General features: G+C 35.2%; 9 protein-coding genes across 10 annotated transcripts in view; 6 read left to right on the forward strand and 3 right to left on the reverse strand.

Moving 5' to 3' along the window:
* Positions 1-530, reverse strand: part of LOC132063691 (probable protein arginine N-methyltransferase 3) — a 5,926-nt gene extending 5,396 nt beyond the window's left edge. The window contains exon 1 of the mRNA XM_059456370.1: positions 168-530. Within this exon, the coding sequence (XP_059312353.1) occupies positions 168-449 (282 nt within the window). The 5' untranslated portion in view covers positions 450-530. The remainder of the gene's footprint in view (positions 1-167) is intronic.
* Positions 531-9,791: 9,261 nt separating this feature from the next.
* On the forward strand, positions 9,792-30,686 carry LOC132063692 (protein unc-13 homolog). Its single transcript, XM_059456371.1, has 26 exons — positions 9,792-9,857; positions 10,065-10,240; positions 10,343-10,407; positions 10,672-11,014; positions 12,821-12,887; positions 12,973-13,126; positions 14,708-14,875; positions 15,041-15,151; positions 16,555-16,764; positions 17,520-17,621; positions 19,058-19,288; positions 19,639-19,713; positions 19,881-19,961; positions 21,618-21,803; positions 21,905-22,060; positions 22,348-22,440; positions 22,748-22,819; positions 23,740-23,857; positions 24,474-24,652; positions 26,367-26,448; positions 27,854-27,958; positions 28,115-28,221; positions 29,090-29,167; positions 29,258-29,353; positions 29,488-29,583; positions 30,334-30,686. The coding sequence occupies exons 1-26, from the start codon at positions 9,850-9,852 to the stop codon at positions 30,505-30,507; spliced, it is 3,333 nt and encodes a 1,110-aa protein (XP_059312354.1). The 5' UTR covers positions 9,792-9,849; the 3' UTR covers positions 30,508-30,686.
* Positions 30,687-51,045: 20,359 nt separating this feature from the next.
* Positions 51,046-56,295, forward strand: LOC132063693 (uncharacterized). Its single transcript, XM_059456372.1, has 2 exons — positions 51,046-51,397; positions 55,788-56,295. Exons 1-2 carry the CDS (start codon positions 51,062-51,064, stop codon positions 56,151-56,153), a joined length of 702 nt encoding a protein of 233 aa, XP_059312355.1. The 5' UTR covers positions 51,046-51,061; the 3' UTR covers positions 56,154-56,295.
* A 6,591-nt stretch (positions 56,296-62,886) lies between these two features.
* LOC132063695 (uncharacterized) lies at positions 62,887-66,810 on the reverse strand. Its single transcript, XM_059456374.1, has 5 exons — positions 66,203-66,810; positions 65,982-66,079; positions 65,796-65,895; positions 63,978-64,160; positions 62,887-63,308 (listed from the first exon to the last, which is right to left on the reverse strand). Exons 1-5 carry the CDS (start codon positions 66,257-66,259, stop codon positions 63,186-63,188), a joined length of 561 nt encoding a protein of 186 aa, XP_059312357.1. The 5' UTR covers positions 66,260-66,810; the 3' UTR covers positions 62,887-63,185.
* Positions 66,811-67,564: 754 nt separating this feature from the next.
* On the reverse strand, positions 67,565-75,185 carry LOC132063694 (peptidyl-prolyl cis-trans isomerase CYP22). Its single transcript, XM_059456373.1, has 7 exons — positions 75,014-75,185; positions 74,468-74,491; positions 74,230-74,317; positions 73,478-73,570; positions 68,963-68,995; positions 68,485-68,541; positions 67,565-67,930 (listed from the first exon to the last, which is right to left on the reverse strand). The coding sequence occupies exons 1-7, from the start codon at positions 75,169-75,171 to the stop codon at positions 67,820-67,822; spliced, it is 564 nt and encodes a 187-aa protein (XP_059312356.1). The 5' UTR covers positions 75,172-75,185; the 3' UTR covers positions 67,565-67,819.
* Positions 75,186-99,863: 24,678 nt separating this feature from the next.
* Positions 99,864-100,825, forward strand: LOC132062586 (uncharacterized). Its single transcript, XM_059455126.1, has one exon. It carries the CDS (start codon positions 100,178-100,180, stop codon positions 100,652-100,654), a length of 477 nt encoding a protein of 158 aa, XP_059311109.1. The 5' UTR covers positions 99,864-100,177; the 3' UTR covers positions 100,655-100,825.
* A 4,287-nt stretch (positions 100,826-105,112) lies between these two features.
* Positions 105,113-120,104, forward strand: LOC132063696 (sphingoid long-chain bases kinase 1). Of its 2 annotated transcripts, XM_059456376.1 has the most exons (10): positions 105,113-105,483; positions 105,587-105,686; positions 105,820-106,343; positions 106,435-106,803; positions 107,930-108,023; positions 108,133-108,170; positions 110,375-110,521; positions 113,785-113,884; positions 118,449-119,377; positions 119,672-120,104. In XM_059456376.1, the coding sequence occupies exons 3-10, from the start codon at positions 105,921-105,923 to the stop codon at positions 119,819-119,821; spliced, it is 2,250 nt and encodes a 749-aa protein (XP_059312359.1). In that variant the 5' UTR covers positions 105,113-105,483; positions 105,587-105,686; positions 105,820-105,920; the 3' UTR covers positions 119,822-120,104. The 2 variants fall into 2 exon arrangements, with proteins under 2 accessions (XP_059312359.1, XP_059312358.1); XM_059456375.1 differs by lacking the exon at positions 105,587-105,686 and having other exon boundaries at positions 105,114-105,483; positions 105,817-106,343.
* Positions 120,105-129,171: 9,067 nt separating this feature from the next.
* Positions 129,172-136,883, forward strand: LOC132063697 (protein argonaute 4A-like). Its single transcript, XM_059456377.1, has 21 exons — positions 129,172-131,833; positions 131,956-132,164; positions 132,266-132,484; positions 132,557-132,693; positions 132,771-132,868; positions 132,939-133,036; positions 133,134-133,296; positions 133,383-133,499; positions 133,575-133,682; positions 133,829-133,891; positions 133,977-134,090; positions 134,176-134,344; positions 134,449-134,789; positions 134,877-135,007; positions 135,086-135,151; positions 135,542-135,605; positions 135,689-135,800; positions 135,897-135,970; positions 136,060-136,154; positions 136,249-136,280; positions 136,422-136,883. The coding sequence occupies exons 1-21, from the start codon at positions 131,678-131,680 to the stop codon at positions 136,595-136,597; spliced, it is 2,742 nt and encodes a 913-aa protein (XP_059312360.1). The 5' UTR covers positions 129,172-131,677; the 3' UTR covers positions 136,598-136,883.
* Positions 136,884-139,072: 2,189 nt separating this feature from the next.
* Positions 139,073-144,179, forward strand: part of LOC132063698 (E3 ubiquitin-protein ligase KEG) — an 18,871-nt gene continuing 13,764 nt past the window's right edge. The window contains exon 1 of the mRNA XM_059456378.1: positions 139,073-140,136. Coding sequence (XP_059312361.1) covers positions 139,421-140,136 — 716 coding nt within the window. The 5' untranslated portion in view covers positions 139,073-139,420. The remainder of the gene's footprint in view (positions 140,137-144,179) is intronic.

The raw sequence follows: 144,179 nt of genomic DNA on the forward strand, positions 1-144,179 counted from the left end.
AGAACGCTAACAAACATGGTATTACTTAGCTCCTAACCAGCTACCAAAAGGACCCTTGATTGTATAAATATTCTTACTCATGAAAGAAAGGCCATTAATTTCTATTTATTGCACGTGATAACAACATCGAAGACGCTAAACTGTGAGTTGAAAAGTGGATGCAATACCTTAGACCTGACATAATTAATGAGCTTAAAGCAGCCATAGAAATCCAAGCCAAAAGTAGTCTTGAGAGTGTTGAAATGGAAGCGATGTGCAGATGAGCAGTGGTCGAAGAGGGCATTACTGGAATTATACAACGAGTCACAGAACAAACAGAGTAATTTTGAGTTGATAGCTTCCTCTTCTTCATCTTCTTCGTAATCGTCCCAGTTCTGGTCCCTGTCATCGTCTGAGTTGTCATCTTCTTCAACTTCCATATACGTTGTGTTCAATTCCTCCATAGCCATAGCAAAATTAGCAAGTTTGGGATGGTAAAAATGGAGTAATGGTTTTGTTGGGAGCTTGGGAAAAGGGTGAGAAATGAGAATGAACTTAAGTTGTCCCTCTAAAACCCTTTAAAACCCTACTCTTTGTTGTTTGACTATTTTCTCCTCCATTTCTTACTACTATTACGTCACTTATGTACTTTTAATATGGAAATTATATAAAGGGTCGTTTGGTACACGATATTAGCTGGGATATCCAGCACTAATTACGGGATTAATTTTGTATTATATTTAGTAGAAAGTATAAATTGATAGTGCATCCCAAACTTAAAGATGGGATATCCCATCTTATCCTATTAAGCCTGGGATTATTTTATCCCATCTCTTAGATGGGATAAATTAGTCTTAGGATTATAATCCTGAGATAATTTTGTCTACGTACCAAATGGCCACTAAGTGTTGGGAAGCCCGTGGTGAGCAAGAGCCCATATTCAAGGTAATAAAGTAAACTAAGTTTCAATTTATGTGCCACAGTTTAAATTTTGAAAGTCAAACAGTTTAATTTTGACACTAAATTGCGGCATAGAATCTTTAAGTCTTTGAAAATTTACATAATTAAAAACTATGTAAAAAGTACTATAAATTCCAATGCTTGACTATTCAAAATATTAAAAAGATATATGAAAAAATAATGATTTTTCTTAATTAAAATTTTCTTTACCTTTCAAGAAATGCATGTGAGGAAATGATATTTCTTTTCTTTTTTCTTTATGTAATATATTTTCTAAATTTGCGTTATAATAATATTATAACTATGACATAGCCCCAAATACATTAGCAACAACAACATACCCAGCGAAATCCCGCAGTGTGGGGTCTAGGGAGGGTAAAATGTACGCAGACCTTACCTCCATCTCGGAAGATAGAGAGGCTATTTCCGGAAGACCCTTACCAAGAGAAAACATGATGAGAAAAGGTCGGATAAGCGAACGGTTCAAAGCAATACGAAAATGAAACTAACGAAAGCGAAAAAGCCATGATAAAGCGAAGATGAGAAAACGAAACAGTGGCTACCACAGATAAATACGATAATCGTGGTACACGGACTAACATATAGTTGCACGAATCAAAGGACAAGAAAATGAATATCAAAATCGCTACTACTAGTACGACGGGATACTAGCCTTCTACCATAATCTGAGTCCTCCATAGCCTGCTATCTAAGATCATATCCTCGGTAAGCTGGAACTGCGCCATGTCCTGTCTAAGCACCTCTCCCCAATACTTCTTCGGCCTACCTCTACCTCTTCTGAAACCGTCCATAGCCAACCTTTCACACCTCCGCACTGGGGCATCTGTGTCTCTCCTCCTCATATGCCCAAACCATCTCAGCCGCTCTTCCTGCATCTTGTCCTCCACTGATGCCACTCCCACCTTATCTCGGATATCTTCATTTCTAATCCTATCTCGCCTGGTGTGCCCACACATCCATTGCAACATTCTCATTTCTGCAACTTTCATCTTCTGGACGTGCGAGTTCTTGACTGCCCAAAGACTCGCCCGTACAACAAAGTCGGCCTCACTACCACTTTGTAGAACTTGCCTTTAAGCTTTGGTGCCACCTTCTTATCACACAGCACTCCTGAAGCGAGCCTCCATTTCGTCCACCCTGCACCAATACGATGCGTGACATCATCGTCAATATTCCCATCTCCTTGTACAATAGACCCAAGATACTTAAAGCTTCTTTTTTTTGGATGGCCTGGGTACCCAGCCTCACTTCCACGCCAGCCTCATGTGTCTCGTCACTAAACTTACACTCTATGTACTCTGTCTTGGTTCTACTCAACTTGAACTCTTTAGACTCCAGAGTTTGTCTCCAAACCTCTAGCTTAGCATTCACTCTGTTGCGGGTCTCGTCAATCAGGACTATGTCATCCGCGAATAGCATGCACCATGACACCTCACTTTGAATTTGTCGCGTCAAACCATCCATCACCAAAGCAAACAAAAAAAGCAAGCAAGAGCCGATCCCCGACGCAACCCCATCTCCACCGAAGTGTTCCGAGTCTCCCTCCCACTATTCTAACCCCGGTCTTCTCTCTCGTACATGTTCTTGATCGCCCTAATGTACGCCACAGGTACACCTTTAACCTCCAAGCATCTCCACAAAACCTCTCTTGACACTTTATCGTAAGCCTTTTCTAGGTCGATGAAAACCATGTGTAAGTCTCTCTTCCTCTCCCTATACTGCTCCACCAGTCTCCTCACAAGATGAATGGCTTCTGTAGTCGAGCGCCCCGACATGAATCCGAACTGGTTCTCTGAAATGGACACACCTCTCCTCACCCTCATCTACACCACCCTTTCCCACACTTTCATGGTGTGACTTAGCAGCTTGACCCCAAATACATTAGCATTGGCTAAATTTAAATAATTAAATCATGTCTCGGTGCAACGACGTATATACCTAAGAATTTTGTTTCTTCTCATTTTTATTTTCTTTAAGGATCGATTTTGAAATTTATTTTCTATCGATTTATTTTTTATTTTAAAATTTATTTTCTATTGGACAATTGTGTTACATCATTAAACGTTTATATATTCAAAATATTTTTTAAATAAAATTTAGATCAAGAGAAATTTAATGGCAATTTTAGAATTTCTAAGAAAATATGATCAACGCTCTCCCAATACCAAATCAGTTCTCCAAAATTACTATTATTACCATTTTAGATTATCTTTGTGCATAGTTATTTCTATTAGATGGCATCATCACCATGCACAACTTTTCAAGTATTTTAAAGGGATAAGATGCTATCCCCACCCCCACCCCCCACCCCCGAACTATACCCGAAATTGTTACGACACACCTTACCTTTTTCTGAATTTTATTACCCCCCTAAATGATGATGCCCACTCTCATATGAGAGAGTGACATACACTCTCCTTGCCACATGTGTATTTTTTTTTTTTTTTTTTTTCCAGCTTACGTGTCAATTTTTTTTTTTTTTAAAAATTGAATTTTATTTTAAAAAAAATGATATTTAAAACCCATTTTAAAAAAAAAAAAATTGAAAATTTGATTTTATTAAAACCCACTTTAAAAAAAAAAATGAAAACATGGATTAAAAAAAATTTAAAAAATTGAATTTTCTTTAAATAAATGATTTTTAAAACCCGTTTTAAAAAAAAAAAAAAACTGAAAAAATGAATTTCTTTAAAAATATGGAAAACTTGATTATTTTTTAAAATATCTTAAAAAATCTTGATTTTCTTGATTTAGGACACTTTTATTTTTCAAATAAAATCAGGAAAAAGTGTTTTTCTTGTCAAAATGTGAATAAACTGAATTTTTATAAAATTTTGAAAAAATTAGTTATTTTTTAAAATGTGGAAAACCCATTTTTAAAACTAAATTTGGAAAATTAGATTTATTTTCATAAATAGAAAAAAATAATCAGTTTTCCAGATTTACAAAAGGTCCAAATTTTTTTAAGAAGAAGACTCAGTTTTCCAGATTTATTTTCTGAAAAAATGGATTTTTCATATTTTTTAAAAAACAATTCAGTTTTTCATATTTTAAGAAAACACAGATTTTTAAGAAAAAAAAATAAGTTTTCCCGTTTTTTATGTTTCTCACTCTCTCAAAGAGAGTGAAACGCACTCTCCTTGCCATGTCAGCGCTTAGGGGGTAAATTATTCTGTTTTAAATAAGTTTAGGAGGGTAATAGGACCCAGGGAAAGGTAAGGTGTGTCGTAGCAACTTCGGGTATAGTTCAGAGGGGTAATAGTGCCTTATCCCTATTTTTAAAGGGCTCAAAATTCAAATTATATATACCATATTGGATGTGGCAACCCAAGTAAAAAAAAAATGTAGGGGCAAAAATAAGACAGAGAAAAAATCATGGTACATACCTCACCTCCAAAAAGCTAATCTAAGGGGCCATGTATTACCAAAAAGGGTTTTAAAATATCTTGAGTTATTGGAAACATACTTTGGTATATGACGTAATAGATAACAAATATTTGAAGTAGCAAATCCTTTTTAGTTGGCACGCTAATTAAATGATTACAATGTAACTAAGTACTACAAAACTCTTTTAATTGTCTCTTATATATAGTAGAAGTAATAGTAATAGTAATATAGTAGTAAAGTAATGAAAAGTAGACAATAAAAACAAAATGTAAATTTGTCTTTAAAAAATAAATTTGGAACCTAGAAGTAATTAATTGAAAATTTTGATATTAGATTGGAAACTTTTGTGAGGACTACAAATACCCTTGGTTGTCCATTATATAGTAGTAATAATGTGTATATATATACAGAAATTATTTTAGTACCCAAATTTTTCACAATCTCACTCCAGAGAAATTAATTTGAGAAAGAATCACTTGTGATAAATATTTCATAAATTAAATAAAGTTTCAAAAGTGCAAGTAACATTGGTTGTCAACTAGTGTTTACGAATATATAGACATTAATCACTTTAGTTTAAGGAATTTTAGTACTAATATTTACAATATACATATTAGTACATAATTTGAATGATTGATTGCACTGATCGCTTTTATTACATAAAAAAGGTACAAAATTTTCTCGATTTCCACTGTGCGGTCTTATTTTTTTTTTTTTAAATCTCAAATATAAAATGATTAGTATGTGAAAGTGAAGACATTTAAAACAACTAATCTCATGTGTTGATGTTAAAGGAGTAGTAGTTAAATCTCTAAATTTAGAAGTTTACATTGATAACATGAAAATAACAAGATTTACGAAGTTTTGGTGCAATTGAATAAGAAGTGATCCTACTAAATTTTTAGATGCCTACATTTTAAACAAAATTATTTAAAGAAATGTATATTCAAATGTAACACTAAAATTGAATTAGTTCGCGAGAAATTAAAAACTCAAGTAAGAGAAGAAAATATATTTAGAGTAATATTTCTTATATGTGTACATATTTATCAAAGATTATCGTTTAGTTTTTTATAATAATTTTTTATTTTAAAGATTTAGTTGTGTAGTTACACTTGGGCAATCGAACATTACGTTTGTAATTAAACCGTAATTACTTTTCAAACAAAAAAACACGTCTTTGTAATTACTATACGGTGTAATTACTAGATTGTGTAGTTATTATCCTAGTAGTTACACCAAATTCAATTATGACATGACTTTTCAGACAGACCACAAGTATTTAAAGTCCTATGACGTGAGATTTTAGGACCCGTTTGGCCATGAGAATTTTTCACTTTTTTCCTAAAAATTATTTCACTTTATTTGAAAATCAATGTTTGCTCGCTATCAAGGTAGAGGTAAGGTTTGCGTACACTCTATCCTCCCATACCCCACTCGAGGGATTACACTGGATATGTTGTTGTTGTTGTTGAAAATTAACACGTTTGGTCATGAAAATTCCAAATACTACTTGAAGTTGTATGTGGAATTTGAAAAACACCTAGAACTTTGTTTTCACCTAAAACATCTAGAAGGATGAGTAAAGCGCGTGGAACATAAATTTTGTGTTTGAGTAAATTAAGATAAGGAAATTGTGACAAATTATAATATTTATTTTTCAACAAATAATGAGGATTACAATCTCTATCGTATCTCAAGATTTACAAAATATTGTAATTTGATTATTTTCTCATGAGTGTCAAGTGAAGAATTTGTCCGGATCTTCTTAAATTGGTAGATCCTATCATGAATAATCTGATGACATCCATAAATGATGAGTTAAGATTGTCACAAACATATGATTTTAACCCACACACTTAGAATCTTGAAGTGAAGTTTCATTCTTGCACTTGATTGTGCATACTAAGAGCGCTTTGAATGATAAGTACTTGTTTGGAGCCTTTTCTTGCTCCCATCGACTTTGATATCTCTTCCACTGTATGGAGGACTTCTACATGTAATTGTGGAGAGGAGTTATTTGCATCACGAGTGAATTCTCTTGCTTGATTTGATTTGTTCAATTCTTTTAATCATATCAATCTCATTAAACTCGTGATAAAATTACATTTAATTGGTCAAAACATGAAAATTGCACAATATCGGAGTTCTTGACCGAAATGGAATTGAGTTTTATTTACCGTCTATTTTAAATACAAGACGTAAAGGTAACTAGTTAGAGATGATTTTAACAGCCAAATAAATGAAGTCGCCCTAAGTACAATTTCACATAATATAGCATCGTCCTGGCTTATGACGACTTCAAATTTTCAATGGTCAAATTTTAGCAAATATCACTATTTTAGATTTTAGATTTTAGATATTTTAAATCATTCTCGTATGTGTTTCGGGCCATTTTTTTTGTTTTTATGATCCTTCGCGAAAAATATTCACTATCTTCATAAAAAAAAAAATGAGGTAAACTCAATAATGAAATTTTTGATTCATCCTTGGCCTTATTCCGGAATAGTTTTGAACCAAACATAATGCTAAGAAGAAAAAGCAGATTTATATGCTTTAGGTGAACATAAATCTATCTTTGATGAACCAACAATAGTTGTGGTGTAGTGGTTGATACTACTCCATCCTTAACCAAGCTCTTGCGTTCGAGCCCCCTTGGGTATGGAGCCACTATTGTTGGGGAGCGCTTTGCCTTCCAATGTGGGACTACCCGGCACGAATCCGGATTAGTCGACCCCCAATGCGGATACCGGACACCGGATGGAAAACAAAATTAAAAATTAAAAAATCTATGTTTGATGAAAAAGCATAAACAATATTGATCAAATTTATGAATGTTTGTACATTGATACCATCCTAACTAGGAAAGTATGAAAACAATGACAAATACGCGAAGATTAAGATAGGAGAAATCGATAGATGAGATAGAAGAAATAGGAGATGATAATAGAAGAGAGAAGGGACCTAATTCAACTAAAATTGTGACTAATCAACAATCAAAGATGAATTCAATCTAAGGGAGAAGGGAATTTGAACTCATACATGGAAATCTAATCATAGATTATTCAAGAGATGATCAGGTAAAGAGTTAAGAGTTAACCTAGACTCCATAGAAGGAGAACTACTCTCAAGTGAGTTTCTTCATCAATCAATAACTAAGGAATGAAAATAGGCCAAGGCAAGCTTATAAAGTTTTGGCTTTTATATGCCTAAGCCACAATTATTTAACTAATAGCCACATTCGGCATTTAGCTAACCAAACTTACAATTATAGCCACACATCAAACACTTGACCTTTTTTAAGAGGCAAGCTTTGGGCCTTGGACTCTTGTACTCTTCATCCATGTTATCTTCCATTCCATAGCTTCCTTCTCCACGAACTTGGCTTGTAAGGCTTGAAACTCCTTAGTGGCTTCTAGTACGAGGCCTTGGAGAAGGTTCGGCACTTGAGACGTGGAAAGACTTATGATACTGTAATTCATGCCCTAGCGAACATGTTATCCCATTTTGAAACTAGTTTATTATGCGGCAACAAATGCTAGTTACAATATTGGTTCTAGGTCCAGCTATGCAATCTAATTATTAATGATAATTATATTGGAAGCTCGTCCTAACTTAGTTTAACTACAAACGATAAAATAATTCCTAACGATTATTTATAAGTGTCTATAAATCAAACATTTTGTAACTAAGTAAAGAAAAGGCACCAGCAACTCAAAAATTATTGAGCGAAGAGAACGATTTTCAATAATTATGTCAAATATGTTTCACATCTTTTTTGTTGAAAAATGTCAAGTACTTATTTTTATGTAGTAGTGTGTGTGCGTACATATATATAAAATAAAAATAAAAATACCTTTGATTTTTACCAAGTATGCTTGATTGTGTTGTAATTAATCCAACACAAATTTTCTTAAAAACTTTCGTAATGTTCATTTTGACAAAAAGCAGAACCGTGACCAAATTCAAACGCCATAGATAACAAATATCTCACTCCTCCAAAATTTTATTTTTTCAGAGAGAAAGAAAACGAGATTGAATAAAAAAGCTGCGGCTAGCCGACTGAGGCATACAAATCTTGAATCTCACTACAGTCAATTCATCCTCATCACCATCATCATCACCAACTTTATTTAGTCTCTCTCAGATATACTGATAAACACTTCATATTCGAGAAAAGGCCATAAATAGTCCCTTATCTATGGGTGTAGGTTTAAAATGGTCCCTTAACTATACACTTATCGATTTTAGTCCTTTAACTATCCAAAAACTTATCAAATTTGGTCTCCGTCTATTTTTTTATGCAAACATCATACAAACTCATAAACTTTCATGAGATTAATCGTTAAACCATTCCTCAGACCTATATTTTTCTTTCCCTGCTTCTTTTTCCTCAAGTTCATTCTTTAACCTCAACTTTTTTTCTCAAATTCTCTCTCGCGTTTCGTAACCGACGGACTCCATCGGTTAAAACTGACGGAAAACGAAACCAGTCGGTCGGTTTTGTTAAAAAAAAAAAAAAAAAAAAACCGACGGTCTCACGTCGATTTTTTTTAAAAAAAATTAAAGAATGAAATGTAGGAATTTGGAATCGAACCCGGGTATGTTCCTTGGCATTAAAGGGCTTTACCACTAGACCACTGATATTTTTTATTCATATACTTACATTGATTTAATTTATACTGTTTTTTAGCTCTAAAAATCGACGGAGTCCATCTCTGTCGGTTTTTTATAAAAAGAATAAAAAATAAAAATAAAAAACCCACGGACTCCATCGGTTTATTTTAAAAAATAATATAAAAAATAATTATATTTTTTCGCGCATTTTTGTGCAAAAAATAACCGACGCAGTCCGTCAATTTTGTTAAAAAAAAAAGATTTAAAAAAATTATTGATTCTGTCGGTTTTTTCCATCGGTTTTTACTAGTTTTTTAGTAGTGTTTGAGAAGAATGGTTACAGAAATTTTGTGCCTGAGTTTGTCTTTTCGAATTTTAAAGACTCGAGAGCGACACCAAGTCTTGAGAATCTTTCTTTTTTTTCTTTTTTAACAAGAGGAACTTGAGGAAAAAGAAGCGGGGAGAGAGAAATATAGGTCTGAGAAATGGTTTAATAATTAATCTCACGAAGGTTTATGAGTTTGTATAAAAAAAATAGACGGAGATCAAATTTGATAAGTTTTTGGATAGTTAAAAAACCAAAACCAGGTAAGTGTATAGTTAATTATTTAGACCTACTCCTACAGATAAGGGACTATTTATGGCCTTTTCTCCTTCATATTCACACCTTAATTGAAAGATTCACTTCAATTTCTTGAAAAGTCTTGGTTTCTTTTGAATTCCCAAAGATCTTTTCAGTTTTGAACACCCTTTAATCTTCTCAATTAACCCATTCTTGGTATTTACTTCAAAAGAATAATAATTGCCTTTTGACTCGTTCAAATTTCATTCAATCTTGAATGCAAGTGTGAGCTGCTAAGCAAGTGGGGTTACGTTAAAGTTGCCATGGAAGAGTAAGTAACCTTCAAAATCTCTGCTTTGATACTTATAGTTTACAAGACTGATAGATCCTCTAGTTTGTTTGAAGTAAATCTGAAGTTCTTAAGTAGTTAAGATTAAAGATTCTTGATATTTTAAGGAAATTTGGTAGTAAGAGAGTTTACTGGAATACGAATACCATTAATGTGGGTGGGTCGAATTGAATGTGTGTGTATTTGCAGGGGAAACTCTACAGAGCTACTACAAAGATTCCGGCGAGACAGGCGCATACTTTTGAATTTCATACTTTCAGGAAGTTTAATCAAGAAAGTGGTAATGCCTCCTGGAGCTGTTTCATTGGAGGATGTGGATCTTGATCAGGTCAGCGTTGATTTTGTCCTCAATTGTGTAAGAAAAGGTATGGAATCTACATATTTGCTTACAATGGATTGCAATTATTCCATTAACAAGTTCACTATTCAATTAGTTTAGCTGCCTTATTTTGTTGTTTTTTTTGTAGGTGGACTTCTTGAACTATCTGACGCTATTAGAGATTATCATGACAGCACTCTGTTCCCTCAGATGGTAAATTCGGACTTCCACATACTTTAATTTCTGTTCAGTGGTTACTATTTATGAATATGTTAGTTCAGGCTTGCACATGCATTAATTTCTGTTCAATAGATATTTGTGAATGTTCCGGTTCCCAAGGTTTATCTATTGCTGCTTAGAATTATTTCCACAGGGGGTTGTTGTGCAGCACTTTTTACCTATCCAAAACACCATTTCGCGCGTTCTATACACATCGGTGTTTATGTTCGTTCTTCAATGGTTTCCTTTTGGTATAAGAGTAATGCAGGTTCAACTGATGAATTCTTTCTAGCAACAAATCCTGAGCTATCGGGTTCGCCTCCAAGAAGATTACCCCCACCTGCCCCTATTTCCACACGATCACCAATTTTGGCATCACTCTCAACGTCAGAGCCCGTTGATACTGAACCATTTGAAGAGCTGTCTAGTTTATCCAAATCGCAATCTTTCAATTCGTCACAACAACAAGAGTTAACAGTTGACGACATTGAGGATTTTGATGACGATGACGATCTGGATGAAGTTGACAGTCGAAGGTATTCAAGAAGAGTTCTCAATGATGCTGCTGATCTTGTGCTTGGATTGCCGTCATTTGCCACTGGTAAGCATGCTTATTATAGGTGTATACGCATATGGTGGACCTGTAATTTCCACTGTCATTATTTTGTGGCAGTGTTAGGTTGTATTTTGCTTGTTCTTTAGCTCTAAGGTGCTATATTTATAGGACTGGTTATACCAGGAAAATAGTTGACCGGGAGAGTAAGAGTACTTTGAGATCTTTCTTTGGTGCTATATTTGTACTATACTTGTTACTTTGTGCTTATGGTGCTACCACATGACTAGGAAACTATTAACAACACTGGTGTAGATTATCATATAACTTCTCTAGGTTAGTGTCCAATTTTCACCCACTAATGATAAATGGATTTTTTTTATAAGGGCATTTAACCAGTGGCGGATGCAAGATTTTCACTCGGGGGTTTGGAAAAAGCAACAAAAGCTAAACATAAAATACAATATTGTCACTGGGAATCGAACCTTGGACACTGGAGAGAATTTTGAACACCCTCAACTGCTTGAGTTAACCTTTTTACATTTGTTTAGGGTATTCAAAACGTATATATGTACATAAACACAGAAAATCTACCCTGTATATACAGCATAATTTTTTGCCGAGGGTGAATACCCTCATGTCCCTTTAATTCCGCCCCCGCATTTAACACTGTGCTAATAAGCGTTGTATACTAATGATAAATGGATTTCAATTCTCATCCATGTTAATTGCAGTTCAAGCAATGCACCAAGGCCGTGAACATAGCATAGTAGCTTGATATTGGGACAATGTCAGTCCCCTTTTTATCTGGAGCATAAGAAATCCACCGTAATCTCCAGCACACTTGTGTGATTTTTGGATTTTCTTTTTCCAGCTGATAGGCGTTAATTTGTTTTTCTTCTTTTGTACTGTAGATCCCATATGTGTTTTTTCTTTTTCTAGATTAGAAAGAGTTAGTTCTATCTTGATGCCAGATTAATGCTTTTCTGACCTTTGGCTATCATAAACAGAACTAGTTGTCAGGTTATTAATTCTCATATTCTGATGCAACTCTTTTTAGTGCTTAAATTTTATTTTTAATTTTCTTTTGTTATAGCTCTTTGTTATATTGCTCCTCTAATCACTTGATTGTGTTTATAAATGAATCAGTTAGATAGTTATATACATTTGATTCCTGATCTTTAACAGACCTACTTTTTGAGTTTGGTGCCTTTTAAGCATAAAGAGTTCCCACCAATGTTTTCTCTTACTCTTCCCTGATAACTTCTCTCATACTTAGTAGCAATAATATTCAATTTGTTCTGAAGCTTATTCTCTCTTTCATAAACCCTAAGCAAATGATACGTTAAGCTCTGTGCTTGTGCACGAAAGCTAGAGTTAAGATGATGTGATATGATTCCTTACTTATTTCTGGCAACTCCTTGTTATGAAGGCTGTTTGGGGAATATCATGGTAAATGTTAAATGTGAACTTAACGAAGCGCGGTTGTCATATCCATGTAACTAGTTTATTTTGCCTTTACTTTTTTAACAGCCTACGGTGGCAAGAATTTGTTTTGGAGCTTTATATTAAATCCATATTTTTTTTGACTTTGCCTTTTGGTGTTTGAATTCTTTGGTTTTATACAATGTTTGAAGCTTTGAATGCATGCGTTGGCACATAATAGGTACTTCTGGATTGATTACTGGAGCAAGTATTTGATGAACGAACAATTTAATATTCTATTCCAGTATTTCCTGGTCGTTACACTACTTCACTTGTAGATTCCACTATCTTCTTTCAAAATGTACTCTTCTCTTGCTTTTATGTGGATGGATGGGAAATACTTATACTTCAGGCTGTATTTCTTCCTAGCTATTGGCGATGATGACCTTCGGGAAACAGCATATGAGATCCTTCTGGCTGCTGCTGGAGCTTCAGGGTATTTTCGCCTTTTCTGTTTCTTGGCTTGCAATATCTCCCATCTGATTAATTAGAGGTATTTAATAAGCATTCTCTATGCACAGGGGCCTAATTGTACCATCAAAGGACAAAAAGAAGGAGAAGAAATCTAGATTGATGAGGAAGCTGGGCCGGAGTAAGAGTGAAAATGTAGTGACCCAGTCACAGCATTTATCTGGACTGGTCAGTTTGTTGGAGACAATGCGTGTCCAGATGGAGGTAGGAAATTGAATGACCTTATTTTTTTTTTTTTTCATTTTTTTTCTTTGAGAAGGTAACATTTGGAAATTGAATGACCTTATTACTTTTTCTTTTTGGTTTTTACTTGTATTCACACTCTTAAAATGGTCACCATTCCGTTCATCCTAAATGTGCCACTTTATAAGGATGAACCACTTTACTTCAACTAAAACTAAACAGAAATTTATGTGGAAATTTTACATCTCCACAAACCTTTTCCCTTCCCTCCCATTTCAATGGCTGTCCAATCTCTTATTCCTTTTAAGCTAACCCATAACTTGCGGCCTTGCTCAACCATCCTTGGAAATGCCTGCTCTCTCAAGTGATTAATGATGGGTTGTTGTAACGGTTTGGTTCTGCGATAGGTGGTAACAGTGCATATTCAAAAGTATAAATGAGGGTGGGAGAGACTGATAAAGAAAGAAGGTAGAGGACAAGAGAAGTAGGTAAAGCTGTTGATTTTCTAGGCAAGTGGATGATTTTGGTTGAAAAGAAGGTTATACGGTATTTTGATAGTTTTGGAGGTCTTGTGAGGGCTTATTCTCTATATTTGTACTTGAGATAAGCAAGTTATTAAGGCATATAATTATCTAATGGCAATGGTGATGTTGCTTGGAAGTTGAGGTAAACTTGTTTCTAGAAGCGCTGTCTCTTGGCCTCAATTTTGAAGTTTCAGTCAATATTATATCCTTAGGTTCTTGTGAAGCAAGGTGGGAATAGCTGTATACAGATAATGTTGTCTGTCTTTCGAGGAATTATGTAATAGATTGGTGGTTAGCCTCTCTTTGATGTCAGATTGCTGGTAGCTTCTGTTGTTTGATTTACACCAGTAGTAGGACAGATATCTAATTAGCTTCCTTGCCTTTAACTTAACAAATTGGGGATAGCTTGCAGCTTGCCTGCTGTTTCATTGCAAATCTTTTTGGAAATGAAATAACTTAAAAAGCAGTAATTTTTTCTCCTTAGTGGAAGGGCATCAAGCTGATGAGGCTACAGTTTGCTAGTTAAGGTTGAGATGTTACGCCAAGAGGTGTTCAAATACTATCAAAGTATAGAGTTGCCTCGAGTTGTTATGTTGGTGATTTGCTTGGTATATGGTGCTTGTCTCCACCAGCTGCCAGTTGGTAGTGTGTATATAATGTAAATAGTATTCTTATTGCTGGACAGGAAGAAAAGGGAGTTATCGATTCAGTGTTTTTGATAACTAAATGAGTTAAACATTCATTATTAAATCATAGAAGTGATAGCTTGTTAAAAGGGAAAGATTTCCCAAAGGTAAATGTTAGAAGATGAAAGAGGGAAGAGAGATATTGAAGATCTGGTGATATGACAAATACGAAAGGCACACCTACTTATAGGGCGTCAAACTTAATACACGTTTAGTTGTAGACAAAAATAAAATTAAGAAGTTTACTCTTCTAATGGCCCCAAGACTGTGGTCTAGTGGTAAGAGCGCAACAAGTGATGTGTGAGTTAGGCGCACATTGTGGGTTCAAACTCTGTTATTTAGGAATTTGCAGTTACATACTTGCTGGGTTCTTACCTGATTATTATGTTCAGATTTCTGAGGCCATGGACGTCAGGACAAGACTTGGGCTCCTTAATGCGATGGTTGGAAAAGTGGGTAAAAGGATGGATACAATCTTGATCCCACTGGAATTGCTATGTTGTATTTCACGCACAGAGTTTTCCGACAAGAAATCGTACTTTAAGTGGCAAAAGAGACAAGTAAGCGCTGTCTTTCTCACTCAATATGAAGATGCAAAAATTTTCTCCCCTCCTTCTCTTCCTAATTGCTGTAATGAGCTTTGCGAAGTTGCTTATTTATGCAACTAAGTTCATATGATAATGTATTTAACATTTCTGTTACATATTCTTTTTCTGTCAGTTCAGTTAAACATGTTGGAGGAGGGGCTCATAAATTTTCCTGCCGTAGGGTTCGGGGAATCTGGGCGAAAAGCAAATGAGCTAAGAGTTCTTTTAGCTAAGATAGAGGAATCTGAGGTGTGTACATTTCTCCCTGTCCCACTTTTGCTGAAAAGAAAGTTCTGCTATTTTTTTTTTTTTTTTTTAAATGAACTTAAGTATTTGCAATTCTAGTTTGGTCATGCGCACTTTCAAATAGCCAAATACTGAACTTTAATATTTGAACTTCTTTGAAAATAGTGAAATTCAATATACGAACTTAAAGTAAAATATTGAAGTAGTGGTCTGAATGTGTATTTCAAGGAAATACTGGTTTCTACTCGTTAATCTTCAACTTTCACATTTTTTCCAGTTGAACTTCAAATACTCTTTTATTCAGCTTCAACTCAGATGTGAAAACTTTCTAGTCTCAGTGGCAGACTTATGATTTGAAGGCAGTGGGTGCACATGCTTTAACATACACCGCGCCTCCTGGTTTGAGTAACATTATGCATTCAGTTGGTTTAGTTACTTTCTAATCTACTTTTAGTTCACAAATAAAGAAACCACTGGAATGACTTTGGTTCGGTGCAGTTTTAAGACTTCAGTTTTTGATTAAGTTTAGGGATCTCTTTCATTTGCCTGATAATATAAAAGAAAGAGCCAGGAAATATGTGTCCATCCATCATCTATGCAAACAATTTCAGGAAACACGTGGCCGTCTATCATCTTACAAACAAAAAACTAACATCATGATATTTTAACCTATCATTCTTTTCAATAAAGGAACTGCAAATTAAATCACGATTGACCAATTCACCTTAAGGCCGATGTAATGAATTTGTGGCAACCCTAGTTGGATTTCATTTCCTAATTTGTTGCCGAAAATAAGTATCTTATATAATAAATAGATGGATTGAGCACTCCAGTTCTTTCAAGCAAATTACATACATTTTTGATTTACTTGAGAGTTCTGTTTTTGAAGTTTGATCATCATATGTCAAATTATAGGATTGCTTAGCATAAAAGTTGGCGTTGCTAAGAGGGTTTTAATCTTTGAGATTGGAGGTTAACTATCCATTGATTTTCGAGTTGTGCGTTGCTGGCCCTCTGGGATTTCATGGTGACAAAAAGGAAGTGTCTATAATTGGAAATTGACATGTTTTATCTTCTTGTACTTCTATTTGTTCTCGTCTCTTCTTTTGTACTCTCCTAAAAGGACTTTTTTTGTTTTTTTTGTTTTTAAAAAAAAAAAAAAACTTATTGGCCCATGGAATAAGTTCAATTGACATGGTATCATTGATGTTTGTTCTTGTTTGCTTGTTTGATGCTCTTCATCATTATTTGTGCTCTCTCATTTTTTTTTTTTAAACCTCTCAATCTAGGACATTCTGATACCATATACTATGAACACCTATGTCCTGAGAAACGAGGTTACTAGAGAAGGGTGCTTTGTGATTCTATATCAGATGATGTGTTAATATATTATTTCTTTGTTTCAGTCTTTTCCTCCCCCTGCGGCTGAGATGCAAAGGACAGAATGTTTAAAATCTTTGAGAGAGATCGCTATTCCACTGGCAGAAAGGCCAGCTCGAGGTGACCTAACTGGTGAAGTATGCCACTGGGCGGATGGTTATCACCTGAATGTCAAATTATATGAGAAACTACTTCTCAGTGTTTTTGATGTTTTAGATGAGGGAAAGCTCACAGAGGTCAGTTAAAACCCACTTGAATGTCATTCTGTCTAACAAGTTGGGATTCCGTTCAAGAATTTCTTGCATTCTTCCTGTGCCTTACGGTGCCAGGATGAAGATGACCATCTTGTTTCTTGTACACTAGAAACTAGAAAGTAATACTCTTAGGATGTTACCTTTCTCATTAAAAAAGAAGGTAATATTCGTAGGGGTCATTTCGTTTTACAGTCTTGTTATGCAGGGTTTATAATAGAGGGACATGGTGAGTGAAGCCGTGAAGGTGTTAAAAGGGGATGAGCCCTCAAATCACAGGGAAGGAAATTTTCTCAAAAAACCTACAAACTCTTGTAATCCATGCAGACATAGCGAAAAATAGGCACAATAGAAAGGGTTTATATAGCAATACCTTTTTAGATAAGGATTTATATAGCAATACCTTTTAGGTGGGACTATGCCTTATTTATGTTAGTACGTCTTACGTGTCCTTTAGGTCTTATGTTTTGTAGGAGTCCCTTTAGTCTTGTTGTTGTTATTAGTATTATAAATAATATGGGTCTATGGAGCTTAAATGAAACAACATGATCAGTTAATATTCATATAACAGACCACGCTTGGTTGGGATTCAGATACAGTTGTTTTATGTGAACACAATAACTTGTTTTATCAGTAAAATACTGAACAGTAGTGCAGTGAAATGTAATGTGAGTACATTCCTTCGGAAATCGATTTTTAGGTTTGAAAGCGCAATTTTGAACTTCATCTTTTCCAACCAGGAAGTTGAAGAAATTTTGGAGCTTCTAAAGTCCACATGGCGTATTTTGGGAATCACAGAAACTATTCACTACACTTGCTATGCTTGGGTATTATTTCGACAGGTATAAAATGACAAAAAATACTGGTTACTATTCAAAGTTGCTTAAAACATTACTATCATATGCTTGACTACTAACATGCTGATGGTATATGAATTGTTTGGACTAGAGTTTACTTCTTTATTAATTATTTGAGTGGATATAGACCATAACCTTTTTGGAATATTGTTGCCATAGCCTGCAATTTCCTATTTAGAAAAGAACCTGATATTTCTTTAATCTAGTCGGCTTGAAGTACCAGGAAAAGCATGTATCTCTGACTGAGTTGCTAAAAGATTGGAAGGCTTTGTTCTTCTATGTTTCTTAGTTTTGCTGATGTCCTCTTGGAGTACTTCTTCGCCTATGTTAACATTCAATGTCAATTTACTTTTTTGCATACAATGAATCTTGGGGTGACCAAGAGTTGCTCATCACTTCTCTTTCTCATTTGTCTGAATGTCCTTGAGTATTGAGCGGCCATTTTAGATGTGTCATCCTTATGTAAAACTAATGATGCATCAAATGTGATGTTGTACTTGCTGCTACCTACTTAGTGGCCGATTGGTACTCCGTTTGTGGTATCTATAGTGACTTGAATTTTAATAATTTTGATAGCAATTTTACCACTCAAAGTTAAAAATACGTTGTATGAAAAATACCACACGCTATGTTTTCTGATACCTTCGGTATTATAGGTTTATTAATACAAATATCAACAATCCTTGGTGAAGCTACCAAAGAAGACCAAACTACCCATCATTTTGAAATGATCTTGGCTTATGTTATTGAAGATTTTGTAGCCTGCCTACTATCTATAAAGATTACATTTGTGACTTAATCTAGCTGAATTAAGGTGATTATTTGAAATGCGTGCTTTGTTTAAGGGTGAATAATCTTTTTGGTCCAGTGTTATTCTTCAGTTGCCTATTTTTCTCTTCGTGTTATTTAACTTAGAAATTTGACCTTCGTCGAATCAAATGTGCTATTACGGTCCAATTATAACTAACGTAAGTTCACTAGGGACAACTGTGGTTTTTTCGGACTACAAAATCCTCATCCTCTCCTCTATCCACATTATTTAATTTCTGCAGTTTTAAGTAAAAAAAATTATCCCAATAAGCGATGGGATTTTAAGGCAATTGCTTCCATCTTGTTCAGCCAACTGTTTTGAAAATAAAATCCTGACATGTTGCAACAATTTCTTCTTGCTTGGTTACCCTTATTTCAAATTTGGTTACTTGGTTGAACCTGGGGTCTATCGGAAACAGCCTCTCTATCTGCCAAGATAGGGGTAAGGTCTGCGTACACTCTACCCTCCCCAAACCCCGCTTGTGGGATTACACAGGGTATGTTGTTGTTGTTGTTTGTTGGTTGGACCTGATCCCCCCATCAATTCCTCTTTGCTTATTGTCTGATGTATGATTGTCCTATTTCAATCTATGCCCCTTGTGTTGTTGCAGTTTGTCATCACGGGAGAGCAAAGGATCTTGCAATATGTCATTGAACAGTTAAAGAAAATACCCTTAAAGGAACAAAGGGGACCACAAGAGAGAATGCACTTGAAGAGTTTGCATTCTAGAGTTGAAACTGAAAAGGGGTTTCAAGAGTTGACTTTCTTGCAGTCGTTCTTGTTGCCAATTTCAAAATGGGCTGATAAGCAGTTGGGAGACTACCATCTCAATTATGCTGAGGTTTGTGAATAATTCTGTTTTACTTTGATCAGTTGATTGCAAATATTGTGCGCATGATAAGTCTTTTGTTTTAACTTAAGCATTTACATGAATGTCTTTTCCTGTTTTGAGATTTTGTTTTGTGGTAATACAGATACTGATCAAATTAGACCTTGTACTGTAAATTCTATTTATCAATTTAAAACTAAGAAACACACACTCAAATTTACACTTTCCCCATGAATGATGGTTGCCAATATGTCAAATATTCTGCCTTTTCTATTGAAATTAACTCCATATAGGCTATTATTTAGTTTAAGTTACAGTACAGGAAAGCTGTCTAAAAACTAGTTAATTTTTTTTTTGTTTAGGGGTCAGCAATGATGGAAAACACTGTGGCAGTTGCTATGCATGTTCGAAGGCTTCTTCTAGAAGAACCTGAAACGGTATGTCTGCGTACCTTACCTGTTTCTGGTGAACTATTTTAAGTTTCTTCTGGCTGAAATTGAATCCTATGTTATATGTGCTCTGTTCATTCACTATAAACCATAAGATTGACATACATGGACACTTATAAATAATAATGTCCTATACGAATTTGATGTTTGTGCAGGCTATGGAGTCTGCAACAATATCAGATAAAGAGCAGATAGAGTTCTATGTCACATCTTCAATCAAACATGCATTTACGAGGGTAAAGATTTTTTACTTCTTCAGAAAGGAAACTGAAATTAGTTGCTGAAATAATTACTGCTGTTGAAATCTTTCTATATGTTGGCCGGAAGTGCTACTGCTTAGTTAGTTTCTTCCGATGGTAGAGTTCTACTGTGACACCCCAGCTTAGAAGGAAAGTCCCACATCGGCATAACACAGGAGAGGTGCGGGGTATATAAGTAAGCATGCCTTACCTCCTAGCGACGAGTTTTAAAGCCGTGCGGGCCTAGGCTCAAAGCGGACAATATCACTAGTGGTGGGTCGCATTACGGATGGTATCGGAAACCCCCGTGTCGGCCTTGTCGATGGGGGGCTAGAGTTCAACCGAGTTTAGGCAAATCCGGGTAGGGGGCAAACCTCGATGTCGAGTCTAGGCCAATCCCATGCGGTGGGGGCAAACCTCAGGGAGGACGCTGAGTCCATAAGAGGGTGTGTATGTGACACCCCAGCTTAGGAGGAAAGTCCACATCGGCATAACACGGAGAGAGGTCTTTGGGTATATAAGTAATCATGCCTTACCTCCTAGTGACACGTTTTAAAGCCGTGCGGGCCTAGGCCCAAAGCGGACAATATCACTAGTGGGCTGGGCTGTTACATCTACGATCGGTTAGATTAATTTCTTCAGATGTTAGAGGACCCTAATTATGAACTTCCATATGCAAATTGTGGATCATTAAAATCTTTTATTTGTTCTTTTATCTTCATTTTCTATTTCTTAGCTACATGTCAATGTCATTGTTAAATCCTCATTCTATACTGGCTAAGGAGCTTGCTGTTTAAAGAAACATTATTTGTACCGATGATGAAGTATGCTAATGGATGGGCATGACTAGTTCAAGAGGAGGTTTTGATTTACAGTGTCTTGCCTCAGATCTATCACTTAGTCTCTGTACTTTTGGACTAACTTTCCCAATCTAATACCAAATGTAATAATCCAAGTCTAGCAACTAGTCCAAGAAGTTTCTGGTGTTGTAACTTTTATCAAAAGAACTTGAAGCTCAAAGTCTATCAGCCCAGCATGGCCAATTAGAGGTAGAAGGGCATTTTCCCTTTTAATAAAAACTTACTAGTAGTGGCTTAAATATGTCTTTTGAACAGTTAAACAGTCCATCCAAATTTCTCATACATTGACTTGCAATGTGGTTTTACTGTGTACACTAAAATAATCGAGAACATAATGGGATCAGAAAAGACCAAGAACACTGCCCCCTGTCTTCTCACTTTCTAAATCACAGTTAACATTTTTTTTTTTTTGATAAGGTAAATAATTTTATTAACAACTGTGGGAACTTCAAATACTTTGAATCTTGTGAGATTATGGTGCATTTATGTTAAATAGGCTTCTCACAGGAAGCGACAGGGTGTTTTCATATTTCCTCACAAATGACTGTTTGCAAGTTCATCCAGAAATTACATTGATTGATTTGCTTCCTATGATTCTAACAACACAAGTAGACCAAGTGTTCCCTGGCTTGGTAGACTTCTCATATTACTAGAGTGCAATGTTGATTGTTGGGAGCATCTGTTCCGTGTGCATCGTAGCTAGTTGCTGAGTGTTGTTATTCAGTTCTGTGTTTCCTCTAGATTGGGCATGAAGGAAATTTCTGTGTTTGTCATGAATAATTGCTTTGTGCAGATAATACAAGATGTTGAGGCAATATCTCATGCAACAAATGAACATCCTTTAGCACTGCTTGCAGAACACACAAAGAAACTCTTGCAAAGAGATAATACTATTTACATGCCTATCTTATCTCAAAGGCATCAAAATGCTGCTGCTGTTTCTGCATCCATACTTCACAAGCTTTATGGTATCAAATTGGTAAGTAATGATTAATCTATCTCCTGGAGTTCTAGTTGTAGCTTGAGTAATTTATGGTAATATGTTTAGTATGGCGGTTTGAGTGAATGTCAATTATTCAGAGACCATTCCTTGATAATGCGGAACATCTGACCGAGGATACTATAGCTGTCTTTCCTGCTGCTGATAGTCTTGAGCATTATATAATGCAAGTTATCGTATCTACTTGTGCTGATGGAACATCAGATGCTTATTGCAAAAAGTTAAATTTGTTCAAGGTTAGGGAACTCTTCCTGGGCTTCTTTATTTATTTTTATATTGGAGCAACTTACAGTGACATAATTTTGCAAAATTTATGTGTGGTAGTTCGAAGTGAAAGATTCTGTAGCCAGTAAATTAATCTTATTGGATTTATTGTCTTCTGACCTCGGCATTCTAAATGCTTAGAACCTTTTTGTTGGCCGGTGGCGGGACAGTTTTGCTGATAAAGTTTCCCTGTGTCATGCTCCATATTTTTCGTAATGAATTTGGTGACTTGCTTAGCCTTTTCTTGTTTTAATTATAGATTGAAACTGTGTCTGGGACATTGGTACTACGATGGGTGAATTCACAACTTGCAAGGATTTTGAATTGGGTTGACCGGGCTATTCAGCAGGAGGTAATAACTTATGGAGTTGCTAAATCTATTGATTGTAGTTCAGTGAAAAATTATATCATTTACTAGCCTTGCCGTAGTCATTATACATCCTGATTCCTGCTATTCTCTGTGCCATATATCATTTCTCATTTTAGATTTTTCCATATCCTGTCTTATCTCCTTTTGCATCATAAGTAAAAGTTAAACGGGGCATCTCCCCATTTCAATATTCACTGTTATGGTAAAACAAGTAAAATTGAGCTCCTCCTTTTATACAAAACTTGGCCTTTTAGCATATGAAGTTAATTACCTTTTTATGGTTTTCCAGCGGTGGATACCGGTTTCCCCTCAGCTAAGGCATGGAAGTTCAATTGTTGAAGTCTACAGGATTGTGGAAGAGGTTCACAAATCATACTCTATTCTTCGCGTATTTATTTTTCGCAATTTTTGTGTCTTTTCCGGAATCAGTTTTCTATCGCAATTCAGTTTCCACACCATAAGGTTCTCGTGTTTCTTTATGGCATCATTTGATAGAACAGACATGGTGAATTTACCTGAATCTTTTGTTCCAGCAACCTATGGGTGTATAGTTTCATGTTAATATCCATGTTTAATGCATAAGTGGGAATCGGGGATGATGTAGTATTCAGTCTTTTTATCTACCCTTGACTGCATATGCTGGTAGATGTATCATGGATCTTCCATAGATGCAGAAAAACAAATGAAGCTTTTTTTTTTTTTTTTTTTTGGTTAAAGGAAAAGATAACAAATGAAGCTTGTTTAATATAGCTTTTAAACAACAGAGTATGCCACAGGAAGAAGAGTTCCGATAATTACGTCAGCAACAAGGGAAGATATTTCTTTATTGATTTGTCTTATGTACAGGGAAAGAACTGGACTTTGAATTAGTAACCCATGAAAGCATAATGCTAACGAAAGAAGCCAAATCTAACTTCTAGACTTTTGTGCTTGAGAGCTAAGTTTGATCACAAACTACTTTCAGCGACAAGATGAAGATTGTGTGTCGTTCCTGTCCATGTTATCTCTAGCAGCCTGGCTTTTTTACTTGTGGTGCGTTTGTGAAACTTAAGTGTAAAATACTTAGCTTTTGGAACATATACACTCGAAGATTCACAAGCCTCTGAAGCTCCAGCTCCCTACCCAGGGGGGTGGGGGGACAATAAAATAAAAATAGGAAGTGAACTTTAAAAAGTGGCTCAGACTGTGAACGATGTCGAATCTGATATGCTTACAGCGATTTAAAAATGCTTTTATACGATACCACATTTTGTAATGAGTTGAACTATTCTCTCACTGCAGACGGTTGATCAGTTCTTTGCTTTGAAAGTTCCAATGAGGCCAGGAGAACTGGGTAGCCTCTTTCGCGGCGTTGATAATGCATTTCAAGTATATGCAAAGACCATTTTAGATCAAATTGGTATGCAGTTTCTTTCTGCTCAGTGTCAAAGAATTCCTCTTTTTTTTTTTTTTTTTTTTTTTTGGGTCTCACAATAAAGAATTCTTCATACTGAATTTGCATACCTGCGGTTTCGGGTTATTAGCTTAATTGTCTCTTGGTTCATTTGGTACTCTGCACTATGGTTTGATGAATGATATATCAAAGTAATGGATGGAGGGACTATTAGATCTTCTGTTATTTGCAGTTAGGAAGGGCAAGATACCTCTTTACAGCATATTTTCGAAGCTATCCTTCCCACTGAGACTGTAAATATTCTGTCCGAGTAACTAATAATTAGAAATCCTAGTTTTATTATTTCGCTAGTTTCTTGCTCATGATATGGATGAATTGCCAGTGTACCCATTTGACGACCCTTTATCTCCATCCCGGTTTCCCATTGACAGAATTTAGCATGTTCAATTTTCAAATAGCTTTGAAACTTATGTTTAGTGGCTCTCTCTTTATTGGCATTCAAAAGTTGTACCATTTAAATAATTTATTTTCTTTTATATCATGCATTTTGTTTCTGCAGAACTGTTTACTACTAAATTGAACCTATATATTTCATGGTGAACTTGCTACTGTTTGCGTGCAGCTAATAAGGAAGATGTTGTTCCACCTGTGCCTATTCTGACAAGATACTCAAGGGAACATGGACTTAAGGCATTTGTAAAGAAGGAGTTGAAGGATACAAAGACACCAGATGTATTTAACTCTGCTGAAATTGATGTAGCGGCAACATCAATGCTTTGTGTGCAGTTGAATAGCCTCCATGTTAGTTAACTTCTACCTTCCTGCTTTATGTATGATTAAGATCTGAAGATGTTAATCATTTGCTTTCGTATGTTTTACTTTCCCCTTTATTAATGTAAAGGTGTATTTCTCTGCACTTGTTAGATTGGAAATCATGGCTCTGGCTAGTTTCATTAGCTTGAATCTGGACTTTATATGCTCCATTTCATAGACCTGCGAGGAATGGATCCTGTAGAGGGTTTATAACGTCAACTGACATCATATGTTAACTTTGAGAGGGCCGTTTGAATGGAAAAACTAATCACGATACTGAAAAAGGATAGTATACAAGTTTTATAATTTTGAATGGTATTTGCCGCTAAAGTCTTTGGAAAATCAACATTTGGGAAGTACTGTAGAGGCAAGCAGTTGGAGGTTGGGCAGTTAGTATAGTATACCGCTCTGACTAATTTCTTTTGTATAAGGACTGCTGTCTTTTCAATTTAGATATCTTCTCTAACTGATTATATTTCTAGCTTAGTTCGGTACGTCTTTATGAAATACTTCAATTATTAGTGGATTAATTTAAACTTGTCATTTGAAGAATTCTAAAATGTGACGTAAAACAAGTCCTGACCCTTGTAATGGTAGCAGTATCGTCTCGGTGCCGTTTTTATCAATGAAACTTTACTTTATCAGAAAGAATGCTTGCCTTTTGAACAAAGGAAGCCAAGCGAGGAATTCAAAAAGAAAGAGCTAGTGATTTGTGTGTCCCTCTTATGCAATTGAAAGTCCTTTTTTGGGGCAATTTTCTAATTTAACTTGTCATCATAGTCTATTCTGCTTGAACTTTTTAAGCTGCTGCTGGCATAAGTTACTTGAAACTAGACGATTTGTTATCTGTCACTCTCTGCCCCTGCTCTGATGCGCAATATGCTTGAGAATAGATTCCTCTTCTCTGTCTTATTGATCCATAGGAGTGGAGGCTTATATTGAAAAGCTTTCTGAAGTTTCATGTTGGAATCTACTGGCTGCTAGCAGCAAATTGAGACATATATCTTAGTCAATCACCACCCATCTCTAGAAACTCATACTGTTTCAGCATCAAATATTCTTTGTCCTCTCTATAAATACTACATCCCCAAAACAAGTCCTTTCTCCTCTCACAAACTTTTGATGACAATACTGAAAATACTGTTACCATCCCAAAAAAAATACAAAACTGGGAGTATTGTCGCTTTCATTTGCTACATTCGGCAGCTTTGATTGCCGCCATAACATGAAACAGCATTGAAGAATACATATCTTCATTTCATTAGCATTCTTTAGTTTTTAACTTAAGAACAAAATATTTCAGTGAGATATAGTGGCCTCTCCGTGTCTAATTGAGAGTTAAAGTGATAGTTCAAAAGATACCAGTTGTGTGTGGAAGTGGGACCTGAGTCGTGAGAGGGTGAGTCTTAACTCTTAATATTATTGGTAAGAGCCCATCTTAGAGCGTTCGTGGAATATCTAGTAAACTTCATTGTATATTCCTACTGTACATGTGTGCATTAACATCTTCACTTCAGAAAGAAATATAAATGGTCAACTTTATGAATATTCATATTTACAAAGTAGAATTAATTACTAGATACTTTGACTGCATAAAATATTGGGATATAATCAGAACTTATTTGATCTTATTAACATGCAGACACAAATTAGATTCTGTCTTAAACAATTTTAAGGCTTACCTCATTGTTTATCCTTACAGTATGCTATTAGCCAACTGAATAAATTGGAAGACAGCATTTGGGAGCGGTGGACGAGGAAAAAGCATCATGACAAATTGATAAGTAAGGAATAATTTGTTTTGAGTTTGGAATGTGTTGATATGTCTTATTATCTCCTCTTAGTATGTAATTCTAGCTTTGCAGCTAATAATATTCTAACAAGTTTTGAGTAATGGTAATAAGTATTTGTCGTTTTACCTTATGAAAAAAGGGTAAAAAGTATTTGTTATCTGGAAAGGTGCTCTCCATCTGTGATGTTTTATGAAGTAGACAATTGGAAGTAATTCCTTACAGAGTGCAAAGATGGAAAAGAGATCATATTTCCTCGCCATCCATAAAAAGAAAAGATCACATCTACTCACTTTTCTAAACCATTATAGTGATAGACAGAGGGAAAAAAGACCAGCAAAGGAGGATGTGGCGGGTGGAGAAGTAGTCTTAGTAATCTAGTCATTGTTAAGAATGTTAAGAATTAGAAGAACTTTCCTTAATTCATATAGTTCAAGATTTTATATAATGAACCATCTGATTTCAATCAGTTTTTTCTCTTGTCTTCTTTCCTCTTTCACATGGTATCAAAGTGTACAATTTTGACAAAGATTTAAGTAGGCTTCCCTACTCAGAACCCCTACCCAACTAAAAGTTTTCCGTCTTTCCATAGGTTCACTATCTTATTTCTTTCCCTTGACCGTTTTAGCAACACCACTCTTACCTCCGGCAACTTTTCCCACTGCAATGCTGCTCTTATAGATGGTCATTCTGGCAGTATTGACCTGTCTCGTTCGACCACAATTATGGCCATTCATCCGGCAACCTTTCAAGCAACATTCCCTAAACTTATTCTTCTCTTCTTTCTTTGGTGGTATTAGAGTTTGGATCTGGAGTCCTTGCTCTAAAGTCTAAACACCGAATTTCTGTTACTGGTAAAAAAGTGATCTTTTTTATGTATCAAACAATGTTTTTAGATCTCTCTTCTATACATTGAATTTCAAGTCACCGGTCCAAAAAAATTACGTTCTCTTCTTTGCTTTGTGTTATTAGAGTTTTGAGTATTTAGTCAAGATAATTAAAAAGAATATTTTCTAATTTCAAGTCACTATTCCTAATGATTATGTTAGTCAAGATAATTAAAAAGAATAGTCTTCAAAGTTATATCATAATTAGGAATGCCGAGAATCACAAAACTTTTCATATTTCAAGAACTGAGCATTTAAGCTTTGACTATGTATGGTAAAGCCTATGACTTGGTATGCTTGGAATGTTTTGCAAAAGAAACTGGGGAAAACAGAATATGTATAAAGAGCTGCAAACCTATTTTACTTCTTTAATTATTTGCAATATCAGCTGGGATTTTTAGCCCATAGAATCTAGGTATAATTCTTATCATGATGAGTGCCATTTGAGTAGTGGTACTCCTTCCTCTTTTGGAAAGGAATTACTTAACTATATATTTCTTTTCCAAACAAAGAGAACCCAGCTGAAGAGGCTGCAAAAGGTTCCCAGAAGAAGGACTCATTTGATGGAAGCAGAAAGGATATCAATGCCGCAATTGACAGATTATGTGAATTTACTGGTGAGACTTTTGTTTCGTGTTCTACCTTTTTTTGGGTTCTTTGCAAACAAATATAATTTTGAAGAATGTGTGAATTTACTAGTGCGAGATTTCTTCCTTTAATTTTTTGTGGGTTCATTGCAAATAACTCCTTATTTATTTTCGGTAATGTTGCAGGAACAAAAATCATTTTCTGTGACTTGAGAGAAGCATTCATTGAGAATCTCTATAAACCCAGTGTTTCACAGTCTAGGTTGGAATCAGTAATGGAGCCTCTCGATATGGTATTGCATCTTATAGTTGAGACTATTTTATTCATTGATAACATTGTTATAAATGTGGAAAAGGGAAAAAGAATTAACTTGTAGATTTTTAAGATGCAAGTGAGTCAGAAGATAACAGTAAAGAGTAACTATCCCATACAACTCCAATACTAATGAACTAATCTTGTTTGCTTCTTGCTCTGCTGCTCTGTTTGCGCCTTCTTATCTCCCTCTTGTGATGAAAAAGAATTAACTTGTAGATTTTTAAGATGCAAGTGAGTCTGAAGATAACAGTAAAAAGTAACTATCCCATGCAACTCCAATACTAATGAACTAATCTCGTTTGTTTCTTGCTCTGCTGCTCTGTTTGCACCTTCTTATCTCCCTCTTGTGATGGAAAGAAGTGCAGCTAAGTACTTTTTGGTCTGCATAGTTGTTCAAACCGCTCATCTAATGAGATGCTGGGATCTGGAAGGTTGAACTATAATCCCTGCGACAGAAATCTGACTCATAAATCTTATCTGAACTTCGTTTATGAAGAACTGGTTTTGAATCGTTAGAAACTCGAGTTGAGAATTTTTTTTCTACGTCTGCATGAATGACCTATAGGAACGTGTATCCCTGTAACTAATGCCATGCTTTCTTTTGTACTACAGCATATCAAAGTTAAAAATATTGAAATGTGAGACAGTACGTACATTGAACCTTCTGAGCAAATCGATTTTTCCATCTGGATCCCTGATTTAGATAATTGTTAGAGGGTATAAACGTAATATGGATTTTTCTTGCATCAATCCATTTTGCTGAGCTGGGATGTACCTCCCACTTTTCATTTATACTCAGGAAAAAGAGAAGCAGAGATGGTATAACTGTCTTCCAATATTTGCAGGTTCTTAATCAACTTTGTGATGTGATAATGGAGCCACTCCGGGATCGTGTTGTGACAGGACTGCTTCAGGCATCATTGGTCTGTGTACTTTTTAGTTATTGCTGCTTGGTTTTTCTGTTTTTTTAACTGTAGTAATTTTTGAAATCTTTGAAAATCATATTTCACCAGGATGGCCTACTCAGAGTTATATTAGATGGAGGACCATCACGTGTATTCTCCCTGGGTGATGCTAAGCTATTGGAGGAGGATCTAGAGATCTTGAAGGTATTCAAAATGGTTTTGGTTGGATATGCTCGGTCTACCTGAAGATATCCAAACTAATTTTTGTCTACCTGATATCTTGAATTGGTGGACTTACAATATGGTTAATTCTCACCTATGCTGCTTGTTTGTGCAAGGAATTCTTTATTTCTGGTGGGGACGGGCTTCCTCGTGGAGTAGTTGAAAATCAAGTTGCACGTGTTCGGCAGGTGGTAAAGTTGCATGCTTATGAGGTTAGTTCAGCAATATCATCCCCAATGAAGTACTCCCGTCCATTTTGACTTGTCTTATGTATTAAAATTAGATGTCCACTTTTACTTGTCCAGTTTGAAAAAACAATAGATAATCACCACTTTATACCTATTTTACCCTTATTATTAGTTGAGTTGGAAACTTCAAGGAATTGTTAGTGGTTGTACAACTTTTAAAGTATGTTTTATTGATTTCAATTATTAGACGACTTAGTAATAATTAGGGGTGATACAGTAAAATTGTCATTCAATTTATGGCTCCTTAAGGGATGTGCCAAGTCAATACATGACAAGTAAAAATGGACGGAGGAAGTACTAAGATTAGCAGAATTGACTGTGTAAAAACTTTGGTCCCTCTGGTTACTGATGCTTGTTTCGTCGGTTCTCCATGGCTCTATCATGAAACTCTTGTATGAGCAATATGCTTTTTTGGCAATATTGCCCCGATAACAATGTGTAAATATAGCACTATTTTAACGAATGTACATACATTATATATGTAAAAGTGGTCTAAGGTGATGTTAACACTAACATTCATTGAAAAGAAATTATATGTATACATTTAAAAGTCTGCTTGCTGCTCAAAAGCTTGTTTGTAAGACCATATCTGGCACTAATCCTGGTAATGCCTAGGCTGATCTAATCTGGTTTTTATATCACATATTTTATTTTGAATCTTCACTGTGAGAGTGCGGTATAACTAATGTGCCGCTTGTTTTTTGTGGTCCACAGACGAGGGAAATAATAGAAGACTTGAGATCTGCAAGTGAGTTAGAAATGCAGGGCGGAAGGGGCAAATTAGGTGCTGATACCAAGACCCTACTTAGGATCCTGTGTCATCGAGGGGAGTCAGAGGCTTCTCAGTTTGTGAAGAAGCAATTCAAAATCCCCAAATCTGGAGCTTAGTGTACTTCTTGTGTATACTTTTAGAGGACCTAGCAAAACTTTCAATGACATTGTAACATAGACACTGTCAACTCTTTCTTTCCTTATTTTTTCATGATCTCATTCGTCAATGAGACACATTTGCTGTGTCAGAATTTTTTCTTCAAGGTGTATGTACTTATAGCAGTCTTTTCCTTTCATTTCATGTTTATGTTTAGTGTTTTCTTAAACCTGTTTGAGGCATGTATGTATAATTCTGCTGTCATGGGAGAACAGATTGTAATATTATTTCAAAGATTTGAAAATTGAGTTGTATTGTTCTGGTAAGTGAGGGATTAAAGTCTTTTCATCTTGCAGAGTGCTAGATCATAGAACAGAAAAAGATAAGAAAAAGATACAGAGCAACACGAATCCTTTTCACTGACATGGGAATTAAAGTCCGTGTAACAGTCTGAACAAAAGCTTACTGAATTATGTCATCCACTACCATACTAAACTTCTCTGGAAAGCAAAAAAGTTCCACATTCTGCAAATCGTTATATCTCACAAGAAATAGCGTTCCAGATGGAGAAAAAAAACTCGAATGTAATCTGCAATGCCATTGATCCTCCTTTTTTCTGGTTTAGCATGAGGAAATAGGTACTTGAGGGAGGAAGCAGAAGGACGAAAATTGAAAAACTCATTTGATACTTAACATGGCATAAAATAGGCTGGTAAAACTTGATGGAGCTTTTCCATGCAGAGACATCAAAGATTGTATTGATTTCTTTTTGGCTCTTCAAAACATATTATTTTCCGTGATAGCGTTATCTTAACCTGGATGGATTCATCTCAGGTGGAAAGTTTTGTTTAATGTAAAGAGGTGGAAGCAATTTAAGGTTTTTTTTTACATTTAGAAGCAGGACAGGGAGAAAAATACTGACCTAGTATGACCCCAAAAGAATTTTGACGTATGTGGGTGTTTGTCATGTGAATCACTGTACAAATCACATAAAAAATACATACAAAGACATTGCATGCAATCTTATATGCAAAATGCGTGAAAGTTGTATTTAAGTGGGTATGTTGTTTGCATTTGTATTAAGTTTGCATGAATGTTGAATGAAAGTTGACACAAGTTGTACAGTTGTATGATACATTTTTTTTTTCTTGCTCGATTTGATTTTCCGTATGAAAGTTATTATAATTGTATGATGAGTTGTGTTAAAATTTAATTTAAGTTGTAGGTTGATTAAAAATTAATTTTGTATGTTGATTCTGAATAATGATTGTTTTTACCGTAGCAAGTTGTATAAAATGTTGTCATATTTTGAAGCTCTAACTTGACCATCAATGGCAGTTGGCGCTTGGGAGTGAAATCGGGTACATTTTAGGGAGGAGATAAGTATGGATCTAGGTGAATTACATATTATTGTTTTTAAACTGAAATCCTCCAAGATATGGGTTACTCACGGTCGTAATTAAGACAATATTCAATTTTGTATATATTTTATCAGAAAGATTTTGCTAGTTTTGATAAACAAAAAATACCGTATTGTAGGTAAATATAATCCTATTTTCACATATATAGAAAATTTCCCTCAATTATATGCGGTATATGTACTAGGTAGATTAGGGGTCCGGATTCAGTCCAGTAGCACATCCTCCAGTAATGTTCAATGGGCATCTAAATAGATGCCAAATTTCCACCTAATTTTAATTTAGTGGCTGATTTCGCTTTCTGAATTTTCTATCTATTTCTAAAATCAGCCTCTAAATTTAAAGTTTCAAACTTTGCAACTTAAGTCCCAAAAAGAAGCTGAAATTATAGTTGTTGGGTTAATATGCAATGGGGTAAGGTGGAATCGTGTAATCTCAGCCTTTAATTTTTAGATGGACACGGGGCAGCTATCTAGATGCCCATTGAACATTATTACTGGAAGATGTGGTACTGGACTGGATCCGGACCCATTATCATGCCATCAAGGTCTCACGGCTTCTTTGATTTCCCGAACAAACCCCTCCCATGACAGTCTTACACCAACACCCCTACTCACCTTCATTTGGTTAAGTTCGATAAAAACTTTAGCTAGCCTGTTTGGCCATAGATTTCTCAAAAAAAATTGAAAAATTAGATGTGAGCGAAGTTTTTCAAGTTTTGAAAATGTGTTTGGCCATAATTTTTGAAAACATATTTTACTTTTTGTTTTGAAAAACATGAAACACTATTTATACCCGTAAGTTCTAAAAACTATTAAGAATACCTAATCGTACAAAACATACATACTTGCTAATCCCAAATTATGCAGAGCATGATATTTTAATAACAATTGTTAATAATACATTTACTAGCTACTACAATTCAAATTATGATACAAAGATCCATTTTTATCTTCGCAACGGATTTCTACAGTTGATTGAGCAATTTTCCCTAAAATTTCTTATACTACTGTTTGGACACAGCTTAGCTCGTTCACTTTATAGAAGATACAACTTTAATTGTGAAAACATGGTAAATACGACTTTAATAGAGGAACATGGTAGATAGAATTAGTTGGATCATAAATAGATTGAGGTTGGATCATAAATAGATTGGGCTTTTGTATAAAATACAAAAGTTTGGGGAAGTTTTTAGAAGTTTTGAAAAGGTCAAAACATAGATCTTGGTCCAAAAACGGGTTTGAGCCAGAATTTGGGATTTGAAGATTTGTTATCAAAATCTGTTAAAATTTTTATGGCCAAACAAATATTTGAAAACAAATCTTCAAAGTATGCTCTCAAAATCTATGGCGAAATGGGAGCAATATTTTTATTTTGTCAAAGATCTCTTGATTCCTCGCGGCATGCATCAAGGCAGAAAGAAAGTCTTGCCAAGGGAGCCCCATCACCTACTAAAGGATCAGTTACTGGACGGCTACGCTTCTCAGGGCCCTCTGCGTCAGAGTGACCCCGCCGGGGCGATCCAGTCACCCGGAGTTCAATCTTAGACAAAGAGCAATTTGGATATGAAGCACTGCTGGGTAGACCATGGCTCCAATCAGGTGATTTATGACAGGGCATCGAAGGGATAAAACCAAAATAAAGAAGAGAAAGAAAAGTTTTTTCTTTCTTTCAATCCAAATAAGAGAACAAAGAAAGCAAAACACAAGTACTATTTTGAAAAAAAATCCTTTCTAGTTTGCTTTAGCTTTTCCAGCATTCGCCGCCCCTTCAATAGCCTTTTGCGCGGATCCCGCACTCGCGCTTCCAGACCTCAACGAGATTCCGGTAGGCCTTTCTCTTGCCGAAATTGCCCAATTGCATCGGGAGATCGAAGAGAATGCCGCCCAGTGTGGTGCTCTTGCAAGAAATACGCAGGTGCAAAAGATTTGTCCGTCAGGCAGGAGCGCAGGACGAGCTCACGCTCGAAAAATTAGTAGACGCCTGACATTACGTTAAACATTACTTTAGTATAATTTAATTTTCTACACAATTTTTATACTTTAAAATTAGATACTTACACTTCCTATATGATAAATATCTACACCTACACCCCTTATAAATAAATTATAAATATTTTTTTTTACAAAGGTATTTTTATGAAATTTTAAAAAGAAGATAAACACATTTATTGAAAAAACTTTTTATTTAATTAAAAAAGAGAATAAATATTTTTTGAAATTTGTAAATAAGTATACCAATTATTAGTAATAGCTTTCTTGCACATCGGTTGTTAGTTTGCTTCCGGACTCACCATTCCAAAGCTAGACTAGCTTGCTCGTTGTTTTAGATCTCAAATGAATAAGATCAGTTATTTGACTATGGTTTGGCGCTACGCCCGGTGCCATTATTGCCGAGCTAGATCTAATTGGATTTCGACTACTACCACATGCCATTTTTTGATACGTATAACTGTCAAACTCATATTTTGACCCATACAGATAGGTCTCCCCACTTTTCGGATATTCACCGGATTATGTCTGCGTAAGCCTGTCAACCGGTTTGGGTTAAAAGGTTCAAACCGATAACCAGACCGGTAAAATCGGAACCGGAACCGGTGAAACCGGTTTACCGTTTAATACTATCCGGTCCGGTTTCGATATTTTTGGGACCGGAACCGGACGGGTTAAACCGGTCAAATTTTTTTTTTTTTTTTTTTAAATGTAGCCGTTGGGACATTGGGCTCGACTGTTGGCCAACGGTCCATTTGCAAAAAAAGGCCGTTGCCAAACGGTTCCAAACTCCCCTTTTGGCCCCCCAACCCCCACAAACTTTTTTTTTTTAAAAAAAAAAAATTAACCCCCCCCCCCGCAACCCCACCCCTATATAAACCCCTCTCCATTTTCATTTTAATCCACACCAATTCACTCTTATCTTTCTCTCAATGATAGTTACTTTGCAACAATTAGCTACTTTAAATTTCTCTCAATTAAATATTATAAAGTCTTAGTCCAGTTTCAATTATTAATTTTGCAATTATAATATTGTTGGTGGAGTTGGTGATTTTGCAACAATCCGAAGTAGCTTTGGTGGATTTGCAATTCTAGCCGCCTTCACACTTTGTTGGAAATTAGTCCGGCAATTTGGTACCTTCGTTCCAACTCTATCTGTCATACCCTATTTTAACCAGAGTCAAAATAGTTTACAACATCCGGGTAATTCCGGGGTTATTTAAAGTTAAGGAGTCGCCACCTAATTATTTATGGTGAATTAGGACACCTAAGTTAATTAAAGTAAATATCTAAAGTTGATTTTATTTTAAAGTCTACGAAACCTGGGATTCTAGGTACGGGTTCAACTAACCTAGAGGGAAGGTATTAGGCATCCTCTAAATTCCATTAATAATGGTTAATCCGACCGGACTCAAATTTAATTAGGCTAAGAATGTGAGGATAATATGTTATAATATTTAAGAAAATACTGTTAAAATTGTAGATAGACATCTAGTAATGCTACTTAAAATAGGACCGATGGGAAAAAATAGTAATTGGTATAAAATAGCTTAATTAATAAATAAACTGAGAAAGTGCAGGATGTATAACGCTTTGTAAATACTTGAAGAAAATAAATTATAATGACTAACAAATTAGAAGAATCATTATAAGATTGACATCGATAAAGTTTTAAAGTTTTACATTATTAAAATACGACGAAATCGTCGGAAATAAGAGAGAGGATTTTAACGTATAAAAGGGAATGATTCAAGCCTTTACTGTTTTAAAATGTTTGAAATCAACATGATTTGTTTGGAAAATGTTATTCTCGTTAAAACTTTTAACTCGAAATATGTGGTTACGCTATTTCAAAAATCAATTATTTCTAATGAAAATAAATATTGTAGATATTATGAATGTCTCAACAAAAGAAAGAGAGACAGAAATCTTATAGAATTAATTGTGGGTTTCCCTTAAATTAACTACCCAAAACTATACTAAATTCCATACTAATCTACTGGTTCTGCTAAGGTTCACCTTGATCTAAGCAAATAAAGCAAGTAAAGTGTTAGTCATGCAATTACAAATTAAATGCACAAAGTAAAATAAAATGGACGAGTAAATGATTTAACGGGGCTCAGCCCATTGTAAAACTGCTACTGTTCACCGCCACTGTTATGGGCCTCAGCCTAGAATTTTATCTTCGGCTGAGGGTGGGCTGACTCGACAGGAGGATTTTGTTGGGCTTTTGGCCCAACGCCAAAATGCGGAGAAGACAAGTCCGAGGGACTCGTATACGATAGCCATGCACAAAATGAGAGAAAATATTAGTATGCAGACAATAAATAAATTTAAACATGTATAATGTAAGTTTCGAGACAAACCAACAGTCTATGTATACATCGTGTATATCTAGGTATATCTCGTGTATACATACATATATTTCATGAACAACATAGTATATGATGCACACATTGCATTATTGGACCGTATGTGTTATTTACCTGTCTAATCCCACGTATAATATACCTAAGATGTACACACCACGATATGTATATCAGATGTATATCAAATGTGTATTCGGTTTTAGACAGGTCCTAAATCCTGGAAACTCAGCCTAAGTATCCAAACTTCAGTAGGAATCTTTCAAATTCATTTAGCGTGCTACTTTATTGATCAGTTTACATTAACATGGGACATATTACTTTTAAGGTTTAAAAGGCATTTTAAAGGGTTCAAACAGATTTAGGATCAGTCATAGGGAACTATATTCACATGTTTTCTTTTTACTCAATAAAGGACTGGCCATAAACTTTAACCACGGAGCAACAGTTTTGATGATAAATAACCACTGGACTTAATCGAGCATGCTCCATGGTCATAATTGGTTTCAGAAATAACACAAAGGAGCAAGCACAAATGTATCAAGTTTGGATACTAATGATCAAAGAAATCTGGTACCTTCTATGGACCATTATCCAACTCACGACTCAAAGAACATATATAACTTAATACCAATTTTAAGGAAGCCTGATGTACTCGTATCATAAGGAGTGGCTTCGGCTTCTTTTAACAACAAACCAGTGGGATGATCCCTTTGATATTAAAAAAAATGAGAATATCAACCAACATGTTGGTAGGCAATTTTAGCCTAAACATGATCAACAGGTTATGAATTAACTCGTCTTAGACAAGCCAGTGAGAATTCAGACATGATTAATAAATCTGCAAACCATCTGATGTGAAATCAAGTGAACGCTTATACATGATTAAACAGGAATCATAAACTTCCAATCTTATTTGACTAATTTAAACAAGCTCAGTGCAGGGTGATAGAACTGCGAACCAACTAAGATGAAATCGAGCGAGTACTTAGACATTATCAGACAGGGTCTACAATGCATCGAGGTAACTGGGTTGGTATATGGCTAGATACAACTAACCTAGTCTAAAATATACTAATCTAGGAAGCATGGCTTGTACAGATTTCAAAATCGAAGGAGGTATAAACACGCAAGATCTATATCATTTTATTTTGGGATTAGACAACAGTCACTCTGTAATGCAACAAACAAAACCAGCAACTATATAAAGGGAGAAGAGATTAGTCCTATAAGTAGCCTGCTAACGAGCCAAACTGAACTAAGAAACAAGGGATCAACCCAACTCTATGCATCATCAAATTAAACTAACTAAGCACAACAACTGAGCTGGACAGGAAAATAAGCATCGTATAATAACCGAGCTAAATTAATTAACATGATAACTAGATTAACAAGATATGGACATCACGCTAAGTAATAATAACTAAGCTGAACTAGACCAAACCTGATAACTAAACTAAACAAATAACAGGGGAACAGACATAGCAAAACCGAATCAAGCAAGTAAAACACCAAACATACAGAGGAATATAAGAAAATAACAGAGATTACCATCTAAGTGCAAAAATTAGAACTAAACTGATCGACGCGGACTCACAAACAAACTGAACTACAAAAATAAGGATAAACTAAAACAGAAGGAAATTACCTTTTTCGAGGCAGTGAAACTGAGGTAGGGGTTGCGAATCTACGCTCGACTGTTAATATCTCCGAGCTTGTGTATGCTCGGATTCCAAAACAGCAATAGAATGAAAGAGAGTAACAAAAAATGTTTGATATTTTAAAGTTGATGTCCAATAACAAAATGAGACAGCCCTTTTTTTGTATTTTCAGAAAATTGGAATTGTATTTTCGGCTAAGACTTAAGGATGTATTTTATAGGTTGAAGAATGTGCTAGGGTTCCAGTTTTTCAACTCGAGATTTTGGCTCCAAACAAAAGTTCAAGGAGCCGTTTGAATTCAAAATCAAAACCTCTGAAGTTGATTTACTTTTTCCAGAAATTTCAGAAGGGTTTTTTGGCCCTTTACGTTGAAGATAGGAGAGAGAGAGAGGGTTTGCACGGGAATGAAGTGGCAAGGTCTGCCATGGTGAAAGAGAAACTATCCTTTGCTAAAAATGGAGAAAAACGACAAGAAAGGGAGCAGAGGGAGAGAGAGATTGAAGAAGGGAGAAGAGAGAGGAAGCGAGAGAAGCGGCTGAAGAGGAGAAAGAGGAAAGAATGAGTGGTGCGTAGGTTTAGGGAGAAAAAATAGAAGATTGGGCCGGGTCGGGTAGAAATGGTGGGCTGGATGGATGAATGGCTAAATGGGCTGCTCCGGGCCGGCCTAAATTAATTAGAGTATGGGCTGGGTGAAATCCGAATTTAGCCCTTTTCTTCCTCTAATTAATTTATTTGAGCTTCTAATTTGATAACTAGTATAATATATATTATGTGAATACAATTAATAATTAGTATATAGAAAGTAAAGGTTTTTAATAAAGTAAAATTAATTTAACGAGTACAAAATCCGAAAAATGAAGTGATGATGACCCCTTTGAAATTTGCGATAAAGTAATACTAGTAAAAATAGTGAAAATGAAGGTAACTGTATTAATAGTAGTAGAAATAAAAATAGCAGTGAAAATAAAATATTTAGCTCGTTAGTAAATTTAGAAACCCGAAGAAATAAATTAGAATGAAGGAGGGACAAAATTGGGTGTCAACACTATCTTTATTTTTCGTTATTTAATTTACGCAATTTAATTTGTTGCAATTTATTTTCTTGTGATTTATTTGAGTGTGATTTAAATTAATTCTATTTAATAATGGCGAAGAGATTTAGACGTGGTGCCGGTAGTAGTGGTATTGTTAGGGGTGAGTTTAATGAGGAAACATTTGTGAACGAAATACCTAATTTAGGTATTGATGTTGGTAGAAATAATCCACTTTTAGATCATGAGGCAATGCAACAACATTATACCGACACTTTTAATGAAATTGATGATGATGAAATACAAGCCCCGAAAATCCCATAGGAGATACATGTCCTGCACAATCACATACAGAAGACAAACCGCCTAGAACTCGTAAGCCAACCGCTAAAATCTGGGGATTTATGACTAAGAATAAGGAAAGACAAACAGCTACATGCAATATATGTAAACAAGAATTTGTTTTTAAGCAACAAACTAGTAAGGATGGTGAAACGGATACACTAACGAATCATATGAAAAGTAGACATAAGGATGTTTGGGGAGAGCAAACGGGTTCAAATATGAGGGGTATTTAAATGACGATAGACCCACGAATCGGTAAAAAATTTAAGTATAAGAAGAAAAAAGAGCGTGTAGAAATAGCTAAAATGGTAGCTTATGATTGTTTACCATTTTCCTTTCCTTCGGGTTTGGGGTTTGTTACTTATATTCAACGTTGTTATAATCCGTTATTTGAGGGTATTCCTAGAAGTACTTATAGAGCGGATGTTATAGATTTGTATAAAAAATATAGATTTTATTTGCGTCATGTATTTAATTCTTTAAATTGTAATGTTTCTCTTACCGCTGATTTGGGTCTTAGTCTTAACAAGTTAGATTTTTTTGCTATTACATGTCATTGGGTTGATGATAATTTGGTGATGCAAAAAAGAATTATAGCTTTTTTATATGATGAAGGGAAAGATCGTCACGATGAAAATTTTTTAGCGGATTCAATGTCTACTATTTTGAGATTTTTAACATTTATAGAAAAACACTTTGTATTACTTTAGATAATGCTTCTAATAATACAAAGGCGGTTGGTCTTCTAAAAAAGGAATTAAACCCTCCGCTAAAAAATATTTTTCATGTGAGATGTAGTTGTCACATTTTAAACTTGATTGTTAAAGATGGTCTTGAGTGTTTTGAAGATTCTATTCAAAAAGTTAGAAATGCGGCTGCGTTTCTTTTTTGTCATGCTAATAGGGCAAAACCGAGAGATTTTAAGAATTCTTGTGTGAAAAATGGCCTTAGACATAGGAAAATTTAAGTAGAAGTTGAGACTAGGCGGAACTGCACTTACATTATGTTACAACAAGCATATGAGTATAGGATTCCTATACAACAAGTTCACAACCATTTTAATACGAATGATGATGATTGGTTAAATATTACCGATTGAGAAGATGTTAAGGAATGTGTTGAACTCTTACAAATTTTTTATAATGCAACTCTTGCTTTTTCTAGACAATTCTATCCCACGGTAACCGAAATTTTAGCCTACTTAGCGGAAATAGCTAGAGTTTTACAAGAGTATAAATATAAATCCGGTTATCAAGCGGTTATTTTCAATCTGACAACAAAATTTAAGAAGTATTTTTTTCCCATCCCAACTTTATTTATATTGGGTTCTCTTTTAAATCCTTGTTTAAAAATGTCTTATACTAGAGCATTGGTTAATCAAATTTATACCTTTTTAGAAGTTGAAGAGGAAGTTGAATCATCTTTAGCTGAAGCCGAGCTCGCTATTGATGCCGAGTTTAGAAAAGTTTTTAGTCATTATTTTAATTTGGAAGAAAATGTTACACCCATTGCTCCACGCCCTACTACTTCTCAAAGTAGCAAAAAGGGCTTATCGGGTTTGTCACATTTAAAACTTTTACATTCACATCCAACTCCTTCTTCTAATGTAAACTTTGATGAATATCACCTTTATTTGATGAAGCAAAATGTGCATATCGACCAACTAGATGATTTGGACGTCTTAGCATGGTGGAAGAAATACAAGGCGAGTCATCCGATACTTTCAAGAATGGCTCGAGATATCCTTACGGTTCAAATATCAACTGTGGCTTCGGAGAGTGCATTTGGCCAAGGAAGACAACAAATTGGAGACTATAGACACTCATTATCCGGACTTAGCTTGCAAGTACTAGTGTGCATTTGCGATTGGATTAGATCGGAGCGACGCAACCAAAACTTAGAAGCGGTGGAAGGCAAAGAGGAAGAGATTGAAGATTTGATAGCAAGTGGAGCGGACCAAATGGAAGACTTTGAAGATATCTCCATGACCAAATATGATATGGCGGATATTAACCAAATGATTGACAATTGGTGATTTTATTATTCTACTATTTTTTTGCAACTCATGTATTATTTGCAAGTTAACAAAAAACTACAACTTGTAAATAAATGTTATTCATGAATGAATAAAATATATGGCTCATTGAGCTTTTTTCTATTTACTTGTATTCATATTTTTACTTATATTAAGTTAGGAATATACCTAAAATATACTAAGAATATACTTATAATATACATCTACTTAAATTAAAAACTAGAAAGTTATATACTTGAAAAATAACTAAAATATACTAAGAATATACTTATAATATAAATATACTTAATTTATAAAATAGGAATTTATAAACTTAGAAAAAACTTAAGCTATAAATAACTTAAGTTATACAAGAATACATATAACTTAAACATATATAAGTATATATAGTATACATATAACTAAATATATATATATATATATATATATATATATATATATATATATATATATATATATATATATAAGTTATTGATATATATACCTATATATTATATATATAAGTATATTCTTATATATTTTATATAACATATTAAATATATACAATATACTAATAAATATATAATATATATATATATATATATATATATATATATATATATATACTATACAAAAAACAAAAAAAAACAAAAAAGAGGTTTTGGACCGTTTTGGACCGGACAGGTCCGGTTTCTAGTTTGAAACCGGTAAACCGGAACCGGTGGTCGGTTCCGGTTTTTAGACCGGAAAACGGCCGGTTTACTAACCGGTTACCGGTATGGTCCGGTTCAAACCGGATAACAGGCTTATGTCTACGTGCAAAAGTCCACCGTTTTTTGACGGAAAAGAAGATGAAAAGACTAAAGTGACATGCGCTCCCTTGCATTAAATGCTCGGGACAAGTGGCGATTGGTGAGTGGACCAATTTTTACCGCTGGTTACAGACGTAATGATTCTCCCAAATTCTCCAAACAGTGGGATTTCAAATTCCAAGTTATAATTTTAATTTTTCGTAAAATGTAAAACTTGACACTAAGTTGTATATTTTGCAAATAAAGACCTATCATCTTACATTTTGCAAAAAACAAAAACACATATGCTCGAGATGAAGAAATTGTCCGTACCATGTGGGAGGTTTATATTAAAGCATAACTAGTTATTACTAAGGGAAAATGGTCAAAAATACCCCAATACTTTGAGAAAAGGGCTAAAAATATCCCCTGTTACAAATTTGGGTCAAAAATACCCCTTCCATCATTAAAGTTTTCAAATATACCCATGTCTTAATGAAAATTTCCAAAATAATCCGATTTCATCTTTAAACCCGACCCAACTAAATAAAAAACTCACATTGGTTACCCGCTCCTGTGCCTAGTGGCTCCAGATGTAGGACTGAGGAACAAGTTGGTCACATATGAGTTTTTTATGTAGTTGGGTCAGGTTTAAATAGAGCGGGTTTAAAAATAAAATCGGGTTATTTTGGGGAATTTGGGCATTTCATTTAAGACAGGTGTATATTCGAAAACTTTAATGACGGGAGGGGTATTTTTGACCCAAATTTGTAACAGGGGATATTTTTAGCCCTTATCTCAAAGTAGAGGGGCATTTTTGAACCATTTCCCTATTACTAATGTTGATTTGTTCGACTCGCAAATCCTTGTAAAATTATATGTATTTGAAAGTTTGTAATAATATGTAATCACAAGCACTTATTTATAAAAGGAACATAAAGATATGCGATTTATTAATGCGGTGGCTTAGATATTTCGATACCTTGTTTATAAATTATAATTTTCTCATTCGGTAAGATTGTATAAGAGTTGGAGAAGTTTTGATAGACAAACTATGGAGTTTTCATCTTTATGAGAAAAAAAAATTCAGCTTTACAAATGCAAATTACATGTCCAAACAAAATTTAAAACTTTAAATCAACCTAATTTCAAATTAATAATTTTAAATCATGTCCAATCGAGGCCTAAACCTTGCTAGATCTACAATCAAACAATGCGCACCCAAGGGGTAGCGGCTGCTGGTTCCCATGTCATAAAAAAAAAAAAAAAAGTCCTATTTTGTGTTTTCTTTAATTTTTGTCCCTTATTACAAATATTTTTTTCGTGGGGCATAAGTTTATATTTAGCATCATAATATTAGTTATGTCCCGCGTCCTTAAAGAACTTATGTTCTGCCGGGTCTAAATTCAATTTTAAAGGCAAAAATTAAAGATCATACCATTTGATGGGCAAAAATTGGAAACCAGCCTATTTAGAAGGGCAACCGGCCAATTTCTATTTAAAGAAGACATGCGTGGGAAATCCCCAAGGGGTCGTGTGGTATAAGGGAATAAGGTGGGATATTTCAGGACTACGCTTGAGATAAAATATCTTGTTTGGTTAACGATATAAATTTATCCTAGAATAAATTGATAAATTTATACCGTCAATCAAATAAGGTATAAATTTTATCTCAAGTTTAATCGTGGATATCGCTCCTTATCTCATCAGACTTGTGATTATTTTATCACACCTCCCAAATGAATAAATTATGCCCAAAATTATAATTTCAAGACTATTAAATAGTTTTATCTTGTTTGGTTATTTTACTTTATAGAAGAGCCGGTTTCGATATAAGTAGCTTCTTTTTTTATTTCAAAACACATCCTAGAATAATTTTTGTGTATTTTGTGATAAACTCTCTTTATAAGATTCCGTCAATCAAATGGAAAGGTATAAATTTTATCTCAAGTAAATTACATCACCGATTGGATACGTTTCGGTTCTTTTGATATATCTCATTTGCGGCAACCCGAAAATTCGAGTTTGACTTTGTGATTATTTTATCACACCTCATCCAAATGAATAAATTATGCCCTAATGGAGTTTTTGTTTACTAAAATTGATTAATCATGTTTTCAATTCAAGACTATATAATATCGTTTGATTTGGTCGTTACAATGGAGTTTTTGGGTTTGAAATTTTGGAAAAAATACCCAATTGAAGAATAATTAAATCAAACTCAACCAAAGGAAAGCAAAAAGGCACAAATTCTTGAACGACCACAAACTCAACACAAAAGGCACGAAGCAAAAGGCACGATAATTGAAAGAAAAATTAGCTCTAATAACTTGAAAAAAATTTGGTCACTATAAGTGCACTTATAACGACCGGATTTATCTCCTTCGTTAAAAAGTGGTCATGTACACTCAAATGAGTTTGGGTGACTTTGTCCATTTGAAAGCATAGATAATACACAAAAAATAAGACCCCCGCAAGTTTAGGTGTGTTATATAAGTGTGTTTTAGCAACACTTTTCCCTTTTTTATATATCACCTCTAACACTTAACATAAAGGCAATATAAAGTGAGACCCACATATTTGACCTTTTTAAGTTTTCAACCCATATCTCTCATGATGCACATACACTGTTTGAGATTTGTGAATGTGATGTTAAATTGTCATTTTTAACCAAAATCTGCATTCCAATAAATTCCATTTCATCTTTTAATATAAACAAAGTAAATTTATTTTCTCCTTCTCTCTATTTTAATCAAATGGGTGAATAGAGATATTCAAAGAAATATTTATCTTCTTTATTAAATTTCATAAAATAAATACATAATAGCTTCTTATTTATAATTGTAATTTATTTTAAGAGCCGGTTTCGTAGTCTGTCTCTCTTCTATAAAGTAGCTTCTTTTTTTATATATCACCTCTAACACTTAACATAAAGGCAATATAAAGTGAGACCCACATATTTGACCTTTTTAAGTTTTCAACCCATATCTCTCATGATGCACATACACTGTTTGAGATTTGTGAATGTGATGTTAAATTGTCGTTTTTAACCAAAATCCGCATTCCAATAAATTCCATTTCATCTTTTAATATAAACAAAGTAAATTTATTTTCTCCTTCAGATTTTGTTATAAAAAAATTTCACGTTCAGAAATATTTATTCTCTATTTTAATCAAATGCGTGAATAGAGATATTCAAAGAAATATTTATCTTCTTTATTAAATTTCATAAAATAAATACATAATAGCTTCTTATTTATAATTGTAATTTATTTTTAATAATTACATGTTAATATACTTAGTACAAATATACCTCATAGGGTGCAGGTGTATAAATTTCGTAGCATAGGAGGTATAAGTGTTTGCTTTTAAAATATAAGGGGTATATCCGAAACTGAGTTATAATAAGTCCATGAAAAATTAAAGCTAAACATAGAGAAAACAAAAAGAAAAAAGGTGGATTTAGATTGAACCCGTAAAACACTAAGACGTGTGTACACATATTATTTAAAAAGGATTAAGATACAGTAGTTGTTTTGTATTTTTTTTGTAAAACAAATTCCTTCGTATCACATCTGAAGAGAGAGCAATTAGGAAAAAGGAATTATATACAATTAATGGGATTTGAACCCTTCATTTCAATCGTGGAAGGCAAGGAGCTCGCCAAAGTTAGGGCTCAACCCCTTAGTCTGTACGTAAAAATATAGGATTATAACAAATGCTATTTGAATTATAATTGTGTTTATGTAATAAAACTTTCATAATTTTGTTATCAGACCGACTCATTTTTCGCGGAGAAAATAAGTATGTGTCGGAGAATTAAAATAGAAGTGCACACGTGTATGCATGAGAAGAGAATAAATATTCAGTACTATGGCATATATCCACGTGAGATTAATTAATTCTCAAAGAATGTGAAAAGTAAAAAATGAACAAATTAAAGTGCACGGATGAAATAAATTTGTGTTAATTAAGAAGGGTGGGCCCCATAATAAACACCAAGCAATATATAAAGAAAAAATGGAATCCACCATCTCCAAATTCAAGAAAAAAAAGTGGACCCCATATTAACAACATCAAGCAATATAAAAAAAAAAAAAAAAAAGTGAACCCCATATTAAAAAAAACAAACAATGTAAAAAAAAAGTACATCCCATATTAAAAAATCAAACAATATTCATGTAATTTTCAAAGTATCCATTAAGTCAATAATGATGGATTCATTGTCACATGCGTATCAACCCATTAGTGGAAGCAAATGAAATTATTGTACAGTAAAAAATATGGACCCCACATTATTGCTTTTCTTCAAAAGGTTAAGTAGCCAAACCATACATTTTTTTTATATTAGCTTGAGATCTAATCTAAATATTAAACTTTTATATTTGGTATTCCGCCATGTCATTTATTTGTTAGGTTTATTAAAATAAATATATTTAAAATAAGATAGAATTTAATTACTTTTTCATTTTTATTCTTACTCTAATAAATGTGAAAAGAGATTAATGTCGTAAAAGAAAAATAATATCAAATGGAGATTAAATAATGAATAAGGTAAATTAGTCAAATTATAATTCTAATTGACGTTTCCTTAAAAAAACCATGCAAAAGACAACATGACAAGTAAAATGAGCTAAACCGAGAATATTTACCAAAAAAAGATAGTAGTTCTTCGTTTAAATAGGAAATTAAATTTCTACTTTGTTTAGTTGTAAACATGTAAAATTAATTTAACAATTTGAATTAGAATTATCCAAATCAAAATTTGATAAAAAATAATAAATATTTTACACCTTTAAATTAATCGAATTAAAATTGAAAATATTAACTGATGTTTAAATATTGCTATTGTTTTATCTCAAAGAGAAGAAAATAGTTTCCTTTTAAACAAGTCTTCTCTTTTAAAAAGTATTAATAAATTTTGTAGACTTTGAATTCGTAGCAAACACTAATATAATAAAGTTTTGGTACGGAGTACAAACTACAATGTTATATTAATCGTGTTTTGAACATATATATATATATATATATATATATATATATATATATATATAAAAACAGTGCAAACTAATAATGTAAAAAAAAAAGGGTACCCCATATTAAAAAATCAAACAATATTCATGTAATTTCCAAAGTATCCCATTAAGTCAATAATGATGGATTCATTGCCACATGTGTATCAACTCATTAGTGGAAGCAAATGAAATAATTGTACAACAAAAAACATGGACCCCAAATTATTGTTTTTCTTCAAAAGGTTAAGTAGCCAAACCATACAAGTTTCTTTCTTTTTTTATATTAGCCTGAGATCTAATCTAGATATTGAACTGTTGTATTTGCTATTCCGCCATGTCATTTATTTGTTATGTTTACTAAAATAAATATACTTAAAATATTTATATTTTAAAATAAGATAAAATTTAATTACTTTTTCATTTTATTCTTACTCTAATAAATGTGAAAAGAGATTAATGTCGTAAAAAAAAAAAATCAAATGGAGATTAAATAATGAATAAGGTAAATTAGTCAAATTCTAATTCTAATTGACGTTTCATTAAAAAATCATGCAAAAGACAACATGACAAGTAAAATGAGCCAAACCGAGAATATTTACCAAAAATTAAAAAATAGTATTTCTTCGTTTAAATAGAAAATCAATTTCTACTTTGTTTCGTTTTAAACATGTAAAATTAATTTAATAATTTGAATCAGAATTATCCAAATCAAAATTTGATAAAAAATAATAAATATTTTATACCTTTAAATTAATCGAAATAAAATTGAAAGTATCAATTGATGCTTAAATATTGCTTTTGTTTTATCTCAAAGAGAGGAAAATAGTTTCCTTTTAAACAAGTCTTCTCTTTTAAAAAGTATTAATAAATTTTTGCCGACTTTGTATTCGTAGCAAACACTAATATAATAAAGTTTTAGATACGGAGCACAAATTACAATACTATATTAATCGTGTTTTGAACATAGTATATATATCTATATGCATAAAAACAGTACAAACCTATGTATGTTTATTAGCAATATAAAATATACATATATTATCACTATCCAAATACAACTACATACACATAGATGCACAATAATCCAAAGTGTTGGGCCCGTGCGCAGCACGGGCATAGGCCGTCTAGTTTACATAAAAAAAAATAGACAAGGCGATTGAAGTAATGAGATGAAAAGCAAGGACAAAAAAATAAACGAACTGCGCGTGACACCCACTGCAATAGACACAAATAAAACATTATGAAAAGTATAGGCGCACGATTGGAACTAATAAAACTCCAATTAATTTTTCCGTCAACTCGAAAAAAGATGTTCGACTTTTGATGGTTCTTGTGTGATAAAAAGGTGCCGCCTATTCTAAAGGGTAAGTTCTACAAAGCGGTGGTTAGACCGGCTATGTTGTATGGGACGGAATGCTGGCCAGTTAAGAACGCATGTCCAGAAGATGAAGGTAGGCGAGATGCGGATGCGTCGAGATGGATGTGCGGGCGTACCAGGAGAGATAGGATTCGGAATGAAGTGATTCGGGATAAGGTGGGTGTGGCCCCCGTGGTGGATAAGATGCGGGAAGGGAGGTTGAGGTGGTTCGGCCACGTGCAGCGGAGATGCGCTGATGCGCCAGTGAGGAGGTGTGAGAGGATGGCTGTGGTGGGCACGAAGAGAGGAGGGGTAGGCCAAAGAAGGCCGGGGAGAGGTGATTCGGCGGGACATGGCGTTACTCCGGCCCTACCGAGGACATGACCGGTGATAGGAGGGGGTGGAGGTCGGTATCAGGGTAGAGGGCTAGTGGGGGGCCGTGAGGTTTCCTTTCTCATACTAGGAGTATTTTTATCCTGCTTCTATGTGTTGGTCTTGTCTATCTTTGTTATTTTATCATGACTTCGTTGCTCTTGCTATTTCTCATTTTCACATGGTTTTGATTTGTTGGTCCGTATCTGACTCTTTTCCCTTATTTTCCTTGTTTTCTTTTGAGCTGAGGGTTTTCGAAACTTGACCTCCCCTACCTTCCAAAGTGGGGGTAAGGTCTCACAGACACTTTACCCTCCCCCCAGACCTCACGTTGTGGGATCCATTTGCGGGTATGTTATTGTTGTTGTTGACTTTTGATGGTTCAATTTACATGACTCACTAACAGCAATTTTATTTTAGTTCCCTAATTGCCCTCATGTTCGGCAAACAAGTTGACCATGAGGTGCAGGCTCAAATGAAGTTAACATAAATCAAGAAATTGATGATTTTATTTTATCTTTTCACCAATGTAGATATGATTAACAAATTTAATTTTAATGTTGATTTTCGATCGGCAGAAACATTTTTTATTAGAAAACGTAATAGTGGTTCTTTTTCTTTAACTTGTCCTTCTTCCTTTATAAATGCACCAAAAATCATTTTCATTTATTACTGAACTTGTTATGTACATTGAAAATCAATTTTCTTTTTTACAAAGATATACTTTGTAACTGAAAAAAGAGACTTTGCATGTTTCAACTTTCAAGTACTGGTAATTTGTTTTGGTTGTTTCAACTCTATTTTGACTCCATTCATAATGTTTGAATTTGCGATTATTTCATAATAATATTTGCTTACGTCGTTTGTCTTTTAAATTTTCATTTTATTTCTCATTGCTTTGTTAATTGATCCTTAGGTTCCCAGAGACAGACTCTCAGTGGCATCAGCTTATTCTCAAAGACAACTTGCCAATATCATATTGATGTTATTTAGGATGCCAGATTGTATTGTCGGCTTTCTATGTTTTGTAATTGGTCTAGAATTGGGGGAAGGATTGACAGCTGTGTCCTTGGTTAATATTTGCATCAAGAATTTTTTTGACATTCTCTGTATGACTCTATCCAAAGATAGCAGTATTCCTCCTTTTCAATTTGTTTATACTAATTTGTCTTGGTACAATATAAAAAGATTCTTGAATCTTGTGATTTTGAATTAAAAAAGTGTGTAAAATATTAAATGCTCTTTAAATCATGTGGTTTTAAATATGTCACATAGAATGTTGAGTGTAAAGAATTAAAGACTCATAGAAATTAAAAAGTGACATTCTTTTTTAAATAGTTTAAAAAGAAAGTAAGACAAACAAATTGAAACGAGAGAGTATTAATTATGAAGTGCTATTGAAGAAGCCGTGCGCGAAAGTATTACTGTAAACAAAATTATACATTAATTAATATTTTTAGTTAAAGATGATCCAGGTTTCAATTTTCAACCGCCTAATATAAAAAGGGAGGCTATTGCAGTCCTTTAATTTCAATTTTAACACTTATTATTTCGAGTCCCGAACATAAATGACTGGAAAAAAGTTCAAATAAACTGAAGGTCCACAAAAAATTTGTAACTAATCTACGGGTCCGGATTCAGTCCAGTAGCACATCCTCCAGTAATGTTCAATGGGCATCTAAATAGATGCCACATTTCCACCTAATAATTAGAGTCTGGGATTGCAATATTCCACCTTCCTCCATGGCAGATTAACCCAACAACTACAATTTCAGCTTCTTTTTGGGACTTAAGAAAAGTTGCCAAGTTTGAAACTGTAATTTAGTGGCTGATTTTGCTTTCTGAATTTTCTATATAATAAAAGATTCCTTTTACATTTTAGTTTTGAGATATTATATTCATAAAATAAATTTGGCCAAAAAAAAATATTCATAAAATAATTCAGGGTCCACTGAACATTTCTGGAAGATGTGGTACTGGACTGAATCTGGACGCGATGAATGAACAACGAGAGAAGAAAAAGTGATAATGAAATGGTTCCCATAATGTGCACTTGTCAATCAATAAAAATACTGTGCATGACATAGCAGATTTCACGCATAATAAAATTAGAGAAATATTTACTACCGGTCTGCTAATCCGAACACAAAAAGGACAAAGAGGATTCACGTCTCTCTCTCTTTCTCTGTGAATATCCATCTCCTTCAATTTCAATGGCTTCTTTTCCCAATCATATAGTATCTGCCTTCTTCATCAGTATTACTCTTTTATCTTCACTACAAATCATCCATGCAAGAGACAGCCACTTCTTTTCCACCAACGAAGAGATAAAAGGAGTTTACGTTCTTGAAAATGAAAATGGTGTTTATGATCATCAATCAGATCAACTTTCACCTTCTACCACCCACACCCATAAACTTATTCCTAACAACAAGTATCTTCCCAATAATTACCACTACAAGGAAGCTTATGTTACCGTCCCTGAGGACAACACTTATAGTCATTACTACAGAGGTGAAAAAGACGCTACTTATGACACCAACGACAAGGTAAGTCCATCTATCCCCATTATTTTTCAGTTTTCATTTTGGGTTAAGGCCAAAATTTTACTCTTTTACTTTAGTATATTGGTCACATCTATACTCTGTTTTACCCCAAATTATAGAAAGTTCCAAGTAACGGAATCCCCAACCCCCCTTTCAATTATCCAATTTGAATTGATTACCCATTTAACTGATTTTAAACTGCAAATAGGAGTAATTGATATTAATTGCATGACCAAACAGTAAATACATCAGATAGCTGTCATTCCAAGATAGATTGTTATTGCAGGGAGCAGAACTTGAAAAGAGATTTGAAGTAGAAACACTATTTTAGATTTTGTTGAGGATTGATTTTGTGAATTTGATCATATAATAGTGTCTTTGGCGATGATGCGGCGAATTTCCTCTGTTTTTTGTTGTTTGGGTCCATGTTCTTGCAATAGCAGTATGGACTAATCCTGATCATTGTAAGTTGTTTTTGCTGTTCTATTGATTATCTACGAATATGGGACGCAGTGGAGAGAAAACTTTGCAGTATATATTGGGAAATAAAACAGAGAAGAATGTTAGTATTGCTTTTCGCTGAAGAACTCCCCTTTTACAGAAGATATACAGAGCGTATAAATAGAGTAAACACTAGGAGTCCTATCCAAATAAAATAAAATAAAATCTGATGCCACTCCTATAAATCGGAACTGAATTATTTGACTATGAGAAACTTAATCTAGCTGAAGCATCAAGTTGGGTTAGAAGGAATATGTTGAAAATATGTAAACAGTTGAGGGTAAAAACAGTTGATGTGGAAGAAGATTTATTAGAAATTTTGTTGCGGATAGAGAGGAGAAAAAGCACCAATGCCAGTTCCTCCAATAGGAGTCCAGCGTCGAAGAGCAGGAGTAATAGGTAGGTTAAATTGTTGGAGTTTAATGTAGGCTATCGAAAAATTCAAAGGGTAGGGGAAGGGGTAGGAGGTCTTACGTAAACACCCAATGAAGTTTAAAATTATATTATGGATCGTGCGGGGTGTCAATGATAAGGACAAAAAAGGAGGATGGTTAAACTGTTGATTAAAGAATGGAAGGCGGATTTAGTGTGTTTGATTGAAACCAAGATGAGGGGTATGAAACACTCATGTATCAAGAGCTTGGGGTTTGAGATGCTCTGAATGGGTGGATGGAAGCTCAAGGTAGAAGTGTAGGATTGTGATCTTTTGGGATAAGAGAAAATTGATATGCTATGATAAGCATAGGGGGGCACATTCAACTTCTGTTTTCATGGATGAAGTTAATTCTGGTTTTAAGTTTGTGTTCACAGGGGTGTATGGTCCTTGTGATAGAAAAGTAAGGAAAGAGCTGCGGAAAGAGCTAGATGCAGTCTATCATTTGGTCTCTACTAGATGGGTTGTGGGAGGAGATTTTAATGTAACTCTTACAGGAGATGAAAGGTTGGGGAGATCTAGAATTAGACGATCAATCAGAGATTTTTTCACAGCTGTGACTCAATGATTTGCCTCTTCATGGGGGCAGTTTACCTGGTTCAGTGGTACTAACAATCAGTGTGTGTCAAGAATTGACATGTTCTGGGTATCAGATGGCTGAGATGAACAATTTAAGTTTATCAAACGGAGAACACTTCCTAGAATAGTATCAGATCATTGTCCAGTTTTGTGGGAATGTGATGATTGGAACAAAAAGAGGGGATACTTTAAGTTAGGAACTTGAGGATACTGCAAAAGCCGAAGAGATTTCATGGAAACAGAAATCAAGATATATCTGGTTAAAGCAAGGTGATAGAAATACAAAGTTCTTCCATAAACAAGCCAATGCACATAAGCTGAATAATTGTATTGATAGAATCAAACTTGAAGGAAATGGTGGCTGAAGAAGATGCGATAAGAGATCATATTTTGAATTTTTATAAAGAGCTCTTCACTGAAGCAGAAAAGTGGAGACCGAAATGGGAAGATGAAGATTTGGCTAAAATATCAGAAGAAGAAAGATCTGGATGGAAAGGCCTTTCACTGAAGAAGAAGTAGAATCTATACTGAATATGTCTGAAGGGGATAAGGCTCCAGGTCCTGACGGTTTTAATATGCACTTCTACCAAAAATGTTGTAGCACTGTTAGAGAGGATATCCTGAAAACAGTGGAAGGTATTTTTTCCGGAGGGCACGTTTGTGAAAAGTTTCAGCCACTTTTATCACTCTTGTTTCCAAGAGGAAAGGTGCAAAAGAGATTAAGGACTTCAAGCCTATAAGCCTTCAGAAAAGTATCTATAAAATCATAGCTAAGCTGTTGGCTGAAAGGTTTAGAAACGATAATAAACAAATTAATCTCGGGGAACCTGAATGCTCTCATAAAGGGAAGGCAGATTGTTGATGCTGCACTGGTAGCAAATTAGTGTATTGATCATCACTTTAAAAAAAGGAAAAAAATGGGTGGCTTGTGACCTGGATTTGGAAAAGGCTTACGACCATATTAATTGGTCGTCTTTTGAATGTGCTACAGTTAATGAATTTTGGAAGTAAATGGATAAGGTGGATCAATACCTGTATTTCTAACGCTAGGTTTTCCATTCTGATTAATGACAGTCCAAAAGGCTTCCTCAATTCCCAAAGGGGCCTTAGGTAGGGAGATCCTCTTTCTCCATATTTGTTTGTCATTGTAATGGAAATATTGAGCTTGATGTTCAAAAGAGCTGAAAATTTGGAATGGATTAAAGGCTTTAAAATTGAAGGGAGAGGTAACAGGGAGGTGACTATCTCACATATCTTATATGCTGATGACACCTTGATCCTCTGTGATGCAGATAAATAACAAATTCTACATTTGCTAGGGATATTGCTAACTTTCGAGGCAGTTTCTGGCTTGAAAGTGAATCTTGCTAAGAGCAACATCTTCAGTGTTAATGCAGATAGTAACATTAATGATTTAGCGGATTTGATGGGATGTAAAGTTGAGAAATTTACTACTATTTCCTAGGACTGCCTTTGGGAGCTAAAGTGAAGGATCAAAGAATTTGGCAAGTAGTTTTAGATAGATATGCTACAAAATTGAGTCCCTGGAAAAAACAGTATCTATCTTATGGTGGGAGACTCACTTTAATAAGGAGTGTGCTTGATGGAATCCTTAACTATTTTTGATGTCCCTGTTCCCTATGCCTCAAATTTTTGAAATAAAGGTTAAGCTCTAGGAAAAGTCAGTTTCTTTGGGATGGGAATTCTGAAAGGAAGAAGTTTCATCTGGTAAAGTGGCATGAAGTTATAAAAGATAAGAAAGGTGGAGGTTTGGGAGTTAAAAATTTAGCTTCATAAGTTTATTGTTTAGATGGTGGTGGAGATACAGTGAAAAAAGAGGAAATCTGGAAGATGCTGACTGAAACTAGATATGGGAGAGAAGACTTCTGGACACCACGTGTAATTTCAATGCCTTAAAAAATCGGAGTTTAGAAGCAGATCAGTAGATTGTGGCCAGATATTCATTTCATTGAAAGTTGGTGATGGGAGAAGAATCAGGTTCTGGACAGATTTTTGGCTAGGAGATGATAAGTTGATGAATAGATTTCCTACATTGTATAGTTTAACCAGGAACAAACAGTGTAGAGTTGCGGAACGTTTTATAGGAGGGGAATGGAGACTTAATTTTAGGAGAAACTTTAATGATTAGGAAGTTGATGAAATTGGTCAACTTTTATGTCATCAAAAAGAGATTGGTCAACTTTTACATTCTCTGGAACCTCTGATCCTTGATGCTAGTAGGGTGGACTCTCAGGTTTGGAGAGCTGTAAAGGATGGCAAGTTCTCTGTCAAAAGCTGTTATGGTCTTCTGCAGAGACGAATAAGTCATTGGGATTTGATTTGGCCGTGGAAGCTGTTGTGGAAATCACAAGCACCTCTTAAAGAGCTTGCTTTGGCTGGCTTGCAGCTAGGAATTCATGCTTTTACACATAAGTTGCAGAGAAGAGGAATTCCTTTGTGCAGTAGATGCTTCTTATGTGAAAACTCTCAGGAATTTGCACGTCACTTATTTTTGCACTGTTACACAAAGCAGCTATGTGATCTATTTCTTAACATGTGTGGTGTGCTATTGGTGATGCCAAGGAATGTGAAAGATCTTGTTTGCTGGCAGAGTCTGGAAGTTGGAAAAAGCTTGATGAAAATTTGGAAGACCATTCCTCTGTGCATCATTGGACCATTTTGTTGATTTCAATTTTTTTTTTTTAATTTAAAACTTGACCCATAAGTTTATGTTCTGCAAATAAAGATACTCATAATTTTAACTTCAACTCAATTTTTCGAAATTAGTTTTTTTTTGTCGTGTTTGATTGATCTATAAATCAGTAAGTACGTCCTTCTGTTTCATTAAATTAAAGTATCTTGTTGTGATTTCAATTTCAGGGCAGGCCATCCGGTGACAATGATCACGACCAGCTGCACGATCTGAGTGAACCAAGATTAATGGACCACGGCTACGTCACCACCTCCACAACCACCAATCCAACTAACACAAATAATTATCCGTACAAAAATGGCGGAAAAAGTTACTACTACAACAATCAAGAACAAAACTATCCCCCCAACTATAACCACTACAATGGTAAAAGGGTACAGCAGCACGACAACACGGGTCATGTCAATGAGTTAAGCAACTACAACAACAACCGTTTTAAGTTGAGCGAAGAACACCGCAATGAGAATGAAGACGACTACCATGAGAATGAACACGACTATCACTATGAAGAGCCTGACGACCCCAGGCCTTGATATTCTTTTTTAACTAGTATTGTACCTGCGCGATGCGCGGTCAATATAAAAAAATTAATCGCAGTGAGTTTTATATATCAATGTATTAAATGTGTATGGTTTCGACCCTATGAGTTTTATATATCAAAGTATTAAATATGTATGGTTTCGACCCTATGCATTTGAATATTTTTATTGTTCGTTTAACCTTCTGTTTGAATTGTAGGATTCCCATTCCCATTCCCATTTAATTTATATTCCTCGTATTGGTGATTGTAGATAAATGGCAAAACAAAAAATTTCATTTAAGACGGCAATTTGAGAGGAATATGATTTAAAATAATGAAGTTTTGATTTATTCATATACTTATCCTAATTCCTAACAGTTTAAGGGTAACAATTTTGACTTCAAGTTTCAAGCTTAACAAATTGCGCGCTAACGAAGTAATTGAAATGAAACAGAAGTCTACTTATTTTGTTATGTTTACGTTATATTTCACAAACAATGAAGTTTCCCTTGTCTATATTTTTATTATTGAATTATTATGAGTTTCAATTTTAATTATTAAAATATCTTATATGAGAAATTTAATTGTATCTTTATGTTTTTATTATGTTGCTTGGAATTCTTTCATTACTCTATTTTTTCACCTAATTTATTAAGATATTAGTTACTTGGTACAATCCAATGTATTACTTTTCTCATTACAATTTTAAAAAGAATTCTCATCCCAATTCAATAGGTATTATCAGTCAATTTTTTCTCTTTTCTTTCTTGATTATAGTTACTACGTTATTCAATTTGTACACTGTGATATGACTTTTTTATCAGCTTGAAACTTGGCTTACGACTATTTGGTCAAGCATGTGAGGATATAAAGCACATCTTTTGAAAGAAGGTCAAATAAAAACTATTTTGCTGACACTAACAAAAATAATTCTCATAAAATGATTTGGCTAAACAGAAAATAATAAAACCAAGGAAAAAAAAAAAAAAAACATTATGCTTCTACAGAGAATCAACAAATTATAGTTGTTTTACAACAACAGAAGTTGAAGTGTCTCTTGATGCAGTTTGCCACCATATAAATATATAATCATAAGATTTATTGCATTGAAGTGAAAATCTTAATATCTTAAAGAGCCTTCATCTCATGTCTCCTAATTTAAGTTATTTTGAAGTCTATACCTACATTTTTTTCCTGTCATGTATTGTTATCCAATTAAAAGTATATATACATTCATAATAGCTATATAAGTTAGTAGTAGTCCAAAGAGAGGAGAATAAAAGCAAGCCAAAAATAAAATAACACAAAATAATTTTTTATATGAATAGTGTTCTTAAGATAGTCAATAATGCCAGAAAAAGTTCTTGTACATATATACATAATATATTCAGTCATTCTTTGTATGAAAGATTAATTAGTATGATCTCTTTTAAATCGGACATAGGTGCGAGAAAGTAAAAACCGGATTTAACGGTAGGAATGATGCCCACACAACGTGTAAGTTAAAAAGGCTCTTGAGAAGTCTCGTTCTCCCTCGCTTGTTCCATTTGTCTCCAGACCATGTGCTGTGCTCTTATTATTATCAATATCTAGTATATCTTTTTTCCTTTAAGAATTCCTCACAAAACTATTTGCCTCAATTGCTTCGGGGGCATCCCCGGTATCCACTGCAAGACCATCCGCTCTTTGACATATATATTAGACCGTAGCACAAGAGACGATTGGCTCTAGTCCCGTAACCAAGCGAAAGAGGATTTGTGGACAGAAGCTGCGGGTAAACCCTCGGTTTGCCCTCAACTATATACGTTGATAGGGGATAGCTTCTTTGCTAGTTACCAGCTAAAGGCAGTGGCGGATCTAGGATTATCACTAAGGGGGTTTGAAAAATAAAAATGTACTAACTGAGAATTGAACTTGGAACCTCAAGGCGAATTTTGAACACCCTAAACCACTGAACCAACCTCTTCTCTTGTCTTTTAGGGTGTTCAAAATCCATATATATATACATAAAAATTGAAAAAATACCTTACATATACAGTATAATTTTTTGCCGAGAGTGTTCGGGTGAACACCCTCGGCGGGCCCTAGATCCCCCCCTCCCGGCTAAAGGTCCCCTCTTTCATTTTGTAAATTGAACTCTGTTCCTATGAACTACTATCTTTATATATGAGACATTTTTAAAATTATAAAAAATAATTCTGTTTAATTGGGAAAATTCCATCAAAAAATGAAAAGAAAATCTTAAATTAAGAGGAATAGAAGAAAGTTTATCTTTATTACGGTAACAACTTTTTGCATTTTTGTGACTCATTTATCACATTTCACCAACAGTAATTTCTTCATTTAAGAAGGGATAGTGGTTCCAAATTTATCAAAAAAGAATACATTATATTCGATTTGAGCAACAAACAAATACTTATATTCTTTTTTGATAAATTTGGAACCATTATCCCTTCTTAAATAAATAAAATTCATTTTTGTAGAATTGAACTCACCATTTTCTCTTCCTCCATACGTTTTTATGTCAATTCATATAAAATCTATATACATCAAATTCTAACTGCATGCCTACGTTATTCAATTCATGATAAAAAAAAATAAAAAAATAAAAAAAAAATCTGAACAAATAAGCTGAAAAAGATGAAAAATTGAAAAGTAAATAACTGCAAATGTTGATGCTAAGACTAATGCCAAAAAAGGGAGTACTCCTACTTTTTTTTCCTACTGTTTGATCATTAACCATATCACACAAAAAAAAAATGAAATGTTTCTGTTCTTCTTCGTTATAGCCTTTTTTTTTCCTTTCAAATTTAAGTTTTAAACCGTAGAGCGAAAAGGTATACCCCATATGTTTGACTTGATTTGCATTTTTTGAATCTTGTGAAACCTCTTCTCCCTAAAAATTCTATTACACTATCAACACCAACATAAAGAAAAGATTTTCATTTGCAGAAAGAACGATTTTTTCCATTAACATATGGAAAGATTGTCCTTACTAACTTTAATGCATGTTAGAACTGGATCGTCGAATTCTAATTATCAATTTAAATGTGATGCAATATTTACAGGACAATTGTTTTATCAAATTCAAAAAAATAAGATTTTCATATAAAGAAAGAAAATTTGATCTTGGTAGACCTGTAAGTTTATTTAATCCTGCAGTTCTCAGCTTCTTCATGCATGACAGATCAATCACATTCAACTCCATAATCTTGAATCTTTGAACACCAAATTGGCTCCAAATCATCTTCGTTTCTTGAATCTTTAATGATAGATGTTAGTTCTCTATGTAATATAATAATAACTAAGAACAAAAAATTATGAGAAATGTAAATTTAAAAAGCTTAATAGGATAAAAACTATTTTGAAAGTAGTTTCTGAAGCAATTCGGTATTATTCTTGATGCACGTTGATTAATAAACATCAGTAAATTCCATTCTCTAAAAAATAATTTCTCCATAGAAATATTTATGAGGAACTAATACTGAAAGTAGTATATAGGTCACAACATACATTTCTTTATGTCTCTATTAAATAAATTACCTCCAAGCTTCTGCAAGAATATTTGCAATGTAGCAAAGAACTGCAAAACTAAAGACAAATAAAACAAATTTTGCATAATAATGTAGACTTATCCAAAGGATGGTCCACGTAAAACTCTCTGCAATAATTTATCATATATAATAAATTGACACATAATTTTTTTTTTCCACGCATCCATTCCAAAGATTAAACGAATGAAAAAAGAAGGCGAAGAAGAAACAACAATTAACGTATCACCATCCTCACCATCATAACCTCAGGTCTAGTTCTAGTGTTCTTCCACCAGATCTATATAGTTGGGGGAGTGATTGTGTGTGATAATGTGAGGGAAATGGAGAATGGAAAAGTTAGGCAGACCTGGGGTTGATTTAGTTTAGTTTTTTTTTTTAATTTTCTTTTTTATCTTTTCGTTAGGATAAAGTGGAGAAGTTGTAACCATCTCCAAAACTGTAAGTATTAAATTTGAATTTTAAATCTTTATTTCAGTAAATTTTTTCATATCATTTAAATATAAAAGTTTTGTTTGTCAACTCAAGTTTAATGCAGATAAGAAGTTGTTACTATTTAAAAATAAAGTTGTAACCTTTAACGTATAATATTTTATAAAATTAAAGGTCTGAGTTGATTTGGTTTAAAGTATGAAATATAATATTAAAAAAATTGTTATGGATCAACTTAAATTTAAAAAGAAAGTTAAAACAGAGAAAGGAAAATAAAATATATTTAAAGGTAAGGTTTACTTTCGGAAATTAATAAATAACGTAGGTTTATTTTCCAATTCAAAGATTTGTCAGTTTTCAATTCAAAAAACATGTTTAAAGATGAAGTTATCTTTCGTTTGTTAAATTTTTTAAAAAGTAAACTTGGAATTTAATGGGTGAGTTTGCAGTTTATTTTCTTTTTATTTATTATTTTGTATTAATTATTAGAGTATGTCATTTATAACAAACATAACTACATAAGGGATACATCCTTAAATTCCTCAAAAAGTAGGGTAGAAATCATTTACTACTTTTCTTTTATATTGCTTATATTTTTCTTTCAAATATAATTTGCCAGAAGGAGCCAAAAACGTGCTTTTATTGAATTTTAATTTTTTTAAAAGTTTATACAGTGCATGTGTGTGTTTGTGAGTTAGTAGCCGGGGAAATGGGGGTATGGGACGTGCTAATTAGTTAGTTTTTTTTTTTTGTCTTTTTTTAATCTTATTTTATTTTTTAAACAGGAATTTTCTGGCGATGACACTTGTCATCATATCACGCTTTTGCTTCTCCTATTGTATATAGATAGATTCTTCAATGGTTTTATAAGTGAGCAAACATATTATGAGTTCCAACCATCTTTAGTACTGTTTATTTTTCAGTTTTGAGTTATATTTTAGTGGGTAAATTCTTTATCTTTTTTAAGTTGTATGCATTGATGGTTTGAACTTTGAAGTGTAAGTAGATTGCAGTCTTTAGAATATGTAGTTCTTTGAGTTCCTTTAAGGTTCTCTTTGATACTAAATGGATTCTTTCGGCCCCATTTGAGTTTCACTTTGACATGTACATTTGCCCCCGTATGTCAGTCATCTAAGTTGCTGCAACACTAACATTCATTCTAGGAAAGAAACGTATACGTTTAAAAGTCTGCTTGTTGCTCGAAGATTGTTTGTAAGGCCAAATCTTGCACTAATTCTGGTAGCATGTCTAAGCTGATCTAATCAGGTTTCTATTTCACACATTTAATTCCGCATCTTCTCAGCCAGAATGTTTGACGACTGACATACCGCTTGGTTTTTATGGTCGACAGACCAGGGGACTAATAGAAGTGAGTTAGAAATGCAAATTAGGTGCTGATACCAAGTGAGTCAGAGGCCTCTCAATTTGTCAAAACACAATTCCAAAATCATGTGGAGCTTAAGAGTACTTGTTGTGTATACTTCTAGAGGACCTAGCAAAACCATCGATGAAATTGTAACATAGACACTAAGAAGACTTTTTTTTTTTTTGGCCTAATTTTTTCATGATCTCATTCCCTATAAGAACACATCTGTTGCGACAGATTTTTTATTCAAAGCATGTACTTATAGCATAGGTTTTTTTGTCCATTACACGAATATGTTTATTTACTGTGCAGCTTCTTGCCTTCTTCAACCTGTTTGAGGCATGTATGTATAATAACGCTGTCATGGGAGAACGGATTTGTACAGTTATTTCAAAGATTTTGAAAATTGAGTAGTATTGTTCTGGTAAGTGAGGTATTAAAAAAATGTCCTTGTTGCAAAGATGGAATGAAAAAGTTCAAGGATTTACACAATTGACACCCCTTAACTTCCACTCTGTTCTCAGCAAAAAACAGAGCAACGTGAATCCTTTTCATTGATATGGGAATAACAAGTGAATTGCTTCCTCACTAACATGCTCAACTTCTCTTGAAAACAAAAAGTTCCAAATTATGCAACTCGTCATATCTAACAAAATAATAGTGTACCACATTTTGAAGGAAATAAGCTCAAAGTATAATCTGCTTTGTTATTGGTTTCTCCTTTATCTGATTTATCACAAAGTAATAGGAGAGATATGTACATAAAACGGAGGATGCTGGAGGTCGAAAATTGAAGAACCCATTGATACTATAACAGAAGAAATTGGCATAAATAGACTGATTGAAAATTTTAAGCTGGCAAAACTTGAGGGAGCTTTTGGATGCACTGACATGAAAGATTTCTTTTTTCGTCTTCAAAACTTATTATTTTCCATCATTTCATTAACTTAAACCCTAACCGTTTATATTAATCTCGGGTGGAAAGTTGTGTTTCATGTGTTGCCGGGAGTAATTTAGGGTATCAGATATTGAGACATTTAGAAACAGGACAGGAAGAAAAAAGAATGACCTACAAAATCCAAGAATGAGAGGAGATCTTCCTATCTGGTACATACAGATAAACCCCAAAATTACAAAATACTCATTATCAATTGAAAACTGAACGACAAAATCCTTCAGAACACCAAATTCAATGGTAGAACTTTAAGCACATAACTCATACTTAAGTCACACTCAATAATAGACAGAAAGATCTGTATGTGTAGAATTGGAGTAAGCCAAGTCAGCACAAAGAGGCTGGAGATTGTCGTAGAATTCCAGCTTTCCTTGTATGCCAGGTACAATTGCCCAATAAGATCTAAGAATGCATAATTGCCATATTGACTCTTAAAGATGTACCAGTAATAAACATATTGCCATTTTAATTCTACATAACAGATTCTCTTTTTTTTGGGTACATCCATAACAGATTCTCAACATGACAAGAATATCTCTCTATTCTAAAGTTACAACTAAGGCACAAGAACCTAAAGATAGCCAAGGCAAAGTTGGAGATTTTACTTAAATAAATTGTTTTACCACAATGGAAAACTGGAAGAGACGCTAAAGCAACAGAAAAAACTTTAAGATAATCCTGGAAGGCTGGAAAGAAATCTTCTTATATTGCATTTGCAATGTCTAGCATCACAAAAGCATGTTACTCGTCATCTTTGTAAGGATACTCCTCAGGAACTTGCTTCAGAAGCTTCAGCTGCAACTCAAATGCGTCATCCCCTCTGAGCATATCACGAAGCCATGTGACCTCTGTTTTCATCGACACCTGAACACAGGGTAAATGGAGATAAAGTTTGTCATTGCAACAATTTTTTTTCCTTGAGAAGCTAACAACTGTTATATATATCCAGAAAAAAAACTGCACCAAGTTAATGCAGTCCAAAGTTATTACAAAAGGCTATAGATCAGTCTCCTATTCCTTTGGTTCACAAGGTTCCTATAACATCTACAAAGGATTCACGATCTTCCATATATTCATGTTTACACCAAAAAATAAAACAAAACTAAGCACTTCATCTTCATGTTCTGAATGGAGCTGCATTTGTTTTCAAAGCATCTTTGATTCCTTGCAACAAATTTTAGTCTAAAACAAATTGAACAATCTCAAAATTTTTACAGATCCAAGTTATTCATGTAACCCAAGAAGCTTGCATAGAATATTATTCTCTCTCATATCAATGTGTTGACTCCTTTGATAGCTTCCTTCGGAAAAACCTTTGGCCCTTAGATCGATAGTTTGGAGGGAAAGAAATAGAAGAGAGTTTGAAGGAGTTGAAAATTGTACATGCCAAAGAGAAATCTCTTTGTTTTTTTCTTTCTTTTTTGTTGTTTACACTTTCGGAGCACCTTTACTATTCCAGTAAGCATTGATGATTGGCTACTATTTATGGAGAATCATGTATAAGCCTAGTCTGTATCGAGAAACGAAGCTTACCATTTCCAATGCTCCCCGGAGTACTCCACTTAAGATGTTACAATAATATAGACCTTGACAGGTATCAGGAAGCTCAACGAAGTCTACCAAGGGGTTGTCCTCCAAAATTAGACTGCACGTTGTTCCCTCAACATCCCAATTTGTCACTGTTGCAGTGATTCCTAGGAACATTTTGAGACCAACCTGTTTAAATGAGCAACAAGAAACCATGTTTGGTCAATAAGCACTTTCAGCACTGGCATCTACAGGCCCAAAAAGTATAGAGGTACTGAAGCATGATATTAGACAGACTGTACAATGTAAACACTACCAAGGTTCTTAGCTCATGCATATTGCAGGGGAAGTACAATGTATCTCCTTAACCCACAATATCAACTAGAAGGCTGGGCTCTTAACTAAGTTAACTTTCTAGCAATCCCCATTTCATCTAGAGTAATTAAGTGATGCACAGCAAGAGGTCCTCCCTTCACGAGCGTGAAGTGAACTCTGAAGAAGCATGTGCTTCGGACAATAAGGCGCAACGTGATCTAAGCAAGAACCAGTCACTGTTGGGGGATATAGGATAGGAATAAGACAGGGCCTTTTGTCATATAAATGCTAGGATTCCTCTCGAGATATGTTTCAACGCTCTTTTATTGTCTCCTCCTCTTCTTCTTCTTCTTCTATTCTTCGTTTTTTTTCTAGATTTTCTTTTTTCTTACTGCTTCATTTTTGGTTCATGCTCACGCATCCTTCTTTCTAGGCTCATATTCTGTTTTTCTCTTCTACTATCTCTTGCTGCCAATTGTTCTATTTCTCCGTTTCTTGTTTGTTATCTATCTCATTTCTATCTCCAATAATTGATTTATAGATCAAATGCCATGATAATGATAGAATAGCTCTTGGCAACAAAAAATAATTAATGGAGTAGTAATGTTACCATAGCTGTTGATTATGAAAGTAATTTTGCAAATTGATTTCTTATAGCTAAATTGATAGAAAATTGCAGTTGAAGCATCCTTTTGTGGACTCATTGAGATTAAATGTTAATAAAATGTACTTCGAGTTTGTTGGAATTCATATTGTCATTGCTGCCGCACACCTAAATATCACGATTCAGTTGGGAACGTTCCAGATATATTTTTAGGGATAAATTCAACTCCAAATGCCATGTGATAGTAATTGTCCTAGTGAGATCTAATAGAAATGATGCTCGAACACAATTTTCTACAGGAGCATAAAATCAAGAGCAAAGCTACACACTTTCTTATCACTCATAGAGGCAAACAATTATGCAACAGCTGAAATTTTTGTGAAAAAGAAATACACCAGCAGCTTTTTAGTATGTGAAACCTTATAAAACAAGTACTTCCACCGTTTCAATTTGTTTGTCTTACTTCCCTTTTTAGTCCGTTCAAAAAGAATGCCTCTTTCCTTTTTTGGCAACTCTTTAATTCCAACTTTTCACACGGCATATTTAAAACCACAAGATTAAAGGGCATTTAGGTACATTTTACGTATCTATAATTTAAGATCACAATATTCAAAAGTCTTCTTTATTTTCTTAAACTCCGTGCCAAGTCAAAACCGGACAAACTCATTGAAACAGAGGGAGTATAATGATTTGAGGAAGGTAACAGTTGTATTACTATGAAACAAAAACTTAGATCTTTACAAACAGCAAAAGGGTATTAAAAACCCTGTCCAAAAACCAAATATTCTTATACATTGCCTGTCAAGTATATTGCAGGAATAAACTAAAGGAGACCCCAGCTCAAACAGCATATAATTCACACACACACATATAGTAGAGTAATTCTTTTAGAATAAAAAAGAGACCTTGGCAATGACTTCAGCAGTTTCCTTGAAATCAACACACCTTGAAACATTAGACTTTGCTAGAAACTCGTCAATCAGCCTAATTCCTATATTATAACCCCTGCAATTCAATCAAGTGCAATTGATACGCTACAAAGAAACCCTAACTTAAGAAAAACAAAAAGCAGTAATAGCATATAGTATTACATTTGATCAAGCTGTTTATTGACCTCATCAACCTCCTCTAGATCAGTCAGCAGTTGCCGCACTATTGCTCCATATGTTAGTGTGAATAGCTCTGCGTTCTTCAATAACAAAATACTAGTAATAATTACTGTTCAATTTATACTGAAAGGAACGGAATCGAACATAAAATAAAAGGCACGATCTCAATTTGTTAGGTTTCTGATAAGGATGTTTGTGTTTACCACACGTTCAACGTTGGCGAAAATGGCGTCTCCGGATCTTGGTACCACTGGAGCCATCAAACTTCCTTTGCTATTGCGATCGCTTAATGGAATTCTCCACTCTCTGCTTGCTGGCTTCTTCTTACTTGTTTATTTGCTACACAAAATACGAGTCTGTATTTTACTCCTTTCTCGTTATGCAAAGTACAACTGTCAATGCACACAGTACTACTTTGTACCTCTTTTTCTTTTTTTCTTTTTTTAAGTGTCTTCTCAATTATTACTCAAGAGGACATCAAAATAGGAGATGGCGGGCAGACCCTATTCCATCCAACCAAATATAAAAACAACCGTCCTAGCTAAAGCGTGAGTAGCTTAATTCACTGATTTTCTAATTAAAGATCCAGACACTGATTAAAAACAACAAGAAAATCAAAATAAGAATTATCTGAAATATTTTCTTCAAGAGTTTGATAAACTAGCTGATTATCTGTCGCAATCACCACACGACAATCAGCAAACTACTCTTTGTAACTTAGGTAGATATCTCGACACAAAAACAAATAAAATCCCAATTAGCAAGTGTATGGAAGATTATTCGAACGAGCTTCGCATGAATGTATTATAGTAATTTTATGAACTCCGAGGAAATTGTTGGAGAAAGTACAAGCAACGGGGAATTGACTCGTTCATTCAAAAACTATACTCTGCCTAAATAGGTCAAGTATTTTTTTCATGTATATGCATTGTATATTAAATCTCCTTGACTTTTTCAAGTGTTTATTTTTTATATTTTAACTCCACCGCAGAGTAGATGCTGAAGCATGAGATTAAAACTTGAGCTTGACGAGAATGAAGATTCAGAAGAATAAGATCGGAGATTAGAAGTGTGTTATGTATATAATATAATTGCAACTAACTACGATTATATGTTTATTTTGTCTGCGTTAAATAGAAATGAAAAATCTCTCAACTAATTGCTCAATTAAGCTGATGAATTCTCATTCTAAGAACTTGATTCCCTTTTAAAAAAAAACAACAACAACTTGATACGCTCCCAACTGACTAATTCAAATGTTGGCGTGGCTTAAAGTTCTACTTAAAATCGAAATGTTGGCTGGAATATGATGATCGTTACTGATTTTCTTTCTTTGATGAATCATTTTCTTTTCACTGGCAACTTGAGCATAACAAAAAATTAGACTCCCGATCCCGAACTATTTTGAATTCCACTTCGAACAAGTCTAGCAGGTCGACCTCGGACCATGTTCAGTTGACAAAACGGGATTATGTTGAGAAAAGTTTTTATGTATCCTCCCACAATAGTGAGTGAGAGTTTCACTTATGGTCACCAGACGATTAACTAAATACCAACATAGTGTATAGGCTATAGCGCTGCTGCATGAATAAACTCAACAGGCCTCTAGACTATGCCAAGGAAATATAACCAGGTACAGATGGGTGTTTAAATGTACTGAAACCTTTAGTATCCTATCCATAGACCAATCACTATGAGTACATTTATTTTTAGCAGTTACATCTCCCCACATTCAGTAATCACGCATGCCAGCTTTGGTTTGTTCACCTTTAGTATCCTATCCATAGACCAATCACTATGAGTACATTTATTTTTACCAGTTACATCTCCCCACACTCAGCAATCACGCATGCCAGCTTTGGTTTGTTGTTAGCTCCGACAGCCACATTCTCAATCTTCCTCATCACTAAAAGACCATCTCCAAGAACACGCTGTAAAGAAACCAGAAAAGAAAAATCTCTCACATAATCATGGAAAAGAAGTCAATAAGAAGTTTCTTATTTTTAGATGAAAAACAATCGCCAAATGCCTAACACAGTGGGAAAACTCATAGCTCGATATGTTCATCAGAGTGAATTGTATGTAATATACGTTCATAAAAATTGAATCTGATGACACATGAAACATTGATAGGCATTATCTGGCACCAAAATAAGGAATGTATTAAGTGACTAGTCATGATAAGCAGTGGCACAGGCAGGAATTACATCAAGGGATTTGAAAAAATGCGCAATTGTGTTTAGGGGATTCCACAATACACACACACACACACACACACACATATACAGAGAGTAAAGGGGATTGAGTTGAACTAACTCCATTAAACATGGCTGCCACTGATGACAGGTAACTGATCAATGAGTTTACAAGACGACAATGTGGGACCATGTCAGGGATGTTGATAGAAAACAAATTAAAGTAAGACTTCAAGCATGAAACACAGATAAATGAAACGCTAGAAGCTAACACAAAAAGCAAAGCGTACCCCAAAAACAACATGCTTGTTGTCAAGCCAGTCGCACTTTGCACATGTGAGGAAAAACTGCATGGAGCAACGAGCAGAATCAGAAACATATGCTTCATTCAGATCTAATCCACTTTTTCCCCTGATAAGGTGGATCTAAGCTAATTAACTCTCCTTAATCACCCCCCCCCCCCCTCCCCCCCCTCTCTCTCTCTCTCTCTCCGCCACAAACAACTGTTATGCTTAAGGACATCGTAAGGAAAGGATTACACTTAAGCAACCTAAAAGATCATTGAAATAAAAAATATGCTAGCATAATCTAAGCCCTATCTTGGTTATATGGCGTTCTATTTCCTTTTTCAACATCAGCATTAAACCTAACCAATTCCACGTCCATTTATGCCAGAGTGGCACCTAGTATATGCTCTGTGTCAGTTTACAACTTAAAACTTAATGAAGGGTCACTACATTGATAAGAGGAATGATCTTTATGACTTACCTGACATCCATTAGTGTTTGGTCCGCTATTTGCCTGTCAAAATAAGGATTTCATAATATACGTCAGAATAGAAGGTAAGGATAAACTTGAAGAATCAAACTTCACACGATTGTTAAACATTTTTCCAGTAATTTAAACTGATATAATTGCATACAAAAACTCAGAACAGCTATGAAGGTTTTATGAAATCAAGCGTTTCATTTTATGCCAGTGTTTATGCCACTAAATATACAATTCTGACATATCCAAGGTAAAATTACTTCTATTTCATGCTTGAACATGAATTAGCTTGATAAATTAACTGTCTCACTGCTTTCACGAACTCAGGGACACAAGTCAATTTTATCCTCTTTGATCCTATCGTTGACGGACTCAAAGAACTTATCAACTATTTTACCAGAATTTTTTCCACTTCTACTGCAGGAAAAAGTTTGGGCATCAAGTACCTTTTTTTTTTCTTTTTTTTTTTTTTTTCTTTCTTTCTTTTTTTTTTTTTTTTTTTTTTTCAAGAATGGTAACAGGGATCAAGTACCATCTGAGACCCTAATTTAACGGCAAGAGATTTATTTCAATACAATTATGAATGAGCGAACCTTAGAAATATAAAGTTCAATCATTTTTTACAAAGTCCATGCAACAATATTATAAGAGACTACGCCATGTTCTTTTCATCAACGTGCTTCTTTAAAGCTACCTTTGTATCAGATATAACAATTAAGATTAGACCAGCAAGTGAACTGAAAGCCAGTGACCCCTCAGATGAGTAAGGCGGGAAATTAAGGGCTTTCAAGCAAAGGGGGTTTAGCGGTGAGGGAATTGAGGGTAATTAAGATTAGTCCAGTAAGTGAACAGGAAGGTAGTGACGTCTCAATGAAAAATGGGTTAGCGTGGAGGAAATTAAGGACTTTCAAGAAGAAGAAGGAGAAGAGGATGAGGAGGGAGTCTTATGGGACATGATATTTTGGAGGAATATACAAGAACTTTACAGCATGGACCAAGAAACTCGGAAATGGGAAGAACGGAATAAGCAGTTCAATTGAAACCATTCTACCACATACTGTTGAAGAGATATAACACGGATTTCCTCCAAAAAAGTACGGACTCCAAGAGCACCACAATATTTTTTATTTTTTTTTAACTTTTTCTGGGTGGATAAGAAGTTGTACCGACTAGCCAAGGCGAGGGAGAGGAGGGCGCGTGACTTGGATCAGGTGAAGTGCATCAAGGACGAGGATGGCAGGGTACTGGTGGAGGACGCTCTCATTAGACGGAGATGGCAGTCATACTTCCACAAACTCTTGAACGACGAAGGGGACAAAGACATTGTGTTGGGAGATTTGGAGTACTCTGAAAGGTGTCGTGATTGTGTTGTTCGTAGGATGAGTAGGGGAAGAGCGACCGGGCCCGACGAGATTCCTGGGGAGTTTTGGAAGGCTGCAGGCAGGGCAGGTTTGGAGTGGTTGACTCGGTTATTTAATGTCATCTTTAAGACGGCTAAGATGCCCGAAGAATGGCGATGCAGGGCGACATTCAAAGTTGCAACAACTACAGAGGGATCAAGCTGCTAAGTCACACTATGAAAGTGTGGGAAAGGGTGGTGGAGATGAGGGTAAGGAGAGACGTGTCTATTTCAGAGAACCAGTTCGGATTCATGCCGGGGCGCTCTACCACAGAAGCTATTCATCTTGTATGGAGACTGGTGGAGCGGTATAGGGAGAGGAAGAGGGATTTACACATGGTGTTCAGCGATCTAGAAAAGGCATACAACAAAGTGCCGAGAGAGGTTCTATGGAGATGCTTAGAGGCTAGAGGTGTACCTGTGGCATACATTAGGGCGATCAAGGACATGTATGATGGGGCCAAGACTAGGGTAAGGACTATGGGAGAAGACTCGGAGCACTTCCCAGTTGTGATGGGATTGCACCAGGGATCAGCTCTCAGCCCATTTTTATTTCCCTTGGTGATAGATGGATTGACGCGGCAAATTCAAGGTGAGGTGCCATGGTGTATATTATTCGCGGATGACATAGTCCTGATTGACGAGACTCACTGCGGAGTTAACGCTAAGCTGGAGGTTTGGAGACAAACTCTGGAGTCTAAAGGATTCAAGTTGAGTAGGACCAAGACAGAGTACTTGGAGTGCAAGTTCAGTGATATAGTGCGTAGAGGGCGCGTGAAAGTGAAGCTTGGCACCCAGGTCATTCAGAAGAAAGATAGTTTCAAGTATCTTGGGTCTATTATACAAGGAGTTGATGATGACGTCACACACCGTATTGGTGCAGGATGGATGAAATGGAGGCTTGCCTCCGGAGTGTTGTGCGACAAAAAAGTGCCACCAAAACTTAAAGGTAAGTTCTATAAAGTGATGGTTAGACCAACTATGTTGTATGGGATGAAGTGTTGGCCGGTCAAGAAGTCTCATGTTCAGAAGATGAAAGTGGCGAAAATAAGAATCTTTGCGATGGATGTGTGGGAACACTCGGAGCGATAGGATTAGGAATGAAGTTATCCGAGACAAGATAGGAGTAGCCTCGGTGGAGGACAAGATGCGGGAAGCGAGGCTGAGATGGTTTGGGCATGTGATGCGGAGAAACGCAAATGCCCCAGTGCGGAGGTGCGACAGGCTGGCTATGGACGGTTTCAGAAGAGGTAGAGGTAGGCCAGAAGAAGTATTGGGGAGGGTGATTAGACGGGGGACAGCGGCACGTCTCCGGAACTGCCGAGGACATGACCTTAGATAGGAGGGTATGGAGGACTCAGATCAGGGTAGAAGGCTAGCAGGTAGTCACATTTATCTTTTCTTACGAGTAGTTGCATTGCTCTTTAGTTTCTTGTCCCTTGATTTCGGCGAGTATCTGTATTCACAGAATGGTTTATCATGGCTTATTCACTTTCATTGTTTTCATTTTCATAATTGCTTTGAATTGTTTGCCCGTATCTGACCTTTCCTATGCTTTTTATTTTTTAGCCGAGGGTCTTCCGGAAACAACCTCTCTACCTAAGGTAGGGGTAAGGTCTGCGTACACTCTACCCTCCCCAAACCCCACATTGTGGGATTCACTAGGTATGTTGTTGTTGTTGTTGTTGTTTACTTTTTCTGGGTGATTGGCAGCATGAGAAGCCATAGTCACTTCGTAGAATCTGAAGAGGAACCACGCATAGTCAATGCTTCATGTGTGAAAAGGTAAGATGTGAAGATGTTAATCACCTGGCCTTATTTACTGAAGAAATGAAGGCAGGAATAGTTAAAGGACTCATCCAAAATTGGGCATTCAAAAGCAAAAGGAGAGGGCTAGCGCATGGAAAGTGGACAATACAGCGAAAGAAATAAATGAGCTTTGACGGCATGTTAACATGGAAAATCATCTGTATCAACCACACATGTCCAGCCAAAGTTCTCTCTTTTTTTTTTTTTTTTTTCTTCTCATAAGTTTATTGCTCTGTCTTTTTGCAGTGACATTCTGGCTATGTTGCTTGGATCCCGTAGTTTTGAAGAGTCCGAGCAACATAGCACTCTAGTGGGACCACTCTTAATTTCAATGACCTTTTTTGACAGAACATGCTTTCTAATAATTGTTCCAATGGTGCCGCGCCTTTCCCGGTGATCATTCCTAAGGCATCACTTCTTCTGGCCATATGAGCATCCTTCCAATGATTTATACACAAAATATTTTCCAAACACTTCTTCTCTTTTTTTCTTTTCAAATAGAATCAACACTTGGATACTGAGTATCATCTAAACATTTTTTTTTCTTTGTGAGAAGCAGCCCTCATCTAAAGTCTAAAGTCAACTTCCCAACACAATACCGGAAAAGTAACCTTTTTCTCTTTTTATCTATGATATAAGCGTTTAGTCTTGTCTCCCTACTCAGGATATTGAATTTCAGCTCATTGTTTCTTTCTATATTCTCTCTCTATGGCATCAGACTCTGGGTTGAGTCCTTCCTCTGACCATTGAATTTCTGGTCACTGTTCTGTAAAAAGTTTTCTCCTCTTTCTCTATGGTACCAGGATTTGAATGTTTGGTGCTGCATTTCAATTTGGCAGGGATTTGCTGGTAATGCAAGCAACTGGCCTTGTAGCGGCGAGGGGATGAGAAAGAAGCTATGGAAGCTGATTAAACTGCCTTTGTTGGTGTATCTGTCACGAAAGGGATTGAAGAGTTCTTTAAGGGTGGTAAATCAATTTTGATCAGCTCAGGGTTTTATTTTATTTTATTTTTTACACCTTGCTCTTGTGCGTGGAATCTGACACACCAAGGAGTGATTATTTTTAGAAGCGATTAGAGCCATATTGCTTCTTTTTATACCTCAGGTTCTCCATACTATAGTTCCCCCATTAGTATATATTGTATGCAGTTGCATCAAAAGCAATTATATCAAGTTATACAACTTGCAAAGGAGAAGAATGAAAGTATAAGCTAACGATTCAGCAGAAAATAATTACACATGAAAAGAAAAAAAATTAAATTGCAATTCCATAAGCAACAAAGAGACATATGAAAGGAACACATACCATTGATAATAGGCCAGGACCAGTGTGCTTGGCGATAAAGTTTTCATCATCAAACTTGCTTCCATATATGGAAACACATCCACTACCATCTCCCTGCAGAAAAAAAGAATTATACAGTGTTAATATAGATATAGAATAAAGCTAAAGTTGTGTTGCTCAGAAGTAAAGCCATTTGACAGCTCAATGTATAACCTCTGAATAATTAGGAGCTTTTATCTGTCAAAGATGTAATCCATAGTTGCCTGATTCAATTGCAAATTGAATGCTTACTTCGACATATCATCTTTACACCTTTGAGTAATCAAACACTTTGGAGTAGACTAACATATAGAATACTGATTGTGAACGAAAGAAAATATGAAACAGTGATTTTGGATTCATTAGAAACTTTAAGAGTTCAACAACAAACCCAGCATTAAGAGTGAAGGGGTCAGTTCTCTCTTTTATTTATTTTCTTTTTCTTTGAAGCATGCTCATTTTCGAACAGATGATGGGGCAACGAATAAGGTGCAATTATTGGAGACATAACAGAAATGTGTCTAAGCCATGATACTCAAAGATATTATAGTCTATCTCAAACATGTCTTAACACACACTTTTCAATGAAAGAAGCACATAGTTAGGGTCACACACAGAGAAAAGCCCTTCATAAAGTCGTCAATCACCCCAATACCTTTGGAAATGGGGATTTTCATAACAGAACATCCCTTAATATAGAATCCTAATACAAGGTTAAGGCTAGAGAAAGCAACCTTTAGGAAATCACCACCTTGGATCATGAAGTCTTTAATCACCCTATGGAACTGACAATTCTTGAAACCTTGTGGCACTCCTGCTTTCCTACAAAATCAAATTTGCAGATGAGTAAGGCAACATAAACAAAATCCAGTAGAAAGCGATATAATCCTTTCACAAACCAAGTAACCAATAAAACTAGCATCAAATACAAACAAAAGGGAATGGTACACGAACATAATTTGACAAACTTACCTGAACTCTCCTGTGCATAGTTGCCTGCAATGAAGCATTAAAAAGAGCTTTAGAATAGAACTTATTAGACAAAATAAATAAGTAACATGATCTAGAAAGGAAAAGTAAGTGCTTTAAAAGCACAATGATAAAGACAAATTTTCATGGCCAAGTTGCACGTTGTAACTGTCTCGCTGATGAAAAAGAGATAACATATCATGTATCCTATTAATGATTTCATTTACTTTCTCCTCATTTAACTGCCAAGACAAAAATCTTGAACTATCGCTAGTTTGGCATTACAACAACTTGCAGGGGATTTTAAGCTTATAAACCAAAATCACTACCTTCCTAACACCTTCAGCTAATTATCCGTTCAATTGGCTCACCCAAAGTAAATATTACACAGTAGCCAGAAGGTGTTCATTTGTATGGGTTACCCTCTAAAGCTATAGCTGATTCTTACAACAAATAAAAAGATTAAAAAAATGAATGAGACGAGGGTCGTAGACCTACACTGAAGTATGAAATATCCCTCATTTAACATAAGCTTATTAGGGTTTAAACCTGAAATTTTCAGCAGTTTTGGGAGTGATATCGGCGAAAAGCTCCATCTTGATGCGACCAGCAGGAATGTTGCCGATAGTTACATCAAAAAAGACAACAGGGTTCTTAGGTACTTGTGGTCTTAGGTGCCACTCTACCACCCCGCCGCCAGACGCCATTTTTGCAACTAGAATTTGATCTGCTACTATTGGGAGATTTCTGGAAGCCAATGTCCTAACTTGAAAATATTCCTTCCGCTTTGCGCACAGAGGGGAAGTTTTTCAAATACTTATTGCCATGATTTTGTGGGGTTAATTTTAGGATAGTCATTCAATTTTATTTTATTTTATTTTATTGCACTCAAACTTTTAATCCATTTTATTTGAGACTGGTAACATAATCAAAATTTTAATCCATGTATATATTAAGTATAGTGGGATGCACAGATGTTATAAAAAAACCTAATTAATTTTTTTTTTTTGGTGAAATAGATATTACTAATATATATTCATATATCTACATCCTAATTACATTAGAGTTAACAGCCTCAGGGCCGTTTAGTTGTCCAAAAACATCACCTCCAACGGTGTTAGCAAAATTTATAACCCGATTAAAAAAAGTACCACACTAGTCATCAAAATATACATTTCTAACAAAAATGGGAGGAGCTTCCAATAACTTCGCATCATCAAATAAGAGGTGATTTCCTCCCTCTTTGGCTAGCAAATCCGATTATTGATATCTTAATATGCTTATTTTTTACTATGGTGACATTTATTATGGGACAGAGGGAGTCGCTCCCCGTAAAAGTCTATGCCTTAGTTCGGATGTCCTTTTAGCCTTATTTTCCATGAAGTACTCACTTTTTATCATTCTAAAACATCACAAAATAATAGACACTTAAAAATAAGGCAAAAATGGCCTACTATTTTAATCATTTTGATTAGCTCCGTTGAGTCTAAATTGATTTCTAATGGTGCTAGGTTATGATCAAACTTTTAATCCGCTTTATTCCGAGTCAAAATTTTAATCCATGTATATATTAAGTATAGTCGTTAGTATCCTAATTAATTTTTTTTTTTTGGTGAAATAGTATTTGTAGTATGGGTTTAGTTGTCCAAAAAATCACCTCTCGGTGTTAGCAAAATTTACAACCCGATTTAAAAAAGTACCAAACCAATTACCCAATTCTCACTACCATCTCTAAATCCGCCACCCTCTTCGCTCCTAGCTATTCCTCCTATGCTTTCGGGTTTTTTGACAAAGCCCTTTTAATCATTTTATTAGCTTGAGTCTCGAATTGATTTCTAATGGTGCTAGGTTATGGGGTTCCCACTTAATGGAGATGGTAGTTCTTGGCTTAGAGGGAGTAATGTTTTTGGCTAGCATATTAAACTCAATGGCAAGGTTATAACTGGTTTCACAAGAGGGGTAAGCTCTAGTTTGATTAAAAAGGTTGTGATTTCTATTTAACCAAATTCCCTAGATGCAGAAAGGCATTAAGGTTTCCCACTGAATTAGTCTGTCAATTTTTTTTTTCTTTAGGCTATTCCAAGCAGTGATCCAGTTACTAGCACTAATGAAGGAGGAAGGTTGGATAGAGGGGTTAGTTTTTTGAGCCACACAGTTCCAAAACTGTTTACCGATATAGCATTCAAAGAAGATGTGGTTGATATCTACTGGTTGTTGTCCACAAGAGGCACAACAGAGTTAATATTAGGCCTATGTTGTGAAAGTAGGAGGCTATTGGCAGTCTGTTATGGTTCAAGAGCCAGAAGAAATATTTGATTTTATTGAAGGCCTCCAGCTTCCAAATTTCCTTAAAAATATTTGATTTTATTGGGGGCCTCCAGCTTCCAAATTTCCTTAAAGCTCATGAAGAGTCCATTGGTACTAAGATCAGCTCGACTATCTAGCACTTTGTAGGTTGAGCTTGAACTAAATTTACCATTACTAGTGAGTTTCCAATGATTAAAGTCCTCATCAATACTATAGGGGTTAATGTGGGTGTTAGTTATCCTCTCTTTAATGTTATCAGGCAGCTCAAAGGAAAGGTTTGTTAGAATCCAAGTTCCATTATGATGTTTGTCACAGACTTTTTTGTGCTCCTTCTCCCTAGTTAATGGTCCTTGAATAACTTCTCTAAGACTAGGGCTATGGGGAATCCAGTTATCACGCCAGAGGCTTACAGTGGTGCCTTTATTAATCACCCATTGAGTGGCTTTCCTGCAGTGTTTGTAACCTTCTAAAATGTTATTCCAAGTCCTAAAAGGGTGTCAAATGGGGTTTGGTCTGCAGTGCTTGGCAATAAGGGTAGAGGCCCAATTATATATATTGTGATCTGACTTATTTGACCACATCAAATCATATTTTTTAAATATATACTAATTTCTCAAGGTATATACACACATATATATACATAATTTTTTCCGAGGGTGGTAGTGCACGTGCACTCCCACCCTTCCATGTGGGTCCACCTCTGGCTACTGTGTTATACAAGTGAAGAACCACCACTTAAACCAATCGAATAACAAAACTGGAATATAAGAAATCAAAATTGGAAACTAAAACCGAAAACTAAAATTGAAAAATAAGAATCCAAAACTGGAAAATAAAAACTGAAAACTAAAACTGGAAAATCAAAAACTAAAAAATAAGAAAATAAAACTGGAAACCAAAACTGAAAATAAAAAAAAAAAAAAAAAAAAAAAAAAAAAAAACCAAAACTTAATATCTTATGTGTATAATTAAAATGGGTGGGGTGCTTTAATTGGTAGATTTTTTCACGTAGGATGCGATTGACATTCACAAGCAAGGCTAAAAAAAGGAAACTCACCATATTTGTTATGTAAGTCGGATTGTGTTTGATAGACACACTTGAGGCCAAGTTCAAGGGTTCAATAGGAACAACACTTGAGTTGCCAAAATGGAAAAAGAAAAAAAAAGATTTTAGGGGGCCACATATGCATTAAGCCAATTTTAATTATTACATATTAATTATCCTTACGTGAGCTTTGTTGAACTGTTTTTTTTTTTTTTTTTTTGTATGTCAAATTAAAGGAATAATAAACTAATAGACGTACAAAAACACCATACCTACTGTAATTCCGTAAGTGTGATATATATATTGAAATACTAGTGGGCGATAGCACGGGCCCAATATTGCATTCTATGTATTTTTAGTCGTTCGGATTTTTGTTCAATTTATATTCGCACACTCTTTTCTTTAACTTGGCAACTACTAACCCCTTTGATTCGCTGAAATCTCACTTGTATTCCTTCAGTTAATCTCCTAAATCTCTTTTGTATTCCTTCGTGTTCTGAGATCTTTATATCTATTCTCACGACGATGACACCTGTTATACAAATAATTACACCTCTTTATATCATGTATGTATTTTGCTATCTTATAAATGGGAGTAAGGTTGTGCCATGATTTCTTTATATCCAGAGACATGAAGTCTTATAATTTGTTCTTTCTCTATAGTTTCTTGTGTTGTCGATGACGTTAGACTCCCCTTCATAAGAAGCTTATACTTTTGTGTTAAGGCAAGTGTGTCCACAAGTTTACGTCTTCCACATATTATAAGGGCAATAAGTATGTTAAGGCTATTTCCCTCTTTCTTGGCATGAATTGGAGTGTATCGGAACTTAAACGAGCGTCTCGCCATAACTACTCTATTCATATTGTTCAAGAACTTCACATGTTTACATTCAATTGGTTGGTTGGTTGTATTGTACCATAAATGTCATTAGTGTCATCCTAGAAGAGCCCCAATCCCAATGGAAAATTCCTCTACAACTAGTTTAATCATGTATGTATCATTGGACCTGCTTGTACTGTATTAGGTTGACGAATTTGCATGATAAATGAATATACATGTTTACTAAAATAGTTTTAAAAAATTGAGGAGCAAATTTATTTAAAAACTTTGAAACGAAACTAGGAAATAATTAAATGCTTGGATGAATTAATTTTCAAATTACATACGGTAGTGTAAGCTTTAGGTGATGTTTTTATATATAAATCTTTTCTAGATTAACCCGTGTTGTGAACGTGTCACGGCCCAAACCGGAGGACCGTAACTGACACCCAAGACCCTACTCGGCTGAGTGCCATACTATCATTCCATCCATGAGTCACAACTTTTTGTGAACCTTTAATCTATGAGATGACGTTTCCGTAAGGTAAAAAAAAAAACTTTGCAATAAAACTCTTTCGTCAAATCAGGGACTTCTCCCTTATCGTTAATTCAAAGAAAACCTTTAGTCACAATAAAATCTTTAAAAAAACAAAGCATAAAAACACATCGACCTACATGGTCGCTTACACAACCTGTCAACGTCTCGACGCACTATCCTATTGGAGGACACAATGAGGGTCATAATCCGCAAAAAGTCTCTAACATACACGAAATACCATAACATAAGTACCTATTGGAGTACATGAGGTCATAATTGGTTCAGACCTCAGTTAAGTTAAGAGGCCAAAATAGCCGTGATTCGGTATCCATCTAATTGTAATAAGTCCTCTTTGCATGTTAGTGATTTTTTCAAAGCATATTTTCCGACTTATGAGTTTCAAGAACAAAGAGATTAGCTAGATATAACACACAATAGTAGACAAAGGTTCGTAAACCTGAAGATGTTAGTATCAATTCGGCTTTTTGAGAATATGAATTAGTGTCGATGGAATCTCTTGGATTTAGATAGGTTAAAAAGTCGGGGAACCAAAAGGACGATAGTTTTGTCTTGTTTGGGAAGGACGAAGTAAGCGTAGCCAAACCGAAGTTTGATAAAGTGAGTAAATAACCAACGAGAATTTAGTTATGGCGATGGTACATGTTAGTGATTTTTTCTAAGCATATGCTATATGCTAACGGGAAGTAAATAGATGTTAGAAAAGGGGATGTACCGAGAGAATGGGATCGGGGAATGGACGAGAGTACAAGACTAGTTTAAACATTCGAGGACGAATGTTTCTATAGGGGGAAGGATGTTACCGTAGAATGGGAAAATTGTACAAGACTAGTTTAAACCAAGACCAATGTAGACGGTTTCGTGTTAGGCGCTTTTAGTACGAGCTCGGGAGAGCAAAATTATACAAGGATTAGGGATGAAGATTATCTTATATGAGTATAAGAATAAGCGTTAATTCGTACGAGATCAATCAGGTATGTTAAGGCTATCCTTTCCTTCTTTTTGGCATGATCTATGGCAAGTGCGAAGCGTAATGATATCCATAATGAATCCACTCCTAGATGTAGGATATCACGAGTTTCGACTTCTAAGTCCCGGCGGGGCATCCATAAGTTGTACGATTTCATAAAGATGTCTAATTCGAAGGGGACATTCATAAGGTTTTCTTATTCCTATGCATTTCACATTTGATTTTTTGAGTCTCGAAGGAGACAAATGAAAAGGAAAAAGTTCCCATTTTTTAAAAAGGGAAGAACGTTTTGAATTGAAAGTTTAAGTCTTTTGATGGTTTCCAAAGATTTTCATGCATTTGCATATTTACATACATGCACGACATCATTTCATGGGGAAGGAAAAAGGGGCGTTATATCGCAAACCACACGATCGAGAATTTGGTATACGATGATTATGATGCTATTATCTATTATTCCCGAAGGGCATTATACACATACTCACGCTTGTCAAAAGTTTCATAAAGATGTCTAATTCCTCTTTTATCATGCGAGACATATTGTTTCACCTATGCATTTCACATTATTTGAGTGCCCCGGGGCTCGAAGGTAGAGGGGAAGACATGGGCTAAAGTTCCCATTTTTTAAAAAAGGGACCCCCACTTAAGAAGATTCCGTGATACTACAATCTTTTGGACTCTTAAATCATGAAATGAGCATAATGTAAGCTTTTTCAAAAAAAACATGCTTTTTCGTCTTTCTCAAATCAAGTAAAATGAACCATATGAAATTTGTAACATAATGCATAATGATACATTTTCATGTTATATACGTGCATAACATAAATTACCATAACATAGATACTCGACTCGGCGGCACTCGGAAGAAATGAAGCTCGCAATCCGGTGGAAGATTCTACTAATATCCCTCATTTGCGTGGCGAAACGCGCGTCCTGAAGAAGGACGTCGACGAATAATGTGGCATGGATAACAACATAATATAGATATGGAAGGTAACATGGAATAAGAGAGATAACTACATCCGGATGTATGTATGCATGCTTAGCCTTTAAAAAAAATATTTCTATACATATACATAGTACCGCCCGCCATTAAGGCTCGGTGTCATAAATATAGTATCATGCCCGCCATTAAGGCTCGGTGTTATCATCATTGCCCGCGTCCGGGGCAATATCATAACATGCTATTATGCACATCTACGTGCCCGCCCGCCAACTATAGCGCGGCACGGTGTGAGAAAATACATACATATATATAAAGCATGCATGAGAGCCCAATCAAAAGCCACAATTATATCGGAGTGACGTAAGGTCGGTAGCCTATATATGGAATAATATATCGCTCTATCTCACCTTGAAGTATATATATATACATCAACAACAATGAATAAAATCGAGAAAATCATGAAATAATCTCAATAATCTCATAATAGTATTAACATCATAAGCTTTGGAATTTCTAGAATTTAAAATCATCATCATCATAGAAACATTCTCATCTTTTACATCGTCATTCATATTGTAAAAACATGTCCGTTGTTGTTGTCATAAAAGCTTATAGAATCATAAATCTTTGACTCATAAATTTTGGAAAATATTTATGGATTATCAAGAAAGAAGTCATGCCTTTGAATCATGAACTCTATAAATCATGAATTTCTAGCTTTTGAGAATAAAAATATTCTTGGAAAACATTTATGGATTCACATAAAGGGATCATGGGACATTTGGAAAACATCTATTGGATTCATAAGAAAAGAATCATGCCTTTAGAAGAAAGGGACTAGCCTTAACATACCTATTCAACCTCCAGTTATCCACCCTTATTCATCCGAATTCGTGAGTCTACATTTAAGAGAATTCACACTATCATTAGACTCATCATAGTATACTTATACTAAACTTTCAAGTCAAACTACTCTATACTGCGAAAAATCGAAACATCTCCCTATTTATATGCCTAGCCCGAATTTTCAATACCAACAATCAACAACCAATAACAACAACGAAACAACAACAACCTCATTACTACCAAAATATTCCATCAAATACACCATATGATATTTTCTCCAACTCCTCCACAAACGAATTCGCTACATAATTATTCCATAAATTTATCTCCGTAAATAAGCCTTAAATGATACCAAAAGAGAAAGATTCATACCTTACTTCCGCTAATACCGCGATATCTCAATACTTGCCTTACTCCCAAGCCACAAATTTACCGCAACACAATATTATAATCGTAACTATACGCCACGAACCCGAATCCGGAGATTTTTACTTAACTCGCTTTTGAAATTTAATGGAGGGAAGGTTGGAGAATTCTCTAGAATTTTTAGAAATATTTTTGGCCGATTCTTGGCTGAAAATGAGGGGTTAAACCCTTTATATATAGTTGCTCCGAAGTCACCGTAGTAGTCGTTCACCGACTTACCATGTTCATCCGCGGAAATTATTTGAGACCTAAAACTTTTATACATCGATCTCTTTATTTGCATACTGGATATGTCCAAAACTCCATACAAATGTATAACTTATTCAACATCCCAAACTTAGCAAAACTTTTTTTTTTCCCGATTCGTTTAACGTCCAACCTTCGTGGCACTTACTTATCACTTGTTGAACATAACATAAACACTTATAACTTCAAACATAATCCTGTCCTTTGAGCTTATGTGACTAACCTATGATGCAACTCAACGCAAGAGAATACGGGATGTAACAGCTGAGCTCCATCTCAGTTAGTGTTGTCAAGTCAGAGTACTTATGTTATGGTATCTCGTGTATGTTAGAGACTTTTGCAGACAGTGTCCTGTGGATAGTGCGTCGAGATGTCGACAATTGTGTAAAGCGACCATGTAGGTCGATGTGTTTTTATGCTTTGTTTTTTAAAAGATTTTGTTGTGATTAAAGGTTTTCTTTGAATTAACGATAAGGGAGAAGTCCCTGATTTGACGAAAGAGTTTTATTGAAAAGTTTTTTTTTTTACCTGACGGAAGCGTCATCTCATAGATTAAATATTCACAAAAAGTTGTGACTCATGGATGGAATGGTAGTATGACACTCAGCCAAGTAGAGTCTTGGTGTCAATCACGGCCCTCCGGTTTGGGTCGTGACAAAACGGGCCCAAATATAAAAGAAAACATCTCTTTGCTGCTGCAAACAAACCATAGCATCTATTAACTGCTAATTACGGGTCAACCAAAGATTTTTATGACATGGTTGGTACATCCTAGTGCTCCTTTATATTTTATCGCATGTTTAGCGTAGATATTAATATTGTTCGAATATCTATCTAAATGAATGATAGTATGGCATTTCCAACATTATATAGCCCAAAAGGCCAAAGTTGGTTCATCCTTAACCTCCAGATGATGCATGGCTTTTGCAATTCTGAGCTTTCAGTGTGTTAGATAAACTACAATCAACACACTTGTTTAATAAATCCCAGTCAAACCATAAACTCTTCCCCAAGAACATATTATCAATCTGTGCCAGCCTTGATTAATTTTTATTTTGTCACTGTGATGGATAGTCCTAAGAGAGGATTAAATTGGACTCGCAAGAAACCTCAGAAGCCATGTGATTATTGTTGAATACAAAAGCCTGCAAAGGCAATGTGTGAACGGGAAGGTTTAATGGGGCCTGCAAGAAGCCTGTTAAGCTAACAGAACAATCAGTTAATGGACAACGAAATTACCATATTACACTTGAATAGCCAGGCAGACATGTTGACGTTCTGGCAGCTTATTCCCATTTATAATAGTGTGTGTATGTATCTATATATATATATATATTACTATCTAAGAAGAGGGAATAAGCACACACCTGGGCATCAACACGTGTGCTTCTTCAGATTGACTTTGCATTAGAGGGTATTTCTGTCATTTCAAACTTTTCCCTTTACACCCGCTCTCTGTATTGCTGCACACGTGCAGCCCAAATAATTCACCTCTTTGTTTCTCCATTCTGCAAAGTAACGCCATCACCAAACACCTCCGTACTCTCTCTGTCTGTCTCCTTTTGTTCTTAACTTTGCACTTCAGTGGATTTTAGAGCTTCTTCTTATCTCAGGTGAGCATATTTGTTATCTCAGCAATTTATCTAGCTATTATACATGTATTTTCGTTGCTTTGATTTTGATTCCCTAATTGTGTTATCTATTTGCTTCCTCAATTTTTTGTGTATATATATAAGAGGGAGTTAGCAGGCAGCAGGTTACTTTTTTGCTCCCTTAAAAATTCTTTATTTATAGTGATTAGTGCATATTAGTTTAAGGAATTATAAGAAAAATAGTATCGTAATTCATTGTATTTTGTCAAATAAAAATATTCGCACAATATTTAGAAAAATTTAAAGCTGAAGTTCAAAAAAAAAATATTCGGAGGTTATTATAACTATGTTTGGGCATGGACTTAACTTCACATTTAGGTTGTAAATTGTGAGTAGTAGCCTTATTTCTTTGGGTATGAAATGCTGATTAAACAAGCTTTTTCATATTACACCATTGTTTCAAATACTAAAATTTATGAGAATTACATTACCGATTACAAATCAATTATTTAAACATTTTGAATTTTGCGTTATTGTTCAAATTCTACCATATTTCATACTTCATGCGTTTCAATTTGTTTGTCTTAATTTGACTCGGCAATCGGCATGGAGTTAAAGAAAATAAAGAAGACTTTTGAATTTTGTGGTCTTAAACTAAACATGTGTTTAATGTACTAAAATGCCCTTTGAATCTTGTAGTCTTAAATATATACGTAGGATGTTAGGTGTAAAGAGTTACTAAATATAAAAAGTGATATTCTATATATTTTAAACAGACCAAAAGGGAAAGTAAGACAGACAAATCAAAATGCAGGGAGTAGTTATTAACTAAGTAATATGTTTACTTATAATTTCTCGACTTTTTATATGTAAATGACATGATTTCTTATGTTAGACCGTTAATACAATTAGTCAGGAAGAAAAAACAAATATGTTACCTAATTAAACAAATTAACATGCCGCAACTGAAACTATTAACGGGCCTTTTCTTTTCTAGTATTGAAATAAGTCATGGCCAATGTACACTTTAATAAACTATTGCTTAACAGAAAATTTACTTGGCATAACTAAGTCTAAGTGTTATTTACATATAATAACTATCTTTTTTAAAATTTATTATTAGTAGCTATAAAAAAAAATTGATTAACATATTATAGCTACAATTAGTAACATACAGTTACTTTACCCCAACACTGTATTTCACGCCATGCATATCAAAATTCAACCCTTTTTAATTCACTTTTCTCTCTCTATTCCTTTCTCTTTTTCTTCCGTTTTCAATCACCATATTTATCTCCACTTTCTCTGTCAACCGAAATCCCACTTTCTCCGTCAACCCAGATCGTTATTGCACAAAAATAGGTAAGTGTTTCTCTCGCAACAATTTTGGGTGTTTTTATTTTGTGTGTGTTTTCCATTTTATGGGTTTTTCGTTTTATTTTGTGAGTGTTCCTTCTTCTTCAATTTCACTTAATAGAACTCATTCATATTTAGGGTTTTACTTCAAAAGTCCCAATTTCTTCGAAATCAACGGCCAATGCAAAAGCGCCAACAAGGATTACTAACGGTATTCCCTTTAATCCCAACGATTTTATCGGTGCTCCATCATTCGACTTAGGAATTTCTCAACAACAACATAATGTTGTTACAGGGTCTGTCGAAAAAATGTATGCTCAAAGGCATACAAAGCAAAAGCATAAACCCCTTCCAAGTCGGAAATATGAAGTTCCCAAATCTAACAAAACCAAAGGTGCTGCACAAGCAAAGAATCTTAGAAAACTAGTGGAGGAACAACCAATGGAAGCAGATGAGGAGATGGAAGAGGTGGCAGAGAAGGTATTATTTCTCCATACAATGTAACTTGTATTCATGTATTTCAAAATATACTTAGATTTTTGATACGTTTTTATGATATTATTTCATTTTGTGTATTCTATCTAGAATTGAGGGAGAAATTTCATATATTTATGTAATTTGTGTGTAGTTGATGCTTTAATAGCCATATATATACAGACAAATACATGTATTTATATGTATTTCTTAATATAATTTGCCGACTATGTTATTTTGTCCAAAACCATATGTATTTTTTGATATGTACAAATTATCTATATGCATTTCTCCATATTATTTTGTCCATAAAATTTGCTGCTTTGGATGTATTAATAATGATAAGGTAGTTCTAGATACAATTGTATCTTACATTATATATCTAATATGGATGTATTATTTTTTATTTATTTTAGCACTGGCTGTATATTTTATTTTTTATTTTTATGGTATATATGTATTTGTAATTTTTTTTGTATGTATACACATGTGTTTTGTTGAGTTTCTTTTTAAAACTGTATGCAGGATTCTAAATTCTATGTCAAACGTCCGTCAAGGCTTTCTCCAAGATATTCTTGCTATACGAATTTATAGGTATTTTCTGATTTGGAGTCCAATCTCTCCAAAAGGCAGCAAGAACTTTTTTCCAAAACTATCTTTGGAAAATTCCTTAATATGTAGCACTTTGAAATAACTGCACATATGTTTAGATGTTTCATCGTTAGAGAATTAAGGAAAAGTAAACCAGATGCTTTTCTTATTGACATCAATGGTTTTGTCTTGCGGTTTACCATCCTGGAATTTGCCATAATGTCCGGACTAAACTGTTATGGTGATGAAGGGGTTCACATAGTTAATGGAGATAGTAAGAATAGGCTTATGGATAAATATTTTATTGGATACGAGACTAATGTGAGAAAAAATGAATTGGAACTATGCTTCAAGCAAAAAAATAAGAACCTTGAGGATAGCGATGCAATTAAGCTTGCGATTTTGTATTTTAAACCATTCATACATCTTGTCTGGTGAGCATAAGTCTACAATAATTTCGAGGCTTCATTTTGACTTGATTGAGAATGGGAGATACAAAGATTACCCATAGGGTAAGGTAGCGTTCAATAATTTGATAAGAAGTATTCACCAAAAGATGACCTCCGAGTCAACGTTCTTCTGTTTTAGAGGTTTTCCTCCTGCTATGCAAGTTTGGTTATACGAGACATGTTCCAATGTGTATCTCAACTCGGCCATTAAGCGTGGGAATTCGATTCCGAGAATTCTAAATTGGAGAACCATTGAAAATCAACCAACTTACTCATCTTTAATGAGTGGAATGTTTAGAGATGACAACTCACCGGTAAGTTTCTTCATTTATTTTATTTTTTGTTCATAGTTGATGCATTTTCAAGTAAATACATAGGTATACAGATATATTTATCTATTTTATTGGTTGTTTTGGTGGGTGTTTGTTGTGTTCCCTTTTCTGTTTTGGGGTTATGCTGTTTAATCTTGTTTGTTTATTTTCTTGAATTGCTGCTGTGAGAATATGGTATTAAAATTGGTATTGATGAGTTATAATGAAGGGGTTGTTTTATATTGGTATTAAAATTATTGCTATTTTCTAATTGAATTCAACAACACCAAAAAAATAAATGAATTATACCAACATATAGAATAGCAAGTCACTTTCACCCTCATTACTGTTACTTTTCAAGTTCCATCTTCTAAGTCATGTATGAAAAAGTCCAAATCAGGAATATATAGTGCATCTCTCATATGCTCGACCATGATTTTTACAATTTCACCAACACAATCCATATGTGAACCCAACTTATCTCCAGCAACAAAACTATAGGTCTTATTCTTTATCTCCACCGAACTTCGCCCAGTCTCTTTCTTGGTAGCCATCCTTCTTATCAACTTCCTCATTTTTGCAGAGTCACCCCATCTACCATCAGCTGCATAGATATTTGACAAAACTACATAGGTTGTTGTAATTTTTGGTTTCAAAGCCAACACCTTTCTTATAGCCAGCTTGCCCAAATCTGGATGATTGTGTGCTTTACATGCTCCTAGAAATGCTCAGATGCATGTATGTGTATTTACAGATCTTCTATATGCCATCATGGATACTTGACTCTGGTTGAGCAAATAATTTAAAATAAATACATATGTATGTATGTGTATTTACGGATTGCTAGTAAAAACACATTTGAATACATAAGTGGATATGTGCATTTTCTTCATTTGTATATTTAATATATTTTATTTGAGATACACTTGTATACACTTGTATCTTACATTGTTTCAATGTGATATAATTTTGATATAATTATAATTATAACATTTTCATAAATTTTGATTGTATTTTGTATTGTATTTTATTAACTTAATAATCGAGATATTCTCTATCATACCTTTGCAGGAAAGAGTTACATACGCAAATGTCGTGCCGACCATTGAAGAGATTGAGGCTCTTCGATTTCCTTCATCGTAGGTGATTCACACCAAAATACCCCTGCCAAGGAAGGGACAGAAGTCGACGAGTATGACGACTTTAGTTCTACACCACTTGATAGGGTTATTGGTAAACAACAACAACGTCTTTCACATTCTCCACCTCATAAGAAATGCAGAGAGACGTGACTCAAGGCAGGACCGGCAAAGAAATTATTAATTCGACACGCAACAATTTCAGTGTTATATCCCATATTTTGTACATTGGGATAATCCGAGTTAACCATGATAAGTTAAGTACAAGACTATTCCGGAATACGAGGTAGGGACTTTTTTTTGACCTTCGATTTTGTTTTGAGGCATAAGTTTCTTGTGATTTTGTTGGCATGGGACATTAAGGAAATTTTGGGGTTAAAAATGAATTAATGGAAGTTGACAATTCTTGAAATTAAAGGGGCATGTGGCCGGCCACATGAGGTGTGGGCCAAGGCCACATGGAAGCTTAATATATGCTACTAAAAGATGACTAAGTGATCATCTCTTCATCATCTCTTCACTTAAGAAAATTTTAGAAGCTTGGAGAAAAACTTGAAGTGGAAAAATTTGAAGTCCAAAAATAGCCATAAAAAAAAATAGTTTCTTCTAGCAAATCAACTAATTGAAGAGTCCTCGTTAACGTGGAGTTATTGTTTGGATCAACAAACCACTCGTTTTCATCATTCACACCCCGCGCGCGCGCGCGCGCGCGCGCGCGCGCGCGCGCGCGCGCGCGCGCGCGCGCGCGCGCGCGCGCGCGCGCGCGCGCGCGCGCGCGCGCGCGCGCGCGCGCGCGCGCGCGCGCGCGCGCGCGCGCGCGCGCGCGCGCGCGCGCGCGTTGTGAAGTTAAGAAGAAAAGGTAAGGTTTAATCCTCTTTTTCATATGTTATGAATGATTTGTACATGTTGTAGTGTGCGGAAGTGGATAAAAATCATGAACTTGGTGTGTAGGGTGGTGGCCGAATATGGCTCCCCTTGTGTAGCAAAGAATGAATTGATTTTATGTGGTATTTTAGTTGTTGTTGTTATGAGTTCTATGATGAAAATGAGAGTTTAATGATTCAAGTTAATGTTGTAATGGTTACGGGTTGTTTTGGAAGTTAATGTGCTCTTAATGTAATTTTTATATTTAAGAGAATGACATTGTTAACGTGTGGATTGTCGATGTAATTCATGAATTTGGGGGAGAGGAATGTGTTGGTGTTGTTGTTCTCGGGTTTGGGGATGGTTTCGGGTGAAGTGGTACATTGGTGGGGTTGTTTGAAATATTGTGTGAATTGGTTAAAGTGTTCTTGAATATTATTTGAATGGTCTCGGATTAGTAATTGAACGTATGAGCGTTGATGTTGGTTTGAATGTAAGTAGTTGAATTGATTATAATGGAATGTTGTTGAATTATGTAGAAAAGAGTTACTAACGTTAGAATACGTTTTGAATTGATTATTGATGTTGTTAGTGTGGTTGTTGGTATTGTTGTTGATGAATTTGACCGAGTTGAATTCTCGGGGTTATTCTGGCATTCTACATGGGGAAATCGCCCAAAATTTCTGTAGAATTAAGTGCTAGTTTGGAATTGAATGCCTAAATGCCTATAGCTAATGTTTGATGTCCATTGATGTTGTGTAGATCTTGGGGAGTCCGAGACTTAGGATTGGATTAGCTTTGAGAGCGGACGAGGTATGTAAACCTAACCTTTCTTTCTTTTGGGCATGTCTTAGTTGTAAATAGTATGACACGAGCCTCGATAAAACTCCACTCTTATGATCCGAGCATGTTCTACGATTCTTATTCACCTCTTAACGTCGGCATTCTTAATGTAGTAATATTATGGTCCCTATGTCTTTGGTAGGTTGGATTTCAAACATTGCATAAGGATTCGTCTTTAAGCGGATTCTACGTCTAAGAATGGCCGCAACTTTCGTAGACAGAACCGGATCGCCTCGATATGCTCGTAGGAGATTCTGTAGCGTATAAGGACTATAATTTTCATAGGCGGGCTCGGATTGGGTTTACTCTCATCCGTGGGTCCCGCGACTTCCCTTTTTATAGCTCCAACGACTTTGTGGCAGAACTTAATATAACTATCACCCCGACCCCCGAGAGTTAATTACTTACTTATTTATTAAGTTCGTAATAATGATTTTTATGCATATGGTTACTCACGACTACGCTCGTGCATCCATGTTGTATCTTTCGCCGAGTCCCTTCGGTTATGTCGTCGTGCGCACTATGTTATATTCGGTGTTGTTATGTGTTATGGTTCAAGTGCCTCTCGTTGAGAGGTCGGGATCCTATATATTTTGGTGTTATCTTGTGTTATGGCGTTATAATGTGTTATGGAGACATGTCGGTTACGTGAGATATGAAACCTTCGGTGTTATCTCGTGTTATGGCGCCTGGAATGACGGCGCGACCATATTCCCGAGCCCCATGCATCATTTGTGTTTTAAAAGTAAACGTTTTGGTATTTGGATATTATACTTATTTTCCGTACTGGGCTTCGACTATGATTCTCGTTTACGTATTTCTTGCTTTGCATACTCGTACATATTCCGCATCGACCCTTTTCTTTCGGGGCCGCGTTTCATGCCCGTGTGGCGTACGCCCATTTCGGTGATCCGCCACCTAGGGACACCTATTCTCGCCGTTGCTGAGTGCTCCCTTTGTTCTGGAGCCTATATTTTGTATATATTCTTCCGTTGCATATGTATTTGTTATTCGGGGTACGGCGGGGCCCCGTCCCATCATATGATTCTTCGTTCGCTTTAGAGGTCTTTAGACGTATATACGTGGTTATGTGAATATGTTCAGTTGTGTTCGTATGGTATATGTTTTGGGCGGTCCCATTCGCCGGGCGATTTCCGACGCTTGCGTTTGTATATATATTTTGGGACGTTGCGCCATATGATGCTCTGTCGGCTTCGTGATATATATATATATTTGTGCTTGCGACAGCTTGAGACAATACCGATATTCGTATATGTATAAGTTATCTCGTATGCGATTTTGGTTAATGAATGTCTTTGAGTGCTCACGGCACTAGTCACTACTACGGGGGTTGGGTCGTGACATTCGGCTCTTGCGAGTCATCCTAGTGATGAAAGGTTGTCTAAACAAAGATGTTTTGCAAGAGCGAAGTTCCGTTGTTAGGTGCCGATGATCAATCACGTCAACCATCCACTGTGTCCACCGCGACGTCCCTGCTACCGTGAAAGATGATGATGTGATTCTTCTGAGGCAAGAACTAAGAGAATTTAGGCAGTCCATGTTGTTTTATGGATTTTTTTTCTTATATTATTACACTGTATTGAACAACTATATTATACTCACTTTAACTGAAACATGTTGTTAATTTATTTAGGTAGAGGATGAGTTCAGGGGACTTCGCAAGTTGATTGATGATAACTTCAAACAACTCTTTGAACTTATTAAAGGATATCAGAGTCTAAATAAGGTAAGATAACACAAAAATGATACACATGTATTCTTATTTGGAATACAAACACAAACGAGACTAAAGATAAACATTTATTTGATACAGGGTGCTGATAGAAAAGATTCGATACATTTCAACGATGTTGACAAACATCGGACACCTAGTGACAATACACATGTTCATTGAGGGATTAAAATGGATAGTGATTGACCTCAAACTGAGCAAGCTGAAAAAATAGCTACAAATGGTTAGAATCTTCCAAAATATGGCGGTTTCTGTAAGTTTCCTTACTTAATCATCTACTATTTTAATTTATTTCTTATAATCTTACAAGAAATTGTGCAAACTAACATTTGAATATGTAAAAGAGAAATACAAGATTTATAAATTTATTTATCCTAAAATTTATATACCTCATATTTTCCTCTTAATTTTACTTTATTTGGTGTATTTAAAATGATTTTATATTTACATTACGCAATTCTTTTATTAAATATGATAACAAAACAAAAGTGGATTCTACAAGTTATTTAAAATAGGCCAAGGGTATTATTGGAAATGAATTTTTGTCAATTTAAATCAAACATATGCTAAGCCGAATATTAAGATTTTAGTATAATAAGTCAAACATATCTTAATCAGGTCATTATCTACTGTATCATAATAATAACTGCTTTATAATCCAAATATAATTTGCCTGCGAACTAAGACGACCCCCTTAAAAAATTGGAATTCAGAACAACCAATCTTCCTCTGTGGTTTATTATTTACCAGAAAAAGAATATAAAAGTGCCATTGGGTCCGGATTTTTCTTGTATCAAATTAATTACTGACGCCTACCACATTAATTGCTACTCACCAAGCTTACTTTTTAACGCTTATATATTTTGCAGCGAGCATCACATTTTGAGCGAAATTTCCATATTTTTTTTTCCTCTTATTTGTTGTTGTCAGAGCCTCACCCTCTCGACACTTATATATATAAAAAATTTAGTAATGTGGCCAAGTAATACGACGAGTGAGACTTCATTTATTAATTTAAAAAATGCTAAAAGTCAAAAGTGAACAAGTAAAAGTGCATGGAGGAGAAATAAATGTGTCGAAGAATTGGAATTGAAGTGCGATACGTATACATTAGAAGAGAATAAATATTCACCGCTATGACATATGTCCACGGGATAAAAAAGTAGTTGCTTAAAGTGTACAAATCAAGTAATATGACAGAAGATTTCATTTATTAATTCTTAAAAAACGTGAAAAGTCAAGATAAGAATGCCACAAGAATACGGTATGAAAGATTTCATTTATTAATTTTTAATGTGAAAAATTAAGTAATGTGGCCAAGTAATATGGATGGAGGGAATACTTCATTTATTAATTCTTAAAGAATACTGAAAAGTCAAAAGTAAACAAGAAATGCACAAGAAATAAATACGTGTTGGAAAATTAAAATTAAGTATACATGTATACACAGAGAGAATAAATATTCAAGAAGAACGTGAAAAGTCAAAAGTGAACAAGAAAAGGTATGAAATAAATGTGTCGGATAATTAAAATTGAAGTGCATACGTCTATATATGAGAGGAATTAATATTAACTACTATGACATATGTCCACGTGGGATAAAGAAACAGTTTGTTAAAGTGGACAAGTTATATTACTTTTGGTACAAACATTCATTGTGTGTACAATTTATAAAGCTTTTGGTACAATAAGGTAATGCGGTGTTAGTACCTCTTAAGCACTTATTAAGCACTATGACATATGTCCACGTGGGATAAAAAAGCAGTTGGTTAAAGTGAACAAGTTATATAGCTTTTGGTACAAACATTCATTGCGTGTACAATTTATAAAGCTTTTGATACAATAAGGTAATGCAGTATAGCTCATAATCAATATTTGATTAACAGTATAGCCCATAATCAATATTTGATTGTCTTAAAATAAAGAATTTACTATTTGAACACTCACATATTTTCTAGCAATAAGCAACAAATTTAAATTTATCTTTCAAGATTTCTTAGTTTATAGCTAGAACGATCCTCACAAATTGCCTATACTAAATCAGATTAAAAACAAATCAGATTGAGAATATGATATTATCATTCGCATAAAATAAAATATCTGATTGGAATTTCCAAAAGCAATACATTCTCGCATGGGCGACGTTGCTCATCTCTTTTATGTCCTCGTAGATGTGTACTAGCTAGTTGGCATTTGATACTCGTACCTTATGAACCTTATCATTTTTTGAGAATATGGCTGCATATAAGATACGTAACAAATATGGGGTGCATCGATATATGTACATTTATATCCATTGTTCATCTGCTTTGTTCTCCTCCCTTTGAATTTTTTTTTTTCCAGGTGGACCAGATGTGTTCATCTTTGATTGCTCAAACTCGACGGTACTTATCTTTTGTTTAGGGATGGCAGTTACTTCTGGCCCGTGGTTAAGGACCTTGATAGACTATGTAATAGTACACGTAAATATCAGAACATTCTCTTTCTACGTATGGGTAATCAAAAATTTGCTAATTTAGCCTATCATTGGTCTGACAGAGATACCTACTTTGTATATGCGAATTTCTATACATCAATACAAAAAAGCATTGATTTCCCATGACAGTATCGTACTAGGTTTCTCCCAAAACCCTAGATCCCAAACCCTAGCCGTCATTCACCTCTCTCTCTCTCTCCTAACCCTAGCCGTAGCCGCCACCCCTTCCTCCTCCCTCTTCTCTTCAATGGCCGACAACAAAAATTTCCATTCTCGCTTTTAACCGTCACGAATGTGAAATCTTTAATCCCAATCACTCTAGACATGGAAACCGCCATTATCACAAACGTGGCGACACTATTCAAAGTTCTAGCCCGCGTCCACTCCGTACTTGAACACATCATACCACCAACTCGACACCACCGAACTCACCGTACAACGCAACAAAGCGCGGCTAACCTTCCGTCCGGACCCGCTAGACGCTGTGGTCCTTCAACGGATATACGCCACCGTCTCCCATGATATTCTTACCTTCTATTCTCGTGGCGGACGATGTCAAAAGGTTTGGAATCGAGTTGCTCAACTATAACAAGCACTCAAGGGCAGCGTACCTTTGAAAGCTGATCACCACCACAAAATGGCCGACTTCGACTCGGTTATGGCCTATTATAATAGGCTGCCTGGTGCCTCGCGGATCGGCTTGCCGGCGTGGGGTCGCCGGTGTCCGACCCGACGTTTGGTCTTGCGCCTCCTCGCCGCCACGGGAGACATATGCACACTTTGTCACCATCATGACGAGAAGGATGTGTTGCCTGCTTTTCTAAGTGTGCTCCGGACTCAAGCTCGAAGACGCAGCGACCAAAGATCGTGCCCGCGGGGCTCCAATCCGCCTACTTGTTGATAATGATACTCCCTCCCGCCACCGCGGCATAATAATTCAACTAACCGTCATGATAATAATCGTGGCATGAATTCCCTATGAGAACAAGGGAAAGGAGTAACAATAACAACAACAACCGCACGGGGAAACTCGACGCCGCGGCCGGACATGAACCGACGCGGCTGATGGTGCCGAGGCGGACGACCCGCCCACGGGCAGGGCTGCCATCGCTGCCCCGGCCGCGCCAGCGTCAATGCCTCCCCTCGCTCGTATCCGACGAGACAAGCGACGGCGATTGCCCCACCACCGACGGCAGCGCATTCTCGGTGCGGGTCCACGACCTCGTGCCTATTCCATGCACGTTCACCCAGTGCAGGTACACTCCGACGGCACGTGGAGGCAGCCACACACTCCGTCCAGCATGCATCAACCGGGATGATAATTGGTACATGGATACGGAGCGACTTCCTACACCGCCAACCTCGGTACTCTCACGTCTTATTTTAATTTGAGCAATAATTCTCGGAATCATTGTTGGTAATGGTAAAGACTATTCCAATTCGAGGCTATGGTCATACATCCCTTCCCCCCACCTAATCCTCGATTACGTCTCCGAAATGTCTTGCATGCTCCAAAACTCATCAAAAACCTTATTTCCGATTACGAATTCACTAAGGACAATAATGTTTCGTCAGCTTCTGATGCTCTTGGTTTTCAGGAGGATTTACCGACGGAGCCGCCTATCTGAGATGTGCGAGAGCACCGGGAATCAGATCCTATCAATGCCTGAGAATGGGCCACTCCACCATCCACCTTCATTGTCGCATCACCTAGCTTGTGGCATTCCCGACTCGGCCATCCGGGAAATGCTATTCTTAGTTCTCTTCGTAGTAATGCCTTAATTGAATGTAATAGGGCCCGAACTTCATTTTGCGCCTCTTGTCCTTTGGGGAAACATGTCAAATTGCCATTTTATGATTCATTGTCATTTACTACTATGCCGTTTGACATCATTCATAGTGATTTATGGACATCTCCTGTTTCAAGTTCTAATGGGCACCGCTATTATGTTTTCTTTCTTGATGATTATAGTAATTTTCTTTGGACTTTTCCAATCTCTAACAAGTCCCAAGTTTATTCCACTTTTCTATCTTCTTTTGGAGCTCCGTTGTCCCATCCGGACAGCTACATTGGTTTATTGTGATAATGTTAGTGCCATATACCTATCAGGTAATCCAGTAAAGACCAACGCACTAAACATATTGAGACGGACATACATTTCGTACGCGAGAAAGTTGCCCGTGGAGAAGTTCGTGTTCTTCACGTCCCGTCCACTACGTATCGCGTGATATCTTCACTAAAGGTCTTCCGCGCACCGCTTCTTTGATGATGGGATTATTTGGCGTCTAAGCGTACGACAACCTCCCGCTTCGATCGCGGTGGTGTGATAGACTATGTAATAGTACACGTAAATATCGTAAATATTTCTTCCTTATGTATTGTAATCAGTCCTATAATTTAGCCTAGTATCATTCGATAGTGAGATACCTACTTTGTATATAATGACTTTCATACATCAATACAGAACACGGATTGATTTCCTACAGACCTAATATGAATGTGTTCTTTTTTGCTGAGATTTGATCGTTTGCACTTTTTAAAAAAAAAAAAAAAATTACATAGGGATAGGGGAAAGGGAAATGAGGGAGGGGATTACAACATAGCGACTCGAATCCTCACCAACAAGGTGTAAGTTCAGGTAGCCAACCAACTGAGCTACTAAGATTGCTACGATCGTTTGCACATAGCACAAGCGTAATTAGAGTTCTAGTTATGGGTTTTGGAGAACTCAATACTTTTGGCGAAAACATTATATTTATATTAAAATATTCACTTGATATGTATAATAATTTTTTTACATAATCTAATTTTTGTAACGCTTTTTCCTTTTTAGTCAATCAAAAAAGGAATGACGTCTTTATATATTTAGTAACAAATAGTTTACTTTAAATTTCTCATTTTAACCTTAATGAAATGATTTATAGTCATACAAATATATATGACTAGTTTTAGACCATAAGTTTCTAAAGTCTTCCTTTCGATTTATAGTCATACAAATATACAGTCTTCCTTAAACTATGTACCCAATGAAATACCATCATAACTGGGACGGGGGAAGTACAACTTTATTGATTGCAAGCATGTTATTTTATAGATTCAAGTGATCATTCACCTTTTTCTTCTCCTAAAAGTGAAACTAATATTGCGTATTTGAGATTTGTGATTGATTGCACTCAGTCTTGCAAATGTAGTTTGAGTACTTAACATGTTTACAAGCAAACCAACAACAACAAGATACCCAATATAATCTCACCAGGTGGGCTTTAGGGAGGGTAGAGTGTAGGCATACTTTACTCCTACCTTCTAAAGGTAGATAGGTTGTTTCCGATAGACTCTTGGCCCAAGGAAAGATGAAAAGGCAACACCAATAATAGACTATCAGCAGCAAGGTAATAATATAAACGCACGAAAACAGCAAGCAGGTAGCCCTAGAGAAGATCTAAGAATAAACAAGTAGACCTAGAGGTCTAAGAGTAAAAGCTACTAGTACTCCTAGTACGGAAAAGAGATCCGCGCGACAACCTACTAATCCTCTCCCTGATACTCGACCTGCACACCCTCCTATTAAAGGTCATGTCCTCGGTAAGCTGAAGTTGTGCCTTATCCTGGCTAATCACATCTCCCCAAGAATTCTTTCGCCTACCTTTCACTCTCCTCAGCCCCACCACGGCCAACCTCTCACACCTACTCACTGGAGCATCTCATAAGATCTCCTCTGCATATGTCCGAACCATTAAAATCGGCATGTCTTAACGAGAGTTATGAGATATTTACTGGGTACATACCAAAAACTATAGTGTTGTTTTTTTTTTTCAAAAACATCTTGTTGTATTCGAAGATTTTTCTAATGTAAATTGAAACATTTTATCTGGTGATTCATGTTCTACTACTGATTATACTTTTACTTTGAGAGGTGATACTATTTAATTTGTTGGAAATTTTAAAAAATATAGCAACAACAACATACCCAGTTAAATCTCACAATGTGAGTTTGGGAAGGGTAGAGTGTATTCAGACCTTGGAGGTAGGGGCTGTTTTCGGTAGACCTTCGGCACAAGGACAAGCAATTCAAAGCAGTATAGAAAGTCACAACAAAATAATATAAAAATCATGATAAAGATGTCTGGGAAAAAAATAGTTGTAACTACCACAAATTACAACTACCACAAATTAATACGATAATCGAAGTATAAGATACAACATATAGTAGCGTAAAATCGAAGGCAAGAAACTACAAGAGTAATACTAGGACTACTAGTACGAAAGAGTAAGCAGGACAATGCTCAACTATCTACTAACCTTCTACTCTCCATAACCTCCTATCTAAGGTTGTATCCTCAGTAAGTTGAACCTCCACCATGTCCTCTCTAATTACCTCTCCCCAATTCTTCTTCGGCCTACCTCTGCCTCCCCTGAAACCGTTCATAGCCAACCTCCCACATCTCCGCATTGGGCGTCCGTTCATCTCCTCTGCATAGACGCCTCAGTGCAAAGGTGTGAAAGGTTGACTATGAACAGATTCATGAAAGGTAGAGAGGTAGGCCGAAAAAATATTAATGCTGTTAATTAACTCTATCCGGAACAACTGAACTTATTACCTTAATTACGGCTAGTAAAGAAGCAAAATGATTAAGAAACTTGTTATTTCAAAATACCTTCGTTATTTTAATAAGTTAATTCATTCAGTTTACCTATCGCGATGGTATGGCTGCTATTGGTAAAGTAATGCGCCCATCTTCAACTGTTTCAGATAACAATAAAGGATCAAAATAGACCATCAAATTTTATATATAAAATGGTAAAATCCTACTCACATTGAGCGTTTACATTAATCAAATGAACGCATGATACGTATTTTTCATTCATTATTATTTAATTATGATTAAACACTATATATATTCAATTTAAATTTTAATTACTAACATGAATTATTTGATTTAATATATAAATAATATATATTTGATTTAATATAAACACCGAATAAGTATAATTATTTATTAAAAAAAAAAAGGAGAGTCCATAGTTTCTTTAATTGGACACTCATCATCTTTAGAAATCTCGTGGAACTTCCAACCAAGTACTTCCGAAAAAAGTCTTGGTCCGTTTCTAGAAACACCAATAACATGTACACAGATTCACAGCTAGCTCTAGTAGCTCTTAATTATGTACCATACTTTATATAATAGAACTAGAAAACGAATAAATCACCTTTCCCATATGTACTATACCTTTTCAAGAGCCACCGCATGCTTTATCTTTTCAAGAGTCATCCTTGACTGCGCACGTGGGAATTGGGATGTATCAGAAATAAATTTGTTTTATAATCAGTTCATTGTACGTAGTTCTCACTTCTCTTATCCATTAACCGCACATAACGTTTGGGGGTCTCCCAAGTATCCGTCTCAATAATAGATTCTTCTTAAACCCTAATTTCCTCCAAGCTTCCCATTTTCAATCAAGACTTATTTTCCAATCCCTTTTGTCCTTTTTTACTTTTTTCTTCATTATCCCCTTCCAAGAAGCCGCCTCTTTGTGCCTAATTTTTTCCCAATCCGTAACTATTTATACCTCTCAACGAATTCCATTTCCCTACTCACCTCAACTTACTAATAATAACTACTCTTGTTAGTTGAATTCTAAGGTTCTGCTCAAATTAGTTATTATATCACGTGAACTAATTTGGGACTCAGGCATATCTAGTAATGATGATGAAGTGCAAGAATAACAAGAAACAAAGGAAGAGAGACGACCATAATTCAAAGAAGTCGAATGTCAAAGTTGTGTATATTTCTACGCCTATGAAAGTAAAGACTAGTGCCACGAGATTTAGGTCACTTGTGCAAGAACTCACAGGACGGGACTCGGATATAGCTAGAATCATGGAGACCAATGGGATGACGGAGTTCGAAGATATTCATCATGGGTTGCTGCCAACAAAGTCGTCATCACCATCACCATCACCGTCATCATCTTTGTTGCCAGCAAAGTCGTCTAGTTATTCATCTTCAGTGAGCTCGGAGTCTAATTATTTTATGGAACCTAATTTTAATGATTTATTTAGCGGCCAAATGGAAGAGCAATTCCTTGCTTTATTGGCTGATTCGTCAAATTATTTGCCCTCTAGTAGTAGTGATTATTCAGCTGAGGTTGATGTTCTCGGAAGCTATGATGCACTGTAGATTTCTTATGTTTGTTTTTGTAGTTTACTTGAGTGATTTTGGTGAATAGATAAGGCATAGAATTAAGGTCACTCTCAAAAATTGCTATCTTCCCGCTGTAAATTTTTCGTGATTATTTCTCACTAAATATCGAGAAAAAAAAACATAAATAGTAGAGTTTTCACTCAGAAATATTTATGAAGTTTTCTAGCATTTCAATAGTAATGTGTTTCTTATCATACATTTTTCGAGTGAAGCTATTAAGTGAGAATGAGATGACAAATCACGTTTTATATCATAAATTTGAATGTCAGCCAAGAAAATCTCTTTTTGTAATAGTGGGTGCATGTATTTTTTCTTTTTCTTTTCGTGTACGGGACGGATATTTTTTAGATAGTTACATTGTACTATATCATATATTATTTTGGAAGTACAGATAACTTAAGATATTATCTAGTAGACTTCAGGAGTTCGAAAGATTTGGAGCATGTACATCAAGGAGAGAACCACTTTAGTGAATGGTGCCCTCATATTATAGAAATTCTAGATCTCTCTTTGTTTTAGAGTTTTTTTTTTTTTTTTTTTTTTTTTTAAGATTTGAAAAACCTTATTATGGAGAAAAAGAGTTTAAGTTATAAACACAGTTAGTGTAAAGATTTTTCTACGCTAGTAAGTCATTCAAAAGATATTTAGGGTAACTCTTCTTAAAATATGCAATACAATTTATTATCTTGAAAATAAAAAACTACTTGATAAAACATATAAAGGTAACATGATGGTTTACTTACACCAATGATGTATATAACTTAAACTCACAAAATACTACCAGCACAGTTTCATTCTTCAAATTCAATTACTTACGTAAGAAAAACACTTGTTATTAGCAAAACGCACAATATTTGTCATCGGTTCTAACATGGATTCAACCTAATAAATATAGCAGTGTGGTTTCAAACCATAGTCAAATTTAATTTTGTACTCTTCCCAAAGAATTTTTACTTGTGAAATTCACTCAATCCATGTTGGAGCTTAATTAAAATCAATGACGAATATGAGACAATTTACTAATTAACTATAATGATATCTGAATGATTTTAAAGTGTAAAATTGAAATAATATTTAGTCTAATAGAGGCCTGGTGGGATAATATTGAACCCTTTTTGCCAATTCTTTTAGCTCTAATTATAGAGTAATTGTTTGTTGATCATTCTAAGAAAGTGATCTTAAACTAATGATGAGACTACGTATGTACTAGCAGCTGTTTGATTTGGATTATATCACTTAATTTAATCAGCATTTTTCAAATTAGTTTCAACTAATGAGCTATTGTATAAAAATTATTTTAAGGACTAATGGCTAAAGGAATAACGGTTATGACGTGTTTTAATTGATGACATATATGATAGATGTGTGCCTTAATTGGTGATTTCATGCTGATTTGCAATTCGTACACTGCAGATGCAAAAAGTGGAGAACTGAGCTTCGTATTACACATATATACCAATGGTATTTACATCTATTTATTTTTTTGGTACATAATACACAAAACAATACTTGCATAATACACACAACAAAATAATACAAATAAATAAAGCACTAGGATACTGAGGGAGAGTGTGGTGGCTAGAGTGGAATAGTGGCTGCTCGAGAAGTTCAAATAATAATCATCTTGTTTGCTGGCTTTAATCGTCAAAGCGACACCTTATTGCCTCAAAATCTTCTCAATTGCCTCCAATTTGCTCCTACAATTGGCTTACCACTTACCAGCCATGATTAGAAAACCTTAAAACTAATTTCTTATATAGCTAAATGATAAGAAAAACTTAATACTAGTATTTATAAAAGAAGTGAAAGGAAAATGAAGGTTTGTGCCTTTTCGAACCGAAACGATTAAGTATAAGAAATGTCGCCTTTTTTGTTGGACTGTTATTTTTTATACTTCACACAATCCTTCATCTATAAACCGGGATATTATTATTATTATCTTTTGAATTTAATTTATATGTGATGCATAGTAAGATAATGTGCATGTGAAAAGTTGAAATGAAGAGTCTATACTTTATAAAGCCCTAATTATTAAACATATTCTCTTTGAAATGAAGCTTTACAAATTATATGCACGCTATCTTTTAAAAAAAATTAAAAATAAATTGAACTATCTACTTATCATAAGTTTGAAATAATTAAATACTTTGTATTTTGTTTCAAGAAAATTGTCTAGATTTGTGATTACGCACTACTTACTATTCATGCATGTAATTGATACGGAAAATACGTAGCTGATTAGACAACCTAAACGTTGGAAAAATTGTACTCTAGAATAAAAAAATCACAAGCCTTTGTTATTGCTAAATGAAACATCTTTTTTTATGCAAAATCGTCAGTAGTTGTTTATTGTAAGCATGAAATGCTTGAGTGTTTAATTTTGGACTTGAATTTCATTTCCATAGTGTATTTTAGACGGTGGTTTCTTCATTTTCGGCATTTCAAACTTACTCTTGTATATTGAAATAAAGTATCTAATTAGCTTATAAATTATATATAATCCAACACTTATATATATGTAGCAAATTTTTTGGTATCATGTCACATTGTTTGACCCTTTTTTCTGCACTAATGTGGAGTAGTGTATTATATATTTTTACAAAACGTTATAACTCCGGTATGAATTAATATTGTCTTCTATTGATTCTTTCCTCCAACCAATTATTATTTCCATTAAATCACTTATAAATCACTATTTCAATCGTTAGATGCATGTTTTTGTCATAATAAGTTTAGATTAAATAATTTCGACTAATTCATCTAATATAATTTAAGACTGAATTATATGAAATATAATTTCAGGTTAACTTTTATATCGCATAGGATTAACGGTACTTTATTTAATGTCTGATAATTGTTTCAAAAGGTAATCGAACAATGTACATACACGTAAGTAGGTGTATATACATACACATATATCTAGTTACATACACATAAGTAGGTGTATATACATACACATATATCTAGTTACATACATGCATCTATATTTATTGTTTATTAAAAAAAAAAAATCTTTTTATTTTATGAATATGAAATGTTCAACATGTTGACAGTATTCCGTCAATAATTTTATTCTACTTTCAAAGACTCAAGAATATAAATTTATCTAATTATTCAAGTTAAATTTTGAAATATTTTATACTGTTTTTTTTTAAAAAAAAAAAATCGTACAATTTTTTAATCTACCAATATTTTACACCAAATCAACATTTAAATTTTGTAAAGAGCGAATATTAGTTCACAATTTTAACCAAAAAATATTTTAAAGTTTTTCTTTCATAACTCATTCAATTTTACATAATCTTCCTATGCGCGCAAGTGAATATGTTGCTTCTTTTGCCGTCATGTAAATACGTTAGTACTTTCTGAAAAATGAATTAATGTCCATATTTTCTTTTAGTTTTTGTCAAATAATGTCACACTTTTAGAAAGGAAATTTTTAAAATATCTTATTTCCCCGTTATATTTTCAAAATTTTCTCTTCTCTCCCAAAAATTAGCACTCCATTAAAGATAAACGTTTGACCTCACATAACATACCTACGAACTACTCTTCTATATACCTAATACTCAGCACAAAACCACATTAAGATATTCAATTGAAACATAAAATATTACCTCAATCCAAAACAAGGGCAATTAGCAAATTATAATTTCCCATGTCCTAAAGCTAAAGAACTAAAGTAGATCCATTAAAATTAACAAATTATATCATCTCACACTAGAAGAAATCCTTTTAGCACTATGCATATATGTTAGTACTTTCTATCTTAAAAAACTAAATGTCCAATTTTTTTTCTTCAAATAATGTCACATTTTCAAACATTTTTCAATATGGAAAATTTCAAAATATATTATTTCCTTGTTATATTCTATTTTTTTTTTAAATATTCCTTTCTCCCCAAAAAATTAGTAATCCATTAAAAAGAATCGCCTGACCTCACATAATACACCTACTAAACTACTCGTTCATATACCTAATACTCAGCACAAAATCAAATTAAGATATTTAATTGCAACATAACATATTACTTCAACTCAAAAACAAGGGCATTTGGCAAATTATAATTTCCATGTCCCAAAGCTAAAGAACTAAAGTAGATCCACTAAAATTAACAAACTATATCATCCCACACTAGAAGAAATACTTTTAGCACTATGTAAATATGTTATTACTTTCTATCTTAAAAAACTAAATGTCCATTTTTTTTTTCAAATAATGTCACATTTTCAAACATTTTTGAAAAAGGAAAATTTCAAAATATATTATTTCCACGTTATATTCTTAAAATTTTATATATTCTCTTCTCCCCAAAAATTAGTACTCCATTAAAAAGAAACGCTTGACCTCACATAATACACCTATTAAACTACTCGTTCATATACGGATATACCTAATAATCAGCGCAAAACCAAATTAAGATATTCAATCGAAACATAAAATATTACTTTATCTCGAAAACAAGGACAATTGGCAAATTATAATTTCCCATGTCCTAAAGCTAAAGAACTAAAGTAGATCCATTAAAATTAGAAAGAAATATACTTTTAGTAGCATTATTATGGAAGAGAGAAGGAATTCCTTCTTTTTTATTTGGTGGTGTGTTTGGTAGATGAGAGAAAGTGGACGGAAAAAGCATTTCTCATTTCTCTGTATTTTCCTCCTTCTCCCCAAACAAGTCCAAGTGAATATTATCGGGTCGGGTCATCTCTCCGACTATAAAACGCATTTTCTCCGATGAGATTTTCAATTGAGGATTCCGATTTGGACCGTTGATTTTTGACCTCAAAAACCCTAGAAATCAGGTCGGTATTCTTTTTTTCCTTTTTGTTTTGTTGTTTGAGTCCGTGTTTTCGTCAATTTTAACCGGTTTGGTAAATAATTTTCTATTTTTTGGGATCAATTTAGGTAGTTTTGATCTGGAGAGTGGTGTGTTGCTTGCATTTTCATGTGATTTAGTGAATGCTTTTGTAAATATGCAGTTTTTGTTGTTGAGAGATTCCAGTTAGTTTATGGCTTGACAATTTTGCTTATTCTGATCTGGAGAGTGTGGTTTGCATTGTTTTGCTCTGAATTATGTAATAGTTTAGTGATTTTAAAAAAAATGTATTTACCAATTTTAAATTATCATGATGCAGGAGCCTCTGAATTAGCTATTTTTGTGGATCTTGATACACTTAGCACTATAGCAACTCGTTATAGTTCAATTGTATTCTCTCTCTTTTGCTCGGCGAGCAGAAATATGCAGAAGAGTGGGAATCTTGTTAAAAATAATTCTTTGAGAGTTACAACTCAGCAGTCTCTTCGACGTCTCGGTTTGTGTTCCCAGATTACAGCAGCAGGGCAGCATTCATCTCCTGTTGTTTTCCCTGAAAAACGAAGCAAAGGAAGGAATTTGACGCGTGGAGAACTTAGTGTGAGTAATAATGATCCTAAGAAAGAGAAAAATGTGGAGCATAGGATTGACATAGGGGATGAGAAATCTGACCTGCTCGGATATGACGTATTTTCTGGAAAGCTGGTTTTGGACAAGGGAAAGGCAATTAAAAATGCAGAGTTAGAAGCCTCAAAGGAGGTTACTAACAAGGATGCTGTTGAAGCCAAACTTACCAGCAAGGCTATGGTTTGGGGTTCTGGTATGCTGCGTCTAGAAGATGTTATTTCGGTAAGGTTCTTTAAGGGATTATGGGTTTTGACAGAATTTATATCACTTCCGTTTGAGTTTTGCTAAGCAGTAGGTTCTACACGTACCACAGGTATCATACTGTCCTGGACTCCGGCATTTCACCATCCATTCATATCCCCTGAGAAGAGGTTCTGGTGCTCTTTCTTGTTTTCAAAAAACTCGAAGAAGTCAGAAGGACTTTCGCTTCTTAGCTTCTTCATCCGAGGAAGCACTTCAATGGGTAAATGCATTTGCAGATCAACAGTGTTATGTGAATTTATTGGCTCATCCTCTGGCTTCATCAAAGAAGCAGGCTTCTGATGTGGCTACTAATGAATTTCCTCCTGAGTCATATGTACGATGTAAAAATCCTCCTAAAATGCTCGTCATTTTAAACCCAAGGTCTGGCCGTGGTCGTTCAAGTAAAGTATTCCATCGCAAGGTTGAACCTATATTCAAGGTATGCACTAGAACTGTAATCTGTTGTTGTCTATCTGCAAATTTTTTTTGCACCTCTAATTGCACGAAAATATTTTTTTTGAAAAGGTAAAGCTAAATGCATAATAATATTATAGTGGTTGCAATTGTCTAGGATTGCCGTTGTTGGATGTAAATGAGATAAATCATTTCTCTGATAGCATTTTCTCTTAGCACCAACCATCCTTGCTACTAGAAAGGGGTGCTTGCTCAATGCGATATGCAGGCTATCTGATTTGTCTCCCTACATTACTTATGGTCATTATTCTTTGCTTTCTTGTGTTTATCCAATTATATAGTTGCTCCTTTGCTTGTCCACATGTCTTTTATATTTTCTCCCGTCCCCAACTGTCAAAACTCGCAAAATACAACTAATATGTAACAACTACCCCTCATCCCAAGTTAATTGGGGTTGGCAAAACTTACGAGATGTCTGAGAAAAATAAATACAATTTTTACTAATCCAAAAAAAAGATAAATGTATGCGAATGCTGTCATCAGAATAACTATTTTTCTTGATAATTGTCTTCAAATATTTCTTCACAAATCATATGTTCTCAATTATGAAGTGCAGAGCCTCAATTTACAAAATCATATGCCTTTTCCAAGTTTTGATTCCTTTTTTTTTTTTTTTTTTTACGTGGAATCAACTAACTCGTTCGCAATTGATGCTTTAGTATGTCCAAAGAGAAGCAGCGTTACAAAAATCTTCTAGATGGTTTTTGCTGGATTTATAGGTCTCAAGTCTTTAGCGTTCAAGCTAACTTTTTTTTTCCTTCAGAATAAGCGCCATAAAATACGTAGTCTAAATTGCTCTTATTATTCCTGTAAGTATTGGAGGATTCTCTTCTGATACTTCCTGGTTTTAGCTTTTCATGTTTAATTTGTCGTGGGAGCCAATTGTGGATATTACCTATTGATTTCATAAGGTGCAGGTTGAGAAAGTTCTGTTTCTGTCACGTATGCCTTCTGTTGTGCATCCTTGAGATTCTCATTTTTCAGAATTTCTTTTTGGCTGTTCTCTGAATCAAGCCAAATCATCTCAGACTGGATATCCTTGTTTGTTCTTGTTGACTCAAGTTTTAGGCCTGTTTCTATTGAATTAACAGCTTGCTGGCTTTAAGTTGGAAGTAGTCAAAACCACATCTGCAGGTCATGCCAAGAAACTTGCAAGCACGGTTGACTTCAGCACATGTCCTGATGGTATTTCTTTCAATGCTATCTGGCTTTTCTGTTGTTCAGTCTTATTAGATGTCTTGGATCATCTTCATCATTGTTTTTTCTTATATTCTCTGATTTGCAAAATGTTCAGGTATTATATGTGTTGGAGGCGATGGAATAGTGAATGAGGTTAGTTATGGTCTCTCTTTCTCAAACTTCACAAGTGACAAGTGTGTATCACTGCATGTCTGCTTATATAGCTCAATGGGTCTAGTTTCTTTCATCAATAAGTCAGTTACTAGGCTCATAAAGTTTTTTTTGAGTAGCACTAGATTGAGTGAGTTAGCGTGGCGTAGTTTATGTGTGCACAGAGTTACTTGATTTGCTATATTTTCTTTAATATCACTTCTTTCTTCTTTAGGATAGGCACATACTTTATGGAAGTGTTCCACATTGCTTGTATGGAGTGATTAAGATCTTTGACGGCTGGCTTCTTTGAGATTTAGTACAACCATTGACCTTTTGGAAATTTCCCATACCCTGTAAAACAAACTGTAAGGTCTGTCAATTATGGGTGGATGCTTTCCTATTAAGATAGTGCTTCGTTTATGAAGTACGGGGACTGTATGTATTGGGTATTGCAGTTTCACCTAAGGGGACAATCTTGTTAAAGGCTACACAAAAAGGTTAGAGAACATGAAAGGCTGACCCTTAATTTTTGAAAGTCAGCAAAAGTAATCACTCTCTGAGGCCTCTCCAGCGGATTTTCACTTCTTTATTTTACCCAAGCAAGTAATTGTCATTGACAAAAGGGAGAAGATCCTTGAGTATAGAGTGAACAAAGCCTATATAAAGGGGCTTCTCTCCATGGCATCTGACCAATCATCGTTAAAATGCTGGAGCATCATTGATGCACCAAAATATATACAGTTTGATCATTGATGAGTGTCCTAGATTCTTTTTGTTTTTATACCTTCCATTAGCTTTCCTGCCAGCCCTTCACAATTTGAATAGAGGAAAATTACCCTGGAAAGATCTCTTATGAGTAAAAATAATTTAACAAAGCGCTACTGGGCAACAGGCTTTGGAGATTTGGGATGCAGGTACAAGCTTTTTTTTTTTGGGGGTGGGGGGGGGGGGGGGGGGGTTGATAATTGATAATATGGGGAAAAGGAAGGGGAGTGGAGAACTAGAGATGTCAATATGCCTTTCGGGTGCGGTTTATGGAGGAATATATTGAAGGGATGGGATGATTTTAGTGAAAATACCTCATTCAAGGTAGGAAATGGGAGGAGAGTTAATTTTTGGTGAATAACGGAGTTTTTTCTGTTAAATCTTTCTATGAGAGACTTTTGGTTAGGGAGGAGGATGCATTTCCTTGTGATGCAATTTGGATACTTCAGGTGCCGAGGAAAGTGTGTTTTTCCCTTGGCTTGCTGCTAGAGGGTTGATCTTGACGGCAGAAAATCTTAGGAAGCGGAAGGTTGTCTTTGTCAGTTGGTGCTACATGTGCAAGGAGACGGGCGAGGACGTGTGAGTTTACCATGAGGTTATGGTGGGACATGTTTCGGTGGTTTGGAACTTCATGGGTAATGCCAAAGATTGAAAGATTTGATGTTCTGTTGGAAGAGCGGGAGAAGGAGGAGCAGACGTAGAGCTTGGAACATGGTTCCTCTTGCAATGATTTGGGTTGTTTGGAAAGAGAGAAATAGGAGAACTTTTAAGGGGTTAGAGTCGAGTTTTACCCAGTTGAGGAGCAGCCTCCGGTCACTTATTTTCTTTCGGTGCACCCATAAAATCCCTTGTTGTATAGAGGAATGGGTGCCTTTGTAGAGAATCATGTCCTTTTGTAGTTTCTTTACTTTTTGGTATACCCCTTGTATACGGCCAATTGTTTGGCCATGTTTATAAATGAAATACTTTAACCTGATAAAAAATAGAGTAAAAATAAAGATCTCTAGTAAAAAAGACATAATACTAAAACAAATCTGAAAATGGGCTACAAAACCAACAGACCCCTTTCCTGCCTCTTGCAATCTCTTTTCTAGTTTTCCTTTTGTTACACTCAGGCTCTTTTTATTTTTTAGTTTCTTGAGCTTCTTAGTCACCCTATATGTAGTTTTTGATTGTGTTAAAATAGAATTTGCACATTTGTTGAGCTATGGTCTTAATATGAGTCTTAAAATTGTTTCTTGACACTGTTTATTATAATAAGATGACTTGTACTATTGTTTCTTGAAATTTCTGAATGTTAACTTGGTCATTCTGAACCAAAAAGTGAACTGTACCAATAGCTGTTGGTTGATATTTGAAACATGTGACTCAGAATTAGTTAATTTTGCCTCGCCCAGACAAATAAGTTGAACTTGCTTAATGTAGCTTTTCTGGTTCAGGTTTTAAATGGGCTACTCAGTAGGGACAACCAGAAAGAAGCAATTTCGATTCCAATTGGAATCATTCCTGCTGGTTCTGATAATTCTTTGGTCTGGACTGTGCTTGGAGTTAGAGATCCAGTTTCCGCTGCCATAGCAATTGTCAAGGTATGTTTCATCTTTCTTCAATACGTCTTCATGCTCATTATAGATTTCAACTTGGTGGATAGACTCCTGTTTTATAGATCTTCATTATTTGTTGTCTGGAATAACATTAAGAATAAATGTTGTTCATTAAATAACAAGAAGGATATTTGTTGAAAGAAGTTCCATATATGAAGAATGAATTTAAAGTAATTAGAGTGACAAAGTAGAAAATGGAACAAGAAAAGAAAATGGTATTAACATTTTCTAAAGAAAGTATTTGATAGAACTTTATTTGCATTCTCTGTGCTACATATATAATACTGTTACCTTTCTCCAAAAAAGAAAAGAGAACTCTGATTCAGATGAAGTACTACTAAATTTTGCTAGTTGCTTAACTTTTAACTTATCAAAAAAACAGGTTTTAAGTCCCATCTTTTGTCTCTTTGGAAAAGGTAGATATCACAAGAAGAGGTATAAGACTGAGTCTCAACGTTTATTGTTGGCGTTCATTTACAGTGATAATGCATGGAAGATGTTATGAACATCAAATGGAAGCACTACTAAGTTTTGCTTGTTACTTAGCTTTTACCTTACCAAAAAAAAAAAAAAAGGTTTAAGTCCCATGCTACTGTTCGTTTTCAGTTGCAAACTTGTGTTGAAAGTGGTGATGGATTTGTGACCATCTGTATCTTGGAATTAAGGGTGAAATTAGTATAATTGGAAGTTTAGGAAGTAAGTAAAAACTTCACAAAGACTACAGTCAAGTACTGAGTTATTGAGCACTGCTTTGAATTTGTTTGGCATACAATGGACCATGCCTTCTACCAAAAGACATTGCAAGGTTTATTAATTTTAGAGAAAAGACATCATTTTGAACTTGGCAAGGTTTAGCAACTAAACTTAACTTGTATTTATTTACCCCTTAACAACTTTCATCCCAATTATTTACCACCCTAAGAAAATAATACCACTCTCACAATGGGAGGTGCATTACACTCGCGCCACGTCATTGCCACGTCGTTGCCATGTCAAAAATGACTAACCCTTCATTTTTTGTTTTTCTTTTATTATTTTTTCTCTTTCTTCTTGTTTCCTCCTTCTCTCTTTCTTCTTCTTTCTCCTCAACACCACCCCCCGCCCCCGCTGCCGCCACACCTGCCACCGCCGCCACCTGCCGCCGCCGCACCGCCGCCGGCCAAGCAAAATAATCAATACTAAAAAAATTACCAACCCTTCATTTTTTGTTTTTCTCTTCCTTCTTCTTTCTCCTCATCCTACCATAAACACCCATGGAACAACACCCACCATCACCCCACCAAATTTCATCCCATTTCTTTTCAAATCGTCCAAATTGATTATTTTGGTTGTTATTGTTGGCTATTATTATTATTATTACCATTTTTTGGTTTCTTGATTTTGATTTTTGTTTTCCATTTCTTCCATAATCATTATTCCATAACCACCACCATCTTCTTCTTCACAACCCCCACCCCCGCAGCCACAGCCCCGCCCCCACAGCCCCCCCCACCATTTCGTCTTCTTCACAACCCCCCCACCCGCAGCCACAATCTTTCACAACCCCCACCCCACCCACAGCCCCGCCCCCACCACCACCAATTCCTCTTTCTCTATATATTCTCATCATTCTTTTCTTACCATTTTTTGGTTTCTTGATTTTGATTTTTTTTTTCAAAAAATAAAATTATCAAATAATGATTATGGATGATTTTGAGAAGGAATGGGATGAAATTTGGTGGGGTGATGGTGGTGGTGGTGGGTGTGAGTGTGTGGGTTAAAGATGTGGGTGTTGTTGTTATGGGTGGTTATGGTAGGATGAGGAGAAAGAAGAAGAAAGAGAAAATAAAAAATGAAGGGTGAAGAAGATCGGGGGGGGGTTGTGGGGTGAAGAAGAGGGGCGGGGGCTGTGGGGTGGGGGTGGGGTGGGTGGAGAGAAAAAAAATAATTAATTATTTTTTAATTATATATTATTTTTATTTTATTTTTAATTATATAATAATATATATCTATATATATATCAGCGGGCCCACCTTTTCACTCTCTTAATTTTTTTTTTTACTTTTTTTTTTGCCACGTCAGCCGAGGGTGGTAAATAATTGGGATGAAAGTTGTTAAGGGGGGGTAAATAAATACAAGTTAAGTTTAGGTTGCTAAACCGAGTTTTCTGTGCCAAGTTCAAGGGTTAAATGATGTCTTTTCTCTTAATTTTATTGTGCAAGGTTTATTTTGGTCTTTCCTAAAAATTGCGCTGAAACGGGGCCTTGTCGCTTTTTCCTGCTTCGCGCTTTCAGAAACACTGCTTATGGGAATCCATGTAGCATAGATGATTGGATGCTATTGGTAGAGAATCACACTTTTGCTTAGATTCTCTACTTTCTTTGTACCACTTGTTCCACGAAAAATTCCCATAATCAATAAAATTATTACTTTATGACAATAAGAACCTTTCTCAAAGCTAAGGACAGCCTTTATTTGGTCAGGCAGTTTCTTTTAGAAGACTGGTTCTATTCGTCTGCTCTAGATCCATAGTGTTCCTCAGGTTTATCGTTTTATCTTCTCAGTTCTCTATTATTTTATAGGGAAAAGGGTCAAAAATACCCCTCTACTTTGGGAAAAGGGCTAAAAATATCCTCCAAACTAATTTTGGGCCAAAAATACCCCTCACACATCAAAGTTTTTACATATACCCCTGTCGTAACGGAAATTCCCAAATCCGCGAAGATAATCCGGTTTCATTTTTTAAACTCACTCCATTATTTAAATCCGACCCAACTATATAAAAACCTATGATCCTACGATCACATTTTTTCACCCTGGCCTACATGTTTAAAGGGGATTGTAGGATCGTAGGTTTTTATTTAGTTGGGTCGGGTTTAAATAATGGAGCGGGTTTAAAAAATGAAACCAAATTATCTTCACGGATTTGGGAATTTCCATTAAGACAGGGGTATATGTGAAAACTTTGATGACGCGAGGGGTATTTTTGACCTAAAATTAGTTTGGAGGATATTTTTAGCCCTTTTCCCAAAGTAGAGGGATATTTTTGACCCTTTTCCCTATTTTATATTCTCGGTTTCTGAATGTATTCTTTCTATTCTATAATACCTTCTTTTCTTTTTGCTGTTGGTTAAGAAAGACCCTCCTCAATGCTATCACTCAGAGGCATTGATTTCACAAGCGAAACTTGTGAATTATTGTTTGAAATATTTCATTACTGTTGCTAGGTCATCTATTCCTCATATGTAGGGTCGATTTTTTGTTTTCAGGGAGGGCTTACACCTACAGATGTATTTGCTGTTGAGTGGGTTCAAAGTGGTAGAATTCACTTTGGAACGACTGTCACCTACTTCGGCTTTGTAAGCGATGGTAATTTGTTTATCTTTTATTTCCTAGTAGTTATTAATGTTATGCTCCACAATAACTTTTGTTATTTAAATTATTCATGTCATATGAACACTTTGTGGTTGTTACCTACTCGAATGCAGATACTTGAGTAGGGTAAGATAAGGAGTCAGACGCGAAAGAGGAAATATTATTGGATAATTAGGGGATGCATCACCTAGAACGTGATTTTTTTCTATTGGTAAATCCTAGAACATGATTATTGATATTTGATCTTTCATTTATAGTCTGAAATCTCTAATAAAAAACTATTAATAAATATGTATCAAAAAATTATAATTTACCATTATCACAGAAATTGTCCCAGATGACAAAGTTTACTAGGATTACTCGAAGAAGGAAGTCTATCGATATTAGCATTTGGTTACGTGAAAGCACCTCAAGTTATGTGTTTGCTTAAGACTCAAGGCAACTGTTTTTTCTTTTTTGAGTTTTGTCTATCGAGCTTTCTATCTCCTAATGAATTCTTTTAATTGTTTAATTTATTGTTATTACATATATGATGCATAATATCTACCTTCTCTAATATAATTTTTCTCCAAAATTATGAATTGGGGAATAATTGATAAATATAATTCCTCCTTTTGGCCTTCCAACTGCGGGATTCCTGTTCCATCTTAAAGAGATGGTGCAAAACTTGAGGGAAAATTTGGGACGCAACTAACAGGATTGATGTTGTAAGAGCATTGGTGTCTGACTATCACCAAAAAGAATGCATGTATTTTGTGTATGTGCTTCATAACTTGTCGCTTGACAAGCTGACATGTATCATGTAGGCTATGGAGAAGTTTCAACTGCACAATTATTATAGGTCTTGCCCTCAAATTCTTCTCAGATAGAACCAGAACTATCTCGTCAGTCATTAGTGGATCTTGTGAGGTGCCTTTGGGAGGGTATCCTCTTTGAAATATTAAACTGTGCTGTAACAGAAGATAAATAAAAAGATTATCACCCCATAGTTTTGCTACACATAGTAAAACATTACTTTAAGTTGGAATCTTTTTCCTATCTTAAAACAGTGAGTCTTATTGACACTTTCCTCTTCTCCAGCATGATATTGCTGCAAAAACAGATGAGGTTTTTTTACTTAATTTATTGGTTGCTTTGTGGAACAAAATTTTGTTGCAGACAAGTATCGATTATCTTTGTTTTTGATGTCTCTGTTTCCGTAGGTTCTAAATATCTTTATAAAAAAAGTTCAAAATTTGCTGGCTGGTAATTGGTGCATATCTTGAGATAAGGCTCCTTGTTTGGATCCATAATAGTGAAGCTAGACACCTGCTGAGTCTTTCCTATCTTATCATTTATACATTTCGGCATTTCCCATCTCTTGCCTTTCTGCTCCTCCCTCTTTACATTACTCACCATGATTGTGCATTGTGATTAATGCCCATTAAGAGGTTATCTTTCCCAAATGGTTTTAACATTCATTCCTTATCTGAAGATTAAGCTTTAGGATACAGCACTGGGAAAGTATGCTGGCACAATTGTGCTGTAGGAGTTTTGCAAACGAAGAGCGAGAAAAAGTGACGAAGTCCGTGGGAAGTGAAAATCAAGAAGTGAAGCATGTGCGTTTTCGAAGTGAAGCACACAATCTATGAGAATTATAAAAACACCAAACATAATTAATTTAGCACTATAAAGTTCAAACTTCTACTAAAGTAACTAATTTCATTTCCAATATAAAATAATGCTGATATTAATATAATTCTTCAAAGTTGAGATTCAAAATAATCAGCCCCTTGTTAGGATCACTTTGCGCGTCATTGTCTAAAACACACATTCCTCTGCAGTACATGACTTTCGCCCATGAAATGATATCCCCTCCCGTCGCTTCTTCGATGAAGCGGCGACTTTCAACAACACTGTTGTGTTGCAAATTTTTGCTACCCCTATTTACATTTACTATAAAGATAAGAAAGAAATAGATATAGTTAAGCCACCTAGAGGTTTTGAATTTTTGGAGATACTTTCTCAAGTTTCACAATTATACGAACTCCAGGTGTTGGAAACATACCTATTGCACTTCTCAAGTTGCGATGTTACTAGACATTAGATGCTGCCTTTTGTGGTGCTTTTTTTGGGTGGGTGGCGGTTGCGTGGTCCAGATTTATGTGCCTTCTGCTCATGAAATTATGTATGGGTCTGATGCTGCTAAGCCTAAAAGTATAGTGAAAACAAAGATGACATTGAATCCGAAGTTCTTAACGTCCATGCCCCTCTTGGGGGCCTTGTTCAGTGCTGTGTGCTATTGCACATAGAGTTGGATTTGATGTTAACTTTCTAAAATTTTAGAGGATACAATGTCGTTAGCCTTAAATCTGGTGTGCGGTTGGTTGGTCCACTGTTGTGTGCTTTTCTCTCAATAAAAATAGGTATAGGTCTGATGCTACTATAGCAAAAATATAGTGAAAAGCAAATAGGATGGTATTAAATCCAAACTAACATCCATTCCCCTTTTGGGGTGCTTTGTAGTGCTAGGTGCTATTGCAAGGAAAGAGGATATGGACACAATGTCAACTAGGATATGAAGTTGGATGTTAGGGTATCTTTTGGGAATTTGGGGGATGCAACTGTGTTAGCCTAAGAGTTACAGTTCTGTCATCTTCAAGTTAGACTGAAACCTGTCCAGGAAATAGATCCAGAGTTGCAGTGAACCTGTAGAGTTGATGTTGGTGTTCCTTTCTTTCTTAAGTACAGATTGAAACTCGATCTAGCAAACATTTAGTATAGGAGATTTTCCACCCCTTAGTTGACCACGATCCAGCTTCTAACCAATCTCATGTTTGCTTCATTAGGGCAATGAGTTAGTCGTAAAGATCACGGTGGGATACTTTGGTGGTAGCAGATATGGGTTATATTGGAGCATTTATCCCATGGTCTTGGACCAACTTCCTTTCTTATCTTAGGTACAGATTGAAAATCAGTCAAGCAAACTTATAGAATAAGAGATGTTGCACCCCTTATTTGAACACGTTTCTAACAACGTGTCCTTCACGGATTCTATATGGCTTATGGTTACTTCTTGTGGAGCAATGGGTTAGTCCTAAAGACTAATGTGGGTTGTATTGTAGCATTTCTCCCATGGTCTTGGACCGACATGGTTCCTGCATCTTGGACCATTAGATCCTTGGAACCCACCTGATGTAATGATTGTGACTGCCGGGACCATGGAGGTCTAGGGTATGGGAGTACTTTGGGTTGTATTAGGGTATAGGACAAATTAGCGGTAATAGTTCGCGGATAGTCTGTTGATTGTGTTGAAATGGAAGGTTTACGTGTAACTAGGAGGGAAATTGGGTCGTGTAACATAATAAGCAAGGTGTTGTGCTCCTCTTTTATCTCTTCTACTTCCTACAAATAAAATTTGCAAAGGAAAATTTCATTCATCAAGCTTTGGGTTTGTCTTCATCAAACAAGGCTCTGGTTAGTGATTAGATTTTAGGGGTTACATTCCCGGTTTACTTCCATTGTTAGAAACCTTATGGGGTTCAAGTGCTAAAAGTTGCACCCAAGGGTGTGGCCTAGTGGTCAATGAAGTGGGTTGAGAACCGTGAGGTCTTAGGTTCAAATCCCAGTAGAGACAAAAACACTAAGTGATTTCTTCCAATCTATTCTAGCCTTGGTGGACAGAGTTACCTGGTACCTATTGCTGGTGGGAGGTGGCGGTTATCCCGTGGAATTAATCGAGGTGCGCCCAAGCTGGCCCGGACACCCGTTATCAAAAAAAGAAATGCTACAAGTTGACTTAGTAACTCTAGAGGTAGCATTTGACACTATTTTACCTGGGTCTGCTTTGTCATATTCCGCCAGCTTGTATCATCAGTATGCTTATTATTTTTGCCTAGAGAATTGGCATTATAAAATTCGATTCCGAATGCAAAAATGCTAGTGGAGGCTATTGCCTTGAAGCTTTTTAATGCTTGCGCAGTCCAAATTTATGTTTCTCAGCACGTGATTTTTTTTTTCCTTATCTAAGATGCATATGTGCAACTTGGGATATCCAGCATGACATTGCTTATGAATGGTAGTCTGCACCTCTTGATGCCAACTAAAATACTGGAGAATAGCTCTAAAGTGTGCATGGTTTGTTTGTTATAGCTGTTGTGCAAATTGTGATGACAGCAAGGATTTAAGATCAAGTAATTTTGAGAATGTAGTTGGTTGGTCTGGTGATTGAAAAGGTTGGCATGTTGGCCCCTGGGCTTTGGTCTAGTGGTGAGAGCGCAACGCGTAATGTGTGGGTTAGGTGCATGTCACAGGTTCGAAGCATTTTGCAAACAAAAGCCTGGTAGTTAAGTGGATAAGGGGTAAAGGGGCAGGCCTAACCGTGCGCCACTAGCCCTTGAGGATTTCTCGGTTATAAAAAAGGAAAAATAAATAAAGGGTTGGCTTGTGTGTATGAATTTCTACTTTCCATTGCTGTAGCAGTATCACTAGTCTTTCACATGGATATTTTGTAACCGTATAATATTTTTATCTGAATTGCATATATTTTCAGATAGCTTACTTCAATTATCTATTGTAGTGTTGGAACTATCCGAGAAATACCAGAAGCGGTTTGGTCCATTACGCTACTTTGTTGCTGGTTTCCTCAAATTCATGTGCTTACCAAAGTACAGTTTTGAAGTGGAATATCTTCCAGCACTGAAAGAAGCAACTGGAGAAGGAAAAGCTTCGGTCATTGATATGTCTGAATTGTATACAGACATTATGAGAAGGTCAAGCAAGGAAGGGCTTCCCAGACCCTCTAGCTTATCAAGTATTGATTCAATAATGACCCCGAGTAGAATGTCTGGAGCAGACTTGGATACTACATGTAGTAGCACTGAGCCATCAGAATATGTGCGAGCCATTGATGCAAAATCTAAGCGTTTGTCTGCTGGACGGACTGGCAACACAACTTCTGAACCGGAAGTTATCCATCCTCAAGTTCCACATTCAGTAACCCCGAATTGGCCCAGGACTAGGTCCAAATCAAAAACAGATAAAGGATGGACGGGGTTGACTGCTGCAAATGACCCCACTAGATCTTCTTGGGCAAATACAACTACAAATGATAAAGAGGATATCTCATCAACAATGTCGGACCCTGGCCCAATTTGGGATACAGAACCAAGATGGGACACAGAACCTCATTGGAATATGGAAAATCCTATTGAATTGCCTGGACCAGCAGATGACACTGAAGATGCTGTGCGGAAGGATATTGTCCAGAAGCCTGCTGAAGAATGGGTGACTACCAAAGGTCAATTTCTTGGTGTCCTGGCATGCAATCATTCATGCAGAACTGTTCAAAGCTTAAGTTCACAGGTTGTGGCCCCAAAAGCAGAGCCTGATGATAACACGTTAGATCTGTTGTTGGTCCATGGAAGTGGAAGACTGAAGCTTATAAGGTTCTTCTTGCTTCTGCAAATGGGCCGGCACCTTTCCCTCCCATACGTTGAATATGTCAAGGTAAAGCAGCAAATGTCTTTTAGATGCTTTTACACATTTGTTCCTCGAAGGCAGAGAGTTTTTAAGAGCATTAATACAGAATTCCCTTTTTGCACGGAGGCCATTACTGTATGGATATTTTCAAAACATCAATCTACTTTGCAAAGATAAACTGCCCCAAGAAACTTACAGTATCACTTTAGAGCTTGACCTTTTTTTTTTGTTGTTGAGAAAATCTGGTTTATAAACTTTAATGCGGTTTTGTTGGTTGGTGCTCACTGAAATCAAATTAAGCTTTGTTTCTATGAAATGCAGGTTAAAGCAGTAAAGGTTAAGCCCGGGAAGCACTCTAACAGTAGCTGTGGTATTGATGGTGAACTTTTCCCAGTAAACGAGCAAGTGATTTCGTCCTTGCTTCCAGAACAGTGCAGGCTTATTGGTCGCGCCCCAGGTAATTGCAAGTGATTGATGCGGTCCCTGTATATCTTCAATAGGTCTCCGCCTTCCGGCTACAGCATTCAGCTCTTTATTTGTCATTGAGGTCCTTGTAAATTTTGTCAATGTTGCTTAAATTTTTCAAATTATATGTCACCTTATATAGTATTAATGTGTACCCTTTGCCGTAACTTGTATTATTTGCCTTTTGAGTTGGCTTGGTATGAATATTAGCCATGTTCCTTGTACTAGTTTGACAAAGCGTGTAAATTATTGGTTTGTGATTGTTGAGGAAAGAAATTTTTATTTATCTGACAGTTTCTCCTCTCTCCCCTTCTTCGCCACATAAACCCTAGCACCACCGGGAAAGGAAACAAAAACAAAAAAGAAAAAGAAAAAGGCCTTAGGGAGAGGGGTGTGCTTCTAGCAATTATGAGTTGTTCTCTTGGCCTTGTTCAATAATTTGTTGAGCTTCTTCGTTTTTATTTTCTTTTTCTTGTGGTCATGCAAGGCCACTTTGGTTGACGTGGTAAGTTTCGGAAAATAACTGTTGAATTAAAAGAGATTATATTTTAAAATGTTGTAAGGTTGAAAGATGTCAGTTCGGCAAAAAGGTTGCAAGTTTCTATTTACTAGTGTCTCTTCACGTGCATTCCTCTAAACCACATTTTTAAATATGAAAGGAAAAAAGGAAGGATCCTCTCACATCTCATTCATAAGAGAAATCAAGAGGCTACTACAGCATAACTTTGTGGCAAACAAATTCAGTGAATTAAGAATTCCTTCATTTGAAATTGATTCATAACTAGTATCGAACAATATGTCAGATATCAATATTTACAGGGTCAAGACAGTAACAGGATCAAGGTTCAGAACGTATGTGACCACCCAACGGTCTCTAATCACATATATAGATCAGTCCAAGGCCAGTTTTGAATATAAGAATTCGTTATGTTTAGTTAGCTAGGCACTGAATACCGTATAGTAATTGAAACTATCCAAGCAAACAAAGACTTGGAAATTCATTACGAAAATTACCTAGTGAAAATTTCAAAACACAAGCAACAAAATTGCTACTAAATTAAAAAGGGTCCTTCCATTCCTTCCTAGTATAGTAATCCTATGTAAAACCAAACCGATGATGCACAGATATTATCTTTCATTACATATTGGACAATTAATAGGTTCAGCGTTTCTATCATTGGAGCTATCTGCTAATTTCAACTGCAGGTAACATCTTAAATGGGTTACATGGTTGCATGGAAGCAACTCAATGACACCCAACACATTACCATCCATAGGAGGGTTTTCACAACACCCCGAATGTGTGCCGAAAACCGACCACTCCTTGCCTGGATCTTTCCTATCAGGAGGCAAATCAATCCGCACATTAGTTAAATCTGGCTCTGGAATACACCTGTAGAGCAACGGGATATAGTGGGTGACTTGCTCGCGACAACCAGAGCAACTTTCTTGATTGGTATTTTGTAAGAAGCAATCCCTGTGGATGACGTGCTTTAGGTTGCACGAAGGGAAAATCACATAACGAAGCATTTGCATATGGTCAAGACAGATAACACACTTCTGGTTTCGTAACCACCCATCGAAGGACAATGCAGCCATTTTGAAATATGCTATGCTATTATAAAACTGGTAAATTTGTTTTATGGTTTATGTATAGAAGAGCATGGGGTTGGCTAGGGCTTCCTTAGCCGTGGTTAAAAAAACATAACTAGCAGCCCTATAACTATAAGATAGTATGTGTTAATTTAGCCCTTGACAAAATATAGTCATAAACTTGTAAACAGTATAATATTTAGACAAAGGGAAGAAATCTCATGCCCGTCGTTAGCTTAAATTATGGAATCTGTGATTTTATTGAGCAATCTCTGAACAAACAATCCCACGAATTTCTCTACGGAAAAGGGTCAAATATACCCTGTCCTATCAAAAATAGAAAGATATACTCCACGTTATACTTTCGGTCCAAATACACCCTTGTCCAATTTTTTTTGGGCTATTTTTTGTTTAAAAACAAAAGCAAACCATATTTTGTCGGTTTTTAATATTGAAAACCAAAATAAAACCAAAAAGTGTCAATTTTTCATTTGGTTTTCCGTGAACACTGTAGCAGTGGCGGAGCCAAGAATCATATTAAGGGGTGTTTTGTGTTTGAACACGCGAACTTACATACAGTTTTGCAATTTAGCTAACTTTGAGGTAGTGACCTATAAACCAAAATTCCAGTATGAGTTTTTTTTTGGTTTGCTACCTTGGGCAAGGGTAGCTCCCCCTGCCTACTAGTAGTATTTAGACTTTGAGGTGCGAAGAAAGTATTAGTTGGTTTTTTTTTTTTTTCCCACCGGTGTCCACCGCGCGTAGGGTCGACTATAAATTCGCGCCATGTAGGACCCATTCGGCAGGAAAGCGCTCCCTACAAAAGATTTTTTCATACCCAAGGGTTCAAACCCTAGACCTCTTGTTAAGGGAGGAGCAGTCCCATCCGCTGCACCACATCCTTTGGTGGTAGTATTAGTTGGTTCAACTTTGAATGATTGTTTTTGGGATTGATAATGTATTTTACATAATACAATGAAGCCTAGAAAATCGAAGTAATTTTTAAAGATTTTTCTTCGGCGTTTCTGGTATGAACAGATAATTTCGTAAAAAGAATATATCTGAAAGAATAGAAGAGAAAGATAATTTTTTTCGTCGAAAGAAAATGTTCTTTTTTTAACCTGCAAAAGTGCATTGTATAAATATAAGAAGAGGAAGTTTAAATATTGTTTAACTAGAATACTAGAATATATTCAGACAGATAATCATGTTTATTTGGAAAATGTTACTTGTTTAGAACCAGCTGCAAATCGGTTAAAAAATATCTTTTCTTTCAAGATTTGAATTTAAAAGATAAAATAAAACAAATACTTATTTTCGCTATTAATGACTTTAGATATTATTTTAACCACCTTTATCTTTGCTTCAATTCCACTTGAGTTTGACTTGACTTGTCCATCGTTATAAGGCTTCTGAACCTTTGTAAAGTAACAATATATATGAAATATAACTTTTCTCAACTAGTCTAACATTAAAAACTATCACCAATTATATATACACCTTAAGCTCTTTATAAATTACTAGAGTATCATATTTTAAAAAACTAATATATATACCATTAAATTCCAAGATTGGAAGTAAGTTTAAAAACACTCTCAAGGATTAGTTGTATGACTTATTGAGATATTGGGCCTCATAGATTCCATTTATCATTTTGGATGCACTTCCCCTTCCCCTAATCCTTCATGTGAATAATTTAACCAATTATGTCACCTAAGGTTATCTTTTCCATAGTTATCTTCCAAATTATGCAACTTATCACAACTCTTGGACTTGTCTGATTTCGAACTGCTTATTCGAGATGTGATATATTTTTTTTTTTTGTACCCATTTGCTAAAAATTGGAGGTCCTTTCTAACATTATTTTATGTCAAGAAGAAAACCCAGTAGAAGTTGTATATCCTGTTTGGCCATACTTTTGAGGTATCAAAGCATTTTTGAAAAAAATATTTTTGAATATGAAGCTGTTTGACCAAAATTTTGGCGAAGAAATTAGTGATTTTGAGTAGTAACATCACATTTTGATACGTGATCAAGATAGTTTTCATCTAGGCTAAGGTTGAGAAGCCCAAACCTCTTTTGATACAAACTTACAAGTTACATGCATTCGGTGTTTGCACGAAATTAATGATACATACGTTTATCACTTAATCGTTGTTAAATGATGTTTAACTGTACTTTTATTATAACTTCTAAAGTTAAATTGCTTGATTTTGTGTAAATATTGAGTGCGAATAAGTATGTACTCCCCTTCTACGGGAGGTGACATACACATAGCTTCTTGAAGGAATATTAATCATAAAAGAAATATATTTATAAAATCTATTAACTTAATGAATTTTCTTAAGATAATTTTGCTTAATTATCTCTTTTTAATGAAATTTTAGTTAAACATAAGTTATTTAATTCTAGAACAAGAAACTTTTTGTACTTAGCTATTCAAACCACTAAATTTTAAAAAATATTGTACAAATCAATCCAAACCTATAAAAAGGAAAATAGATTGACCCTATTAAACCATAAAAAACAAATGAAAGTGCCTTCGGAGAAGGGCAAAAATGATATTTTCCATGGTGCTTTATAACTTTATGAAGGAAAATTCAATTACATGATAAAATATTGGGAACAAGAAAATTGAAAAACAACCTTCCTTATTCTTTTTATTGCAATTTTTGTGAATTATTATATGATGATTTTGACCTAAGGATGAGACCAAATTGTTCAATGAAGTGGTCCGGATTTTGGAGATGAAAATTAAAATTCGTGTAAATACAAAAAGATAATTTCTCTCCATCAACGTAAGTCTCTATGGACAGAGTTGTTCGATACATGTACCTCGCTATTGTCAAAAATATTTTCAATATAATTATAACAATAACAAAATCACATAAATCTCTTATTTATTAGTATTAAGGACCAAAATTACTTTCTTCCAAAGAAGAGTATATTAATTAAATGATTAAAGAGGTGAAAGGAGTGAAATTAGAAGACTTGCAAGAGAGGAGAATATGAAAAGGACAGGGAGGTGGGCCCCTTTGTCCGTACGTATTTTTCCACTCAAAACGGTATACTACTGCTACTATAGCAGCACAGGCATATACATGAAAATAGGCTACCTGTTGCTACCTCTACTATCCCACTATTACATACACCAGAATATTTACATACACATCTTTGTAGTAAGCTAAAGAGTATTTGAGAAATTTTCTAAGGTTTTTCTCTATCCCTCTGTGTGTGTGTTTTGAGGTGGGTGTTTTCATAGGTATAATTGATATAATGTAATGACCATTATGCGCACGTTACTATATACTTATTTATCTTTGTCTGTGTTCTTGAGATATTTCTTGTTTTTGTTTGTATGCTACTTCTTGATAGATTTATTTTCCCTATTAATGACTCTAGATATTATTTTAACAACTTTAATCTTTGCTTCAATTTCAATTCCAATTGTATTTGATTTGACTTATCCATCATTATAAGGCCTCTGAACCTTTGTAAAGTAACAATATGAAATAGGGTAATACTTTTCTCACCTAGTCTAACATTAAAGGAAATAATTACAATATACACCTTATTGAGCTCTTTATTTATTATTCGAGTATCACATTTAGTTCCAATATTGGAAATAAGTTTAAAAACACTCTCAAGGGTTAGTTGTATGACTTATTGAGATATTCGGCCTCATAGATTCCATTGATCATTTTGGATGCACTTCATGTGAATAATTTAATCAATTATCTCAACAAAGGTTATCTTTTCCATATTTATCTTCCAAATTATGCAAATTATAATAACTCTTGGACTTGTCTGATTTCGAACTGCTTATTCGAGATGTGATATTTTTTTTTTGTACCCATTTGCTAAAAATTGGAGGTCCTTTCTAACATTATTTTATGTCAAGAAGAAACCCAATGGAAGTTATATTATCCTGTTTGGCCATATTTTTGAGGGATCAAAAGTATTTTTGAAAAAATATATTTTAGAGAATGAAGGTGTTTGGCCAAATTTTTGGCAAAGAAATAAGTGTCCTTTAGTAGTAGCATCACAGTTTGATACGTGATCAAGATAGTTTTAGTCTAAGCTAAGGTTCGGATGTTCAAACCTCTTTTGATAAAAACTTATATGCACCCGGTGTTCATATCAAATTAACTATACATGCTTTTATCACGTAATCATTGTTAATTGTGTGCAACTGGACTTCTATGTTAACATCTGCAAAATTGCTAGATTAAGTGTAAATATTGGGTGCGGATAAGTATGTACTACCCTTCTACGGGAGGTGACATACACATAGCTTCTTGAAGGAAAAATAATCATTAAGGAAATTTATTTATATTTTTAAATCTATTAACTTAATAAATTTTTTAAGATAATTTTGCTTAATTAACCTTTTTAATGAAATTTAGTTAAACATACATTATTAATTCTAGAACAAGAAAACTTTTGTACTTAGCTATTCGAACCTCTAAGTTTTAAAATCTTAAAAATATTGTACAAATCAATCCAAATCTATAAAAAGGAGAATAAATTGACCTTATAAAACCATAAACAAATGAAAGTGCCTTTGAAGAAGGGGCAATAATCATATTTTTCATGATGCTTTATAACATTATGAAGGAAAACTCAATTCCATGATAAAATATTGGGAGCAAAAAATTGGAAAATTACTATATTTTTGTGAATTATTATATGATGATTTTTGACCTAAGGATGAACCTAGCTAATTGGTCAATGAAGTGGTTTGAAATTTGAAGTTAAAAATTTTAAATTCCAATAAATACAAAAAAGATAATTTCTTTTCATCTACATAAGCCTCCGCAGACAAAACTACATAATACACGCACACCACTATTGTCAAACATATTTTCATTATAACAATAACAATAACAAAATCACATAAATCCCTTATTTATTTATTAGGGACCAAAATAACTTACTTCCAAATTAGAAGAGTGGAGTTTGAAAGGGAGTGAAATTTAGGAGAGTTGAAAGAAAAAGCATACTATATGAAAAGGACATGGAGGTGGACCCACTGTCCGTACGTATTTCTCCACCAAAAAAAGGGTATACTGCTGCTCCTACTGTAGCTAGCAGCAACAGACACATAATAGGCTACCCCAACAAATGCATACACCAGAATAAATATATACATATATACACATCTTTGTAGTAAGCTAAAACAATATATTCTGCCTTTCTGAGATCACACGGAGTTTATTTTCTAAGGTTGTTTTCTTATGCGTACCTGACTATATATTTATCTTAACGTGTGTCTGTGTTCTTTATAGATTTCTTGTTTTTGTTTGTATGAGATAGTTCTTGATAGATTTTCTTATTTTGTAGTACAATATGGGGTTTTGAAGAACGAATAGATACTATATATATACATACACATCTTTGTAGTAAGCTAGATTTCTTGTTTTTGTTTGTATGCATAGTTCTTATTTAATTTCTACAATATGGGGTTTTGAAGAAGGATGTTTTTATGGGTACGTAAGGATCTCATGTGTCTCTTTGTGTATATTGATTTTTGCTGCATGTGCAAGCTAGTGGCCGGTGGTGGTTTTAATCTTTTGTTTCTCATCTTCCATTGTTACTATTTCAGTTTTTACAGAAAATAATGGTGCATTGGAAATCGTTCCGTTTTCCCTTTTGGGTAAAAGGGTTTTAAAAACCACCCATTATTATTGCTTCTTCATTTTCAGTGAGCTATTGGCTTCATACTGGAGAAAAGAAAAAAAAAAGAAAAAAGAAGAAGCTACTATAGGCTTCATTAGTTAGCCAGAAAAGGCAAAAAAAAACTGTAATTATCAGTCTCTTCGTTTCTTTGAACTTTTAGTTGTGTTAATTACTACCCTTTTATTTATTGTTATAGTAAAGTTGCAGTCATTTATAATTAGTTATGGGATTTTGAAGAAGGATGTTTTTATGGGTAGTAATGATCCTCATGCATACTCATGACTGTATATTCATTTTTTTTGCATGTGCAAGCTGCTAGTGGCCGGTGGTGGTGTGGGGTTTTGAAAATACATGGTTTTGATCTTTTGTTGCTGTTGTCTTCCATTGTTATCTCAGTTTTACAGTAACCAGTGCTTTGGAAATTGTTCATTTTCCCTTTTGGGTAAAAGAGTTTTGAAAAGTAAACCATTATTATTGCTTATACAGATTTTCAATTGAGCTATTCTTGGCTTATTTGTTAGCCAGAAAAGGAAAAAACACCTTAATTTCAAAGCAGTTATCAGTCTTTTCGTTTCTCTTTGAGCTACATTATTTTCTTTTAGTGGCAAAGTTGCAGTCATTTAATGGTCCAAGAGTCGATAGTAATATTGTACCATTACTTACAGAGGAAAGAAATCTTTTGCAGGGATCTCTAGGACTACTTTTCCATTCTCTGGGGTTTTGAAAAACTGAGGTATCTTCATATCTACTCTCTCCCTCTATGTATCTATATGTGTGTGTATTGCATAGGTGGATTTAGTTGTTTATGGTGAGATTTGTAGGCAAAGGACGCATTCTAGGCTACCCCTACTCCCCTGCAAATGCATATACCAGAATAGATATATACACACACATCTTTGGAGTAAGCTAAAACAATTCTACCTTTCTGAGACCACACAGAGTTTATTTTCTAAGGTTTTTCCTCTATCTCTCTCTCTGTGTTTGTGTTCTTTGAGGTGGCTGTTTTCACTCTCTCTCTCTCTCTCTATGTGCCTGTGTTCTTTGAGGTGGGTGTTTTCATGGGTATAATATAATGTAATGATCATTATGATTTCCTGACTATATATGTATCTTTATTTGTGTCTGTGTTCTTGATATTTTTCTTGCTTTTTGTTTGTTTACCATAGTTCTTGAAGGATTTTCTTATTTTTGTACTACAATTAATATAGGGTTTTGAAGAAGGATGTTTTTATGGGTACGTAAGGATCTCATGTGTATATTGATTTTTTCTGCATGTGCAAGCTGCTAGCGGACGGTGGTAGTGTGGGGTTTTGAAAATACATGGTTTTTGATCTTTTGTTGCTTCATCTTCCATTGTTACTACTCATTTCAGTTTTACAGTAACACAGTGCATGGGAAATAGATCCATTTTCCTTTTTGGGTAAAAGGGTTTTTGAAAATGAACCATTATTATTGCTTCTTCATCTTTCACTTCATCAGTTATCTAGAAAAGGAAAAAAGCACTTTAGTTTCAAAGCAGCTGTTATCCGTCTTTTCGTTTGTTTGATATTTATTGTTAGTAGCAAATTAAAGTTGCAGTCATTTAATCTTATATTAGCCGTCTGCTTATCCTTCAATAGCTGTATTAATTTGTCTTAAACCACAATGCTTTAATTTTACAAGAATATTGTACTATCATTACTTGCAAAGGAAAGAAAACTTTTGCAGGAATTCTCTAAGGTCTACTTTTCCACTCTCTGGGGTTTTGAAAAACAGAGGTATCTTCATATCTTCTCTCTCTCTCTCTCTATATATATATGTGTGTGTGTGTGTGTGTGTATTGTATAAGGTGGATTTAGTTGTTTATGGTGAGATTTTGTTTGCTCTCTCCATGTGTCTGGGTTTTCATGCTTGAATCATATATATATATATATATATATATATATATATATATATATATATTTGTAAGGGGAAAGAGTTTTTGTTTTTTACTCCCTTTCTTTCATATGATTTGATTTATTTTACTTTTGACTTTTGTTTGTATCAGTGTGTGTCTCTGCTTTAGTGCTATCTGCATGTTAAGTTGTGTGTGTCTCTTTAGCTCCTCATAAATGGAGTATCTGTTTAGTCAACTTCTTGGTCCAGCCCATGTGCTGAATCTGTTTGCCAAAAATGGAAATCTTAGCTCTTTTTGGTCTATAACAATACTATCAGTCCAGCTATAAAGATCAATTATTATTTTTTTGATAAAGCAATACTCGTAATTTTCTTCTTTGTACAATCTATATTATTCATTAATATTGAAATTTGCCAAAAAGGGGATATGTTTGTCCTTTAGTTCTTTTTGCATAAAAGTGGAACAGGGATATGGATTATCTCTATCTACAAAAGCAAAGAAAATTTGAATAGCTCATTTTTCTTAGCTGTGTGTTAGTTATCTTAGTTGAAGAAGGGGATTAATCAAGCATCCCAATATATATTTGTTGAATGGAATCATAAGAAATTAGAATGCTAATTAGGTAAACCATGTTTGCTCTGCATGCATGGCTTCATGTCTCTACGTGTTTTATGGTTTCTGGCTTTCTGCTTCATGTTCTTTTCCTCCTAACTAAGACTTTTTTTATTTACTTTTTATTTTCCTTTTTGGATAAAGGGGCCAAAAGTATAGTACTATTTTATTCAAGTATACTCTTCCTTTGCTCTAGTCATCTTTTATGGAGCTTTATTGTGTGTTGTGGTTTAATGTTTTCCCTTTCCCTTTGTCTGAAAAATAAATATTATGCTGTTTAGTATCATTTGAATATTTCTGTTACCACAGCAGTATCATATTATTTTATTTTTCTTGTGTGTTTTACGGCACCAATAAAATTGTTGTGCATTCACTGATCATTAAAAATTTGTCAATTCTGTACAAGTATATCTTCTTTAGGTCTAGTACTGGCATATTCTTTGCGGGCAGGTGATTATAGTACCACTGCATTGTTTTTTCCTAGCTGCTTAATCTTACTAAACCTATAGTATATGTGAGAGAATTTCACAGGACCCAAACCCCTAAGACAATGGGTGTAGCAGTTCAAGATCACTATAATGGACCTTTTTGGAAGCACTGAAAAACTCATGTAATTAATTTTGAGGTTTACAAAATTGTTTATGAAAGACTGGCCTTACCATGAGTTGGCTTTACTACTATATTAGAGTATGTGCCTACCTCATCTTAAACCTTATGTTATTTGAGATCGTGCATGTTAATTAAATTAAATGCATTATCTTGTCCCTTCGTGTCTGGGTATGCGAAAGAATCTAAGCATCCAACTCGAAACCTTAACAGATGGTTGGAGTAATCCACTACCTTTAAAAACCTCTTTGAAGCCCTCACACAACCAAAATAAAATTCAATAGTGTACATTGTACAATGTTATTCTTCTTATATTTACTATCTGCAATTTCCCCTAGCTTGAGCTACATATAATAGAGAACCATTCGTAGTTCTCTTCTTTTTCTTGTGTGTTTTACAGTACCAATAAAATAGTTGTCTAGTAAAGTTGCATTCACTGATCATTATAAGTTTTGTCAATTCTGTATTTTACTGTCATAGCTCAAGATTTATTGCAGTTAATTTCCTGAGAGCTAGATGAAAACTAGTAATGATGCTACTAATTTCTCTTCCTCTTTTTCCCCATCGTCTTAATCTTTTTAGGCTCTTTCTTTTAGCATATTCTTTCTCTTTTTCCTGTTTTTCTCTTAAAGTTTTTTATGAGTGCCTTGATCCATAATACTTACAGACACAAGATTAAATTAGGAACAATTCTGTAGTATGGTTTTCAAACTCTGTTGGTTGTGTGGCAGTCTTTATATTTGTATGCAATGATCAACCATATAAACTACTTTTGAACTTCTCTGTTAATCAGTGGTAGGTAATAATAGTTTGTTATTCATGTTTGGATGTCCTATTCCATTTCATTTCAGCTCTCTGTTTTAATAACTTTATCTTTCATTTGGCTAAGTGGAATTAATGCAGGCCTTTCTTTGGTCTATGTATGTTCCTTTGTTTGTCTGTGCAAGCATATATGTTGAGCTTATGTTTCTTCCTCTTCTCAAATCTGTTACTTTTTCTACTTTGACTCCTTATTGATATGTAGTTGTACTATCCTATCTGCCATCCCATTTTGAAGCTTTTGCTGCCTGTATAAAGGGTTTGAAATCTATCCTTTTTTCCACCCCTTACCTGTAATTGACAATTCTCTGATTATAATTTATTTAGCCACAGATTGCAGCATGTCTGAATCTAAAGATGACAAAACTGAGCTTGTCTAGCCATAGTCCTTTATTGATATGCCTGTTAAAATTACACCATGTTACAACATTTTATCATATCACATCATTTTTTATTAGTAAATATGAATTCACTTACAGCTCATTTAGAGCTATTGACAAACTGAAAGGATGTATAAAGCAGACTTGATTATATCTAGGTTTTGTCTCACCTGAAAGATGATACTGTATCAATTTATAAAGCTAATGGCACTTACAATTCCATTTACTGTTTCTTTTAACTTCTCTCTGAATTAATTAATGAATTGAGTTAGTTCCTTTGGTCTTCGCTTATCAGAAATGTCATCTTCAAAAGATGAAGCTACAACAACAAAGCCAAACCGTGTTTCGATGGCTCGACAAGGAGTAGGATCTAAAGGCCAAAAAATTCGCCTACTCACCAACCATTTTAAAATAGGGATGACCAACTCTGATGGGCACTTCTACCATTATAGTGTAAGCTCTCGTTTATTTATATTACATTCAATTTCATTGAGCTGAAGTACAAAGTGCCATGCTATGATTGACTTGAATAAATTTCAAACTAAACTGGAAAATAATGATCATTATTGCCTCAGGTTGCTCTATATTATGAAGATGGAAATCCCGTAGAGGTAAAAGGTATTGGACGGAAAATCCTTGACAAGGTCCAACAAACATATGCAATGGAGCTAGCCGACAAAGACTTTGCATATGATGGGGAGAAGAGCCTGTTCACAATAGGTGCACTTCCTGGGAACAAGTTTGAGTTTACTGTTGTGTTGGAGGATATCTCTTCATCATCTAGGTGCGGTTCTGAACTTCTTTTTGCATTTCTAATAGTAATTGCTTTTGTTCTAATATAATGCAATAGTATTTATCAACTAAAGTTTTGCTTAATGTGTATAGAAGCACTCGAGGTGGCACCCCTGAAGGAAGCCCCAGTGAAGTTGACCGGAAAAGGTCAAAGAGGCAGCCTTGGTCCAAGGCATATAAAGTGGTAATTAAATATGCTGCAAAAATACCAATGCAAGCTATTGCCAACGCACTCCTAGGACAAGACTCTGAACAATATCAAGACGCTGTGAGAGTGCTTGATATAGTTCTGAGGCAACATGCTGCCAAACGGTATGGAACTGCTTATTTTCTGCTTTGACAACTTAATCTGATTTTTCTAAAACTCATGTGTTTTTGTTACAGGGGCTGCCTTATAGTGCGTCAATCTTTTTTCCACAATGAACCTAGAAACTTTGTTGAACTTGGTGGAGGAGTTTTAGGATGCCGGGGGTTCCACTCAAGCTTCCGGGCCACGCAGGGAGGCCTTTCATTGAACATGGGTAAATTTGTTATCCAGAAAATCACTACATTTTCTCATCCCCAAATCACTATCTTATGGTATTTGATGAATCTGCAGATGTATCAACCACAATGATTGTGCAGCCAGGACCACTGATAGACTTCCTTCTTGCAAATCAAAATGCAAGAGATCCTTACCAAATTGATTGGTCCAAGGTAACTACTACTCATTCTCTTTTCCTTGCACCAGTAACTATTTAATTTTTATATTTGCTCCTCTATCCAGGCAAAGAGGACGCTGAAGAGTCTGAGGATCAAGGCCAGCCCCTCAAATAGGGAATTCAAAATCACCGGCCTCACTGAAAGGCCTTGCAAAGAGCAGACGTCAGTTTGTTCATTATCAATCCATTTAGCCTTTCCATATTCTCTGGACTGATTTGCTATTGAGCTCATATTAAATCTCAGTTGTTTTGCATTTCAGTTTCATGTTGAAGCAAAAAAGTGGAAATGGGGAAGTGCAAGAGGTTGAGCTGACTGTTTATGAGTATTTCACTCATCATCGCCGTATTCCTTTACAATATTCTGGAGATTTCCCTTGCATTAATGTTGGCAAACCAAAACACCCAACTTATATTCCTCTTGAGGTACTAGACAATATACTTTTTACACTTAATATATGCAGTTAGTTTTTAAGGTTGTGACCTCACAGTGTTTCCTTCTGTCTTGTTAGCTTTGCTCTCTGGTGTCTCTGCAGCGATACACCAAGGCGCTGTCCAATCTACAAAGGGCTTCCCTTGTAGAAAAATCCCGACAAAAGCCCCAAGAAAGGATGAGAACATTGACCGATGTAATTTATTGATTCATATGTAGCTTGTTCTCATTTCGTTCAAGCTATGCATTTCACTATCATGTAAACTTGCAGGCTCTAAGGACCAGCAACTATAAGGCTGACCCTCTTCTTGGATCTGCTGGAATTTCAATTATTGATCAATTTACTCAAGTTGAAGGTCGTGTCCTGCCAACTCCAAAGGTGACATATTTGATGTTCAATGTCCTTCTGTTGTTGATCTCTTGTCTTTGTTAATTTCTAAAAGTTAGTTGCACTTTAGATTATCGAATTTGAGTTTTTACAGTATGGCTGACAAGACTGAACATCTTTTATTACTTGCACTACAGTTGAGGGTAGGGGATAAACAAGACTTGGTTCCTAGGAATGGAAGGTGGAATTTTAACCAGAAGGTACATATCTTGCTCAACAATTTTTACTTTGTTCCCATGATTAGTCAATGCTAGTCCTTTGATTTTGAGTCTTATAACAACACAGCAATTGGTTGAACCGATCAAGCTCGAGCGTTGGGCAGTTGTGAACTTCTCTGCCCGTTGTGATGTCCATAAGCTATGTATGGATCTACAGAGGTGTGGGAAAATGAAAGGAATGGTGAGTACCTTTCCAACTCTGGGGTGCAATATGTGTGTGTATAATCATATTTCTGCGTCAGTAACGTGTTCTATCATCCATGTAGTTTATCAATCCACCATATAATCATATCTTTGAGGAGAATCAGCAGTTCAGGCGCAACCCTGCTCCTGTGAGAGTTGAGAAGATGCTAGAAGCATTGAAATCAAAACTTCCAGCTCCACCTCAGTTCCTTCTCTGCATTCTACCAGAGAGAAAGAACTCTGACCTATATGGTTGTTTTCTTCGAACCAACTAAGCTTACATTTAAAATTTTATATAATAGTGGCTGGAGTATCTTTTTTAATTGTCTCTTTTCTGGCAATTTTCCCTATTGAAGGCCCCTGGAAGAAAAGGAATTTAGCTGACCTTGGAGTTGTAACCCAATGTATTGCTCCTACAAAGGTCAATGATCAGTACCTTACCAACGTGCTCTTGAAAATCAATGCAAAGGCAAGATTTGAATGGACAAAGTTTTTACACCCATTATTAGTGTCTCCTGATTTATTAAACACCTTTTCCATATCTGGTGCTTCTTTGCAGCTTGGCGGCATGAATTCGTTTTTGACTATGGAGCTTGCCCCTGTACTACCTCAGATTTCAAAAGTCCCAACTATCATTATTGGGATGGATGTCTCTCACGGCTCACCTGGACGAGCAGATGTTCCATCCATTGCAGCGGTAGTAAAAGATTATTGCTCATTTTTATACTTTCCTTACTTTCCCTGGTCTTATATGACACTGATTTTATGGATTTGGGATCACCAGGTGGTCAGTTCTAGACAGTGGCCCTTTATTTCACGCTATCGAGCAGCTGTCTGTACTCAGTCACCAAAGCTGGAAATGATAGATTATTTGTACAAGAAAGTATCAGATACCGAAGATGAGGGACTTATCAGGTAGTTGCTGTCTCAGTGCAGTTGTTTGTGGTTAAATGTTTATATCTTTGTTGCTTAAGAAGTTTGTCCTGTATCCAGGGAGCTGCTGAAGGACTTCTACCATAGTTCGAACAATGTGAAACCTGAGCATATCATTATTTTCAGGTATAATTTCTAAAAAAACAAGTTAAGCAAATTGATTCAGTCTTGAACCAGTTGCTCAAATGCAGTTCTGTGACTGAACTCTGATATTGTTGTGCTTTTCAAGTCATAGCTACATTTTGTGCAAAGTTTCCCTGTTCGTCACAGTCTTTTTTCAAGTTAACTTGAAACAAAAACATAAAAACAATGGAAGATATTACTTCTGAGGGCTTTAATTTGTGTACATTCACTATGCTTTCAAGCTCTCTGATTTCGGGCTATATTGATTTTATAGACTTAAACTAGCATATCATAGAACTACTCTCGAGACCTATATATATTTTTTGGTTTCTTCTCATTCCTGCTCATTAAAAGGGAATCATTGCTAATGATTAAGTTGTTGTCGATGTACAGGGATGGAGTTAGTGAGTCCCAGTTCAACCAAGTCATAAACATTGAGCTCAATCAGATTATCGAGGTTTGAATACGCAGTAACATCAGCTTAGTTTTTTCATGACACCTATTCCTTTTCTGATCACCAAATATGACCGTATTTTCTAGGCCTGCAATCATCTGGACGAGAATTGGTCTCCAAAGTTCACTGTAATTGTTGCACAAAAGAACCACCACACGAAGTTTTTCCAGACCAACTCACCGGATAATGTTCCTCCTGGTTTGTACTTCTAGCTACCTTGCTTGTATTATTAGTGGAGTATAATTTGATTTACTGTTTCTGTAAAAATTTCCTTGAAATATCTTCCTATGCCAGGGACTGTGATTGACAATGCAATATGCCATCCAAAGGCCAACGACTTCTACATGTGTGCTCATGCTGGGCCTATTGTGAGTTAGTAAATCTCTTCTTTGAGTTTGCTCCGCGATTCATATTGATTTCTCCCATAATAAGCTTCTGTCATCTTTTTGGTATTCAGGGAACAACAAGACCCACACACTACCATGTTCTGCATGATGAAATTGGATTCTCAGCAGATGACATGCAAGAGCTGGTCCATTCTCTGTCTTACGTGTAAGCAAGCAATCTACTTCTATGAATGAATGTTACTACTAGTTCAAATCCTTCCTTGAGAGGTTTATTTATCTTTTCTACTTCTGGACTGCAGGTATCAGAGGAGTACCACAGCCATCTCTGTTGGTAAGAATAATTATTATTACTAGTGTTGTTTTTCCTGAAATTATGATTCTTTACTGGCTTTAAAGGTGTTAAAGATTGAACAACATCACATACTATTCCTCCTATGGTGATCTGATGAACTTTTCTTTTCTTTTCGTGCAGTTGCACCTATATGCTATGCCCACTTGGCAGCAGCTCAAGTGGCGCAGTTTATCAAGTTTGATGAACTGTCAGAGACGTCCTCAAGCCATGGTGGAGTTACAACAGCTGGTGTTGTTCTGGTCCCTGCATTGCCTCGACTTCACAAGAATGTTCGCAGTTCCATGTTTTTCTGCTAAGTCCTACACCTGGAAATAGATTTGGAGAGAAAAACTACTCTTGGGGAAAATTTCTGGTTCTGTAATGATGAATCTTAGAACTCAGTATTATCATGTTTTTTGTCAACATTTATCTAAGCCACTGGTGGTGGAAAAAACTAACTTCTGCTAATTTCTGGTTATGTTGTGATGGATGCCAGATATATAGGTTATATGATAGAAATCTTTTAGGGAACTCTAGCTTTGCTATTTAGATGTAAGATTTGCTATGAGACAGATCAAATTTGGTGCATATTCTGAGTATCTTTGCTAACTTCATGTTTTTCCTCTTTTTTCCTTCATTGATTGTTTCGCCAACTACCGACCTTTTCTTTGATATATGACCCTCAAAAACGCCAAAATATCATCCTCAACTGCCAAAAACAGTATAAAGATGCTGAATGAAAAGTTCATTGAAATATTCTGGAAGCATTAAGGAACTAGAGGTGTTGAAAGGTTCTACTCCTTCCGTCTCAATTTATGTAATATAGTTTGACTAGACACTTATGTAATATAGTTTGACTAGACACGGAATTTAAGAAAAAAATGAAGATTTTTGATACTTGTGGTCTAAAAATAAGTTATAGAAATTTGTGTAGCCGTAAAAGGAGAAGTTTTTGGTTAAAAGTATTTCTAAATATAGCAATGTATCGTTCTTTTTAGTTGGGATGGAGGGAGTACTATATTCTGACTCCGTAGTTAATCCAAGAATACTTGCATTCAGGCCAAAGATATCCAAACTCTAGCATTTAAACTAACACATGACGATGATAACAAGTAGTACAACATTTACTACTACTACACCTTAATCCCGACACTAAAACCTGAAATTAAAGTAATATTAAGAAAAAGTGGAAACAGAGACTTTTACTTCATCAAGAATATTGCATTCCACTTGAACTCGAGCTAATCCATCTGTCATGACAGCGAAAGCCACGAAGGACTGATGGAAACACACACTATGTAAGAATAATGCATACTTCAATCAACCACATTTGAGATTTATCATTGTTCCAAACATAAAAATAAATGAATCAAACCATGCTTTTCTAATAGCTTAAGAGTTTAGATTAGGTTATTGATTCACACAACATGACAGCTAAGCGAGCAAGTGGAGTTCCAAGTTGCAAACGTTCTTTTACGTGGCTAAAATAATAGAATTTCAATCAAGTTCTTTTTAAAGATTTGGATCCAAAAAAAATTACACAATTGGAACAAATAATAATTACACCTAAAAAGAAATAAAAAAAATTATAAAGTTGAGATAAAATATGTGCAGTGTACTAAGAAGAAATACAGAGCTTGGAATATATAAACTATTGCATATATGTGACAGTTAACTATTGAAATTTTTGCCACTTGGAAGCTGATTTATCAATTTTTCATCACTCTTGCGCACCTAAAAGAGAGTGTTCTTTCCGTGTCAGTGTTTAGGAGGGGTGAGGATGAAGTTTATCAAATCACTAGGTTCGGAGGTAAATAGGACCAACAATAATTCAACTATAAAAGATAAAAGGTGTCAAGTTTAGAGGCTGCAAATTTTTAAGCCTATCTAGAAACAAAGAAAATGAAAAACACAAAATTCCTCCATAAAGCACCCATCAAGGATACTGTACTAATGTATTTCATGGTTTTAATCATGTTAATCGGATAAATTGTAATGTTATATATTGTCAGCTTGAATTGTAAATAAATGATTCAGACTTGATATATATATATATATATATATATTGACTAATGTATTTTTTATATTCAATTGAATTACGTCGTAAAATTTAAAAGATAACCATGACATATGTTTAGATTCGTGTATGTTTTCGCTTACCTTGCTAAAGCCACATTTTATAAGAACATGATAAGATATGAATGTCCAATTTGTTTGACATTACTTTTTTATTTGTTCTAGATGGATTGCAATTTATTACTTAGAAAATGACTTTGCATTTGCATTTCGTTATCGATATGATCTGTTGCAGGCTTCAAAGGATAGAAAACGAACTATTTGGTATAACAGATTTGTATTTAATTCAAATTTGGTTTATGTGTTAAAGATCTTTGGCTCTTCCTTAAAGTTAATGTTTAGTCAAACTACAAATCAAATCATTTAGGAATCAAGGACGAGACTTTTTGAGTTGGTTCCAGTATATACTTTAAGAATAAAACACAATTTAAAATAAAAAATCTTTTACGAACTTGTTTTGATATATTGGTTACTGGAATTTTTTTAATCAAGAGTATTGTTGTATCAAGATATTGCAATCTTTCTATCATAAATTAAAAAAATACTGTATTACTTTATTTTTAGGTTATCACATCAAGCTTATTATGTAAATTTACATACTCCATTATCTAAGTCTCACTTAATAAGATAATTGATATACTTTTATTTAGATGATAAGAGGACAAGACATATCATTTCATTTTCCTCAAAAGTTAAGGAATTAAAAAGAATTCAATCAGCCTTACGTATTCGTACTGTTTGTTTAGAAAGTGAAGACTTGCTAGTTCCTACCAGCAGATAGCTAAACATGCATCAAGTGATTTGTACTATGCGGTTCAGCATTTGTACGTAGATAAAAAAAAGAAGAAAGAAAAACCCCTCAGTAAAGCTTCCGTCTTCTTCCTCAAAACTCAACTATTAACCCCCACGCATCCCCCTACCATTTCCTTTCTCTCTCTAAAACCCTCTCTCTCTCTCTAGTGGATCTGCAATCCCCATTAATCAACCCGACCCGACCCGGGTTCAAATAATCCCAAATTTTGAGGGTTTACTTACAGTTAGTGATTAGTATTATTATTATTATTATGAGAGTACCTTGTTGTTCAGTTTGTCAGAATAGGTATGATGAAGAGGAGCGTTGTCCTTTACTGCTCCAATGCGGTCATGGATTTTGCAGGGAGTGTCTTTCTAGAATGTTCTCAGCTTCACCAGATACTAGTTTATCTTGCCCTAGGTGTCGCCACGTGTCCCTTGTGGGGAACTCTGTTACTGCCCTTAAGAAGAACTACGCGATCCTTGCTTTAATTAGGGATTCCAGGTATTCAAGTGATGATGAGGATGAAGAGGATGCTGAGGGTAATGTTGAGGATGAGGAGAATAATGATTCCAGGCGTAGGCATGGGGCCCGCAATGCGTCGAGTTCGGGTTGTGGTGGTGGGAGGATAGAGGTAGGTGCACATCAAGCGGTTAAGTTGATTAGGAGGATAGGTGGTGAGTCTATGAGGCCTGGGGTAGAAATGTGGGGGGCAACGATTTCGGGTGGTGGGAGGCGGTGTAGGCATAAAGTGGCGGTGAAGAAGGTGGGAGTTGGAGAGGAGATGGATGTGGAACATGTGGTATGGGTGCAAGAGAAGTTGGAGAAGTTGAGGAGGGAATCTATGTGGTGTAGAAATGTGTGTGCTTTTCATGGTGTGACTAAATTGGATAGAAGTTTGTGTTTGATTATGGATAGGTGTAAAGGGTCAGTACAGACCGAGATGCAGCGGAACGAAGGGAGACTCACACTTGAGCAGATTCTGAGGTAAAAGTTTAGATCTTTTTTTCTTTTGTGTTGGATAAAGGGTTAATCTTGTTTCCAATTGATCCATTAGCTTGTTGATTTTGTTGTTCCAGATTTTGGAGGGTTAGTAGAGAATTGAAAAAAAAAAAAACTGGAACTTTTGTGTAATTAGAACTCTAAATTATGGGAAAACTACCACATGTGCTTTGTAGCTATCAAGAGCTGAAATGTTGTTACTATCTTGCACATGATGTTTTATATACCCAAACCTTGAGTAAATACATGAATTTGTAGCTAAAAGATAACAAGAATGAAAAAAATAGTAGCATTGCCTAGGTATTGAGGAACAAAGATACAAGTGCACTATATGAATCCTTTCTGTTTACTGACAAGAAATCAAATGAGCTAAAACTGCCATCAGAGAAAAGCTGTTACTAGCATAAACAAAGTGGAAATGAAGGGTTGGATTGCAGTATCCACTATCGAGTATCAAGATGTAAAAGCAATATCTGCTCACAGAATGGAAGAGAAACTGCTTGCTTCTATGTATCCTAGGTGTCTTTCTTATGATTCTAATCAAGAACTAATGGAGAACTAACTTTTGGTGTAAAAGGTAGCGGCTGGGGGGTTCCCTTGTCATCATCAAAAAAAAAAAAAAAAAAGAATAACTTTTAGTGTATGACAAACTTACTTTTGCACTTAAGATAATTCAATAGTCCAAGCCACATTATTTGCTTGAGATTGTCTTTGTAGGAAAATTCCTAGATAAAAGAAATTTGCCACGCTTAGATTAGTATCACTATACTAACAACATTGCCAGTAAGATGCTGATATATAGGTAATAATGGTGTCCGGGTTAGCTTGTGCACACTTGACTAATCATCGAATACTTGCTACCTTCCCTCAACAAAGGTATATGGTAACTATATTCACCAAGGCTTCGGTAGACAAAAGAAATTACCTAGTATTTTTTCTTTCTTGAACCCTGGTCTTTCATGGTTTATCCCACTTCATTGACCATTAGGCCGCACTAAGACGTTGATATTTATTTTTGATAAATGATAAGTTCATTGATATGGTGGGGACGAAGACACCGGCACACAATTTTGTATACAAAAAATTGGTGAACCTACACCAAGACATTGTTCTCATAAATGACACCCAGTCGTCTATGCTAGTTGGGACCTTGTGGGTGCGCTGAAAGTTTACCAGAAACGAAATTCGTCCTAATTTGTACAAAGTGTATTCTCCATCCCAGCAAAACTCTCCGTTCTCCTTCCATTATACCCTCATTAGTGTCAAAGGAGATAAATCCGATGCTGGCCATCATTTTTTCCTTTGTCTGAAAGCCTAGTTGGACATAGCGTCTTGCAACGTTGCTGGCGTCATCCACTGAATACCGAAGAGATTCATTGCTGTCCACCATAATTGGCTTGCTTTCTGACAGTGTATCAACTGGCGATTCAAATTCTCGTTAACTGCTGATATGTTGCCAGTTTAGTCGTTTTGTCTCGGACTAATGACAGATTTGTTGATACTTGATACTACACCATTCATATCACTAGTCATCTTGTTTTTATGCTGTCAAGATAGCGTCTACAGTGCAACAAAATGCAGATCTTGACAGTTCACTTGTGTATTAGTTGATACATCGTAATGTAGCTTGATCCTTCAAAATGCAGGTGCAACTCTTCTGTTTCACCACATAATATCGAACATAACTAGATTAAATGTCCAACTGAGAAATGTACGCCAATCTGACAATGCTTAAATGCATTATAACCATCTACCTCGTAAAATACATGGTTGAAATTTAAATTTCATTCTCCAAGGACAAGTGACATGGTAAATATTCATTGAATTCTTTTGATAATCAAAAGATCAGTTTGGTACATATCTAGTGAATTTCACCTGAAAATTTATCCCCCCCCCCCCCCCCCTCGTTCCCTCCAAGTTTTTTCAAGTGATTTGAAGGATGCTTTGGCACAAAGAAGTGGGGATTCTTAAGAATAAAAAATAAGTGGGATTGTGCACAAGCATGTCTTATTGTGCTTTGCTTGTGCAATGTGCACACTGGGTATGTTATTGTTGTGGACTGGGGGTTACAAAAGTTTGTCCAGATCTGTAACTATCTAATCCTGTTTTGATGCTAGGAAATTTAACAAAATATCTATAGCATATACATTCTTGAAGTTGCACCGTATAACTAATTGGTATAAACGCCTATATTTTAACCATTTTGTCATCCATTTCTTCAAAGGATCTGTTGTTTCTTTCTCTCCAGATTACCCACAAAATGTTGAGTGGAATAGTGCTCCAGATCTTTTCTCTGTCCAGATTCCTTGTGTTCCAGCATTACAGAAGATCCTTGACTGACTTGTGCATGGTTCAATGAAGTCCAAAAATGTTTTAGGAAAGTCCCCATGGGTGTGGCAGTGTAAGGCAGAACGGAAATAGCTGGTCAGTGTCCCCACTAGCTTTACCACATAGGTTTAATCTGGTGAAAAGTGATAAACCCTCCTTTGCAGACTAGTCTGAGTGAAACATGCATAGTGGGTAGCTATCCAGCTAAAACATGCCACTTTGTTTGGAGCATATTTTTTCCGTATCATCTTCCAAGGCCATTGGTTGCTGGTACGAGGGGAAATTAAGACCGTCATGGACAACTTTCAGTGCATAATGCACACTTAACTGTGCTTTATTGGCCATCTAGCGGGTTTGGCTTGGTCATTTGACCTCTCAATGGGGTCTCAAATATGTTTGTCGTGTAAATGCTTGCTGTTACCCTGATACTCTTGGTATCCCTGGCTTTTACAATGAACAAACCTTGAGAGGCAGTTATTGTATATTTGCTACTTTTGGAATACTGCTTGTATACAGGAGAGTTTCCCTTTATTAATAAAATTAATTATCTTGCAGAAAAACAGTGGTGGGGGGCGGTTAAGCAATGAGATTGTTTTTTTTTTTTTTTTTTAATTGATCGGCTGAATTGTCCATTATTGGACTGGGAAGCACTTTGGAAATGCTGCCAAAATCACAAAAATAACAAAGAGAGCAGAATACACAATGCACAAAGATCGAGTAGATTTACATTGTACATAATTAAGGTGCAAGAGAGTTAGTGGACTGCACAAACTCTTCAGTCCCTTCCGCGTTCTCTTCTTTGTTCCTAAAAAGAAGGTTGCTCTGATATTTAAATATCACTTTATGGATATAGGTTAGATAATATTTAAATCATCTTCCATTTTTTTCTTTTGATAATGGAGAAATCGCCTGTGGCCTCATTTGTGGACCGACACCATTTTGTGAGGTATCAGTAGGTTTGAAACTCTGAAGTAAGTGTACTCTACCCATCTTCAAACTAAAATACTAGGTTTTGTCCAAGGCAGAGTTCAAACCCGTGATGCGCGCTAAACCTACACTTCATGTGTTGCTTCTTAACTGTTGAACCGAAGCCCAAGGGCAATCATTTCCATTTCTTTGCTTGAACAAAGTACACAAGGGGCAGTGACTGTGAGCCCACCATTTTCAACTTCTGCCCTCTATTGGCCAATTCACATTTCAGACCAAGAAGCAACCTGCTTGGATGGATAATGACATTACTGACTGTAACCAAAAAGAGAGTCAAAAACCAATTAACTATACCTCAATTCTGAACTAGTTCGGTTTGGCTATATGAGGCTTCTATATCCATTCCCTTTTTTTTGGGGAAGGAAAAGAGTGCAAAACCAACCAAAACTTTTTTAGCACTTAACTGTATTATGAAAGGCGGTTAACAGTCCCTCATTTACTCTTTCGTACATGTATTGCCAAGTAGTCTTTCCCCACTCTTTTTCGCAAATATTGCCAAGGACAGCTTCTGTTGTACTTATGAAAGGAGAAAAAATAGGGCAGCTTATAAGTGCTGGGCCACAAATACAATTTGGAGGCATCTGTTCCAACAAAAGGGTTGCCATGGCAAAGATCTCAAACCTTCATTGTGCAGAATTTTTTATTTTAGTAAGATTTGACATAGAAGACGCATCATTAGATCCATTCCAAATGGGATAACCAGTGAGTGATGT

Source organism: Lycium ferocissimum, chromosome 7 (genome assembly GCF_029784015.1).
Source record: "Lycium ferocissimum isolate CSIRO_LF1 chromosome 7, AGI_CSIRO_Lferr_CH_V1, whole genome shotgun sequence".
In the NCBI taxonomy this organism is placed as follows: domain Eukaryota; kingdom Viridiplantae; phylum Streptophyta; class Magnoliopsida; order Solanales; family Solanaceae; genus Lycium; species Lycium ferocissimum.

Excerpts from the sequence above, each read along its gene's own strand:
- LOC132063692 (XM_059456371.1), top strand. Across the intron at positions 15,152-16,554 it reads CTAAGATAGAGGAATCTGAG|TCTTTTCCTCCCCCTGCGGC; the intron begins GTGTGTACATTT and ends TCTTTGTTTCAG. Across the intron at positions 17,622-19,057 it reads CTTGGGTATTATTTCGACAG|TTTGTCATCACGGGAGAGCA; the intron begins GTATAAAATGAC and ends GTGTTGTTGCAG.
- LOC132062586 (XM_059455126.1), top strand. The coding sequence starts at position 100,178 with ATGATGATGAAGTGCAAGAATAACAAGAAACAAAGGAAGAGAGACGAC.
- LOC132063693 (XM_059456372.1), top strand. The coding sequence starts at position 51,062 with ATGGCTTCTTTTCCCAATCATATAGTATCTGCCTTCTTCATCAGTATT. Across the intron at positions 51,398-55,787 it reads CTTATGACACCAACGACAAG|GGCAGGCCATCCGGTGACAA; the intron begins GTAAGTCCATCT and ends TTTCAATTTCAG.
- LOC132063695 (XM_059456374.1), bottom strand. The coding sequence starts at position 66,259 with ATGGCTCCAGTGGTACCAAGATCCGGAGACGCCATTTTCGCCAACGTT. Across the intron at positions 65,896-65,981 it reads AATAAACAGCTTGATCAAAT|GGGTTATAATATAGGAATTA; the intron begins GTAATACTATAT and ends ATTGAATTGCAG. Across the intron at positions 64,161-65,795 it reads CTGCTGAAGTCATTGCCAAG|GTTGGTCTCAAAATGTTCCT; the intron begins GTCTCTTTTTTA and ends TCATTTAAACAG.
- LOC132063696 (XM_059456376.1), top strand. The coding sequence starts at position 105,921 with ATGCAGAAGAGTGGGAATCTTGTTAAAAATAATTCTTTGAGAGTTACA. Across the intron at positions 106,344-106,434 it reads GTCTAGAAGATGTTATTTCG|GTATCATACTGTCCTGGACT; the intron begins GTAAGGTTCTTT and ends CACGTACCACAG. Across the intron at positions 113,885-118,448 it reads CTTCGGCTTTGTAAGCGATG|TGTTGGAACTATCCGAGAAA; the intron begins GTAATTTGTTTA and ends TATCTATTGTAG.
- LOC132063694 (XM_059456373.1), bottom strand. The coding sequence starts at position 75,171 with ATGGCGTCTGGCGGCGGGGTGGTAGAGTGGCACCTAAGACCACAAGTA. Across the intron at positions 68,996-73,477 it reads GTCCTGGCCTATTATCAATG|GCAAATAGCGGACCAAACAC; the intron begins GTATGTGTTCCT and ends TTATTTTGACAG. Across the intron at positions 67,931-68,484 it reads ACAAGCATGTTGTTTTTGGG|CGTGTTCTTGGAGATGGTCT; the intron begins GTACGCTTTGCT and ends GTTTCTTTACAG.
- LOC132063697 (XM_059456377.1), top strand. The coding sequence starts at position 131,678 with ATGTCATCTTCAAAAGATGAAGCTACAACAACAAAGCCAAACCGTGTT. Across the intron at positions 133,683-133,828 it reads GTGTCCTGCCAACTCCAAAG|TTGAGGGTAGGGGATAAACA; the intron begins GTGACATATTTG and ends CTTGCACTACAG. Across the intron at positions 135,971-136,059 it reads GTGCTCATGCTGGGCCTATT|GGAACAACAAGACCCACACA; the intron begins GTGAGTTAGTAA and ends TTTGGTATTCAG.